The sequence below is a fragment of the Barbus barbus genome (assembly GCF_936440315.1).
Source record: "Barbus barbus genome assembly, chromosome: 13".
Taxonomy (NCBI): domain Eukaryota; kingdom Metazoa; phylum Chordata; class Actinopteri; order Cypriniformes; family Cyprinidae; genus Barbus; species Barbus barbus.
In genome coordinates, this window is record NC_136741.1 from 31,808,523 (window position 1) to 31,952,701 (window position 144,179).

General features: G+C 36.7%; 2 protein-coding genes across 13 annotated transcripts; one reads left to right on the forward strand and one right to left on the reverse strand.

Annotated features, from left to right (window-relative positions):
- Positions 1-13,334: 13,334 nt before the first annotated feature.
- Positions 13,335-17,578, reverse strand: LOC306879609 (inhibin beta B chain-like). Its single transcript, XM_079432695.1, has 2 exons — positions 17,065-17,578; positions 13,335-15,763 (listed from the first exon to the last, which is right to left on the reverse strand). Exons 1-2 carry the CDS (start codon positions 17,447-17,449, stop codon positions 14,994-14,996), a joined length of 1,155 nt encoding a protein of 384 aa, XP_079288821.1. The 5' UTR covers positions 17,450-17,578; the 3' UTR covers positions 13,335-14,993.
- A 4,095-nt stretch (positions 17,579-21,673) lies between these two features.
- On the forward strand, positions 21,674-109,964 carry LOC306879605 (R3H domain-containing protein 2-like). 12 transcript variants are annotated; one of them, XM_079432679.1, is made up of 26 exons: positions 21,674-22,051; positions 66,846-67,016; positions 67,102-67,292; positions 69,955-69,996; positions 73,139-73,228; positions 73,472-73,595; positions 74,627-74,705; positions 77,108-77,167; positions 78,121-78,261; positions 78,336-78,444; positions 78,515-78,610; positions 81,270-81,301; positions 82,346-82,399; positions 88,151-88,383; positions 89,299-89,513; positions 91,559-91,642; positions 92,689-92,955; positions 97,874-98,003; positions 100,175-100,335; positions 100,513-100,670; positions 102,805-102,905; positions 103,935-104,080; positions 105,076-105,208; positions 105,913-106,013; positions 107,757-107,841; positions 108,816-109,964. In XM_079432679.1, the coding sequence occupies exons 3-26, from the start codon at positions 67,131-67,133 to the stop codon at positions 109,136-109,138; spliced, it is 3,126 nt and encodes a 1,041-aa protein (XP_079288805.1). In that variant the 5' UTR covers positions 21,674-22,051; positions 66,846-67,016; positions 67,102-67,130; the 3' UTR covers positions 109,139-109,964. The 12 variants fall into 12 exon arrangements, with proteins under 12 accessions (XP_079288805.1, XP_079288811.1, XP_079288809.1 ...); XM_079432685.1 differs by having other exon boundaries at positions 105,916-106,013; XM_079432683.1 differs by having other exon boundaries at positions 66,846-67,007.
- Positions 109,965-144,179: the final 34,215 nt, after the last annotated feature.

Here is a 144,179-nt window from a genome sequence, read left to right on the forward strand (position 1 = left end):
GAAGCTGTCTAATTTCATGCTAAATGCATTTTTGAGAGAAAATCGTGAATGGCTAATAGTTTTCTTTGTTTAAATGGCAATACAAATGAGGTTATGCTTAAGCTCTCCACAAGAGGTTTGCAAAGACTGGTCAACCACCTTTTATTATTAATGGTTTGGTACTTGTGTTTTAGAAAAAATAATGAATATATTAGTTATATTTGATTTTTAATTGACATGTGGCCTCCTTGTACGTAATGTAGTCGTCAAGGTTTCTTCTTTTTTTAATTTTAGAAATATTGAAAAATTGCATCCCATTATAGCCTTCCCAGTGATGGATAATATCTTTGTTTATTGTAATGCATTAAAAAATGGCAACACATCCAAAATTCTGCAGCTAAAATTTTAACTAAAAACCAGAATATATTATTTTCCTTAAAAAACAACAAACAAAAAAAAAACATACTGAACACAAACTTTTGAGCAGTAGTGTATGTTTAGTTATTAATGTATCGTGATGTTCTTTTCATCTGTACTAAATGCATTTGTGAGTGCATTTGGGGGTCTTTTTTAAACTAGGAAGTTTCAAATCTTTTATAGATCCATTTCAGTTAGAATGCAGTGAGAGTAGAGGTACGTTAGCTAGTTAATTTGTAGGCAATCTTCAATACATGTTGGACGCGGTCTCATTCTGATTTGTTGTCAACAGTTTGTGTTGGAAGGTTATTAATGTTTTAGTATTTACAATTCACTGCACAGATCACTCAATTTGAACCCGGATTCATGGAATTCCTTGAAAATACTGTTTATTTGTAAATGTGAGGCTGCAGGTTTTCTGGGCTCCTGTCCTGATTGACTTGTACAATGTGAGCGTGCAATACCTGGTTGTGTTTGCATCATTCTTTCACTAGATGTGCTATGAATATTGCACTATGCTGCTTTCTCTGTGCATGATAACCTGGAATCAAGATGTTTCTCTGGATTTATCTGTGCTGTTATTAGAATAGTAGTCCAATAATGGTTGGTTAGTTAGTAAATGAGTGAGCAGGAGCCAGAAAGATCATTTTTAGCAAGCAAATGTGCCTTTATATGAAACAGTTTTAATTTCTGAAACCGTTTAGTGGGGAAAACGTTTTCACAGCACTGTATGTGCACCAGGACAGCTCTGCATGTGTGTGTGTGTGTGTGTATATCTATATATATATATATATATATATATACAGTGCTGTGAAAAGGTTTTTGCCCCCTTCCTGTTTTTACTTTTTAATTTTTTTTGTATATTTGTCACACTTAAAAGATTCAAATCAAACAAATTTTAATATTACACAAAGATGGTTATCTTTAATACAAAAAATAAAATACAAAATGCAGTTTTGAAATGATGACTTCATTTATTAAGGGAAAAAAGCTGTCCAAACCTGCCTGGCACTGTGTGAAAAAGTAATTGCCCACTAAATCTAATAACTGGTTGTGCCACACTTTGCAGCAACAACTGCAATCAAGCGTTTGTGATAACTGGCAATGAGTCTTTCACATCGCTGTGGAGGAATTTTGGCCCACTCTTCTTTGCAGAATTGTTTTAATTCAGCCACATTGGAGGGTTTTCGAGCATGAATGGACTGTTTAAGGTCATGCCACAGCATCTCAATCAGATTTAAGTCTGGACTTTGACTTGGTTTTTCTTGAGCCATTCAGAGGTGGACTTGCTGGTGTGTTTGGGATCATTGTCCTGCTGCATAACCCAAGTGCGCTTGAGCTTGAGGTCACAAACTGATGGCCAGACATTCTCCTTCAGGATTTTCCGATACTGTGCAGAATTCATGGTTCGATCAATTATGGCAAGTCGTCCAGGTCCTGAAGCTGCACAGCAGCCCCAGACCATCACACTACCACCACCACCATGTTTGGCTGCTGGTATGATGATCTTTTTAATGAAATGCTGTGTTGGTTTTACACCAGATGTAACGGGACACACACCTTCCAAAAAGTTCAACTTTTGTCTCATCAGTCCATAGAATATTTGCCCAAGAGTCTTGGGGATAATCAAGATATTTTTTGGCAAATGTGAGACGAGCCTTTTTGTTCTTTTTGGTCAGCAGTGGCTTTTGCCTTGGAACTCTCTCCCATGGATGCTGTTTTTGCCCAGTCTCTTTCTTATTGTTGAATCATGAACACTGACCTTAACTGAGGCAAGTGAGGCCTGCAGTTCTTTAGATGTTGTTCTGGGTTCTTTTATGTCCTCCTGGATGAGTCGTCGTTCCGTTCTTGGAGTAATTTTAGTAGGCCGGCCACTCCTGGGAAGGTTCACCACATTTGTATATAATTGCTCTGACCATGGTTTGCTGGAGTCCCAAAGCCTTAAAAATGGTTTATAACTCTTTCCAGATGTATGGATAAAAACATCTGTCAGATTCATAAATGTAAAGGTAAATATATTATGTACATCACAACCAGTAACAGTTGAATTTGAATTAAATCATAAACACCAAGAGAGTCTTTGTTGCAAAAGAACCACTGTCTGATTCTAATCCAATTCAAATGGAAGACTTTTTTATATCTTTGGTGTACTTTGTAAAACACTGTAAAATGACTGATTTAAGCTCTTGAGTTCACAACACATCATGTTATCTAGTGAACGCCAGTCACTCTCACTCATGAGAGGAGCTTGTGCTATAAATGTGACGTAACTGAGCGGATATTTCAGGTAATGGGGTCTACAGTAATAGGATCAGCTCCTGGATTTACAAGTTATTTGAAGTGGCTGAAGCACTGCATTGTGGGAATGCACACATGCACATAAACATTTCGCATGTGACCTCAATTTTTTCAATATACAGCAACCCCAAAAAGTGTTTGTCTCAATAAGTCCCTTTCCTATAAATGTCTGAACATTATTTAATCAGATCAAGTGTTTCTATCTGCGCATTTAAAATGATGCACCGATTTCTTCATCATGGCTGAAGTCTCAGTGTGTTTGAAACAGCTGGTGATTTTTAGTGGATGTATGAAGTCAGGTTTTTTTTATTTTATTTACAACTTCGGAACCACAGGAGAATCACATTAACTAACAATATCATGCACAAACTAGGGGTGAACGATATTATTTTTGATCGTGGACGATATAAATGTCTCCACGATCTGCTTTTGAAGAAATATCGTAGTATTCTATCAGTTACAGTTCTGGCGCCGCCGTATCAATATACGACATGCATTCACATCAGTGTTAACTCAGCGGTAGAGTTACACTCACGGAACAATGCACTTATTCACAATCACAAAAGTACATAATTTGCATGTTTTTTGAAGCCTTGCAGGTTAAGCTTTTAATTTGCACGCTGGTCTGACGTGCACTTTTTTTTTTTGAGCCCGTGCACTAAAACACCTCGGCGCCTGATTACTCAGCTAAGTTATCTTTTGAGCTAATACTGTCAAGACACACAAGGTTTACATATAGACTCTGTTGGTTGTCTAAAATGAAAGTAAACAGTTGAAAGAGAAACGGATGCATGCCTGTATATTAGATGCATGCAGGTCTTAAACCTAAAGCTGCAGTCCGTAAGTTTTATCTCTTTGTCGTCATCTATGTTTGAAAACCTGGAACTGCAGCTCTGTGTGGAATTATCTTCTGTGCGTGGGGTTGTGATCCGGTCTTCCGGCAGGACTCCAGCGCGGATGAATCCGTTTTGAGGTGTGGATACTGTACTCAGGAATCACAGATTCTAGTCTGCCACGCTTGTTTTGACCAACTGAGGGAAAACAATTACAGTAAATTGCTCTACCAACGGTGATTAAATCTAACGATCGGCTAGTGCATATCACATCAAACCGTGCAAATTATTATTATTGTTATACTTATTCTCAAATTATTAATGTTAACAATATCAGCATTGCGTGACTGAGTATAGTGTGTAGATTTAAATTTCTGTACAGTCTAATCTAGGGGTGTGCTCAAAATATCGATTCTTAGATATATACCGATATAATAAAAAAAGATACAGTATCGATATTCTCGCCCTTAGTATCGATACTCCGCCCAGCCGTTAGGGGGCGCAGCGGCACCCGCGAGTTTAAAAAAACTCATGGAAAATGTTAAAGCAAGATGTAGCATTTAAGTGATTTCATAGTGAAATATGTTATGGCAGTACATGGTGTCACAAAAAAGAATTATAAGAAGATTTAATAAGAAGTTAAGAATAATAAGAAGAAGATTTTGTGCTTGTGTGAGCTCAGACTGTACCCTTGGAAAGTTAAATGTTGACTTGTGGTAATTTCCAGATTAATACAATTTGTGTACAATTAATCAGAGCACTTAAAGTTGCAAATATTTAAGCAAAATGCACTTTGTTATAATGCATTTTTGTCTTCAATAAATTGAAGAAAAATGCAGAGTTCTGTTTGTTGACTAAATGTGTTCAGCATTAACTAATTGGCTCTGGCCCATGTATTTTTATTGAATCGTATCGAATCGTGTCACATTGTATCAAATCGTATCGAGACAGCTCTGTATCGAGGTACGTATCGAATCGTGACCTGTGTATCGAGGTATGTATCGTATCGCCAGGTTCTCCAAGGTATACAGCCCTAGTCTAATCTAACTTTCATGTCATTCGAATTTCATATTAATAAATTATTTTAACCCAAAAAGAATTTCCCGTGAAAACCTACCCGTACCACTCAAATTAGAAAACATTATTATAAGCTAACCGTTGTGAATCGAGCTAAAGTAAGGTGGTAGTTTTGAACACTGGCTGGTTATGGACTTGCTCAAATATTGATTTAGGATCATTTTTAACCCCAAAAAGTGACGGACTGCAGCTTTAAAGGGAACGTACTAAACATGCAGCCGACTGTCATTAAAGGGATAGTTCACCCAAAAATGTAATTTCTGTAATTATTTACTCACTCACGTTGTTGTCCCAAACCTGTATTCATTTCTTTCTAGTGCTGAACACAAAAGAAGATATTTTGAAGAACGTGGGTAACCAAACAGTTGCTGGTCCACATTGACTTTGATAGTAGGAAAAAAAAATACTAAGTCACTGTGGACCAGAAACTGTTTGGTTTTCCACGTTCTTCAAAATAGCATGCATGTTCAGCAGAATAAAGACACTCATTCAGGTTTAAAACTACTTTTGAGTGAGTAAATGATGGTATAAATATAAAACACTATGACAGAATCGACAGACAGAAAACAGAATTTTTAATCTTTAATGTTAAAACAACAAAACACAAAGAGACCCCCCCAAAAAAACTCACTACTCTTGCCTGAAAAAAATAAATACAGTTGCTTTAATAGGAATCAATCTATATAGAGTTTTATTATATTTGTTCATTCAATTTCTTGAATGCTCCTGCTAAATGTCTATTGTACCTGAATATAAAGCACTGTTTGTTTTATTTGTATATTATGTGTATCTTTGTTCTTATTTTTTAATAACAAAGATAAAATAATGACAAAGATTTTTATCTTCACCCACTTTATCCTAAATATCCACCATTCTTTTTTTAAATATTTTTTTTACCTTGAAAGGCTTTGTCTTAATAATAGGGAAATTAGTTTGGCAGTACTGCTCAGACAAAATAGTAAAACCAGCATGACAAAGAATCGTGGTGAAATCGTGATATTTCTAAAAAAACCGGGATATGATATATATTTGCCATATCGCCCACCCCTACCACAAACTAAACAAAACAAACAAAAACTCTCAGGAAAAAAGGCACAAAACTGTCACTGTTGCAGTACCCTTTCAAAAGGCACTAATATGTACTTTTAAAGTACTAAAATATACCAGTTGGTGGTAAATAAGGTACAAGATGTACCTTTTAGATTTTACTGCCCCAATGACAGCTTTGTACTTTTTTTTTTCTTTTTTTTCTGAGAGTGTACTGTCTTCATCTATTGATTTAGCATTTAAAACCCAACAAACTTTTATCTGTCAAATGTTTTTATTTTAAAAATGTGTTTGTGCATCTTGCTTTACAATAAATGACACTTGATTTTTATATTTTGTCCCTCATACATCACATTCAGACATTTATAAGTGTGACTGAAGTGTCCAAATACTCTTTGGGTCGCTGTAGATGAGATTGCAAAACAAATATATATATTAAATATTGTATATTTGTTTCTAAGTTGCTGAATTTTAGGGAAGAAATCAAAGTTTTGAAGAAATCATATTTGTTGGACTTTTTCTGGACTGTCGGTCGTCTTGGCTTTCAGTTGTCAGTTTAGTTTGGAAGGTAGTTTCCTTTTCTGTCATGGTGATGAATTAGTTTGCTGTAATTGAATGTTTAAACCTGAGAGTTTCAAACTACTCTTGCTACGTCATCTGACCTAATTCTGTATGTCCGTACGATTCTGTGAGCGGTTCACGACATTCACGAGGACACGTCTTACACATCATGCTGCGTGCAGATTATCAGTGCGTAGGGTGTGTGTGTGTGTGTGCTTATGGATGCAGGATTAGAGTAATTGAGTGTGTCTTTGGGTTAGTATGTCAGTGTATCAGTAAGTCAGTAGGTTTCACCGGAACATAAACGTCTTTGCACAAAGCAGCCGCTTCCTGCGTTTGTGAACACTCACTCAGTGCATGCGTATGTGCACACACACACACACACACACACTGCCTTCTCTGACCCAACACAGGTCATGATGTTGAAGTGTTTACCTGCATGGAAAAATGACCATGGTACTGTATTATAAAAATAATTTTTCAAAGTTGTACATGAAACAAAGATTATTGGATTACAAGAAAATTCTATTTCAAATTCTTTGTACTTAAAGATTTCACATTTAATTCAGTGTTGCGTGTCATTTGTTTGTATAATTTACAAGCAATTTCTGAGTAAAAAAATAGTTTCTACACCAATTTTGTTTTGTTTTTCAGTCTGGAGTAGTTTCAAAAAACAAAACGCTACAATTATTGTTACTGTTGTTTAGAATCATGATCGATTAATGACATTTATCATTTATAATCTCGTTCAAAGAGTTTCAGAAACTTTTAGAATTTAATTTGTCCTTTGATTGATTATAGTGGCTAATACAAAGATTCATATATGTGTGTGTGTGTGTGTGTGTGTATACAGTGCCTATAGAAAGCCTTACCCCTTCATTTTTTTTCACATTTTGTTATGTTAAACTGCTTTAAGTTACTTTTTTCCACATAAATCTACACCCCACTCACCATAATGACAAAGCAAAAACCTGGATTTATCACAACTTTGCAAATTTATTAAAAAGGAAACACTGAAAAAATGACATTGCACAAGTCTTCATACCCTTAACTCAAAACTTAGTTAAAGCACTTTGGCAACAATTACAGCCTCAGGTCTTTTTGGGTATGATGCAAAAAGCTTTGGACATCCGCATTTGTTTTGTTTTTGCCTTACTTCTCTTTAGATTATCTCAAGCTCTGTCAGGTTGGCTGGGGACCATCGGTGGAAAGCCATTTATAGGTTTCTCCAAAGATATCTGATTGCCTCCCAGCTCTGGCTGGGCCACTCGAGGATGTTCATAGAGTCGTCCCTAAGCCACTCCTGCATTGTCTTGGCTGTGTGCGGAGGGTGATTGTCATGTTGGAAGGTGAACTTTCAGCCCAGTCTGAGGTTCTGAGCGCTCTGAACCAGGTTTTCATTAAGGATATCTCTATATTGAGCTGCATTCAGCTTTCAGTCTTCTCTGATCACTTCCCCAGTCCCTGCCGCTGAAAAACACCCCCACTGCATGATGCTGCCGCCACCATGCTTCACCGTTGGGATGGTATTATGCAGGTGATAAGCGGTGCTTGGTTTCCCTCAGACATGACTAAGGAATTGAGGTTCATCAGACCAGAGAATCTTTTTTTCCCCACACAGTCTGAGAGTTATTTAGGTGTATTTTTATTTTTTTTTGTAAATTCCAATCAGGGTTTCATGTATCTTTACTGAGGAGAAGCTTGAGTTTGGTCACTTTGCCGTCAAGCCCAGATCGGTGGAGTGTTGCAGTGGTGTTTGTCCTTCTGTAAGTCTCTCCCATCTCCATATAAGATCATGGAGCTCAACCAGAGTGACCATCGGTGTCTTGATCACCTCTCTAACCAAGACCTTTCTCCTTCGATTGCTCAGTTTGGCCAGGAGGCTATATAGATCTAGAAAGTAAAAGCATTTCGTAAAAGCATGTTTCCACTTGCTTTTTTGTAGAAACGTTGAGTACCATGGTACATTTGTATATTTGTGAAGTGAAAGTCTGTAATGAATTATGCAACTAGGAGTTTAAATAAATCTTAATAATCTACATAACATTAAAATCCCTTCAGTTTATTGGATAATGTTGATTTAAGGCAACATGCAATGCTTGTTTGAGGTTGATTCTTGAGCATTTACTGATAGATAAAAGCATCGCTCTGATTTCTGAATTATTGCATCCCTGTTTTGGTGTTTTACTAATATTACTGGCATTCTGCTGGTGTGCTTACTAAATACAATGAATGACACCGTTTTTAACGTGGCAAGACTTATTTGACCTGATAAAATCAGTACAAACAGACGGTCTGTGTCAGAGTTACATATCAAATCACGCATTCAGGTGCATGCACCGTCAGTCAGGGACAAAATGCAACTCTTCTGTACACAACCTGATGAGAACTGCCAAAGAGTTTATCGTTCTCTAATGTCTCACGTACAGTTAGGTCCAAAAGTCTGAGACCTAGAATGCTTTTCATTCTGATTTAATACACTTTTTGCATTACAAATTAGTTTATCATGATTTGAGAGAGAAATTTAGGTTTAAAATGAACATAAAATGTGAGAATATCTCAGGATTTGTTGTATGTTTCTCAGCAGCGCTGAAACTACATGAACTAAACCTGATGTTCATGTTCTCCAGCAGGATCTGAGATCATCCAAAGAGCATCTTAAGCTTCAATCAGGGAAAGAAGATTGTCTAACCATCAAGTCAAGTCCCTTTTATTTCTATAGCACTTTATATAATACAGATGGTGTCAAAGCAGCTTTACAGTGTTAAACAGGAAAATGTTTCTGAAAAAAAAAATGGAAATGAATGTTTCTGTGATGCAAACAAAATTAAATTCTGCTGTAAAGCAGCTCTAAAAAGAGGACAATAGTAAACAGTCTGATTTTCTGTTAAAGTCAGTTCATTGATTCAGTTCAGTTTAATAACTGTGTAAAGTTCATCTAACCAGCTGTCCTAAATCAGAAATATTTCTTCTTCATTTCACACCATAACTGTTCTTTGTTTTATTTGTTTCAAAATGCTAAAACTTTCTTTATTTCCAGGTTGAAATGAACATAATCCCAGCTTGTGTTGTCAGACTTTCACACAAGCAATAGTTTCTGTTGTTCGGTGAGTTTGTTTATATTTATATTTCATGTCATGTTTGCAGCTAAACCAAACAAATGCATTTTTATGATGAACAACCCTCTTTTTGTCTTTCTGTAGTATACTGAAGTCATGCCAGAAAAATTGCACCGTTGTTTACTCATCAAATATAGACATCTATAAAAACCAATTCAGTTATTTGCCCAAGCAAACACGCTCTTTGCCTTTTAGACGTTATTGATTGCCTTCATAGAAATACTGGCTTTTTCTGAGGATAATGATCAATTAGTTGTCAAGTGATAAGAGACTGTATGACATAGAGACGGTTAAGTAAATTTTATTTATATAGCACATTTAAATTCAGCTTACACTGACCTTACAGTAAAGTATAAAATAAAATACAAATTAAAATCCAAGATAACAATAATAATCCATAATCCATAAATTCAAATTCAGGAAAGGCCATAGTCTCGACTTAAAAACCGAAATAGACGGAGCATTCTTAATGTCAGGTGGCAACTGATTCCATAGCCGTGGCTGCAAAGGCTCTGTCACCTTTAAACTTAAGTCGTGACCGTGGGACAAATAAAAGAGCTTTATTAGCAGATCTGAGGGACTTAGGAGCAGAATTAAATTAGATAAGATCAGAAATGTATGATGGGGCTTGTCCATTAAGTGCCTTTAAAAACAATCAACAAAATTTTGAATTTAATTCTAAAAGAGACAGCAAGCCAGTGGAGCGACGCTAAAATTGGAGTGATATGATCATGTTTTTTTGCACCAGTTAACAATCTGGCCGCTGCATTCTGGACCATCGGCAAAGGAGCCAGTAAAGATTGGGGAAGACCTAGGCAGAGGTGGGTAGTAACGAGTTACATTTACTTCGTTACATTTACTTGAGTACATTTTTTGGGTAACTAATACTTTTAGAGTATATTTTAAAATGGGTACTTTTACTCTTACTCAAGTATATTTTTAGAGAAAAAACAGTACTTTTACTTCGTTACTGTGGGCGACTCTCCTCTCGTTATTGTATCTTAATGCAATGCAAGTTAAAAATGCTTCAGTTTATTCCAAACGCGCCGTCTACTTTTCTCTGGGCAATGAACGATGCCCATTCGCGAATGATTCATTCTTTTGAGTCGATTCTGTTTAAAGGCTTTATCAAACCAGTTGGCAAACCAGTGAATCGGTTCGCGAATCAGTTTGAATGATTCGTTCAGTTCCCTGCCGCACGCGCTGAGTCTCTGAAGCGGTTCTCTCTCAGATAACAGAGAGTTTAAGAACATCAAGAGCGCTGAAGACGTGGCTTTGGATCTACAGTCAGTTGAAAGCAAATCTGCAAAGGCTCGTTTGCTAGAGCTATATGAAGATCTTTTATTAGATGAAGACCGCGTGTGCTGTCTACTGTTCCACAGGTATAGGCCACGATACCACTATGACATTACCAGTTTGATGTACCTTACATTAAATACAATGTATAATTTATACATTAAATAAGCTGTCACAGAGTATGAAATGAACACCCGCGGAACCCGCGTTAGCTCTGCGCAGCGGCGCGCGGCCTGTTCTAGACACAATTAATATTCATATTTTTACAATATTTATGCTTGCAAAAATATAGGCTACATTTGTTTACATTTTGCAGAACAGAAGATCCGTCAATATGCATTTGTTTCGTTATGTTCAGAGCAGTCATGTGAGGCGTTTTCAGAGGTTTCAGTGTCAGAGGTTATAGAATAATACATAATTAATTTACTTTAAAATATAATTTAATTCAGTGATGCAAATCAGAATTTTCATCAGCTGTTACTCCAGTTTTCGGAGTCATATGATCCTTCAGAAATCATTATAATATATCGATTTATTAGCAGTGTTGGAAACAGTTTTGCTGCTTAATATTTTTTGGAACCTGTGACATTTTGTTCAGTATTCTTTGATGAATAGAAAGCTAAAAAGAGCAGCACTGATAATAAATCAACATGATTTCTGAAGGATTATGTGACTCTGAAGACTGGGGTAAAGGCTGATGAAAATTCTGATTTGCATCACTGAAATAAATTACATTAATATATATATATATATATATATATATATATATATATATATATATATATATATATATATATATATATTGAACGGCAGTGTGTGTGTGTGTGTGTGTGTGTGTGTGTATACACATACACATTACATAAATGTAATCTATATATCTAAATAAAAATAGACTATATTCAGTACCTATATGATCCAAAGTAACTAGTAACTAACTACTTGAGTAGTTTTTTTAGCCGATACTTTTGTACTCTTACTCAAGTAACTAATCAGACTATTACTTTTACTTTTACTTGAGTAAATATTTCTAGAAGTACTTTTACTTTTACTTGAGTACAGTTTTTGGGTACTCTACCCACCTCTGGACCTAGGTATAAGGAATTACAGTAGTCTAATCATGATGTGATAAATGCATGAATAAATGCATGAATTTTTCCAAGTCTTAAAAGGAAAGTGTTGATTTAAGTCTAGAAATTATTCTCAATTGATAATAGCTGCTTTTAACAACTGAGCTAATTTGCTAATCACCTCGGTTTTTTTCATTATTTAGCTGGAGGAAATTATTCGCCATCCAAATTTTAATGTCCTTCAGACAGTCCATAAGAGGCTGCAGAGAATGTCTAGATTTTAATGGAACGTATAACTGAGAATCATCAGCGTAGAAATGAAGAGATTTTATATTTCCTAATTATATTACCAAGTGGAAGCATGTACAGATTAAAAAGTAAGGGCCCCAGAATGGACCCTTGAGGAACCCCACAGGGGAGAGAAACTGATGAGGAGGAAAACTGGCCGATAGCCACTGAAAGTGTCCTGGATTTAAGATACGACTTAAACCACGATAATGCTGTATCCTTAATACCTACCCAATGTTCAAGGCGTGATAAAAGGATGTCATGACCAACTGTGTCAAAAGCGGCACTTAAATCCAATAAAATCAAAACTGCTAGTCAACCGCTAGTAAATCATTCATCACTTTTAGCAAAGCCGTTTCAGTGCTATGATAGGTGCAAAACCTGATTGAAATGGTTCAAATACCAGAGTCGAATTTAAAAATGGAAGTAACTGTGATTGAACAACTTTCTCCATAACTTTTGAAAGAAAAGGCAATTTTGAGATAGGACGATACTTATTCAAACATTTTACATCAGCATTGGGCTTTATAAGCAGTGGGTGGACAACTGCATGCTTTAAAAATGCAGGAACAGTGCCAGAGAAGCAGGAATTGATAATTGTTTGGATGCTAGAACCAATTATATCAAAATAACCTTTAATGATATCAGAAAGAACAACATCCTGGGGAGAGGTTGTAGATTTCACCTGCATCACTAAGTTAAAATTTTGAGGATTTATATTTAAGAGGGGCTATAGAGTCCAAAATAGCTGAACAAGAAGAGTTAAAGAGAGAAATTTAATTTTCTGGGCTTGAAGAGCAGCTAAATATCATTTGTTTTATACATATGAGAAAATTGATTTGCAGTGAGAGAATTAATACAACTAGAATAAACACCTGCATTTTTAGCAGCATGTGTAGAACTTGATAATATATTGAAAACAATAGGCTTATGATCTGAGAAAGAAGCATCTTCAATATTAATATTATCAATGGGAAACCCATATGACATAACCAAGTCAAGAGTATGCCCAAGTACATGTGTAGCCTTATCAACTGCTGAATAAAACCAAAACATGAGGAAACTCAGTGACCATAGGCTTTCCAGGACAGCAGACGTGAATATTAAAATCACCCAAAACTAACAGATGATCATATAATATAATGATATGAGATATGAAATCAGATAACTCCTTTATAAAATCTTTATCTGGCTTTGGAGGTCTGTAAACCAAGATACACAGCAACGGAGTGGATTTGCTCATCAAAGGGATACAGAAGGACATGTCAAATATTAGGGGTTGTTTGCTTTATTGATGTTTGACGTGACCTTTGTCCTTATTCAAGTCCTCTCATTAAAGCACACATGAAGTAATAGATAAAATATTTATTTAAAAAAATACACACATTCAGCAAAATTACAATGTACAATACAGTACAGATTTCCAAGCTATCTCACTTATAAGAAAATATTCCTTTATTAAATCATTATAGAAATTAATCTCAGTGAGTTTTTGCTCCTTCAAAGAGCGTTAATGAATAGTTCTAATATTGTGCCATAAGTTACAGTATCATTTTTGTCAACGCAAAAATAAACAACACATGTAGATTTTGCATGGCTTGATTCGTACTAACTATGCAAAATAAGATATAAAGTGCAGTTGCAGATTCTCTACACACTATGCGTCCCTAGGAAGTGCTTCAGACTAAACAATAAGACAGAATAAACACTTCAAATAAACACAAAACATGGCAAAAATACACCTGTAACACGTACAATGTAGGTGATTGTACTGTTTGTAGATTATTTTGCAAAGGCGCTATATAAATAAGACTTATTATTATCAATATTACAAATAAAAATAAGTGTATCTGCTCAAACAGGAAATAAGCAGCTTGAAAAGAAAGCCAGTACACATATTTAGTTGCATTTGCTAGTGCTTCGTGTAAACAGTTAAAAGTAAGCTTTGAAATATATATTAGATACTAATGCTCCACTTTCCCTTGCTGTCAGACCTTTGCTGGGACGTGTGGCAATATCTAAATGTTTACTGTCATGTTGGGTAACCGTGCCAAGTCAGGCCCAAGCGTGGCTTTTACAGTGGCTTTGATTTCCCTGAGTATTTCAACATCTATAAAAACCCATAATGAATAAGCTTTGCTCAGACAGAAAGCCTGGATTAGAGCATATTTCGCCTCTTCCTGATAAAGCAGATAAATAGGTGTACTGTTAAAGGGTTAGTTAGCTTTACTCACTCTCAAGGCATCCAAGGTGTATATGACTTTCTTCTTTCAGACAAATCTAATTGGAGTTATATTACAAATTGTCCTTGCTCTTGTAAGCTTTATATAAATAAAGCGCATCCATCCTCTGTCCTACGTTATCCACCTAAAATGACTTGCGTATACGACAGTTAGTGGAAGTGAGAGAAAAGTGTTTATATAGTTTTAAATATGGATATTTTTCTTACAAAAACGCATCGATTCACTTTATTAAGAGCAAGGACAATTTCTAATATAACTCCGAATGGATTCGTCTGAAAGAAGAAAGTCATATGTGACTCTGGAGCACAAAAACAGTCATGAGTAGCACAGGTATATTTGTAGCTAAAGCAAACAATGCATGTAAGAGTTCAAATTATTGTTTATTTTATGCTAGAAATCATTAGGATATTAAGTAAAGATCTTGTTCTATGAAAATAAAATGGTAAATTTCCTACTGTAAATATCAAAACTTCATTTTTGATTAGTAATATGCATTGCTAACTTCATTTGAACAACTTCAATTTTTTTGCTCCCTCAGATTCCAGATTTTCAAATAGTTGTATCTCAGCCTAATATTGTCCTATCCTAACAAACCATACATCAATGGAAAGCTCATTTATTCGACTTACAGATATCTAAATTTCATCCCTTATGACTGGTTTTGTGGTCCAGGGTCCCATATACACCCAGCATGCCTTGAGGGTGAGTAAATCATGGGCTAATTTTCATTTTTGCATGAACTAACCCTTTGAGTCACGTAATTGTTCTTTATGTGCACCCGCAGGATTCAACAATCATGTCTGGGACGTCGGTCTTCACGATGGTGTGCTGCGAGTTGAAGTAGACCATGGAGAGCGGCCGTCTTTGGATGGGAACGCAGCAGGACGACACGGCCGTGTGGATGCCGTTGGCCTTCAGCTGACTGAAGACGGTGGCGTGGAACGAGGAGGCGATGCCGGGCGAGCCGGATAAATGCTGCGGACACTGTCCCATGCAGTAGTTCATATGGTAGCCCTCAGGCGCTATGATCCAGTCCTGCCACTGTATGTCACGGAACTTGATGTAGAAGTCTTTTTTGCAGCACACGCTCACGTCGTCGCCGCAGCGCAGCGAGCGTTTGCTCAGCGCGTGTTTGTTGGGGTCTTCGCGCAACTGCACCTGCGCAACTAGAAACGGCTGATGGGAGGATTCGCCCGACGCTTCGCGACTGCACAGGTTGCGTCCGCCGTCTTCGCAGTGCACCTCCAGACGGAGACTCCGCTGACCGCCATCCAGAAAGGCCTGCAGGGCTGCAGTGACCGGGAACGTGTGCCATCCGCCTCGAGACACATCCACGCTCCTCTGGAACAGCAGTGTGCGATTAGCGTCGCTTGACGCCGGCAGGGAGATTTCTGCGTTTACGCGGCCGCCGTGATGAGGAGCGTCGGCCGGACGCACGTAAAGCCACAGCGACGACTGCAGCACCAGAATGCTGTGACCTTTCTCCTGCAGGAACTGGAACGACAGACTGGTGTCGGTGCCGTCAGAAACCTGGTCACCTGGAGAGAAATCAGACATCAGAGGCAATTAGAAGAAGTGCTTGTTTTGCAAGCGGAAGTAAGATATTTTATGTGAATGTGCGAGACTTGAATAACTATGCTATAAGTTGTTATAAGTCTATTATAGTTTTTTACATTTACTAGTAATTTTTGAATTTTATTTTTCCAGACCATTTTTTTTTGGAATAACAAACTGCATTCTGTTTTATGATTATGATAATAAATTAAAATTATATGATGACAAAGATGTCAGTTTACAATATGAAGCAGCGTAACTGATTTTGTAAAGCTAAAATAACTAGAAGCGATAATACCGGAAGTCCAGCACATCCCTATTACTAATGGCCACGCCCACTCTTAAGTCAAAAAGAAGGTGGATTGAAACAAAATTCTAAAATTTAGTTCACATGCAGTTTTCAGTGTGTATATAAATTGTTTAATGTATAGTTTGCGCGTGCACGAGGTGTGCAGGTAAGTTTAAAAATGCTTTTATAAACGATTTAGAGGCACAAAGAGTCCCACCTTTTAGTTTAATATGTAGGCTATAGTTTGTTCTGACCTTTAAAAACCAGTTAATCATCGAAGAAACCGGATTTGAAGCGTAAATCGTTCTTATAACCATTAGTTTCAGTATGTTTATGGTTGAAGAAACTGGATCAGACAATGCTTTCTGCCTAGTAAAACCAATATTTACATAAGGGGGCGTGCGCGCATAAGAACGCAGCAACGTTTTAAGAATGCTTCTATGAACGATTCATTAGTCAGATGCACACACCTTTCAGTCTATAACATATTTTAATATATAGTTTGTTTTGACCTTTTAAGAACGCAGTTTGTCATTTAATAAATCGGATCTGAGTAGTGTTTCTGTATAAATCGTTCCAAAACCCGTTCAATTCGGTGAGAATTTTTACCAATTTACACTGAACGCCTTAAGAATGCTTCTATATCAACTTTACACTCTTAAAAATAAAGGTGCTTCACGATGCCAGAAGAACTTTTTTGTCTAAATGCTTCCATAATGAACCTTTAACATCTGAAGAACCTGTTTCACAAAAGGTCATTTGTGGCGAAAGAAGGTTCTTCAGATTATAAAAAGGTAAAAAAAAGATGTTTTTTAAAAGAACCTTTGACTGAATGGTTCTTCTATAGCATCGCTGTGAAGAACCTTTTAAGCTCCTTTATTATTAAGAGTGTAAGTCAGATGCACTCACCGACAAAATCGTTCCAAAAACCATTCAATTTGTGCGCACTTAACGTTTTAAGAATGCTTCTATCAACTATAAGTCAGATGCACTCACCGACATCAGCGAAGCTCACTATCTCGTATGCCTGGTTACTTGTGGGCGAGTTTGGCACGTTATTGTCCAGCTCCAGCGTTCCGTCTTGTCTGACGCGGCCCGCGTGGAGCTTGCGCAGCGCCGTCATGAGCGCAGCACGCGGCACCGTCTGCGTGATGTTTGGCCTCTCCCGCAGGTGAAGCTTGCTCAGGATCTGCTGTTTGGCCATCTCGACCAGGTAACGCTCCGCAGTGCCCTTCTCCATCGCAGGCATGCCGCACGTCGGGCAGCTGGTGGCGGCCGCGCTCGTTCCCTTCACCGTAAACGCGCTCAGCACCACCAGCGTGGACAGCACCGCGGACGCGAGCCCGCACAGGTGCTCCAACGAGAACGACACTAAGATCATATTGACTTTGCGTTTGCTCGTTTGAGTTTGAGAGAGTTTGGAGAGACGCGCACTAGCGAGTGGATGGAGAGGAGTGAGCCGCACCTGAGCACTCAGAAGTGGGGTAATCCATCAAAAGTTGTGACACGTTTAAGGGACGCACCAATGGCTGTCACACATGTGCACGCGTGCGCTCGAGGGGTTGAGGACACGCTGCTTGGATGCACTGCACTCTCCTCCCTGAAGCATATATATAGCTCTGCTGGGGTTAATCATTAGCGCGAACAAATAAATACAAGACACTTACTGTGTCACGTCGAGACGCGGCTGCCCAAGCGAAGTCCAGACGCTCACCTCTGTCCCAATGACCCCCAACATTGTAACCCTGTAACGTCCAAACCAAACAGATCAAAAGACAACACTAGATCGGGAAACATGACGCTGTTTTAAATAGGGAAAAGCCAGCGTGGTGCAGATGCACTAGTGCGTGCAGAAACTTTACCAATTGGCTCTATTTTGCGTAAAGATCCCAAACTATGACAATCAAAGGTGTAGACTGAGAGATTTGTAAAAGATTTTAAGAAAAAGTTCTAAAACACGAAAACAAAAAGATTTTTCGAAGTGGTAAATAATACAAAGTTTATTGGACTACATGAAAAAAAGTCTTTCTTAGCAATTTCACGTTTAATTTAGTGTTACTTGCCATTTTTTGAAGTCGATTAAGTCATTTTTTTTGTTAGTTTTTTTCAGTGGTGGAATGTTCAAACTATAGAGGCAGTGAGTTTGTGCATCGTTTTCGTGCTTTTAAACCCTGTCGGCGTTGTTTAGTGAGTTAATATGTTAATGCACTAATATGCAATGTCTGGTCAATATTGCAATATGCGGGCAGCACGAAAAACAAATAAAAAGCAACGGGAAAGAATATGAATACAGTCTTCATCTCGACATGGGCATGTGGTGTAACTGAGGGTGATTAATTGACAGATAATGAACCCACGGGACATCAGACCATCAGCAGATGCTGGAAGCGGCTCAGACTCGCAGTGCGCAGGCGCCGTCTAGTGGACACACATCACCAGCGTTCATCTGGACATCACTGACCAGACAATAATGAAGGAGGAATGCTGTCATCCGGCGCTTTATCACAGCCTAGATTCGATTTCGATGATTTGTGCATGATGTCTTGTCGTTTCTCCTCTCTTTTATTAAAGTTTGATGTTATTTGTTAAAGTTGATTCATCATATGGCATTTTACTTTGGATAACCACAGAAAAAATGGTACATGAAAGGTTTAGGAATCGTTTGTTGATGCCATTAAATGTTTGCTGTACTAAATGTGTCCTGATAACCTTTAACTCTCTGACTTCTTTTTTAGCCACATTAAACAACACATTCTATTAAATGCTATGGTTTTGTTTATTTAGTCTGTCAGGTTATATTTAAATGTGGAATTTGATCATTCGAGAAACATTACCTCACAAATACACGCTTTTTAAGTTCTTTACAGACAACTATTATGCATCACAATTAAAACTGATCACAGATGGGTGGATTCTGAAAAATGTGCTGCAGACATTGTAATTGACATCCTATCTTTTATTAGGGGAGTTTGAGAACTTTACAGAACATGTTACATGTTTGCTGAAGCTAAAACACATCAATGTATTTAGATAAAAGCAAGGAGTTACAGTAACGGTTTCTGACATCCAGTTTGACGTTACACCTGCTGTCAAAAAGATGCTTGATGAAACCATTGAGGTCTGTCTTTCAAGTCTTTTCAGTAAGATAGTTAACAGTTATTTACAAATTATAGTCCATTACAGTTTACATGATGAAAACTGGAATTAAAAATGTCTATAGGGCACTCATTTTAGATTAAATAGTTTTTTTAATCTAACTTGATTTAAAATATCCATTACAGTATAAAAAGAGAAAGAAAATATATTCAATTTTTTCATATCAACATCATAAAATATTACATTAAACCAGTGTTTCTGAAACTGGGCTTAACCCTTGTGTATCAATAAAAAAAAGTTACACTTAGGTCCATAGTGGGCAAAAATGTCCATGTCAAAAAAATGGTCATAAACATTGGAAGCTTGGGAGCAGAGACTTAAGTGTGGTCTCATTTTAAAGAAGACCCATGGCAGATTATCACTGAAGTAAAACAAAGTTTAAAACATGAAACCAAAAAAAAGTTATAGAAGTTTAAGTTTATGAAAATGCTTTATGAACAATATTTTATATAAAATATATATTTTGTTACATGCTGAACTCTAAACCGGCTAGAAAATCAAAGCCATAAATCTAATCAAGTTGTATTCCAAATTTGAGGTTGATATCTCAAAAAATGAGCTCTCAGTAAGATTTTGTTTGGACGCAGTACCAAATTTTCCCCATTAGATGCCAGCGAAACTCTGCTGGTGACACACAGTGCTTGGATTTGTGATTTACAGTAGAGCTTTTCTTTCTCAAATATTACAAGCACACACACTCAATTTTTTTTATGACACACTCTGACATCTATACCAACACACCTACACAATTACACTGCATTATTTATCCAATTGGCTCTATAATACGCAGAAGCAGAAAACAGGAATAAATAGAGGATTTGCTTTATAGACCCTTTATAGACCAAACCTGAAAAGATGGCACCATCTGGTAAAAAATAGTTAAAAAAACAATTGTTTGAAGCCTTGCCAACAGAATGAAGCCTATTAACAAAAATTGTATCATTTTACAGTTAAATGGCACTGCGATTAAAAATAGCAGTTTTAATGGGTTTCAATGGGGACATTTTTGTCCAAAAGGTCCTGAGTGTAACAATTTTGTGTACCTAAATAGATTTATTAAAGGAAATGAGGGTGGAATATTAAAATTCAAATGCAGTTAGCATTAACACAGGCAAAAGTATCAAAAAAACAAAACTAAAATGGACAAAAATGTCCATTAGGGTGCACAAGGGTTAATGTAAGAACTGTAGTGTGTTTGTGAGTTAATAAAAAGCTAATAATTAATTTAAAAACAAACATTTAAACATGTAATCCATAAAAAGTAACCGTAATCTGATTATGAGCATTTTCTAATTACAAGTAATGTTTGGAATCCAGATAACATGATCCAGATGCAGTTACTTTCCAGCACTGCTTAAAGTAAAAATGTTACAAGGTTTTTCATAAATGGCTATATGTGGAGATAGGAGAAACCAACAGAAGGACAAACATCACTACAACACTCCATCGATCTGGGCTTTATGGTGTTGTGGCAAGACTCAATCCTCTCCTCAGTCAAGACAAAAGAAAACACACTTTAAATTAGCAAAAAGCACCTAAAGGACCCTCCAACTGTGAGAAACAAGATTCTCTGGTCTGATGAACCTCAATCCTAAGCATCATGTTTGAAGGAAACCAGGCACTGCTCATCACCTGCAGAGTACCATCCCAAAAGTAAAGTGAGCCAGTAGCAGCCTCATGCTGTGGAGCTGTTTTTCAGCAGCAGGGACTGAGGGACTCATCAGAGTAGAAAAGCTCAGTGCACCAAAATATTGAGATAGCCTTAATGAAAACCCAGTCCAGAGCATGGAACCTCAGACTGGTCAGAAGGTTCACCTTCCAACCGGACAATGACCCTAAACACACAGCAAGAGTGGCTTATAGACAACTCTGTGAATGTCCAGCCACAGCCTGAGCTTGAACCCAATCAAATATTTCTGGAGAAACCTGAAAATGTGCGTCTGCCCCCATCCAACCCGACAGAGCTTGAGAGATGAAGAGATGAGGAGAAGAATGGCAGATAATTGCCAAATGCTGATGTGCAAAGCTTGTCGCGTCAAACAAAAAAGACTTGAGGCTGTAAAGGTGCTTCAGCTAAGTACTGAGTTAAGGGTATGAATACTTATGCAATGCACTCATTTCAGATTTGATGTAGAAAAAAGTAAGAGGCAAAATCGGCTATTTTTTTAAACCCTTATCTGCATATTCATCCGAGACTGAAACGCTGCCGACAGCGCTATCTTCTGTTTCCTGTCAGCACAAACACATGGAACTGTGACGTAAAGCACAGAAAGAGACAGCGTTCTTGTTTCAGTGCTTCCCCGTTATTTAATTCCTCCGTTTGCTGATCACGAACGCATGAGAATGCAGATCAAGTCTCTGTTCTCAGAAGCCGCTTGTATCTCAAACTCTGTGTTTTGTTGGGGTCTTTTTGAAAGGTGTACCTCTGACGTCACGGCCCCGCCCACTCGAGTTCTGTTTGATCACTGCGCGCTGTTGACAGAGAGCTGCCGCGAGCTCGTGCTTGGAGGCGATTAAACGGCAGCGGGCTGTCGTTATTCGGTTACCGGGGGGGGGCTCGGTGGGTTATCACTTTAAACATGTTCACCTAACCCATCCTGAGCGGTAGTAATGCGCTCACGAGTTCGTGAGGCGGCCGATTGTCATTTTGACTTAGCTCGCGTTCGCTTAGCCGCCACAGGCTAATTAATGAACCCATAGTGTGAGGTAAATATTCACTCCAAATCATCGGAAACACGACAAAAACGCCACAACGCGTCCAGAACGCCGACCTACAGCGAGGACCAGTGCCGTTTCGTCGTATTGAATGAACGCGAGGGATTAACGGGTAAGTGACTCACATTTGAACGCTTTAAATGGAACCGGTATCGATGTGTGTGTCTCTGTGTCTCACAAAAGTAGTCAGTGAAAGGATAACGGGTAATTCTTCGGTTAAAGCGTGACTGCACTGACTCGTGAGAAGCGTTGACGTTACGGTAGACGTTGGTTTGAACGCTTGCGTTCTAGATGCGTCGCGTCGTGTGGCGCGCGCTTATTATTAAAACTCATCAGTTCTTCCGTTTAAAGCGCCGTTCACTCCAAGAACAACAAGTAAAGCGATAACTAGAACAAAGTTTTAATAATCGTTCTAATTGCACACCACAACTGTAACTTAGTGATAATAGCATATGGTTGGAATCACTTTTCCATCTAATGAACTGAAGACATTGACAGCCAATCAGAATCAACTAACTTTAAAGAGCTCATTTGTAAATAAACAACGTTATCGTTCCTGCTGTGAACGGGACATAAATACTTCAAGTTGTAAGATCTTCCTAGATAGCAGGTGCACTTATCAGATTTCACAAAAAGTGCTGAGAATACTTTTGTTGTGTTTTGGACATAACCATGATGGTAACACTTGGTAAATGTAGTAATGTCACAATACACGTTCACAACAGACAGGAGTTTGTTGAATCAGTGCTTGACTCTTGAAAGTCTTAAATTGAGATTACTAGGAATAGAAAACTTGTGGAAGTGGATGCAGTGTATGCATGTTTGTAGTTTTGAATCTATAATTCATCAGGTTAAAGGTATAGTTTACTCACAAATGAAATCATTTACTCACCTTTTTCCAAATATGTATTCATCTAATTCTTCTGCTGATCACAAAAGAAGAGATTTTGAAGAATGTTGGTAACTGAACAGTTCACTTCCATCGGTTTCCATGCTATGGAAGTTAATGGCTACCGTCAATTGTTTGATTACCAACATTGCTCAAAATATCTTCATTTGTGTTCAACAGAAGACAGAAACTCGTACAGGTTTGGAAGTACTTGAGGGTGAGTAAATGATGACAGAATTAACATTTTGGGGAGAACTATCCCTTTAATGTTGCTCAGTATAAAAATATTTTGTATGAATTATTATCCAGTAATTCACGTGTGGAGAAGTCACTTATTTAGTAGAAGCTGAGGTGATCCTCAGCTTTACGTCATGAATCTCTAATGCTTTTGCCTCCTTTGGAAGTATTTAGAAGTGTAGTCCACTAGATGTTCAGCACAGTTTCTTCTTGTTTTAGAGCTCAGTTGATTTGTTTGCTTGATGAAATGGGAGTAGGAATGTATTGATCAGGTAAGATTACTCATATAGTTATGCACAGTGTACATACTGAAGCTAACAAAAGGATGTTTTGAGTAACGAGATGCTCAGATTTACTGTGCAATGTCTTCAAATGTTGTATTTCACTAAGTGCACTTTTCAGGAGTTTGTAATTGTGCGCAATGCAGCGATCTACAGTCTTGTAGTTAATATTATTTTTCAGAAGGGCAACAGGTCATCCTTTTTGTCTATTTTCTAAAATGCTTGTCCTGCACTCTTAAAAAATAAAGGTGCCAAAAAGGTTTTTTTCCCATGGCAGTGCATTAGAAGAATACATTTTGTTTCCTCAAACCTTTAAGAATTTTTTTTCTTAGTGTGAAGAACATTTTTATTAATCTGAAAAACCTTTTTCCAATTTTTTAAATAACTTTCTGTGCAGTGGAAAGTTTCCATTGATTTTAAAGATTCTTCATGGAACAATCAATTCCAATAAAGAACATTTATTTTTAAAAGCGTAAGCAGGGTCACAAGGAAATTCCTGTCCAACAAGTAGCATTTTACGTCATGACTGTATGTAGAGTTTGGCTTTGCATGGAAGAAAGAATTGTTTAGTGTAGGCTAGAGGCGTTCAGGATGGACAAATCTTGAGTGTGTGTAATGCTTTAGATCCCGTCACAGCAGGTTTCCCTTGAAATACAGTAGAACAAAACTTAAAAACTGCTTTTTAAATCAAGCTTGTCTTGTTTGAGCAACTGACCCAACTTCATGATATTTACACGGTTTTACTTCATGAAAAGCTGAAGATTCACACCTAGAAACGCAGCCTCAAGCAGAAGTTATGACGTCAGATCGTCAGGTGTGTCATGTTTAAAGATGCTTTGAGCTTCAATCAAGCTCTCGGAGAAGTCAGCACTCAATCATCAATCACTCTCGATCAGTGTTCTTGGTGAAAGGAGCGTAGAGTTTGTCTTTCAGAATAGAGCTGATATCCAGCTGATCTGTCTTTTCCATTGGGGTTTATATGTTGAGGTTTGGCTTTGCATGGCAGAAAGAAATGCTTAGTGCTGGTTTAAAATTCCTGGACGAGTCTTGAGTGTGTTTGTGATTGTCGCTATCATATAAACAGACCGATCGTCCTGAGAGGTGATGTCCAAGCGTTGTGGTCAAGATGTTCTGTTCCTGTTGTCACTAATACAGTAGATAGGGGTAGTTGTTTTAGTAAACAAGTGCAGAAATGGGAAAATCAATCTTTGCTGAATTATTCACGAGTGCAGAAACACTTAATTATCAGTGTTTTATGTTTGCTGAGGAGCGTCTGTGAATTTTTGCTGCTCTGAAGCCTGCAAATCTCTACAATCACCTAAATATCAGTGTTTTAAAAAGGTTGCATTGGTTAGATGAAGAGCATGAGATGCTTAATGTATGTCAGCCATTAGAAATACTTCAGCAATGTCATGTAGAATACGAATGAAATGATTCTTCTTGTAAACCTTGTGCTTTAAATTGGTTTTGTTTATTTTTATTGAATATATGTGCTGCTATGTACTCGCATGCACTTATATTTAAGAACATTCTGAGCTGAGCTGTTGGTTAACTTTAGAACTTCTTACAGTTCTATACTTTTATTATTAAAGCTGCAGTCTGCAACTTTTTTTGGGTTAAAAATGATCTGAAACCAATATTTGAGCAAGTACATAACCAGCTCGATTCACAACGGTTATCTTATAATAATGTTTTCTGATTTGAGTGGTACGGGTAGGTTTTCACGGGACATTCGAGCATGGCACTGCATCATTACGTCACGTCTGTAAACATGAAGAAGTTTCCCGGCTAGCAGGCTATCGCGTGTGAGGATACTGCAGGCGGCAGATCGTTTATAGCCTTTTTCTCACAGCAGCTATAATAATTAAATGTATCATTTTGACGGCGGATTGTAATCCAGAAAGGATTGTGTTTATGAAACACATGTGAATTAAATGAAATTATATTCCAGTTTTAAATGTGCTTCTGATTACAGATAGCCTGGGATTACATAAAACAACCAGTTCGAAGGGAGCATAGTTTGCTTTTTGGGTTAAAATAATTTCTTAATATGAATTTCGAATGCTATGACAATTAGATTAGACTGTACAGAAATTGAAATCTACACGATAATACTCACTATACTCAGTCACGCAATGCTGATGTTGTTAACATTAATAATTTGAGAATAAAGTATAACAATAATAATAATTTACACGGTTAGATGTGATATGAGCTAACCGATTTTAGATTTAATCACTATTGGTAGCGCGATTTATTGTAATGGTTTTTTCCTCAGTTGGTCAGAACTATGGGTGGGCGATATGGGAAAAATATATATCAATTCTTTTTTTGAAATTTCATGATTTTGTCATGTTAGTTTTACTATTTTGGTTTTATAAGTTGTCTGAGCATTACATCCAAACTAGAAAGACAAAGCCTTTCCAGGTAACGAAAAAAAAGACATGGCAGATATTTAGGCCAAAGTGGGCGAAGATAAAAAAAAATCTGTCATTATTTTATCTTATTAAAAAATAAAACAAAGATACACATTACAAATACACATAATATACAAATAAAACGGAGTGCTTTTATTTTCAGGTACAATAGGTGTATTTTGCAGCAGTATTCAATGAAATTTAATGAACAATTATAGAAATAAAACACTACATGGACTGATTCCTAAAGCAACTGTATTAAACAAACAGTTGCTGGTCCACAGTGACTTCCATAGGATTTTTCTTTCCTACTATAAGTCAATGTGGACCAGCAACTGTTTACCCTCATTCTTCAAAATGTCTTATTTTGGGTTCAGCACAAGAAATTAATAGAGGTTTGGGACAACATGTGAGTGAGTAAATAATGACAGAAATTAAATATTAGGGTGAACTATCCCTTTAATGACAGTCGACAGTATGTTTAGTGTCCTGTCCCTTTAAGAGCTGCACGCATCTAATATACAGACACGCATCCGTTTCTCTCTTAACTATTTACTTTCATTTTAGACATAAAGTACTATTTAAACAACTTTCGCATAATGTCTTAACGTTTCGAGCACGCAGTCTCTTCATCAGAATAATTAATTGACTTAATTTTGCGGCCCTTCTCTCAGCTATCAATATACGAATGAAGTTCAGTCAACACAATTCACATCATTTCAATCTGTTCTGTGCATTTATTCCCCAAGAACATGTAGTGAAGTCTGCATATTCTGATCTGGAAAATGAATTATTGTTGGCAAAAGCGTTTCTGTCAGATGTTTGCTGGCATTGCAGTGTTATTACCTGTTGAAACGCACATCTCTGCTGCATCGCCACCAACTTTGTCATTTATCATTTAATACATATTCGCTTTGAGTCAAGCGTCAGATAAAGACTGTTAATCTGGACTTGTTGAAGATTGGCAGATAATCACGATTTGATTAATTACCCGTCCACAGTTATAAACGCACGCATCTGACATCTGATTGATGAAATGCGCCTCACGGGCTTCATATTTTAAGAATCAGCCCAGATCTCGAGGTGTGTTTCTAAAGTTGCGCTTTAATTCAAACACATTAGGATGCATTTGTGCCGCGGACTGTAATGCGCTTGGAAGGCACGTTTGGCGCAGTCCTCCCACATATGAGATGGCGGGTGTTCGCTCATAATTAGCTGGAAGGGCTGCTGTAATATTGATAAGTAGCCGTTTGTGAACCGTAACGTGCCGTTTGCCCCGGATCTGCTGCCGGCCTCAATTCCGGAGCGATTGTGCTTGTGTTACGGCGTGCATGTGTGTGTGGTTTTGGTCCATCTTGTGTTGGGTTTGCAGCAGCACTGTGTTTTTTCTTGGGAGATTTGAAGAGCTATTTATAGCCGCCTGCTGGAGCAGCGAGCGTGTGCTGCGCCTCCTCCCTCCTGCTCATCTCATCTCGCCTCCCGGATTCATGATGCTGTTAGATTCTCCTTCCTCATCTCACATCTTTCTTCCTCTAATTCCTGCTCATCTGTTGTTCCTGTCCTCATTTTGTGTTTCCTCAGCTCTTTCCCTCTGTGCTTTCGGCACGACCACCTCCCCTCTGCTCCCTGTGTGTTACTGCTTGTGAATTATTAATGGCTGCTGGATGGCAGTGACTGGAGGCGACCCTAAGGATCGCCGCTCTTGCGGAGGATAACCGTCAGTTATCTGCTTTAAGACGGGACAGAGACATGCTGATATGATAGGCAGACAGGGACTCTCTGTGTGTGCGAAACTACATGCTTTCAAAAATGAGTCATGCACTGAAAATAAAGTTTTCATTTTGTCGCCAACCAAAACAGAAAGTTTGGGTACCATGTTTTTTTGGTAATGTAAAACACGCTGCAACTTGTTCACTTCATATACATTATGCAGTTAACTTCAAGCACACAAAGCGCACACATGTATGTAGCTTGTAGAATGTTGGAGTAATTTTTACAAGAGAAGACTATTTCAGTCTTTCTGCTTCAATTTCATGTTTCATTTAATGCATTACCTGGCGTTTTTTTGTTTTGTTTTGTAATTGAGTTTAACAGCAATTCTGAACGCAAATTATTTCAACGTAAATCCTACTTTTTTGTTTTTTTCTTCTGTGAATTTGTATTTGTGTTAATTGAAATAGCTACACGAGGCCATGTTTATTTGTATTGTGTGTTTCCCACACAGTGTTTTCACTGTAAATAAACTAGTTTAGGCTTGGCATTTATAACAAACGTTGTTTCTAATGAATGGCACTGTTATTAGTTTGTTATATTATTCCTTTTCCGAATACTGATAAATTTAAAGAATTTGTTGTAGAGTGAGAGGAACTAAAATACTAAAATGTTGCTTGTATGTAAATGTTTCATGTTATATACCAGTATGTTACTTTATTTCTGAATGTAACATAAAATGTGACTTGTTAAATGATACCATGAATGCAGCTTTGTCCTCTCAACAATGCAAATTTGACCCAGTGCAACTTATTTTCAAGAAAATGCATAATTAAGTTGGATTAAGTGTGGTGTTCTCAGGTCATATATTAAAGCAGTCATAGTAAAGTTCTTCAGAAACAAATCACATCTCCGTATTTCAGAGATTTCTGTTTACTTGTTGTAGCTTATCTACGTTGTGTGCACAAAATAGATGCTGACACGGTCAAAATGCATCTCTGGAGGATTGTTAATTAAACATCACCGTTTCAATCCATTATCTTAGTCCTTCAAAAAACTAATTTGGCTAAAACTGAAAAAATTAATTTTAATCCCAAATTTTAAGCAATAGTTAATCCTCATGTTATGCTGAACCCGTTATCTTATTTAGTGGAGCTCAAAAGGTGAAGTTTAGGAGATAATCATGCTGCTCTCTTCCATCCAGCAACAGTTTATAGTCTTCCAGTCTCCAAAACAAGGCAAAGAAACAGATGAAAACACCATTAAATTGGAAATAAGGATTATTGGAATGTTTTGCAAGAAAATACTAGTCTTTCCACTTTAAATTTCATGCTTGGTTCAGTTCGGTGTTACTTGCTATTAAATTATTTGTGACATTTACTAGCAGTTTCTGAGTTTGTAAAATATATATATATATATAAACAGGCTTATTTTGACAGATGTGGTCGCTGTAAACTTCTGTGCAGAAAAACCTGGGTTGACGTGAGGATGAGTAAATGATGAGGCGAGTGTCTGTCCTGTTGCTGGAGATGGACAGTAAAAGCAACAGAGACCGACAGCACAAACGCGCATCTCCAGTTTCTATTGATCCGTGATAAAGAGCTACGCTGACCAGGATTCTCTGACCTACTCTCACAGTCCTTCCTGGCTGCTTTTGCTTTGCTACACAGATTTCACATGGATGTCAGGTGGTGACCAAACGCAGCACTCAACACACTGTCAGAAGGTGTTGGGCTCATTGTCAAATTAAGACAGTGCGCTTTCTTTCTAATCAGTATAGGTTTGCAGTTGGCTTTAGCATTGCTTTTGCAGATGCCTTTACCTTGATGTCTGCATGTCCTGTGCCTTGTCTTTCTGTTCCATCCAGAAGTTAAAAATAAAATGAGCATTAACTGAAATAAGTATAAAAACTTATTTCAGCTAGTTGCCAAAGCATCATTTCTCATTTAAATTTAGTTTTTTTTGTTACAAGTAGTAAAATAACTAAAACTTAATAAAATCTATATAGACTAGGGCTGTGCGATTAATCAAATCGCAATCGAGATTTGAGACGTTGCGATTTGCTAATGGCAAAGCCTGCGATGTGGACACGATATTACTCTGTTCCAGAGCATATAACTGCCAGCCTTGAGTTTGATCTTACTAACACCTCCGTTCTCCCGATCAGCACTGCTCTAGCCAACTGCGTAAACCATTTAAAAAGGGTCAGATCGAAAGTTAGGCAAATTAAAACTAAAGAAAAACGTATGTAACTACAGCTTAGAAATGACAGACAACGAACAAAAAAAAGGTAATTTGCAAGAGCTGCGTCACAACGCATATCAAGAGCTCCCTTATCGGTTCTGCTTTCAGTCCTGGAGAATAAAAGATACATTTTTAGATGTTTTTATTAGTAGTCTACATGAACGTTATCTTACACATTTGATCTCCCCAACAGATTAATTTGAAATAAGTTTATAATGCATGTTCGGTAATTCAGAAGACCGCACTTAAACTCACGGACGAGCCGTTTACAAGCAGCCTGTCTCGTATTGCTCTTTTATACTCACGGTCTCGCGCCCGGTTCTGCTCCGTAAGTCTCTCACGAGCGCATCTGGAAATATGGACAACGCAGCCTGTGTCAACTCGCGCCTGGCTCTGCGTTTAAAATGAATGTAAATTAAGTTTAACTGCTTGCCAACTTTCACTTGGATGAAATGAAACATTCAGCACATTTCCCACTTGTTCTTAAAATCCCAAATACTTAATGAATGAATCAGCCCATGTAACATGTAATACTTTAATAATTGACTAAAGAAATACAGTTCTTTTATTTATAAAAAATAAACAAATCTTTCCTGTGAAATTCAGTAATTCTGTAAAAATAGTTATACCATTATAATTTTCCCTGCAGAAAAAAAAAAAGTAGAACCCCTCCGAAACACTGAAGCTTGACTTTAGAAATGTAAAATCCCAAATCAAATCACAATATCTGTCAAAAAAAAATCGCAATTAGATATTATATCTAGCCCTAATATAGACGTTTATGTAAAAATGACAAAAAACACACAACACGATTACTTAAACGTAAGCTAAAATTAAAATGAAAAGAGAAAAAAAATATATTTCAAAATGAACAAATTCTAATATCATTGATGCTAAAATAGGACTGATTTATGTACTTGGGCTTAGATTGTGCTGTACTGAGTGTCTAACTAGTGCATATTTTTGTACATTTATTTATTTGCGTTTTAATTTATGAATATATTCTCAGTAAACCTGCAATTGTGTGTACGTGGGCTGCTGACAAGTGTAATATTACTGTGATTGCCAAAGAAAGATTTTTTTTTTCATTTGAATTTCATAATTTGGCTAAACACCAAAGAAAGATTTTGGCCACAAACCAAAAATATCTAATCTGTAATTGTTTTTAGTTACTCTTCTCATGGGGATCCTTGGAAGACTTTTGCATCCTACTGTTAGTACAGTTCATAATATTTTGTTAATGTTCATTTATTCAGTTCTGCAGTGTGACGCCTCCAGAGATTTTTATCATAATATAAGATAAAGTTTACAGATTTTTGAGGAATTAGCAGTAATACCAGTTGGAAACAATGAGTCCGAATAGATGAACACTTTAAATTTCACACAATGATCAGCTGCAAACAGGGTTATTATAGTTAATTAAAATAAAAACTATAAACATAAAAACATTTTTTGTTATTTGAACATTTTCAAATAACATTTTAACAAATTAAAATAAAAACAGAAAAAAATTAAATTAAAAATCACACAGATACTAAAATGCTAGTTTCAATTATTATAATTTTTGTTCATGCGTTTTTTTATGAGCTCATATTAATTAGTAGATACATGGAATATTTGTGCTTTTATATATTAATTTTGAACAAAACAGGAACTAGTTTTGCACCTAAAACACACTTTCTCTTATGCTATTATATTATTTTAACCTATAATCTGGCAGAGTCCCGTCTGTTTGTGTGCATTTGTCTTTAGCGTGGCGTTTTCATTAGCATTGAGTTTCTCATCAATACTGTTTCACTCAGTCTCAGAGCAAATGAGTGAAGGAGACGGGAGGGAGGATGAGTAAATGAGCACATGCTCTCTCGCTCAGAGAGATAGAAAGAGAGAGAGAGAGAGAGAGAAAGAGAGCGGCTGTGCTTCATTCAGAAAAAGCAGGGGGGCGTCAGAAACGAAGTGAGGGAGGAAACTAAGCGGAGAGGTGGAGATCTGTCTGTTCTCTGTTAGTGTGGACTGAAATGCGCTCGCCGCTGCCTCAGAGCCATAAGCAGCTAATGATGCGTGGAGATCAGCGATAAACCAGCAGATACAGTAAGCCGTGTGTGTGGTGCATGAGTGTGCGCGTGCATGCATGTGAAAGCTGTTCCGAGTCTATTGCATCTTGCATTTATCATGCTCTCACAGCGATCTTAAAATCACACTCTGAAACCATTGTACTTATGACTAAACCTGCAGGTGCATTATGGGATATGTAGTCAGAAGCTGTGTGACTCTGTACGAGACGGGAGAAAATGGGTCCGAGAGTTTAGAAGAGATGCGCTGAAGTTTGTGTAAGGCTGTTTAAAAATGCATTAGCATGTGTTTGTGTGTCTGCATTCAGAAATGACACACATCTGCAGCTTTCTGGGTTTTGACATCATTCGCTGACGTCAGATGGAGCCGCTAGAGGTGAATGAGTGGAACCGTTTTGTGAATATGCAATCGATTTGCTCGAGTGATACCAGGATGCATTTCATGCAATACTTCACATGCATGTTGTGCATCATGTTAGGCGTTTGAGCGACAGGCTTTGCGCGGGTCAGTCGCTCGTGGGTGTGTGTGTGTGTGCATGCTATCGCCAGCGCTTCCCATCTGCCCATCGCGTGCAGGTCGATAGAGAGAGAGACAGTGTTTGCTGAGGTAATGAGGAATTCCCTTCCTCCACGTCCTCGTCCCTTGTGCCGGGGGCGGATTGTTAGAGGAGAGAGGCGTCATTCATGTCAGAGCGGAGGAGACCAGAACACGCAGTACATTAGGAGGCGGCATAGCATGGGAGCTTTCTTCAGAAAGGAGTTATTTAATATCTAGATGCTTTAGCTATTACACTGTATGTAGTTTGATTTTTATGCATTTGCTCTGGAAGTTGATGAGGTTGATCTTGGATGAGGATGAGCCATCATAACCAAATCATCTAGCATTGGAGGGATTGTTGACCCAAAAATGAAAATTAGAGGTATGAATAAAAATAACAATAAAAATTATTATATTAATAGTCATATTACTACTGCTACTACTAATACTCCTAATAATCATTATTTATAATAAATAGTTAATTTTACTAAAATGTTAAACCAAATAAGAGATATTAATAAAAAAAAGATAACAAATTAAATATAATTATTATTGAATTGTAGCATCAAAAACATTGTATTTGCTGTTAATTTACTCACCCTCAGGACGTCCAAGATGTAGGTGACCAGTAGAACAGTAAAGAAGTTTTTAGCTGAAACTGTGATCCTTGGTAATTCAATTCAATGCAAGTCAATGGTTACTGGTTTTTAGGAATAAAAAAAGCATATCAAGGAGCACAAAATGAATCCCTGTGGCTCCTGGAGATATATTGAGGTCTTATGAAGCAAAACAATCAGTCTATGCAAGAAACTGAATATAATTTTCAACAGTATTACTAGGGATGCACGATATTGGATTTTTGGCGAAATCCTATATGCCGATATTTTGGCCGAGACATATTTTGCAATAATGTACTTCACTGTATTTCATTGGTTTGGACTCATGTCATCTATATGAATATTCACAAAGCTGGAATGCTGCACTTTGCAACAATAGACCTAACTTGTGGTGAGAAGCAGCAGCAGTCGTCCAGAAGCCAGGAGAGAAAAAGGTACTCCTGTCAGAAAACGTACAAATAAAGATAATTTTAGATGTTTAATTACTATCTGGAGCATTGGGATCGCTATAAGAGGGCTTAATGAACTCACTTCTGTGAAAACCTCAAATTCGACCAAAACTGACATTTTTCACTTCTTTTGACTGTATAGCTCAAAATTAGTCCGAGCGCATTCCGACTCATTTTGCCAGCACGGGTCACACATTTCCTTTTGTTTGGAAGGAAGTGTCGTGTGTATTTTTTTTTTTTCTTCATGTAAGCTAGCTTCAGACCTTTAAATCAAAACATCAACATTATTTTATGACATAACATTTAGACTGTGTTTTTGATTAAATAAAGCAGTAATTTGTGTAGGCTATTTTACTTTTAATTTGATTAGAAGTAGGCCAGCAGCGCCCCCTACAGATTAAAACTCATTACTGAACTGGCGTTAGGACCCGGGGGAGGCTGTTGCTGCTGCCGTTACACGTGCTATTACGGTTACACTGAACGCGTCATTCTGTACATGCTTTCACTGATTAAATGCAGCGATCAAAAACCGTGAATCTAATCATCATTCAGACAAAACTTTGCTTCAAGAATGAGCCACAATGCTGATACGATCTAATCACTAGCACACCCTGAGCACATGTGAGTTAACGTATTCCACTTATTGGCAAGATATATCGGGATAAGATTTAATATCGGGCAGATGCCGATATTTACATTTAAAGCCATTATCGGCCGATTCCGATATCAGTCCGATAATATCATGCATCCCTAATTATTACTTGTAATCCAGAGCTCAGGCTAACGCTGAAAAACAGATTCATTCAGGAACGAAACATGGAGACATACAAATGCTGTGCTCTGTTTTTTTTTTTTTTTTTTGGAGCTATTTTTGTTGGTAAAACGGAAGAACAGACAATATTGTGTCTTGTTTGTTGAACTGTATGAAACGGGTATCACCGAAAATAACTTCTTTCTTGGTTGAGAAATAAGGTTGAAATAGGAGATATGAATATGTTTGGCTTTAGTTCAGCGCAGATTGACATGCGTCAATGAGTGCGTTTACATGGAGCTGTTAATGCGATTTTATAATGAGATTTTGACAATATTGCTATTAATTTTTACCTCATGTAAACGCAGTACTTCGATTTTAAATAATGCGATTTAAGCTCATAATCGCAGCAAGCATAATCATATTAACATCGAAATATACTGGCATGTAAGCACCTTAATCGCAGTATTGCCGCTCTGACCAAAGTGAGATACATGAATGTGACATACATGAATAACGTGACACGCACCTGTAATAATACGGAGATAATTCCGATAGCACGTGAATGCAGAATAAGAAACGATGGTGGGGAAGAAAGCATCGCAATTCTGGGAAAAACACAACTAGCTGCCAGCAGTCTCTGTTCTTTACCCTCATCCAGAAACGACGGCAGTGTATAGACAAATAAATTCCATCACATTTCTATGGTGCCGAAAAAGCGTGGAATATAGCCATACAAAATCATTATGCATTAGACCTAAATAAATTAAAACAGCGGCCAGTAACACACCTGCTCTTTCTGAGTCCATTTGTGCTGTCCAGTGGGGTATATGAATAATGGCAGTAATAAAAATTACCACAATTCTTAGCGAGTAATAAGAATAATGGAAATTGCATGTAAATGGGAGTAAGAGCTTTGCTCTTGACATGTAAGCGTCAAATGCGATTAAGTCCTTACTCTGATTATTGAAAATAATCGCATTACTCGTGCGCATGTAAACGTAGTCATTTTTAAAAAATTTATTATATATGTTAAATTAATTATGCGTTAGGGTTACACTATTTGGCCCAAAAAAATATTTATGAAAAGGTTGAAAACTATTATGCCAATACTACTACTACTAATATATACATGTATTATTATACAATTATTAATATTATAAAAATATTTTTTTACTAAATATTAAAAAATATTAAATGTAACAGTAGTAGTAATAATAATTATTAGTTATATAATTTTTTTTGTAATATAAAATATGAAACCAAATTAGAGATAATAATAAAAATAACATTAAAAATTTATATAATTAGTATGAATAATCATATTATTACTACTACTACTACTACTACTACTAATACTCATAATAATCTTTATAATAAATAATAGTTAATATTACTAATGTAAAAAAAAAAAAACTATATATATATATATATTAGTGCTGTCAATCGATTAAAAAAATTAACTAATCACAATTTTTTCCTGAAATTAATCGCGATTAATCCCACCTAACATTAAACTTTTTAAATCTACTTTTATATTGCAATAATTTCACATTTACTCTTCAAATTAATGTAGAAACAACATAAAGACGGTATATTTTTAATATTTGATTAATGGCATCTTTTTAATGAATGAAGGCCAGTATCACTGACACCAATATTGATGTCTCTATAAAATAATTATTTTTTCCCTAATATTTAACCATTGACTATTGCCATTCAACATTACAGTATAATTGAGAGCCATCAATTTTAATATTTATTAGACTTTAATAAAAATAACTTCTAATTTAAGTGAACTTTAAACAATTTTCTTATAAACACAGTATAACCAATGTCATATTTAGCTACCTATGCCCTTCAGCAAGTAGGAAATATACAGAAATTGAATAAAGTTTTCAAACACTAAATTCTAAATTAAATACAGATGAGTCCTTAAAGCTATAAAGTTATTGATTTCCTTTTTTTTTTTTTTTTTTGTTCTTTGATGAACAGACATCACAGCAGCTGGGTTAATAGGTTATTTTGGCTGCTTTTTCTTTAAGAGCTGCCGAGGCGGATCTGACACGCATCGTGTTTTCTCTCAACTCACTTTACATTTTCTGACCCACTTCAGGTCTTAAAGTCTCTATTAATGATCTGACGAGTGTGGACAGTTTTGAAAACCGTTTCAGAGACATGTTCTTAAATGTGACTCATATATTTCACGCAAGCACAGTTTTAAGGCAGTTTTAATCACCTTCATGACTTAACTGACCACGACATTGCATGCACATCGTTTCTTTCGCGCTTTGATATGAAATGATAAAGGCTACAGCGTGCGGCAGCGCCTTTGTTCAGTACAGTACAGTTTCCGCGCTCCTTTGACTCACGCCTGACGCTGAAGTGAAGTTGAAGCACGCGTCTGAAACATCTCCTATTTGAAATGCTCGTAAAGACGTTCTGTGACTAAATTAGCAAGAAAAAAAGGAGACAGAGGCAGCAGTTGTGAGTGGGGGTGGCCAACACTAGCCCCGCCCCTGTTAACGCCGTTAAATATTAACGCGTTAAACTGAAAAAACTAATCACCTGCGTTAACGCGCTAATTTTGACAGCACTAATATATATATATATATATATATATATATATATATATATATATATATATATATATATATATATAAAAAATAAATTATTAATATGGTATTATTGTATTGTAGCATCAAAAACATTGCACGCTTTGTCCATTTAACAACTACAGAAATTTTTCTGATATTTACGATGTTGCTTAATTGTTAATCGGCAGTAAAGCCAGTGTGCGTTTATAGTGAATATTGTTTGTTTCTGGGCCTCCCCCACACAGAGAGCGATGCATGTTCTCCTGCAGAGCCGATCTACGCGTGTGCATCTCCACCTGAGCCTCACGCAAACACACGGGTTATTTTTGGACGCCGTGTGCCAGAACAGAGTGTCAGTGAGAAAGAAACACAGAGCGAGTGAATCCTCAGCAGAGATGCGAATAAAGCCAGAGAAATGGAGACTGCACAATGCTGCTCTCCTGAATAAAGTATCTGCGTCTATAAATAACATGCAGCGCTCTCACACTGTTATTTCGCCACATTTTCCCTCCCCATCATGTAACACTCATTTGATCGTTCACTTTTCATTTTTCAGCGTGTACTGAAGCGGTTATTTGGAAACTAATCACAGGTTTGATGGCTCGGGTGTGTTAATTGATACTCAAGACATTTTTGAGAGTCATACAGCTTCGGATTACATGCATTGCATGAATATATATTGCATAATACATAGATATGTGCAGGTAATAATAATTTGTGGTGTTTGTTTAGTGATGTGAAAACCTGGAGCATTAAATCAGGCTGTGCGATAAATAAAAAAAACAAAAAAAACATGATCAATTCACAAAGGCTGAGATTTAATGAAATATGCAGAGCACGTTTCATAGGGCACTGTGTTCATTTACACGCATGCAGCTCATGATTTGGTGTTTTCAGTGTCTATTAGTGACTCGTTTCGCAGTAAATGCTGCATTTTCCCAAAAGTGTAATGAGAAGTGCTTATAAACAGATTATCAACAAGAAAATCTTACTGTAAAACTAAATTCTTATATTTTTCATACTCATTTTACTGTAAAAATATATATTTTTAATATTTTACATTTATTATTAGTCTTATTTTTGTAATTTTTCAGCTGTGCCGAAAAAACCCCCCATTGTAATAGTTTTCCTAAATGCTCTTCTTTTACAGTGAAATATCACAATGATATTATTTTAATTTTTATTTAGTGTTATTGTAATTTTTCAGTTGTAATGTAAAAAGAATATTATAGTATTTTTCTTAAATACTTTTTTATTTTACAGTAAAATCGCAACAGTATTATTGTTTAATATTTTTATTCTTTGTTTAATAAACTTATTGTAATTTTCCTAAATGTTCTTATTTTACAGTAAAATAGATTATTATTTTGTTTGATAATTTTATTTTTTTATTCTAATTTCAGTTGTACTGTAAAATAAAATTATTAGTATTTTCTTAAATATTCTTTGTTACAGTAAAATATTTCATTTCAAATGTAATATTTTTTTAGTGTTGTTATTATAGTCATATTGATATTATAATCACAAAAGTTGTTCTACAAACAAGCGCCGTAAATCTGGAAATCTTTTAAAATTGCATTTTAAATCACAATCACAATTTTTATCAGAAAAATTGCAATTCATTTTTTATTTTGCCTTTTTAAATAAACCCCCCACCCAAAATTGTGCTGCTATTATTATTATTATTATTATTATTATTATAACTGTTTTGAAGAGATTAAGAGTTAAGCTAAATACAGTTTTAGAGTTTTTAGTAAAAATACATTTTAAAAACATGATATAATTCAGCCATAAATTGTCTCGCCATGAGAATAGCCACAGAAGCTGGTATGGCGTTAAACACAAAGTAAGTATTATTATTATTAAATTATTTGCATGCATTTATTAAGTAATTGGTAATTTGCCTGAGCAGCTAGTCAGTTTTGTGATATGTTCTAAATTACTCCCTTATCTCAAAATAGGCCTGTATAGATCAGCTGACTCAAGTTCACCTGACAACTAGTTAATTTAGCCAACCATCATGACGCATCCACATGTTTACTAATTTCATATTTTGCCACATTTTCACTTCTCTAAACTCCTTTATATCCGAATCCTGCAGATTCTCCTCCACGATCCGTGCAGTAAATGAGTTAAAGCTGTGTCTCTGTCCTCATGAATATTAACAGAACAGCTGATGGATCGTGAAGAACTCGACATATTGCTCATGACTCACGCAGCTTCTGACAACGACACGCAAGATGTCCGAGCGCTGAGTCAACATGTTCCCCGAAAATAAATATTTAGCCTTTTGTTATTTTGTTATCGAGCTGTGACAGAAATTAGCGCAGGCTCAATTAGCTCAATAGACTGAACATCGTGCCAGTCTGGAGTCACATTTACACAATCTAGTCCATTTATAGCATTCGTTACGATAATTAACCGATCTGCTGAACAAGTGATTCACTGGAAAAGATGTTGCTATCCAGCAAGTGCAAAAATTAGATCTTGAATTCTATCTTCAAATAAGTGAATTAGTGCTGTAAAGTTGTGCAGGAGACTGAAATGTGATACTGGATTGATCTTGTAGATGAGAAGTGTTTAGTAAACTTGTATTGCGTGTTAAAGGTGGAGGGTTTTATCTGAATATAGGCATATGTGGATGTAAATGTAGGCATTTAAGAATTTGTGAGTATATACGATTAGGAAGGGACATGTATTAAGTTTCGTACATTCATACATTTACATGTTCTGTCATGACAAATCTCAGAAGATTTTAGCATGGTAATGGTTAGGGCTGGGCGATATGGCCAAAAAAATGTATAATTTTTTTTTTTCATATCAGTCAATATTGATGATAATCACGATAAATGTCAAATATTTCTTTCCTTCAAGTTTAAAGGCAGAGTTTTGCTCCAATTGAAAAAACCAGACGGTTAATTGTAGTTTTAAACTATTCTTTATGGTCAGAACATGACAAACACTTCCTTGTTGAAATCTTTACACTTTTCCAGTCATCTTTTCTTAATAGAGAAAATAATTTCTTAGTTCTGCATGTTCTGAGTAATATTGTTTCAAATCTAGAAACAGGTTTGTCTTCCCTGATATTAATAATAAAACATTTTTGTCTCCTTAGAAATACACATTTGAGTAGCTTGAGTTAGGATGCAGATGTAGATTTGTTCACTATTAAAATCAGTAATATCTGTAAAAATTGTAGCAACCTCATTTTTATATGGTGAAATTTAATTAGCCTATTCTGACTTTTTTTTTAAACTATTGGTCTACCATAGTAGTATACATTTAGATCATGATAATCACAGTTAAAACCACAAATATAGCACCTCAACACCATGGTAAAAATATAATATGGCTTCTAGGTATTTGTATGAAAATACATTTAGTATAAACACACAAACGCTGTAGCTTAAAGGGATACTACACCCCAAAAATGGATATTTTGTCAATATTCACCTACTCCCATGTCGTTCCAAACCCATAAAAGCTTCTTCGTCCTCAGAACACAATTTAAGATATTTTGGATGAAAACCGGGAGGCTTGTGACTGTCCCATTGACTGCATAGTAAATTGCACTGTCAAGGTCCATAAAAGTATGAAAAGCATCGTCAGAATAGTCCATCTGCCATCAGTGGTTCAATCTGAATTTTATGAAGCGACGAGAATACTTCTTGTATAAAAATAACATTTATTCAACAATTCGTCTCCTCTCTGTGTCAGCGTAGCGCCATTTTGGAGAGCATCCGATGAAAGCAAAGTGTGTACGCTATTCTCTGTTATCAGTAACGCATGGATGCGTATTGTATGTTTATTTACGCTTTGATTTGAACGGAAACGGCGTATCCATGCGTTACTGATGACGTGTTCTCCTGAGTCAATTGGGCAGTCACAAGCCTCCCGGTTTTCATCCAAAATATCTTAAATTGTGCTCCGAGGACGAAGAAGCTTTTATGGGTTTGGAACGACATGGGGGTAAGTGATTTAATGTCAAAGTTTTCATTTTGGAGGGGAGTATCCCTTTAATCTCAAAAAATACTGTAATTATATTCCATTACTCCTCCTTCAGTACATTTAATACTATAATAAAATTAGACTAGAATACCCACAGTTCTGACACATTTTTGATGCTTCAAATGACTAGTGCTCTTGTTCTGCCTTGGCCTCATAAACATTATATAGAACATTTATCGAACTCTTCATATCGTTTATCGAAAATTTCTATCGCGTTATAATTATCGTTATCGATTTATCACTCAGCCCTAGTAATGGTTTTGGCAATGTTAATGTATTTGGTCTTGGCAGAATAGATCTGCTACGCTGCTGCTGTAGTTGTTTATTGCTGTAGTTGTAGATTATTGCTGCTGCTGCTGCAAGCAAGTACAGGAACTTGTTACTGCCAATGCTGCACAAATAGCATATAAAATAACCCGTGGCAGATCTACGCAGGTGGAGCTGGGGAAGGGGGAGGCTGCAAAATGCTCAAGTGAATGCTAACCAGCCAGTTAAATGTAAAGCAGCAAGCTCATTGGCTGCATATGCAACATGAACCAATCAGCTTGTACCAAGTAATTTAACGATGTGAATATCATCAGTTACGTTAAAACCCATCAGCCTGTGCTATCTAGAGTTTAATGAAAGAACTAGGCATTCAATTATTCATCTTATCACTTTGTGCACAATATTTTTAAACGATGGCTGTGTAAATCTTGTTTTATTACAACTGCAGGATGTATTGTTCGTGCTATTAATGTTCACTGCTTGTTAAAAGCAAAAAAAAAAGGTGGAGGTGTTTCGGCAGTCTGCTCTCTTTCAGGTCCTCTGTGGGTGTGTGTTGTGCTGCATTGTTGCTGGTGTGTAGAAGGTGTAGTTGACTTCCTTCAGGTTCAGTCATGCCATCTTCACGCTTACTGTGAACCCGCCGTCATTCACCGGCCATCTGCTCATGTGACGCCCTCGCTTGACACATCTCATCGGCTCTAATCCGTCAGATCTGCGGCAGAGCGACAAATAATTGCACTATGTATTGTGATTTAGATTTTATTTTGATTAATCATGCTGCCCAATTTGAGCACTACTATGTAGTCCTTTTTTGTTTTTGGCTGTTTGTATGCTTCTGTTTCATGCGTGTTCAAGCTTAAATGTATGCTTCATTCATAAATACACATGAATTTAACATGCATGTCAATGTGTGTGTTTCATGACTATTTAACCACTTCCATTAAGTGCATATTATGCATTTACTGGTGTTACATCGTTTAGTCATGAAGGGTTTTACACTGATTCATGTTTTTTTTCCTGATGAACTCATATAAGAGTGATCGAAGTTTGTGAGTGTCCCAGTCGTTTGGGAGTCTGTTTATCTGTGCTGTCTGTGTACTTGATAGCTGATGTCTCCTTTGCATACTAATGATCAACCGTGGGAAAATGCTGTATAATTGTGTGTAATTTCTCTGTGTGTGTGTTTGCTAGAGGAGAGATTGAGGCAGAGGAAGGGAAAAATCAATAGCAGCCCATAGAGAGCAGCTAACTGTGTAATTGGCTTCAAAGTCATCAGGTTCACTGCTTTCCTCTCATGTACAGTCTTAATGTGAAATCGGCGGATAGTGTGTTAATAATATATTATACAGTAGCAGCCGTTGAGCGTCTGTGTATTACAGTGAATCCTGGCCTGAAACAAACGTCACTATGACCCTGTTGCTGGTCTTATTGTGCTTGTTTCTCTGTTTGTCTGCTCAGTACTCAAAGTATTTCATCTAGTGATCGACCGATATTTATTTTTTATTACCGATACCAATTATTTGTATGTTTATGTGCCCGATAACCGATATGCAGAACCGATATTTATTTACTGTTATAAAGTAAATAAATGGCTGCCTGAAGTCCATACTTCACTTTGGTTTTTCCTCCTTTCAGTCATCTTAACAAAACATTTTTGAGAATTAGCAGTCTTTCATGTAGGGCTCTAGACTCATTCTTCCCACTGATCTCACTTTTGCGACTAACTTTCTCAGTTGGTCGCACGAGCACATAATTTGTTTTTTGTTTTTGCTACAACTTTTGATTAATCATTGCATGCTGATGAACTTTTATCATAGTTTATAGTTATATGTAATGAAAGTGTTCAACATTCAACTCATTCTTTTTCATCTGTATTATTTGTGATTTAAATTTTGTGAACTGGAATTCCTTTTTTCGTGCGCTTTCACTTTCAAATTTGCGATCTTGGTGTCACATTTTACAAGAAAAGATATTTGTCTGTTTTTGCTTATCTATACACCTTTCACTTTTTAAGACTAAAACAAAAGATGGATTCATTGTTATTCTTAATTAAAAAGCACACAATATCTACAATAAAACAGTACATTGACAATGACAAACTAGCTTACATAACATTTATTAACAAAAACGAATAAGACGAGGCATGACATAGAACACATCACATGCTGTATTATATACCGAGTATATCACAGAATGTTTAGCAAACTCTGAGGAAGCAAATAAATATTAATTAGGGATGCACCGATACCGATACTGGTATCGGGTCGATACTGAGCTCATGTACTCGTACTCGTATTCATTAAAATGCCTCGATACTAAACACCGATACCACGCATGTGATCAGTGCCATATTCAGACAAAGAAACACCAACAACAGAAAAACAGACAGCAGAATGTAGTTATTAGAGATTAAGGATGTCTAAAAATGTACATGCAATGAATATAATGTTAAACATTCAGTATTAATGCCTGTATAGCTGATGTGAGCAAGCTGATAAGCGAAACACGCTGAGTGGATCCAGCGCACGGCGGCGCAGATGCGCGAGCTTGTCGAGTGAATATCCCTTTCTCACAGATATCACTGGAAAGTTTGTACTTCGGTCGGAAATGTCAAAAACGAGTAAGTAAAACAATGCACAAGTTACTTAACAGTAGGGAGAGAGAGATAGAGAGAGCGCGCGCGCACTTCTGTGGTGTGATCTTTATTGATGTTCGCTCAGCACGCATCATTTGAATTAAAACTAAATCGTAAATATATGACAACATATAGGGGCATTCATTCACTTTAAACATCATTTATTTTTAACCTTAAGCATTGAACACGAGTGAAACACAAGTGAAACTATCAGCCTGTGTTAAATGCGCTAGGCTGTTCTGTAATTGTCCCTTTCATCTGCTCCGGTACACATAAGTGCGCGCGTTGTGCGTGTTTTCCTTGCTTCATGCGTGTTTCTGCAATTATATGGCTTTGAAATCTAAATGTTTCAGATGAAAAAAAAAAAAAAAAAAAAAATTCTATATCTGAAAATGATTGATTTATAACGAGTGGTTCCCTGCATAATTACAGCAAAAAGCGTGGTTACAGCACTGAGCCGCTGCAATGGAGCAGCTCTAATGCTATTTAAGATGATGTACCATAGAGCAAATAAATAAATAAAAAATTAACAGTGAAAGTAACAAAAAAATTTAAATTACATTTTAATGGGCATAATTAAGTGTGAAAAACAACTGAAGGATATACAGTCAAACCAAAAATTATTCAGAGACCAGATATAATTTTTTATTTTTTTTTACTAGTGGGTGCAGGACACTATAGTTAATTTAAGTAACTGAGGATAGCAAAATAAAGTAAACTGTGACAAATTATACCCAAAAATTCTTCATACAGTGGACTACCAGTAACATTTATACAAAAGTGAGACCAAAAATTATTCAGACCAAGTAATGGAAAAAATGTAAATTCAGGCTTTCATGAAGCTGGTTGACAGCATGCCCAGGAGACTACAGGCTGCCATTAAGGCTAAGGGTGGCCCGACAAAGTATTGATAGTTGTGTAAATATTGTCATACCAACAGCTGTCTGAATAATTTAGATTGATTGATAGAAAGGTATTATCAAGCTAAATTTGTTCTGACACAGTTTAACTTGGAGTTCTTGTAATATTTTATTAGCATTTTCTAAACTAGCGAATAAAATGTGAGATGTTGAAGGTGTCTGAATAAATTTTGGTTTGACAGTATCTATTTGATAAATGAAGTTAATCAACTAACATTTTACATACTCATTTGTTTTCTTTACCCAATATTTAAAAAATTTAAAAATACAATAAAAATATTGGCATCGGTACTCGGTATCGGCAAGTACCAAAAATTAAAGTATCGGTATCGGGCGAGTACTGGAAAAAGTGGTATCGGTGCATCCCTAATATTAATATATATATTTTTTTAAATTAAGGAAAGCCTCTATAGCGTAACGTGAGGTAAACGGCAAAGATAACAAGCTTCTCAAAACGAAAACAAAAAGAAAAGTAAAACTAAATTGGCTGTCGCTGACAGGACTTGCATGTTTTTTTTCTACAAGAATACCAGCATGTTCACCTTCTCTGGTTTAAGAAGCGGTCTTTTACTTTAGTTTGAAAACAAAATCCTCCGTTGTGCTCCGTCCGCGACGCGCACCTTCGCGCTCGTGCTGACGCGGCGAGTATAAACCAGGCTCTACCCACGAAGCGCTCGCGCTGAAAGCACCTCTCTTCACGTGATCAGTGAAATCTGACTCCTGCTCTAATGTGCTGCGGCTGGCAGCGCGCGCTGTATGAAGCAGACGCTTTGGAGCAGCGCAGACCAGGCACTCGTACAAATGCGACCGTCAAATTTTAACTCACAAAAAAATGACCATTTTGGTCGCAGTCTAGAGCCCTGTCATGTTAAATTTAATCTTCGTATTACAACAATAAAAAACATTTTATTTATAAAAAGCTTTAGCAGCAACACTAATATTAGCAATAAGCAAAATAAACGTAAAATGTCAACTTCATTTTTAACTACAGTTTTAGTAGGTTTATAAGCTGTTTAATAGGCTAAAAAGTGAAGAACAATTCACGGAATAATATTCTCTGGAATATTGGAATATAACAAGCATTGTATTTTATTGCATTTCTCAACTGGCATGCTCTAAATTATGCTGCTGACTGCGCGGTTTATCTGTATTTACACAGAACTATAGGCTACTCAAACTGCAATCGATTGCAGAGAATTTCCATAGAGTTGTATTAATTTAGATGTTTATAAACAAAATAATGGTTATATAGTAAGTGTTAATACAATTTAGGGTGCTTCAAAAAAATGAATCTTGTTAAAAGCGGTGTCCGAGCTGGAGCATTTCTTGAGCATCAACCGCTGAGTGAACTGCAATATGAAAGCGGCTTCACGAGACTAATGATGAGCATATAGACAACAGAGAGAGAATTAAATTCAATGCTTTTCCAACATGCAATCATTCATGGCTGTATTATTTAATTCATGCAAAGTTACGTCTTTATTGGGAGAGGACTTGACGGATTATCTACATGACTCCGACTTCACGAGACTAATAGACCACAGAGAGAATTAAATTCAGCGCTTTTATTTCCAACATGCTCTAATTCATGGCTGTTATTTCAGGCAAAGTTATATCTTTATAAGGACAGGGCTTGACAGAGTATCTTATTTATCATATTTCTTAGAGCCAAGTTGCATAAACTGTATATCAGGCATTTATGTAATACATCTAATTTGTGCATTAATGACTGTAATATTAAATGGTTTACTAACTACAGCAAATCAAGTACCTGCATGCCGTTGTTGTCTCGTCTCCCCTCAGATGCGCTGCAATTGCGATCCTGCGCACAATTCTCAAAACACCCACAAGATGGCGGTATTTATCGGTGAATCCGATATAACAAAACCGATATCCGATTATGGAAAAATGCTTAAATATCGGGGAAAATATCGGTAAATCCATATATCGGTCGATCTCTAATTTCATCATTGACTCGTGCAATTTTTAATTAGTTTGTAATTGATTTGATTAGGTGGAGTTTTTGCTTGACTTAAAACATGATCCGTTTTAAAGTCGTTCTTGGAGTTTTAACAATAAGAGAGGCTCTGTAACGGTTGGATAAATAGCGAAACGCAGATTTGCTTGGATATGAAAGAACTAAGGTGCTCTGGATGTCCTCATTGCATGCATAAATGGTTTATTATTATGATGCATAAACAGATGAGAGAAAAGGTGTTGATTGGTCATTCATGAGCTTGTATATTTCTCATCTGCTGTTTTATCCCGTTTATTGTAATTTCTGTGTATGAATGGATCAGCTCGTTTCGTCCATCTGTTTGTGTTCATAAGAAAGCTGTATTGAAGTTATAGTTTGAGTGCATCTCCTGCAGCTGAAATCACACGCTGTCCTGCTTTCAGAGGCGCGTTAGGAGCGTTTGAGGAGTGTAACTGTACTCCAGTGTTGATGAGCGTCAGTCATGGTCTCCAGACGTGGTGATTTGTGGCTCGGATGTGTGTGACCCTTGGTCGATCCACCGGCACTGCCGTGACCCTGATGCTTTGGCAGGAGCTGCTTTGATTCCAATGTCTAAATTCAGCTCTTGACACTCTGTAAAGTTTCGGAGGATCTCAGCACTGACGTCTACAGCTGGGTGTTGACAGTTACCTAAGTGTTTATGTAAATGAAAATATATCAATGCAAGGAACTAACAATATAGCTCGCTGTTTGGCATTCTTTAACAGCTCTGAGTTTTCTCCTATAATGCTTGAAGAGTTTGGAGAACACCTGATAAGAAATCAGAGACCATTCCTTCATACATAATCTCTCCAGATCCTTCAGATTTACAGCTCCATGTTAATACTTCTACTCTTCAGTTCACTCCACTCATTTTTTTTAAAGGGTTCAGGTCAGAGGACAGGGACAGCTATGGCAGAAGCTTCATTTTGTGCTCAGTGACCCATTTTTGTTGATTTTGATGTTTGTTTTGGATTATTGTCATGATGGAAGATCCAACCACAGCCCATTAAAAGATTTCTTACAGACGCAGTCAGGTTTAGATTCTTTATCTGTTGGTATTTGATAGAATCCATGATGCCATGCATCTGATCAAGATGTCCAGAACCAAAAACAGGCCCACAACATTAAAGATCCCTCAGTATATTTAACCGTGGACATGGGGTACTTTTTATCCCTGTTTTTACTAAACCCATCTGGTGGGTTTGCTGCCAAAAAGCTATTTTTTATTATTATTTTTTATTTTATTTTCATCTGACCATATAAGCCAGTGCCATTTGAAGTTCCAGTCGTGTCTGACAACTGAATATGCTATTGTTTTACTTCAATGATAGATTAGAATTTTTTTAAATGAAAGATCAAAAAGATAAACGATGCAGATTTATTTTCACAGCCGCCTTGGCTCATATTTACCAAGGGTGCCAATATTAGTGGAGTTTTTCAAATTAGTTGAATTTCAAAAAATGACCCCGTTCAAAAGTTTACATACGCTTAATTTTTAATACTGTGTTGTTGCCTGAATGATCCACAGCTGTGAGTTTAGTGATAGTTGTTCATGAGTCCCTTGTTTGTCCTGAACAGTTAAACTGCCTGCTGTTCTTCAGAAAAATCCTTCAGGTCCCACTAATTCTTTGGTTTTCCAACATTTTTGTGTATTTGAACCCTTTTCAACAATGACTGTATGATTTTGAGATCCATATTTTCACACTCTACCTCTACTCATTCAGGTAACAACATAGTATTAATAAATTAAGCGTATGTAAACTTTTGAACGGGGTCATTTTTATAAATTCAACAATTTTCTCTTGTGGACTCATGGCTTGAATTTCGGCGCGGGATTGCGGGGATCGCGCATAATTTAAACCATTCCCGCAAGTTTAACTTTTATAATGCGAGAAATTCCCGCACAAATATATTTGCTTCATCTCAGATTAAATACATCTACAGACGCGAAAAAAAATAAATCACTGGTTCAAACAGCCTGTCTTTTTTTTAAAACCGCGCTGCACCGGCCTTCTCTGTCGTTGAGTCCTGTAGCAGAGCATCGGCGTGTTCTCCGTGGCCCGCGTTGCACTGATTCACACAAGGCTGTGTAACGCGCTCTAATATTCTGAGTCATAATGAGTTGCTTGTGAAGATGTTATCGGCTTCCAAATTATATCATTTTAATCCCGAAATTCAAACATCAAATGCTGTTTTGCTCTTTATAGTGTGTGAGTGGATAGAGCGCGCCCGCCGACTCAACACAGCAGCAGTGAAGCGCGAGTAAATCATCATCTCCTTATCTTAAAACGCGCATTTTATCGAAAGTTAACATGAATGAACATAAGAAAATAGACTCCTGTTCACTGATCGTCATCATCTCTCACGTAACGACCCATGTTTCAACGGCGAGAAGACGCCAACAGCTTGGTATGCATGATATTTGTCCTTGTGTTATTTAATTTATGTCGGAATAAAGATCATTCACTGAAATGGTTTTTAATCTTTGGAGAGCTTTTTTTCTTAAATAAAAACAAAAATAACACTCTGATTAGATTTTCACAACGCTTAAACGTTAGGGGAAAAAAAATATTTGGCTATAGAAAGAGGAGACATTCCTTTTTTTATTCAGAAGGCACAAAAATGAAAGCCATCATCAAATGGAAAGAGATGAAGAGGAGGAGGAGACAGAGGAAAGAAGTCACAAAGTCACAAGCAATGGAAAAAAAGTGACTAAAATTGAACTGAAACATGAAAGACACTGAAACTGAGATACATTAATATATAGTTTAAACAGTTCTTAACGTTAATTTGAAGGAGAGCATGACGTATTTTTTATGAAGTTTTAAAAAAGCAAAGAACTGAACTGATCTGAATCCCATGAAATACACTGAAATTGAGAGACCTTAATATATAGTTCTTAATGTCCGTTTGAAGGAGAGCATGGTGTATTTTGTATAAAGTTTTTTTTTTTTAAAAACAAAGAAATATTGAACTGAAACTGGAATATACAAATGCAGTGATTCTTAATATGTAGTTTTAATACAGTTCTTAATGTCAATTTGAAAGAGAGCATGACAAATTTTGTTATAATTCTTTGAAAACCAAGATACATTAAAAACTGTAGACATAAATAAATGAAGATGATTAATTTAGCCCGATGTGTCAATTTATCCCCCCCCCCCAAGAATCTTTAAATCCCCCCCATGTGACCCATGTAAGGGGGGAGTTCCCCCCCAGTTTAAAAACGAAACTCAGGCCCTGGGACTATATGTAAACATCTTTTATGCAAAATATCTTATTCAGGTCAGTACTAAAACAATAGCATGCATTTTGTATGATCCCTCTTACTTGGTAAAATAATCAACATTTTTCAGATTCTGCAAGGTGTATAAACTTTTGACTTCAACTGTTTATATAAATATGCGCAACACCGCGCCACCGGTGGTAGTTGGTCCATTACCACCACAGTGGTAAAAATCTGCCACGTCACACCCCTAAATATAAGTAAAAAAGTATCTCTGTGAAAACCACCATCTGTGTCAAAATGATCAGATTATAGGCCTATATCAATTATATTATCAATATTATAGATCATTTTAGATTTTATATGTAAAATTTGGGCTGGGCGATATGGCAAACGATTAAAATCACTTTATTTATTCATTTATTTATTTTTTACGATTTTTAACTAGTCAACTTGAAAATGTAACTACAAAATGATTCAAGTAACTTTCTTTATTAACCCTAGAGTTAAAGAGAATTCTATTCCAAGTACACCACACACACGGTTGTCAACACGATGTAAATGTTAGACAAATCATTTGTTAAATATCTTTGCAGAAAAGATGCATGAACTACAACTACATCTTATACAAACTTGTCTTATACATACATGTTCAGATATAATATGAGGAAAATGCCTTAAAGGTAAATTACTGAAGGTATAACAGCAGTAGATTATTAACTATTAATGTTCTGTAAAAATGACAGCAGCTTTCAGTCTGTCAGCATGATGCAAACATGAAATATCAGACATACAGTAGTAGTTACAGCTTTTTTTATTCGCTTGCGCTGCTTTTCCATTGTTTTTTCTATGTAAACATGGATGCGTTTGACAGTTGCGCTCACATCTCTTGCATGAAATGGCTTTCTAAAAACGCGGCACTCAAGATAAAAGAAGTTCACTTCCATCTTCTTGCATGTTTTTCCTTTTCCACTGCCTGTATCGTGTCTTTGTCAACACAAAAGCACATTCTGTGTGAGTGGCACCTCGCGATATGAGCACGTCATACGTGAGCGGTTAATCACATGTGCTGACATGCGGTTGGATCGTTCTTTTCTCTTTGCTGTTAACAGTGACGCATTGTCAAAGTGTAAAATTATTACATTTGGTAATATTTGTTTTAAAACATCGTGATTCCTCGATTTCTAAAAAATAAAATCGTGGCAAAACATTACATTCGACTGAATCGATAAAATCGGAAAAATCGCCCATCCCTATGTAAAATAAAAAAAAAAAAAAATATATATATATATATATATATATATATATATATATATATATATATATATGATTTTAAATCAACTCTAATATTGTTTAAATCAGAGGCACTATTAAAACATCCTTGTATTAATGCTTTCATGCTTACGATTGTATTGTAATATAGAATTAAATAGTCATAAATATCAAGAATATTAAACATTTTGCCAAGTCCTAGTTTAAATATTCAGTCTTTGTGTGGAAAAGAGTGGCGATTAAATGGAGATTGTACCAGCACAAGCTCTAGTGACCGACAGTGAAGCGTTGTCTGGATTCATGCCGTCAGAATGAGTGGCGGTTGATTGGTGCCAGTTTGAGTGCCAGTCTGTGGCATATGCCAGGCTAATGCAATAATCCTCAGTGCGTTTTTCTAAATCTCTATTGAAAATGGTAGTTTGAAGGTTTTGCTGCTCTCTCTCTCTCTCTCTCTCTGCTGAAGCAGCAGGAGGATGGATGAAAATAGACGTGTTTTTCCACACCGAGAGAGTTTGAGCTGTAGGAAGGAGAGTGTAAGGACGGGATACAGTGGTACCTGAGCAGATGGCGTAGCGCAGTGTGAAGCGGGCAGCGCCAGGGCTAAACATGTCACCGAGGGCACCACTATATCACTGAAATGCGCTCAATCAGCCATTGCAAATCATTGCATTACATATAGGATTTGATGCATTCATTTAGTGCAATTAAAAAGAGGAAAAAAATAATGCATTGAAATGATTAAGGTATTTAATGGCCCCGTCCGTCATCTTTATTGATGCAGTTCTGATGAACATTGTGCAGGACGACTGACTGTGTGATGGATTCTAGTAGAATGCAATTATATGAGCCTAAAATTCAAGATATGAGAGAAAAAAAAAAAACCTCAGCTCTTATATTTATATAATGCAATATCACACCAGCAAGAGTGCTGCTTTTCATAAGGTATATACATAATCTGAAAGCTTAATAAATAAGCTTTCCATTGATGTATGGTTTGTTAGGAGAGGACAAGAGATACAACTATTTGAAAATCTGGAATCTGAGGGTGCAAAACAAATCGCCTTTAAAGTTGTCCAAATTAAGTTCTTAGCAATGCATATTACTAATCAAAAATGAAATTGATATATTTACAGTAGGAAATATACAAAATATCTTCATGGAACATGATCTTTACTTAATATACCAATCATTTTTGGCATAAAAGAAAAATGGACAATTTTGACCCAATACAGTGTATTGTTGGCTATTGCTACAAATATACCCGTGCTACTTATGACTGGTTTTGTGCTCCAGGGTCATATATGATATTGATTTTATGCAACAGTTCAATAAACAAGAAATTAATGTTGTTACAGTATTGTCAATATTGTCTGTTTTGCTTAATTTTGCAAATGGAAATGGTTCCAGTCAAAGCCACAACAGAACTGTTGAACGTGATTTGTTTCTGGGTGAATCCACTGTTTTGAACTAATCGAGTGAGCCAATGATTCCGTGACTCATTCATTAAGGCTGTGTTCCACTCCACTTTCAGACACGCACTTGTGAACTTCCCTAAGCACTTCCCCTTGGGGGAATCCCCGCTGCCATTTTTAAGTGTGTTCCACTTCATGAAGTGGACGAGGGAAGTTTATATGGACAGACCCTCGACCCCTCTATTTTGACCGAGGAAGTGAGTCTGCTTCATATGCACACTTCAGGCCGCTCCATAGACCACAAGGCAACACGATTATGACCTCATCACAGATCAAGTTCAACTCCATAACATATAAATACATTTTTTTAAACATTTATAACAGCCCAAGCAGATATAGTATACATTTTTGTTTACATTTATTTTATATATATATATATATTTAAAATTCAGTTCTACAAAATGAATCTAGCTGCATGAAGTGATGTTTAGATGAGGCATTTATACATTTAGACTACTTATAATTGCATAAATAATATTATGAGATTAATGTTTTAAATTCTAAATCTAGAAATATGTTGGAAAATAATGTAATATGCCTGCTTTTAGATGGGGAAACTTAAAACGACCAGCAGGTGGCAGAAGTTCATGATTGAATCACTGAGTCATTCAAACGATTCTTTCAAAAGGGCTGAATCCTTCAGGAGCGAATCAAATGACTGTTTTTATGAATGGCTTAGTGAATCAGTGATTCGCCCAAGACTACGTGGATTTGGATTCGAACACAGAAACGAAACAAAAACGGCACTCTTGCTCGTCATATTGCCGAATTGTCAGGAGCATTTTTTGCTTGCATATCTTGAAATTTCCAAGTTAGCAGCATGTATATTAAAACACATTCTAAATAAATGAATAAAAAATATATATAATGAATAAGAACCAAGTGCAAAGCCACTATGTTGATGAATGTAATTGCATTCGTGAGCGCAAAGATGCTTCCAGAAACAATCTATTACACCTGTTCTAGAAGTGGTCAAATGAATAAAACTGCGAGAATACTTTCTTGTAAGATATTATGATGTTGAATTAGAGCTGCTGTTTTTTAAAATGACATCAGACAGTCTGAATCCAGACCCTTTCTTCGGATAAACTACAACATGAACAACGACGTGCAAGTGCAACTTCTCATTGCAAACTGAACTGAAGCGTCGGGAAACAGTCAATACCATATAAAGCGTATACACAGACTATACTACACAGAGCACAGCAGAAACACATTTGGCAATCAACTTGTAATGTTTCTGCTGGCATGCATGTTCAAATGAACGTTTTAAACGGTGTTACTGCTGTGCATACAACATATCTTACGGTACTACCGAATGGACGACAGCAATACAATGGCACCGCAGGGATTTTTAAGCTTTAGTATTGCGATACTACCGTAGTACCGATGTATCGTGCAACCCTAATACATAGTATGCTGCGCCAAACAAATTCCTAAGGGGAAAAATGTAAACAATAAACCAAGTCCATAGCGGATTCTAAGTGATTAAGGGCTTAGGACGTTCCAGTTCAGGGTTCCGCCAGTAGTGGGCACTCATGCAACGTAATCAATGACTTACATCGGAGTAAACGAGACGGAGGGAAGTTTGCGAATGAAGGGCATAAAAAATGGACTGTAATGCAGCCTAAGACAGTCACATGCTTCATTTCTGAATGAATGAGCCATTTGAATGAATCAGTTGAGTGAATGATTCAATGACTCTCTAATTGAGACACTGATTTGTCGTCACTGGCACTTTTAGTTTCAGTATTTAGTGTCATCAAAATAAAAAAAATCATATTTGAATGTTCAATTTTGTAAAAAAAAATTATAAAAAAGCATTAATACCTATTTATTACAATTATGCAATCAAAATACTTCTTTCTAACGCTCCTTTTTGTAACATCTCTTCAATGCTTTTCTCATTTAACGCAATGACTTTAAATTATCTTTTGGGGTAATTTCTCAGCAAATAATGTAATTGATTAGCTAGATTACAAATTCGAATCGCTTGACGGCCTTAGATAAATATGTTATGGTGCATTTTTAATGTTAAGAAATGAAATTCCCTCTAAACCATATAAAATGCACTCCTCTGTAGTGGAAATCCAGTGAGCCGAAGGGAGTCCAGCGGTCACGGATCGTCCTGCTGCGTTCTAATCTTACAGAGCGCTAGTGTGGGCTGATTGTGTCTGTTTGCTGGTTATTTCTGTGTGTTTATTTATTAATTCAGCATGGGTGTCTACATGAATGTGGTGAGCTGAAAGTGTTGATTTATTTGCTGCATCTGTTCATCAGAAACTGCTGATTCTGGGTTGTCAAACCATAAGAAGTCCTGTATAATTAGGCTCGTTTAGAGGTCTCGTTGCATGGGCCTGTACAGTCTAGTTATGTGGAAACCCTTCTGAGAAGCTGATTCAGATTTGATGGCACAAATTTGAGAAACTCATTCATTAAATGCAGACCATTCAGATGCTTTTTTTGTGTGTGGTGGAAGTGTGTCTCTTCAGAACCCATTGATGCATAGATCTGCATCAATCTGATAGTTAATTTCAGTGCATCTGTTATGGAATTTAATAGGCCTGATTGATGTAAAAGTGTAACAAGTGTTAATTTCCAATATATTAATTCTCTCACCTGCTTTTTAGCTGTTGAAACCAACCAAATCCAGATGCCCAACTTCTTCTTTTGCCCCTTTGCAACACATTTTTGACAATTATGAATTGTTCCAAGATCATTAAATCAAATCATGCCCATGTTTCAGATTTTGTGATGCATCGCTTTTAGTAAAGAGCCGTAATTGAATCAAATGGTTGTCATAGCAAATCATCACTCATGCTAGCTTTATGCTGATTTTTTTGGGAACCCTTTATTTTGCTCTCAATTCTAGTTGGTTCTGATTCTGATTTCGTTTGCACACATCTTGTATAATTTTCAGAAAACACTAGTACCAAAATACAGCGCTGTATGCAACAACTCTCCTAATATATATGCTTTAATGTATGCCTATTTTTGCATGACATTTTTACAAGTAGGGCTCGCTGCAGCCCACAAGATCCAGGGGGTGGAGATTGGTAGGTTTAGGGGTGGAGATGGGTGGGTTTAGGGATCAGGGGGTGGAGATGGGGTGGGCTTAGGGATCAGGGGGTGGAGATGGGTGGGTTTAGGGATCAGGGGGAGGTGATGGGTGGGTTTAGGGATCAGGGGGAGGTGATGGTTAGGTTTAGGGATCAGGGGGTGGAGATGGGTGGGTTTAGGGATCAGGGGGAGGTGATGGGTGGGTTTAGGGATCAGGGGGTGGAGATGGGTGGGTTTAGGGATCAGGGGGAGGTGATGGGTGGGTTTAGGGATCAGGGGGTGGAGATGGGTGGGTTTAGGGATCAGGGGGAGGTGATGGGTGGGTTTAGGGATCAGGGGGTGGAGATGGGTGGGTTTAGGGATCAGGGGGAGGTGATGGGTGGGTTTAGGGATCAGGGGGAGGTGATGGGTGGGTTTAGGGATCAGGGGGAGGTGATGGGTGGGTTTAAGGATCAGGGGGTGGAGATGGGGTGGGTTTAGGGATCAGGGGGAGGTGATGGGTGGGTTTAGGGATCAGGGGGTGGAGATGGGTGGGTTTAGGGATCAGGGGGAGGTGATGGGTGGGTTTAGGGATCAGGGGGAGGTGATGGGTGGGTTTAGGGATCAGGGGGAGGTGATGGGTGGGTTTAAGGATCAGGGGGTGGAGATGGGGTGGGTTTAGGGATCAGGGGGTGGAGATGGGTTGGTTTAGGTATATGTAAGGTGGGAGGAGTTGGATCTGGATCCAACCACGCCCCCTGGATCTTGTGGGCTGCAGCGAGACGCTCCTCCATTTTTATGTAGCTTTGTAATAATTCATGAGTGCTCCGGGTGAACCACTGCTCGTATTAACATCATGTTAACATCTACATCTTTGTCAGATGAATGTCCTGGATGATGCACGGCGTGTGTGTCACGTGGTTCGGATGCTGATCAGTTGTTGCTTTGGTCATGGTTTTAGTTTTCAGCTCTCAGACAGCAGGGTTTAAAATGAGAACTGATAATAGCTTGAGGCTGTTCTGAGTGCTGGTGGACTCTTGATGTGACAAAAAACAAAATTTGAGAATTTTTGTTAGGCTATATCTGTGGTGCACTATTGACAGTTTAGCTGCTTTTCTGTTGAACTGGAAAGACTGACCTCCATTTATCCATTAAAGATTGAAAATGAATTCTGATCCTGAATTTGAATTTTAATCTGATCAGTGTTACGTTAGTATCATTGAGAGAGTTGAATTTTTGGAGAGTTGAGTATTTTGAATTTTTTTTTTTTATGCATTTAATTTTTTTTTTTCGTTATCATTTTAATTGTAGTTCAAGTGTAGTTGTAGTAATTTAGCCTTTTTTTTTAATTAGATTTGTATTTTTTTTTTAAATGTTTATTTAGTTTACGCTTTATTTAAATTTTAAGTTGAACTAAATAAAAATTAGAAATTTTGGCTTGGCAACTAGGCTTAGGTAAAATGCACAAGTATTTTTTTTTTTTAATATATTTTATGTACGCATTTTATAAGTATTTATTTTAGTTAATTATAATAACCCTGGATTTGATGAACACTCACTGAACATTTTAAGGCCAAAAGAACCAAAACTTTAAAAACTATGAACTTGCAAGCAGTTATCTCTAAATGTAGTCATGTTTGGCTTATTCTACCAGAGTTAAGGCCCATTCACACCAAGAACGATAATGTTAACTAGGGCCTATAATAACTATATTGGCGTCCGAATGTACAATAACGTTCTGTTTTTATGAGTGTCGGCTGCAATTTTGTCGTCTGTCGCTTTAAATGCTAAAGCTCTTTAAAGTCAGATGGATTCTGATTGGATGTCGATGGTTTTATTGCTGAAATATGTTATGTCTGAGTCAGAACAGCGATCATGGAAGAGAGAACACAGGTAGACAGTGCTGGAAGCTGCTAATGCTTATCAGTAAATCAGTGGAAATGAATAGAAATGATGATTCTGTCTGAGTTATGCGTTTTAAAACGAGCACGCAGTAGTGTAAATGTAGCCTAACAGATGTGAAAACTATTTGAACTTTATTAAAACTCTTTGCACTGATTTATTGTGTTGGTTACATTTTGTTCCTTTGTGCAGTGGCTCAGGAGATGAGTCTTTGAGTCGGTAAACATCAACAAGCTGAAATCTAAAACCAAAGTTTTTTAATTTTTTTTAGATAATGTAATCTTGTTCAAATTGATTTCATAAAATTGGTATCGAAAAAAGTATCGTTCAGGAACTGGTATTGAAGTCAAGGTATTGGTATCGATATCTAAAATTTTTGAACGATACCCAGCCCTAGTATACAGTATATACAGTGTGTATATTTATCGGGATCACGTGCTGGCGGAAGCGCCGTAATGCGTGCAATTCGTCTGTCAGCAGCAGAGCAAGAAGCAAGCAGAGAAAATAGTACTCCTCTCAAAAAAACGTACAAATAAAGATAATTTTAGATGTTTAATTACTATTTGGAGCAGTGGGATCGCTAGACAAGGGCTTAATGAACTAATTTTTGTGAAAATCTCAAATTCAACCACGTGAACTGATCGTCTTTTCGTATTTACTTAAAGCACGAAATAAACATGAATGAACATAAGAACTTTTTTTTTTTTATTTCAACCGTGGAAAGACGTCAATACATAATATTTTTTTTAAGTTTAAGTCCACCAAAGTTAATCTACTCTCCTGTCTGATTTGTTTGTCGGGCGAGATGGCAGATTCAGCGTTATGATTGGTCAGATCGCCTGCCAATCAAGCTCTTTGCGAAGATTTGACTGGCGATGGCAAACAAGCGTTCTGGCGTCAGAAATCTTGATTGTGTTTCTGCCTGCGTCGGTACAGAAATGGCAAACATTATTGGCTATGTCATGTCACCTACTACCTGTGTCAGTCCGGAAGGAGTAGAGAGACGTGATTGGCATTCATCTCCACGAGCGAGCGGCTGAAACCGGAATGGATGGAGAGAGAGAGAGAGAGGTGTGACGGGGTGAAGTGTGTTTGTTCTGCCCTTTAAACACACACTCGGGTAACTGGGGTGATTCACAGACTTGTGTGTAATTGGGGTACGGGGCAGATGTGCACCACATGGGGCGGGGGGAGATCTATTCTCTCTTGGTGACAGAGCCTGTTGCCATGGAGCTCCTCGTGCTATTGGCGGAGGCCTCGTCCAATGAGGCGTCAGTTTCATCATTGAGAATTTTCTCTCTGTCTCAAACGGAGAGAAGTGAGGATTGCATAAGGCTCGTAATGGGAGCCAAAACAGGCCCAGATTTTAACCTGACACACTTATTTTTAGAGAATAAAAGATGGAGATGGGCTGAACAATATCTCTCCCACAGCCTCGGCTCATCCATGATGCATGGTGGTCTAGTGGAGCGCTGTTTGTGTTATTCCTGGATCCGAGTTCCTAATCATATTAATCAGAGTTCACAAGCGGTGTGTCTGATTGTGTAACATACTGTACCGTTCCTAACGGCACATGATGCAGATGAATCTGGACATCAGCAGCCAAAAGTTTAAATGCATTTAAGTTTGTGATCTTATTTTGGGTTTTGCTTTAAATGCTTGGATGTTTGTTTTGTTGAAGAAAGTTGTGAAGGAAAAGCATTATGAATCACACATGTTCCTCCTTCGCTGGTGTTTAAATGGCATTGTTGGCCATTTTGATATTATTGCATTACCTTTTGAGTAAATATTCTGCAAAATGTATGCTTTTTATTTCAGTCGTTTTGTGTTCATCTTATTTAAAATGTATTAACCTGAATGCACTCTTAAAAATAAAGGTTCTTGGTATTTTCATGAGGAGCGTTTAACATCTGTGGAACCTTTGCATTATACAAAGGTTCTTTATAGTGTAAAAAGGTTCTTTAGATTTTTAAAATAGTTATTTTTAGGGATGCACGATATTTACCGGACCGATAAATTATCGACCAATATGAGAGAAAATGACGTCATTTTTATTGCTCCGATAAATAAATTAAATCCGATAACTAGATCCGATAAAGTATGCTTGCTGGTAAATCAATCAATCAGTCTGATTTATCTGAGATTCATCTTCTTTCCGAGTGCAAGTGATTGCAGCTTCCAACTGCATTGACTCTCAGCATGTGTTGTGCTCATTACGTCATCATTTGCGAACATGTCTTCGCCGGTCTGGAAGTTTTTCTCGGTGGCAGAGGAGGACAATCCCATTGCTATTTCCAACGCGTGTTCAGCAAGGATTCCGAAAGGAGGAAAAAAGGCATCAAGTAGGGTTGTGACAGTGAGGAAATTTTCCCACTGGTTAATCGATGTGTGTCAACACCTTACGGTGGATGGGGGGTGGACGTCGTTTGAGTCTGCTCTCTTTACCTCGCTTTCCTTCAGTTTTAAATAGTTTGTAAGCTCTGTGCGCGTTTTATTTTCAGTATTAAATTAGTGGCAATTCGGCGTCAAGCAGTTGTTTGTTTTTAGTTTGCTTGAATTTTCTCACTTTCCTTTGCTTAAATAGCTTGTAAAAGCACCGTGCGTATTTTATTTTCACTTTTAAATTAACGGCAATTCGGCATCAATTGCTTGAATTAAATTCAAGCAACAACAAAATACAACATAGAACATATAGCTAACTTTTATTAACAAAACGAATAAAAATGCACCATGCTATATGCCTAATATAAAATAACTTACAAATTTTAAATATGCATGGTAGGCCTATACAAAACTGAAAATCAGTAAAGACTGAGGAACAAATAATTATAAAATGTAGAACGTTTATTAGTGAGATGGAAAGTTTTGAGGCACGGACTGCATACACCTTGATGTAAAATAATGGCAAAAATATCACAGTTTAAATATAAAATAAAAATCAGCAAATACTGTGGAACCAAATAGGCTAAATGAGAAACGAATGTTTAAAAAATAAATAAATAGACCTTCCAATATCACCTTAGATAAATGGCAGGTCAATAGGCTTTTCAAAATCCAAAGATATTTTTAAAACAGGCGCTTTTACATTTAATTTTGAAACTCTTTTGCCATCGTCTTGTTTTTCACCTCACTCTTGTCAGTCAGCTCGACTCTCTCTCCTCAGGTGATTAAATGAAATCTGATCTGTGATGCGCGACTGTCGTTCGTTCACAAAAATGAACCGAAATACATGCCTCACAGACATGATAAATATATCTAAAGAAAGCTTTAAATTGCTACTTAACAAAATAAATAAAAACAAAAACTATTTAATATAATCGTTATCCGTGAAGATTCGCTTCTCTCTAAATGCGCGTCTAACGAGGAGCTGACGAATCCTTACTATTTCCCGCGGACACATTCATGGTAATTACTTTTGCTGGGGCTTTTGCTTTATTGTGTGTATTTGAAGCAGAACTCTTCATCTGTGCTGACGGCTCGCTGCTGCTGCGGGACACTAAACACCGTCGAGTCGCTCTTCACAGTCGCGGCAGCACGGACCCGTGTCGTTTCCACCAGCGTGGCAATTTTTTTTCATCAATAATTGATGGATGTCTAAAATATAAAGATAAGGAGATGCCTAAAACAGGCCGGTCCGCGTCTGAACTATGACGTTAATATTGGCCCGAAGCCCGGCCCTAGGGACATAAAAAAGTAGGAGCACAACTTAAATTAAATTTAAAATAATAATAATAATAATTGGGGGCTAAAAGTGTGTTGTAATGCAAGCGTTACTAAACATGTACCGAGTAAAATATTACTGAAAATTGATTAGTAATGCCTTACACTACTGCGTTACAGCAAAAAGTAATACGCTACTGTAATGCATTACTTTTGTAACGCCTTACTCCCAACACTGCTTAAAGACTATATAACTTTCTTATCCTTGTGCACTAAAAACGTTGAATAGATGCATTTCTTTATGAATGAAATATTTGAATATAAATTTGTTGTTAATTGCAGATAAACCATAGTTCTGTCATAATTCTGTTAAACCATTTCTGTTACAAAGTATTGTGGTGCCTTACACAAAAAATAAAAAACATTTGAAGAGTCAGGACTGATGTTTGCTATAGTTAGGCCAGAGCTACTAAAATATCAGTTTAATCAGTGAATCTTAGATTTTGTATTCTCCTGGGTGCACAAACTGCAGATTATATTAAAATTATAATATAAAAATATGAATTTATCGGTATCGGCATCGGCCATGAGAAGGACTTTAATTATCGGTATCGGTTAAAATGTTTCATATCGTGCATCCCTAGTTATTTTAATAACTGCTTGCTGGCAGGTTCTTTGGGGAGCCAGAAATAAAAAAACATTAAATTAAATTATAAACTTAAAGTAAACTTAGCAAATATGATTTTTGCATTGCCATTTACTCTGGCAAAAGAAAAATGCATGATGGTATTTCCAAATGAAATTAAAAATATTTGTTAACTTATTTAGTTTAATGACAACAAAGCAAATAAAAAAACAAGTAAAGAGCATTATTTAACAGTTTAGAAAATGTGAGATATAGAACAAAAAATTAACAATACAAGTAAAAATAAAATAATAACAGGGCAGTGACATGAAATTTATTTATTTTTCATTGTTTTCATAAGTTTCTTGTTTTTGTTCTCATGTTTGAAAGGGTTTGAAAGTACATCTTAAGGTCAGTGTTGCAGAAATAGTTTCACCCAAAAATGAAAATGATCACAAAAGAAGATATTTTCAGGAATGTTGGGAAACCAGCTGTTGACGGTAGCCATTGACTTCCATAGTATAGAAAAATGCTCTGGAAGTCAATGGCTACCGGTAACTCTTTGATTAAATTTAATGGTAAAATAACACACATATAAAGTATAGCGCTATAAATGAGCAGTAAATTAAAATAGATTTATGGTTTTAATTTACACAACATTTACAATAATGGATTTTTGAAAACTCAAAAGCAGCAGAATCTTGTGCAGAACCTGTATGTAGTGATATTGACCTGTCTGATTGATTGAGGTTATGATCTGGAGACGGGACCCCCCCTGCAGAGCCACCCCTCTCTCTCTCTCTATAGGTTGTGTAATGCTCGTTCGCTCTGGTATTGTCAGGTCATGTGACGTCATCCTCCCCCTCTCAGCCCACTCAGTCCGGTGGGACCGACTCTGACTCATCTCTCCCTCCTCTGCTGTTCTTTCAATCCATCCCTCCTTCCCTTCTCTCATTATTGGTTTCCTCACTCGCTCCGTCCTTCAGTCTGTGCTGTCGCTTGCTGCACGATCTGTTAAAGCAGGGAATCCTTCAGTGACGCATTTTCCCTGCAGTTCAGCGCGTTACAGCAATCTGACCATCACTCACACACACACACACACACACACACACACACACACACACACAGAGCATCTGCCCACACACACAGGCAGTGTTATAAAACCACAGCACAGCATCACAAGAAGTCCTTCGCTCTTTATTTTCGCTCTCATTCTGGCATTTTCTCTCTCTTTCAGTCTGTTTTGAGTGAATCTCATAAAAAAACATGTCCTGCTCACATTTCATCTGCATTTACATTTATGCATTTAGCAGATTTTATCCAAAGCAGGACAAAATCAATTTGTCAAAGAGCCAACAATATTCATAATATACAACAGCAGGTTTATTACACAACTAGAATCTATAAGAAATGATGTTATGCATTAGGAAAATTAATTATGTGACCATTGAGATGTTTTTATAGCATGACATTATTTTGCATATTTTTCTCATTTATATTGTTCTTAAAATAGGCTTTATTGTTTTTATACAATGTGCAATTTCTTTCATTTCACTTTGGGCTGAAATGTGGGATTCACACATCAAAGATGCATTTTGACATTTTAAGATGTTTGTTGAAACATTTTGACCTTTTTTGTGTTTCACACTGCATTTCTCAAATAAATCTGTTGTCTTCATGTTGAACCGTGATGGGCTTTTCTCACAATGGACTGAGTTTTTTCTGTTTTTAGCTTGATTTGTCAGTGGTGTTTTAATCTGGCTTTCATATATGTACATTTTTCTCCTTGGTTAGTATTTTAAATGGCTTGCATTAAGCAACTAAAACCCAAAAACAAGAAATTAAGAACAAACTCATGATGCATTTTCACGTTTAGTTAGATCCTGTTTCTCTGAAAGAATGAGACTGCCTTGCAGATGCCCTAAATAAATAAATGAATGAATAAATGTTTTTTTTTTTTTTATTAAAATTCATTAATTTAGTTGTAATTTATTTTATGTATTTTATATTTTTAAATTATGTATTTATGATAAATAATGCAAAACTCAAATTCAATGGCCTTTAAAAATTTCCCATCCATCATTGGCAGTGTTATTTTTGGAGTTTAATTAGGTGAATATAAATGCAAATATTATCATGTGTTCACGTTGTAAACCATTTAAAACACAGCCTAATTATTTTACTATATTTTATGTTTTTGTTACTTCTAAGAACAAAGATATAGTTATTGTTTTGAACTATTTTTATTGGATATTTGCTTGTACTGCAGCGAACAAACACGCTGAGGTAATTTGACACAATAGAGTGTGTTGTCATCGAAGCAGTCTTAACTGGGTCACTGTGTGTGTGTGTGTGTGTGTGTGTGTGTGTGTGTGTGTCAGCACATGTGTGCACAGCTGCTCAGGTGCGTTGTATAATATGTCAGTGTATGACAGATTCAGCTTTATTTTTATACGGCATATTTTCCATTAAGGTGGTCCGGCTGAGCGATGTGCTCCACTTTACATCTCGAAGACATTAGTGTTTGCCTCACATTCATGTTTAAATCTCTCTCTAGCACAAGCAGCTGAGGCTGACGTCTTCGTCTCCTTGGCAACCGAGAGAGAGAGAGAGAGAGAATGAGCGATGGCTCATTCATGAACGCTCTTCTCCCTCATTCAGAGCTCTTCATCTTCTTCAGTCGATTCTTAAGGATGGCCTCGTCGCTGGAGCGCCCGTGTGTGTGAATGATTGGTCGGCGGTGTCATGTGCTGCCAGTGACGTGGTTTCTGCAGTCGGGAATCCCAGCTATCTGAGTGCGCTCTCTCCACCCGTCTGCTTCAGTCTCTCTGCAGTATGACGTCAGCGCTGGAGTTTCCTCCGCTCTTTCGCCTCAGTCACTCCGCTGCTGCATTATGCGCTTGACTTGTGCTTTTAAAAGCATTTTGTGTGTGTGTGTGTGTGTGTGTGTGTGTGTGTGTGTGTGTGTGTTTTACAGCACATGGCAAGTTACTCAATCCTGAACCTAGTGCACAAACTGTCCCTCCGTCACCACGTGCACACACACGGGTCTAATGTATTTTTGGACGAATGCTCGAATGCCACTGTTCAGTCATTCCTGTCATTATTGTGTAAGAATCACATACTGTCACACTCCTAGGTATGTAGTGTGTAAACTGCAGTATGTGAACGTTCTGCTTGCAGAAATCCTGGATGACCTACATTTCCCAAATGTGCAGTGCACTGTATCCCACAATGCAATGCACAATGCATTCTTCTGTTTCAAGTGTAATGAATGAAGATTGTGATGTCTTTGATATCGTCCTTCACTCAGCATTTGGTTGGACTGTGAACAGATGAGACATTTGTACAAAAAACTTTTTTTTTTTTTTTTTTTTGCTGCAGTTGAACTCAAATTAATCACGCATTCACTTATTGTTATTAAAAGTGCCTCTACATACTGTTACAATTTCCTTTTAGTTCATTTCCCATATTTCTATATAATATCTGCATAAACATTAATCTGTTTGTACCTTGTGTATTTTATTCTTTATTTTTTATGAATTTCATTAGTTTATTTTATATTTAATATTGTTTTTCATTTATTTTATTTTTTTAGTAATTTATTTCATTTTGTTTATTTTTAATTGTATGTTTTTATTTGGATATATTTATTTTATTTAATTGTTTATATTTTCATTTTATTTATTATTTTGCTGTATTATTCACGCATTTTGACCTCAAGGTACGCAGGTACGATTTGTCACTTTAAACTACGTAAAAACCTGGTGACGCCTTTGTGCAGCACAAAGCAATCAAGCAACAGCAATGAAAGAGTACTTCAACCAATCAGAGCGCTGGGTTCATTCCCCATCTAGCAAGTGGGATGATTGACAAATGCGTAGACCTATCATTAAAAAGAGACTGCAAATAGACAGCAAAACAAAATCCCGCTTGGTCTCGTACCTTTTTTTACTCCCGCCGTCTGATTTCTTAAAAGAGGACAGTACACACGGTACTTACAACTAAGATAAATGGGTTGGGGTGGATGTGGAAAGTTAAAATATTGAGTTGAGTTAACTTAATCCTCTGGAGTCGACCTGATCGCATTGATATTCTAGACGAACCGTGAACAGAATAACAGCACTCTGCTGCAGTTTATTTGTGTTCATATAGCTGCACTCAATGAACAGCGTCCTAATATTAGGCCTTTTAGTCCAAAAAAGTGCACGCACTTGGATAAATACTGATATATTTGCACTAGAGCTTCGCCCGTGTCTAATAAACCTTTAATAAAGTCTTACCGGGACATTCACATCTGCGTTCAGCTGCTGACAGAGCAGACAGTTACCACGTTTGTGTCGATTGCATTGTTTCGCCAATGCAATCGCCATTAAATAATTCATTCAAACCACCTTTTCATAATTTTAATAAACTAAATATATTATAAATACATATTTAAATGTTTAATAATTCGTTCAAATTAGACACTTTTAAATAGACTGCAGCAATGATATTTTGTCACATTATTTTGTTTCGTGGGAGAATCGTGATCTCTGTTTGAGACACAAAAAATAGTGATTCTCAATTTATCCAGAATCGTGCAGCTGCAGACCTTTGGTAAATATCTAACATGAATAACGTTATCCTAACACTACATAATTTTCAAGCTAGTTTGCCTATTCACCAGGCATTTAAGTTGGCAAAGTAGATGAGGACATTGACAGGGAGAGAGAGCAGCAGACCTAAAAGAACCAAAAAGAGTCCATGCAGGATATGATATACCCCCCCCCACCATGTTGCCATCACACAAGTGGTACTCCAAAATAATTTCAAAGGTTGGCAGGTCTGAGTAGGTGGTGTATACTATATAATGCACATACTTCAGTAAGTAGCGTGCTAGTATTTCATGCCAAACAGGGCTTATGACTTCATGCACACATGTCTATTTACACACACAGATGCATTCAGCCTTAGCCTTAACAGCCTTAACACTAATATTCATACTGTCTGTTGCTGTATTCACACTTAAACGCATATATATCTTGAGTTAATCTGTTTATATTGTGCTTTCCATCTCATCTAAGCAGTGTTTCTCTCCAGCAGGTGGAGCTGTGACGATTGTGTCTGTAAGAACGTCGCACAGGATGCAAGGAAACTGAGAAGACACTCGTTCAACATGACGTCCCCCCCACCCTCATCTCAGCCATAGGAACACACACACACACCCGCAGAAGAACACACACCATCACACTATAGCCCCAGGTGTGTCAGGTAAAGACTGACTGAACTGTGTTTGATAAATTACTGATGACCAAAAATATCTAACTGCATCATCTTCTCGTCCTCACGTGTTCAGGGTTTGTGAGGTGTGCGCTTTGAGGCATCATGTCTGTGGTCTTCACACCTGACGGAATGAAGGAGGGCGACGACTCTCTGCCCGCTGATGCTCCCGCAGGCATCCGTGGCAAAAGCAGCCTGTCGGCGCCCGCTAAAGACACCAACGCCGACAGCACAGAACCAGACGACAACCTCTCCCAGGATGCACAGGTGAGACACAGAAACACTAGCTATGTTTCCATCCAAAGATTCAAATTAAACTGGAATATAGTGTAAAACATTTGCTAATAAAGCACCGTTTCCATCCAATGAGTCAAAGAGAATAAAATCCTGGTAAACTGGCACTAAATATTAGGGATGCACCGAATTGAAAATTCTTGGCCGAAGCCGAACAAAATGAAACACTGGGCCGAAAACCGAACATGGTACATTTACTAATCGTTTAAGGCCATTTCGTGATTTCAATCATCATGCAATAACCAGCAACAACCACCCTTCCTCTTCTCATCGGAGACATGCAGTGCAGCACTAAACCGTCTCTCGCTGTCGGTGCTTGTAATGATTTTTGCTTCTTTCTCGGACAGTTTTAAATGCTTCCACCCTGCCGTCATGCTTGCTGCATTAGTGCGTGCTTCTGTTTGATCATGTCTCGTCATTGTTCGGTACAATTTCTTCTGTCTTTTTGCTTATTCGAATGCACTGAAAGCTTTCGGAGGCGGATGCTGCTGTTTGGGAACACAGTAATGTAAGACAATTTTACAGAAATAGGCTACTTTGACGACAGACTTTGCTCAGGCATTTCAGAACGACCATAACAACACATAGATGCTGCGAATGAGATCAGTCCGCTGATAGTCAAGTTATCCCGTCACATGACTTTTTCAATGTGCATGGAGGAATTTATTCAGTAAATGTGTTTCAATCATAGTTTATGTGCATTTTGTTCTTATCGCATAAAAAGTTTATCCTACTCAAATGTGCATTTTTAGAATTCATGCACATCTTGGCGTTTCCATACAGCGTTGTTTTATTATGCGATATTCCAAAATGCGCATTCAAATAAGTGGATGGAAGCATAGCTACTTAGACTTTCCTTAGTCTTCCTCAAATCTAGATGATGTTTTTGCACTTATTTAGATACAGCTACATTAGCGTTCAAAAGGGGTCTGTAAGACATTTTATTGTTTTAAAAGTCTTTTCTGCTCACCAAGGCTGCATTTATTTGATCAGAAATGCATCAAAAATGGTGAAATATTATTAGAATTTAAAATAGCTGTTTTCTATGTGAATATCTGTTACAATGTAATTTATTTCTGTGATCTGCAGCTGTATTTTCAGCATCATTACTGCAGTCTTCAGTGTCACATGATCTTCAGAAATCATAATAATATACTGATTTACTGCTCAACAAACATTTCTGATTATTATCAATGTTGAAAACAGTTGTGCTGCACAATATTTTTGTGGAAAATGTGATACATTTTATTTTTCAGGATTCACAGATGAATAGAAAGAACAGCATTTATTTGAAATAGAAAACTTTTACGGTTACGTTTAATCAATTTAATGTGTTCTAGATTCATATAAGTATTGATTTCTTTCAAAGAAACTTCTAAATGATAATGTACATAGATTAGATTTTAGATGATCAAGCATATAAAAAAGCCTAATGCCTTGCATATAGTGTCCTATGGTCCAGCTTGTAAAACTCAGTCTAAAACTATTTGATCTGCCACAGAACAGGATTTAAGTGAACTGGGGAAAAAAAGGTTAAAAGCAGATGAAATGGTGACCAGTTACAGCACCAGAAATATTTTATATATTTTCTCTAATACACATGTAAATTCTAACCTATTATTTAATTTTAAATAATCACAATTATTTTGGTCAATATTGTAATCATGATTATTTAACGCAATTATGAGTGGGCCACAGGACCAAAACTTTATATGAGTGATTTATTTAAAGATAGTGATGTATATCAAATATATATTTTCTGTAAATAAGGTTGCTATGACATCTACGTTTCAGAAACCAACGAAATTTCACAATTCTCAACACCACAGCAGAGTACTAGGGTAAATAATATTAGTACAAAAAATGTCCTCAACATTATTGGAAATAATTAAACTGTCAGTAAAAAAAAAAAAAAAAAAAAGCAAAGTACAAATACAATAGAATAAAAAGATACAAATGAAACAAACTGATGGTTTTTTTTTTTTTTATGATAGTGTAAGTATTCAGTTAACAGCCTACTACAGAAATGAATAATCAAATGTGAAATTAAAACAGCGTAGTTTTCACTGTAAGAATTAAACGTCATTTGTTTCTTATTAAAGCTACAAAAGTCCTTCACTCAAGAGCAGTGAGTGATTTTGTCTTGTCTTTAGTTGTTTGATTAATATCAAGCTCTCAGTCGGCAGCAGGAATATTAGGCTGCTGTCACTTTAAGAGCCGCACGGATCTAATTTACTGTTACACTTGTATTTTCACTCAACTTTTTACGTTCATTTATAACATAACTGTACTTGCAACTTGCAAAAGTCACTATTTTACTGATTTGCACGTTAAATTGGGCTTTTATGGAGGAGCGAAAGTGCACCGCTGGAAAGGGGGCGGAATGGGGTGCAATAATCATCTCGATTATTGTATTTTCATTATCCTTGGAGGTCAAAATTGAAACTGTATTTCGGTTAATTGCACAGCCTTTTGACGTAAATCTTGATGTCGAATAAAATGCATTTCTCCATGTTATTTGCCAGCTACTCATTTGTGAAGTCATTTCCCCGCTGAGGTTTTGTTTGGTGCTGAAGTTCATCATTAATGAATGATTTAAATGGTCACTAATAAATATTTTGGTCTTTCCCCGCAGCGACGCTGTCAGAATCACGGCCACACTAGGAAACGAGCCAAGGTAAAGTGTGTGAGGACACACACACACACACTTCTGCTGCTATCTGTAGTTCAGTCCTAAACATGACAGGCTTTAGCAGTCAGTCGAGTTTAACCTCGACGTTACAGACCCATAACATCTGTGTTTTTGGATGTAGGTTCAGTCACATGTCTTACTGCATGAAATAACCCTAAATCTCAGTTAGCTTTACACAGTGTGAATTTAACAGTAAAATTTACAGTAAAATATATTTTTTTATTTATACGAATAGAATAGAAAAAGAATAGAGCAAGCTAGTTTTAGAGGCTTTTTGGCTTTTTGTTAATTGTATAATAAATAAAAAGAAAACAAATAGATGGAATACAAAAATAATAGAGAAATAAATAAAATAAATTAATTAATTACCCAGATATCCAAAAATATATTTTTTGATATTTGCAAAAATATTTCTTTTAAAATAAAATAAAAATAATCATTTGTTTGGACATGGGTCAAAGGGTTCATGACAAGTCTCAAAGTTTTCAAGACTCGATTAATTGCATCCAAAATAAAAGTTTTTGTTTATATATATATATATGTTTACTGTGTATATTATGTATATATAAATACACACACATACAGTAAATATTTTGAAAATATTTACATGTATATTTATATTCTTATATTTTATATTATATACAATTATATTGAACATATAAACAACATTTTTCTTAAATATATACATGCATGTATACATAATAAATATACATACACATTATGTAAACAAACCTTTATTTTGGATGTGATTAATCGTTTGACAGCACTATTTAAAGGGGGCATAACACACACAGTTTCACCCAATCTCATGTTAATCTTGAGTACCTATAGAGTAGTACTGCATCCTTCATATCTCCTTAGTCTTTAGTTTTATCAAATTAATAAAAGAAAGATACAGCTTTACGGTTTAGCGGAGCTAAAGAGTGATGAGCACTTGCACCGATCGTGAACCAAACAGAGACATTTGATGCCGTTTCACTTACCATATGCAGTTCTGAATCATGACCGCGATCTTTTATAGCTGGGACCGCTCCATCGTTCAGTATCAAAGGATGTGCAAATCCAGCGTCTAACTGGGCCTTGATTATAAAACGTTCGTCAACAAACACACTTGAGAAACTCCATTGCTGGAAATATATCTGGCCCGCGCCCGCAGCCAAATTATTTTGATAGCGGCTGGTTCTGAAATAAATCTGTCATGACCGCAACAGTTACTCACGATCAGAGCATGTGAGCGGAGTGGTGTGATTTTGACTGGACCGAGGAGCGGATTGTTTAAAAGTCGTGGTTTTCACTCGCTCCAAGAGCGCTCCACCACCATCACAAGTACAATTCATGCCAACAACCCATAATATAACTGCATATTTAGCAAAAATTCCTATGTTAATATTTAGTTAGCTTGAAAGAGAAGGATCACTCAAATCAGAAAGAATGTGACTATATGATGACAGCAATGGACATGAGCGGTAAGTTATAGTTTAAGGAATTTGTTCGTTCCTTCTAGTCTAGATGCTGAATATTTTCAGCTGAAAGCATGATTTAAACAAGTACTACAACACTTGTTCACACGCAGTTGCTCTCTCAATATTCAAACTATGATATTTTAAAACTGTGATATTTTAAACATACTGAAATACTTTAGACGCGGAGCGGTGTTTCTCATATCATTGAGTGCGGAGCGGGAAATGGTGAACCCAGAGCGGAGTGATTATTAAATGCTCAGAGCGCGGAGGGGAAATTGTTGACTCTCCACTCCGCTCATATACTCTGCCGGACACCGCCACACAAATGTGGCTTTTTGTTTGTCTGTCCTCCTACAGGATTTAACACAGAGTAACAGCTCACTACCAGTTACAAAATACACTGTAACAGTCTGTCACAGGCAATTCTAGTTGCATTTTTCATCAATTAATTTCTAAATTTATCCTTTGACTATGTTCTGGCCCACCATCTAGTGGTGAAATTTTTTTTTGGCCCGATGCTAAACTTACTTGCTGACCCCTGGTATATTGGATCCGGACTTCAGTCTTAAAGGGGCAGCTGTCTAATATTCGTTCTGTCTCCCAGCGTGATGTATATCGTTATCGTGATATAAAATTAGTCATATCGTGATATAAGATTTTGGTCATATCGCCCACCCCTAGCAAGAGCCATGATTGAAAAAACTTTCCGAAACTTGTACAAACCCGGAAGGAAGATTTTTGCCACAGAAATACTCAGTCATACTTCCAAATCGTTTTTTGAAACTTTGGCCATGCTTAGCATGAGAATCCAACTCTTTAACAGTGTAAATAACTGAATGGACGAAACAGCATTGAACCCCCCCCTTTAAATGCATATGAAACCAGACCAGTGCTTTTAATGAATGCAGGGTCTGATATCTCGTTTTCATCACTGCTGCTGGGAATCGAAAGCGAGACTATCTTCCCATCGACCTCTCGCTCAGTTCTGTTGCCTTTGCACTAGTTGGCAAACCTGCCAAGTGTGGTGTCCTTTCCAGATGTTCTGCAAACACACACATTTAACCGCCCTTACAAAACTAAATTAAACATTTCCAAAGCTTTAACATGCATGATGTAACATTAGTGAAACATTCAGCAGGAAATAAAGCATGTTAGTATCTATTAGAATCTGATTGAAAACACATTTAACCCCTTCTGGGAAGTTCCTATTAGGGTTTCTGAAATTATACTTTCAGCATGATGTATTTTTAAGTGCAAAATAGATGCACTGGGCAATTTCAGATTTCGTGATCTCATTATGATTCTTTAATTGACAGGCTTCCTGTCAGAGAGCTTCCAACTTGTAATTACCACATTGTATTAGACGCATAAATATAATCATCCAGGCAGCATATGATTCCTTGCTGTCACAGTCCCGTTTGCATCAGCAGAAAAGATGCTGCAGAGTTATTACGTTTTTAATGGAAGGTTACGAATGCAGAACTTTTCAAACATGCAACAACAACTGAAAAGTAAATTGATTTCATACTGACCTCTAATTAGTTGATGGGTAGCGCCAGAAGCAGCACAGTATTCAAAACTAACAGCTGATTTTCTATTCCATTTGCCTGAAATTTATTTCCATAATGCATCTCTCTGTCCTGTATCTCTCATCTCTGTCTCAGTCGAATGCTAAGCTCAAGCTGGTGAGGAGTCTTGCAGTTTGTGAAGAATCTTCAGGTCCGTTTTCAACCGACGGTCCTCCAGAATCACAGGTAAATACACAAACACTGGCGGCATGAATTGTGCATTATTCAAGATGATTTTTACCAAAACTCAGACTCTTGATTTCAAAAGGTTGAAGTGTAGACTGTGCAAAGTCTGTTTTGGCAAATAAAATACTTGTGATCTCACTAGAATTGATTCTGTAAGCCACTATTAGGATATGGTCATTAATATTCATTAAATTCATGCTCATAAATATTCATGCTTTGTTTAATCTGACTCCACCCATGAAGGAAATCATTCAGCTTCACATCAGCTGTCCATCCGATAAAGAGGAGGAGAAATCCTCGAAAGACGAGTATGAGAATGAGGAAAGGGAAAAGAAGGATAAAACTCCACGCAAGATGCTTTCGCGCGGTAAGACGTTCCCTTTTAATGGTTTGTTTTGTTGATACTAGTTCCTGTTATCGCCATACAATACAATAGAGCACAACAGTCAGTTCCAGAGGTAAAAACTCCATTCATTTTCTCCATAAAGAAATTGATTTTTAAAAATAACTTATAAACCTTTATAGACAGACTTTCGTTGAAGCCATCCGTTTACATTAATTCAACGTATTTAAAAAAAAGTCATGCTATAAGCTGAATTTGTGGTGAAAAACTACATTACCCATGATGCTGTACAGAAAAATTCCACCAATCAGAGTGTCTCAGCGAGCAAAGAGAGGCAAAAGCTCCGCCCACTCCCATGATGCACCGCAAATGACATAATCGGGCCAATTCAAAGCACTTAAATATTTGTATATACATGCATATTTTACAATAAAATTAAAATGTTTTTAAAGTAAGCAACAAACAAACTTCAAATGAATACTTACGAGTTTCTCTGTAGTTTTTAATTTGATTGTCATTCACAGTGATTGCAGTTCTTTCCATCATTAAAGCCGTTAGGTACGCAGTCTTGTATTTTTGTCTTTTTGTCCGATTTTTTAAATATATTTTTCTGCTTAATATTTGCTTGTGATGATGTGATTCTCCTTGTAGCTGGTTGGTTTGATTTGTGGCTTATAATGCTTTAATGTAGAATTGTATCAAATCTGTATGGGACAAATGAACCAGCAGCAGCACTAATGCACTCTATATGATGCAACAAAATATTATAATCCTATAAAAAATATAATGATGACTTCTGTTCAACTAAATAACCTGTAGGTCTGTTTTGAACTGAGCTGGATCATGAACTGCCTTTAACTGAAAATTGAGTGTTTACTATCGTCCTTCTGCATTATTGACACATTATTTTCCTGTTTAATACTGTAAAGCTGCTTTGACACAATCTGTATTGTTAAAAGCGCTATATAAATAAAGGTTGAATTGACTTGAATGCAACCTGCTTCTTGATTGAACCGTCATTAATTCATCCGATTCTGTTTTCCGTTCTCTTCCAGACTCCAGTCAGGAATACACTGATTCCACAGGGATTGATGTGCATGAGTTCCTGGTGAACACACTGAAAAACAACCCCAGGTACGACGTTCAGACACAACACTGCTATGAGACACCGCTGGTGTCTCACACAAACTCATCTGTCTATGGTTACACTCGGCTGTCCCTGTGTCAGGATCACTCTGGCTGCGTCCCAAATCACAAACTAAGTATACGAGAAGAAATGAGCCTTAAATCATAGTAGTGAGTGTGCTGAAGGAACCCAGATTTCAGTACAGAGAGAAAGAGTTTGTGATATTTTCAACTTTCAGGGATTTTCAGTATATAAACCTAAATGTGACCCTGGAGCACAAAACCAGTCATAAGGGTCAATTTTTTAAATTGAGATTTATACATCATCTGAAGCTGAATAAATAATCTTTCCATTGATGTATGGTTTGTTATGATAGGACAATATTTGTCTGAGATACAACTATTTGAAAATCTGGAATCTGAGGGAGCAAAAAAATCTAAATATTGAGAAAATCTCCTTTAAAGTTGTTCAAATGAAGTTCTTAGCAATGCATATTACTAATCAAAAATGAAGTTTTGATATATTTACGGTAGGAAATTTACTAAATATCTTCATGGAACATGATCTTAATATCCTAATGATTTTTGTCATAAAAGAGAAATGTATAATTTTGATCCATATAATGTATTGTTGTCTATTGCTACAAATATACCTGTGTTACTCATGACTGCTTTTGTGCTCCAGAGTTACATGTGAATGTGTAGTGAATTTTAATGTGATGTATTTATATGCTAATGTTTGCATGAATATTATGTTAAGTGTTCAGTAGTATCAAGATTAGTATTACTTGTATAACATAAAATTTTAGGACATGCTACATGAGATAACGTATTACAAATAGGGATGTAACGATATTATCAATATCTTGATATCGTGATAGCAAAACTGTCTGGATATTATCATGGTCACATGATATGAAACGATAGGTCTTCCGGGCAAAGAGTGTAGTTTTTAAAATATATTTAAACTTATTCTAACATAAAATATGACCGAAAGCACAATATGGCTTAATCTCTTCATCAAGTCAGTTTGTGCTGCGTGTTTCGAAGCACTCCCTTCGTTCAGACGATCAGCTGCTGATCCGGTGTTTTCCGCGTCTCAGAACGGCTCCGTTCACACTGGATGAATGCAGTGAACTCTATTATTGCACATGCTGTGAGTTTAGCACGCATTTGAGAACGCAACGGCCACCAGTTATGCTTTATTTTCACAGCAAATGATTACAACATTTCACTAGATTTGTAGTGAGACGTGTTTTTGTGCCTGTTTTCGCTGAAGCTGGAGTTTCCCTACAAAATAAAAGCTCTACTGCCGTTTCCATCGAAACCGAAGCTTCAAGTGCAGCATGAATTACTGACAGCTAGCGGTTTAAATGTAGTCGAATTTCAAAATATCTCTTTCAAGTGTAGAAATTAGGAAAGTAGTATTGTAATTTCCCTACTGTAGTGTAAAGCAAAAATAATATACCCATGAAATATTCATTTTCATTTATTTTACAGTGCAATTGTTTTACAATATATGGCTATTGCTGTCATAGGAATAACAATAATTAAAAATTGTAATTAGTTTGGCTTCCTAAAACAGCAGTGTGAAAGTAATTTAGACTGAGACAGTATAATCACAAATAAAAAGAGGGTTGAGTCCCCTTTAAAGTTCAGCTACATGTCAATTCACTGACTTAAGTTTTCTTGGTTAAGAACATGGTTTGGAGCTAGGGCTGTGAGATTAATCGAATCGCAATCGCGATTTTGAGACGTTGCGATTTGCTAATCGCAAAACCTGCGATGTGGACGTGATATTACTCCGTTCCAGAGCATATGCATCACTGCCAGCCTTGAGAGACGGTCTTATTAACCAATAGAGTGAACGTACCTCCGTTCTCTTTTGTAATGGTTTTTATGGAAACTATAAGAATTTCTGTGATGGTTTCTATTGGTTTTTTGTTTGTTTTGTTTTTCCAGCAGGGTAACGATACTCATGCTGTGCTGCACATTATTGACAATATTGAGCTGAAGCTTGACTTTGCAAATTTAAAATCGCAAATCAAATCGCAATATCTGTCAAAAATATCGCAATTAGATATTTTCCCCAAATCGCACAGCCCTAATTGGAGCTCTTAATTTTGAACTCTTAAAGTGCACTAGATAGAATAATTTAACTTTAAATGTATTCAAATTTGTCTTTTTTGTTTTATAAATATTGTACTGTTGACCATATCAAGATATTATCGTATCATGACATTTTGAAATCGTTACATCCCTAGATACAAATGAATGTCATTTGATGTGCGTCTATCATCATCAAAGTACGTAGTGAAGTATGTGAATCTGAATGCAGCGTCAGCTTCCATTTGATTAGCTTTTTCTGTTCTTCTGCATCACTTTTACCTGGAAATCCTCTGTTCTTTTAGAGACAGAATGATGCTGCTCAAGCTGGAACAGGATATCCTGGATTTCATTAGTGATGAGAAGTAAGTCTGTATAATAATTCATATTTAATGAAAATAAATTAAATTAAATATATATGAACTTAAATATAATAATAAAAATAAATTATATATATTTTTTACGTATATGTAGATAGTCTCAAAATATCTGTTACATTTTATGTATCCAAATAGATGTAGTTAGTTATATAATAAATATATATAGATATAGATATATATAGATATATATATATAGATATATAGATATAGATATATATAGATATATATATAGAACTGCAGCGCTTCTGCGAGCGGAGAAAAACATAAAGCCAGGCACTCTATATATAATATATATATTTATATAATATTATTTATATATAATTATATAATAAAAATATATATCTATATTAAGCCAAAATTAAATGTAAAATAATAGTAATAATATATTTTATATTGTCTGATTTGTACAAATTTATGCATGTAAATAGATGGTTGTAACAATTAAAATTTGTTAATGTATTCTATTGTATATATTATATAATGAATAAATGTATATATTATATAAATAATTTATAACTAGTAAAAATTTATTAAAAATATAATAATAAATAATAATGTAATAAATCATTATACATATGTATAAATATTCTCATAAATTATTTTTTTATACAAAAATATAATGTAATTAAAATCCTTCAAGTGTGTGTATATGAGTGTCGCTCTCTGCTGCCAGTAAGTATTATGCTGGTTTTTTCCCCCTTTATTGTGTAGATGATATTTGTTGCCCCCTTTTGGTGGATTGTAAGCATTGCAGTAGTGTGGTTGTTTTGCTCTATTACTTACTATGTTTTTGCATGAATTTCAAGGATAATTCTTATTAAACAGTTAATTTCATTTTTTTTCTATTATTATTATTATGGTGAGGGGTGGTGCTGCTGTGATGAATGTGTTGTTGTCATTTCTTTGTACTAAGGTTGTTTTTGCATTGGTATTTTCAGTAATCAGTATAAGAAGTTTCCTCAAATGACTTCATATCATCGCATGCTGCTGCATCGGGTCGCTGCCTACTTTGGCATGGATCACAACGTGGACCAAACAGGCAAAGCTGTCATCATCAACAAGACCAGCAACACACGCATGTAAGACAGCGGTGGATGATGGGAATGATCATGATGCATCACCTATTAAACTAATCAAGCTCTGTGTGTTTCAGCCCTGAGCAGAGGTTCTCTGAGCACATTAAAGATGAGCGCAACATGGACTTCCAGAAGAAGTTCATCCTGAAGCGAGACGATGCCAGCATGGATAAGGACGATAATCAGGTTTGTGTGTTGCACCGCTTCACTCTTGCATCACGTTTCGGTCGCGTTTCTGATTATCTGTCGCGCTCAGATCCGAGTACCGCTGCAGGACTGTCGTCGCAGTAAGTCCATCGAGGAGCGAGAGGAGGAGTACCAGCGCGTCAGAGATCGCATCTTTGCACGAGAAGTAAGAACACAGGCTTATATGCAAGCATTCAGTTATTTATAGGGGTGGGCGATATGACCAAAATTATTTTTCACGGTATAACTGATTTTATTTCACGGTGACGATATATTTCACTATATGTGTCCCTGGAGCACAAAAGCAGTCATGAGTAGCACAGGTATATTTGTAGCAATAGACAACAATACATTGTATGGATCAAAATTATACATTTCTCTTTTATGCCAAAAATCATTAGGATATTAAGATCATGTTCCATGAAGATATTTAGTAAATTTCCTACCGTAAATATATCAAAACTTCATTTTTGATTAGTAATATGCATTGCTAAGAACTTCATTTGAACAACTTTAAAGGAGATTTTCTCAATATTTAGATTTTTTTGCTCCCTCAGATTCCAGATTTTCAAATAGTTGTATCTCAGACAAATATTGTGCTATCATAACAAACCATACATCAATGGAAAGATTATTTATCAGATGATTTATTCAGCTTTCAGATGATGTATAAATCTCAATCTGACCCTTATGACTGGTTTTGTGCTCCAGGGTCACATATTGTCATTAATATAGGAAGAGTTCATTTGCAAAAACAGATAACGCGGGTTTTAACCATTTTCAAAAATGAATCTCAATCAAACTGCAGTTGGGTTATTTTGATTAAGTAAAAATTACAACAACAAAAAAATACAGCTAACTAACACAATAAAAAACAATAAAAAAGTGATAACATAATAAAAAACATGATTTTTGAAATGAAAAATAGTGTTAATGGTTTTAGCAAAAAACTCTTCATATGGAGTTATTCTGAAAATCGACAAAAAGGACTTTATATAATAACTGAAATACTTTATAAATATAAATACTTTAGAAAAGTACTTCACCTTGTTTGATCTTTCTTTTTCTTTTATTTGGTAAATGATTTATTTAGTAAAAACACTCTCAACTTAAACCGCCCCGAACTAGGTCTGTTCATTTCAGTTATTTTTCCTAACCGACACAACTGACTCGTTAACCGCTAACCGACAAGATTATTTTAAATTAGAACTGAATTAGTGTCTGTATATGTGTATTATAACGAATAAATAGGCCTATACGAGAAATATATTTTCACTTAAATTCAGGGGTGCAAACTTGTCACCTTTCAGCGAAATTTGCCGTTTTCACCTTGAAATGGGTCGTTCACGTGAATCGTGTAGATCTGGGAGGGTCATAGTCGTTGTCGTATCTGCGAGTCGTCTGTGTCACGTCACCTGTACCATTACCGCGGGAGGCTGCTGTTGCGATAGATATGAAGATTGTACGTTTCGTTAGCGCTACATTAGTTCGCTACCCTTTGCAAAAATGCTCCTCAGTCTCGACCTTAACATTTGTCTCACATATCAGTAAGCTATTACTCTGACGTGAAGTCGATTTGAGAACTGTTCGACCTACAAGTAAAGCATAAGGTTTAATGTACAGTAATATTAGTATCACTCAGCTCAAGTCTGGCAGCGCTAAGCCATAGCTAGTGTCAGCCTGTAACAGCCTGTTTCAAGACGGAGAAACGCCTCGCGTTTAGCCCGTCAGCTGCTTCAAAAAAAAAAAATGTGCTGAAATGAAGATTTACAGTTGGTTTATTTCCCCTGATTAAGTTCATGTAACATCTTAACAACAATTCTTGTTGATTGTAGACCGAAGCTGTCGCTCAAACGTCTTTTAATCATTTAAAGGAGTTTATCCTTGAATGGTGCATTACAAAAAATGCTTTCCTACTTAGTTTTTGTCTTGTTTCTAGTCCAAATATATCTAAAAATTCTTAAATTAAGAAGCATTTTCTAGACAAGTAAAAATTATTGTCTTGTTTTCAGAAAAAATGTCAAAATTGAGTTTTTCCTTAAAACAAGCAAAATAATCTGCAAATGGGGTAAGCTAAATAATCTTATTTCAAACCGAAAACAAGATAGTTTGTCACCTTTTTCACTGCTGACGAGTTTGCACCCCTGTAAATTATGATTTAAGAAAACGAAAGAAAAACTGTGCAACAAGTAGCCAATGCAGAGTTTTTGTAAAATATCTAAATATTTTATATTGAAATATTCATAATATATTATATTTTCTTCCTTTTTAAGTTTGTAAGATACTATTAATACTAGTTATATTGTTTAAATTTGTTCCCTGGAATCTACTTTTTATACTGCGTTTTTAAGGGGCTTGTTTACATTTTACGTAATGCATAAAATAAAAAAATCTGTTACGGTTGACATTTTATTTTGCGGTAAGGATACACCGTCATACTGCCCAGCCCTAGTTATTTATTTGTATAGCGGTTGTCATAATGCATATTGTTTTGAAGCAGCTCTACAGAAAATGCATGTTTCAGTGATTACAAAAGCTGTTATTTGGTCTCTGTGGGGAGCTGTTAAGGTCAAAAGCACAAAAACCCTGTAGACAGCTCTGTAGAATCCTTAAATTCAATCATACTTCATGAAACCATGTTTAAACTTGCTAATTTTTCTCTTAAGTTCAATGGAAAAAATACATACGTCAGAATGCACAGTAAATGTCTTGGTGTATTAGTTTTAATTGCAGAAGAAGTTTTCATTGTACCGTTTTATTCTATTCTGCTCTGTTGTTGTTTTTATATTTTGTAAATGTTCATACCTTTTAATTTTTCGTTACAGTCCTCACAGAATGGATACATCAATGATAACAGGTAAGACACAAACCTGCCCTAACTGATCTCCACTGCTAGTTAATGCACATCTTTACATCTACAGTTTAATCCAGTTGTGTTTTACAAATGACAAATTCCTCCAAAAACCACTGGTTTGGTTTTAAAGACAAAAATGTGCATGATTAGACATTAAGGAAGTCATTATATTCATCTTGAATTGAGTTTTATTTAGTTTGTTGTAAAATGGGATGCCATCACAGTACTTCTTTGTAAGGCAAAGTTCAACAACAAGGACTTTTTTTTTTCTGCTAACTATTTTAACTGTTTGTTGTTGTTGTTTTTTCTCTTTTCATTAAGTTGTCTTTACAAAACAGCTCAGTGCTGGAAAACGGTGTTATAATTTAAAATTTGTTCAACTAATTTTAAATCAATATTGTTTATTATTTTATTATTTTTGTGAATTGCTGATCTAACTAATGCTGGAATGCAGTGTTTTCAATATCTATTTTTAGCAAGTTTTCTATTATTTATTTCATTAAGATATCTTTGCAAAAAAAGCTGTTATAATTGAACAATTTAATGTTTTATGGATATGATTGTGATTTTATGATGATTATTATTTTAAGTTTTTGTTTTTTTTAAGCTCTGATGTATCTAATGCTGGAATGCAGTTTTTTTTAATGTAACAATTTAACGTTCAACTCTGTTTTAAATATCAGTTTGTAATATTTCTATTACTTATTTTTATTTTTATATATAATATAAAAAAAAGCTGTGAATTAACAATTTAATGTTCAACTCATTTTAGTTGATGATTTCACAGCTATCACAATTCATTCTCGTCAAAAACCCTTCATCTATGTATCCGTCTGTAGATAATGTAACCTCAGTGACCCGTTTAAATCAGCAGAATAAAAAAAACAAATGCAAAGCATGAAAATCACATGCATGATCAACAATGATCAGTCCGAATCACAGCAGTCCTTTCTCTAGTACTGTAATGATGTAGAATGAGTGTGGTCCCGACACACACACACACTCCTGTAACCCACGGACACTGTTTTCTCCGATGTGACCCTACAGACTGTCCACTGACGGCTGCTACTCGTCCTCCCAAAAGCGGAGGCAGATTTTTAGGTACAGTCTCTGCTGTGTGTTTTCATGCACTGCGTCTCGGTGGTGAGCGTGTGTTGCTTTGCGTCGGCTCAGTGCACTGTCGGCCCGTGCATGGCTGCTGTGTACTTCAGTCTCTGGAAATGGACCAACATCACTGCACTCTGACATGCAACTGCATTTTGATGTGTGTGTGTGTGTGTGTGTGTGTGTGTGTGTGTGTGTGTGTGAGAGAAACTGGTCAGTCACTAGGGGTGGGTGGTATGATCAAAGTCTTAATAAATAACTAGTAATAACTTAATAAATAACATATAATATATATATATATATGGTTATTTATATGTGATGTTATATTTCACGATTCAGCGAATTAAAAAAGTTTATTCTAAATAACCATGTATTTTTGCCTATTTATATATAATCCAATGAAATAAATATTTACAATTAAATATATGAATGTGTATATAACATGCATATATAAGTTATCATTTAACATTCATTGAATATATAATAATTACATGAACATTAACTGTGAATAACAATAACATACATTAATATATAATAAATGTATATTATTATTGTAATAAATATATATTATTATAATTAATAATAATAAAATATATTTAATTGTCACTTATACATTGAATTAATATATTTTAATGTAATTAATAGTGTTGTCACGGTACCAAAAGTTCAGTATTCGGGACCGATACCAGTCAAAATCCACAGCTCTCTGTACCAATTTCAGTACCAAAGCAAAACATGCTAATTAAAAACATACTATTTTTATTAATAAAGTCAAACAAAAATAAAATGTACAAAAATCAATGCCATTATTTATATTTATTTAAATATTGTGTTTCAAGTTTTTTCACAAGTAATAAAGTATGAAAACCAGTATATAAGTTTCACCCAAATTTTATTTCTTTTAATTTATGATATTTTATTTTGTTAAAATTAAAATATGGAAGAAATATTGTGATTTATTTCTTTAAAAATAAAGATTTATTAATTTTTTTTCAACAGTAGTAATAGTACCACATACATTCTACTAAATAATAGTAATATATTTCTGGCACAATGTCTTTAAGATAAACTTTTATTTTGATGGGTTGCCTTGAATACCTTTACATTTCTGTGTGTGTAGCTATATGATGCGACACTGGTTTTACTCGATTGAAACGGTAAAATGCTTGTGAAGTGACTCTCAGAGCAGTTCTGGAGAGGATGTTTATGTATTCATGTCCTCATTGAGATGGCAGACGCTGAAATCACAGCAAGCGTCAGTGTATGTAGTAAAAAAAAATAGGTAAACTTTTCATAAATTGAATTAAATTAATAATCTTAAGTATTAATGGGTTGTAATATATAATGTATATAAAAACAGATAGTTTTCTAAATTCTGATTGGATGAGCCATATTCACATTTTCCGTTTCTTAGCAACAGTACACGACTAATTTGTGCTTCATTTACGCCCCTTAACTTTTATAGGTCACGTCCTGCTTGTAAATTCACACTATTCTGTTTCTTCATCACCTCCACATCTAAATCACTGCCCTGTCCACAAATAGAGATGAATCTGCCGTCAGTCTCTATATCCCATCATACCGCCCAGTCCTGCCAGTCGCTATGGTTACAAAACAGGACGTTCTGGATCTGTTGGTTGCTTGTTGTGCTACAACAGTATGGCCGATGCCAGTGTGTGTGTGTGTGTGTGTGTGATGTTTCCTCATGTAATACAATAACACCAGTGTCGCATTTCTGGATTGTCTTTCTGCATCTGTGTTGAATGCGTGACGTTACTGCATCATTCCAGATCTCATCCACGTGATTATGAAGAGAAATGTGGGAGCGATTGGATGAAAGAAAGCAAATATCATGGAGCAGTGGAGTGTTGTGTGTTTGCAGTGAACGCAGCTCTAAAATAGACAGTGCAGCTGCCGCTTAAAATAGCTCATTCATTAATTACACATATACACCCCACAGATACATACAGATTGCAGGGTTTGATGGGTTTCCCAGTAGATTGGGGTTCATTAGACATGTTAGTTTAGTGTTCAAATGTTCACAGGTTCATCTGACAGAAGACACGTAATTCTGTTGGTGATGTTGGTTTTACAGATCAGTAATTTTAATCTTGCAAATGTGCATTTTTAGCACACATTTTTTTCACTCTTTGCACAAAATATTTGAATTTAGTCTGTTGCATCTGTTGTTCATCTAACATTAGGTTTCTGAGGAAGTGCGTTTTGTAAAACTGCACATGAAGTGTAATGAAAGTGATGCACAGACAGACATTTTGCGGGTTCGATTTTTGTCCGTGAGCGTGAAGCGTCTCCGAACAGTGTTTTTGAGAGCTGATGAGTGTAATGTAACATTATTGATGAAGCTTTACTGAACCCTGGAACTGTTTTGAGTATCTTTAGCTGTTAAATACATACAACCATTGACTGATTGATTGATTATTGGTTTTCTCGACAGCTGCTCTTGTGCAGAAGGGCAGTGCATTACACAGATCTGAGTGTGTATGCATCAGTTTAACAGTGATGGACCTGTGTGTGTGTGTGCGTGTGTTTGTGTGTCAAAGGGCTGCACGGTAAATAAAACCAATAATTTACACAAGCAAATGTTTGAATTAAGTAGTTTCAAATGTGCATTTAAACTAGAAAATGCATGAACAGCACTGCAAACCATACCTCCGCTCCATGCTGTTGCATTAAATGCAAGCTTGGAGGATATGACTGTACGGTGCAGCCCAGGTGTATTATGTGTCTGATGTTTGAGTATGTCTGTATGTGTGTGTTTAATGTTCAGGTTTGTGTTTATTGTCAGCACTTTGTGTCTGATATCTTGCAACCGAGTTTGTGTGGAGCTTCAGTGATGGATCTGCATGTGTGTGTGTGTGTGTGTGTGTGTGTGTGTGTGTGTGAGAGAGAGAGAGTGTATGTGTGTGTGTGTGTGAGAGAGAGAGTATGTGTGTGTGTGTGTGTGTGTGTGCGCGCGCAGACGTGGACAGTAGTGAAGTATTTTTACTTTACTTAAGTAAATTTAAAAAGTATCTGTACTTTATCAGAGTGTTTTTCTTTGGAAAACTTTTACTTCACTACATTCCAAAGCACAATATCGTACTTTTTAAGAAAAGCACTGATAACATGCAGACACTTGAAAAATGTGCTTTTAAATAGGGCTGCACGATTAGGCAAAAGCTGTGATTGTCATGCGCATCTTGTCAGTGAAGCATGGTTTTGTGATCAGCAGTAAATCTCCATCCGAAGGCCAGAGAAACACCAAATATGCCCCGCAGAAGAAACCCAGTCAATCCCTAAAGCAGTTGCTGAATAAACAGAAGATTTAACTGCTTTCATTGATTCAACGTGACTAATAAACACACGACTATGACAATATGATTTATCTGAGTTTTTATTACAATTATTATTATAATAATTTTTATTGTAATAAAGTATATAGTGCAATGCTACTTAGCCTTTATCACTGCTTAGAATGCTATGAAATGTGTTGCGTGCCTTATTCTGTGTAAGAAGCCACATCATCTCACAGGATTTATTTCAAACACTCGACTGATGTTATGAAGCGAGTTTGGAGTAAAAACATGTTATTAAAGGGATAGTTCACCCAAAAATGAAAATTCTGTCATTAATTACTCGCCCTCATGTTGTTCCAAACCTGTCAGACATTCGTTCATCTTCAGAACACAAATTAAGATATTTTTAATGAACTCCGAGAGCTCTCTGACTCTCATAGACAGCAAGGATCCTAACACGATCAAAGCTTAGAAACTTAGCAAGGAGATCACTAAAATAATCCATGTGACATCACTGGTTATAGCTTAAATTTTACGAAGCTACGGGAATACTTTTTGTGCACAAAGAAAACAAAAATAATGACTATTCAACAATTCATCATCTCCTCGTCACCCTATAGTGCCATTTTGGAGAGTATCACATACGTAAACAACGCATGCAACGTATGTACTAGGGCTGGACCAGAATATTCGATTATTTGTATATTCGTTCAGTGGGTTAGCATTCGATTTTCAATTTTGAGATTCGAATATCCTTTTTTTTTTTTTTTCTCTCAACACCTGGCATCCCTCGCGAAACGGTTCTCAATTTATCCGCCTGGCTGAACATCTGCACCAGCAACAGACTACATCTACATTTGAAATAATGAAATTATTGTGCGCTTAAGCGCACAAAAGACACATGTGAACGGACCCTCTGCTATCACAAAACCGAATGTGATGCCTGCGTTTTCTTTCTATCAGCTGTCCCGAGATGCGAGCGGAAGTCTTGGGTCAGCGTGCAGTAGCTCTTGCAGTACAGACGAGATGAGTAAAACTATGCTATATACACACAAATTCAGGACCTGATTAAATATAACTCTTATACAGAGATTTGTGAAATAAAATTCCATGACTTTTACAAAACTTTTCCAGGCCTAGAAATTGCTGTTTTAAAATTTAATAGCTTTTCCAGGTTTTTCATGACCGTACGAACCCTATAAAAGCAACTGATGCACGCTTTCAATCACTAAAGATTGGTCCTCTCTCTCCTCTAATCACATGCCGGATCCATTACCCCGCTTTATTCCGGGACCTCTCAATTAAGCACTGGGCTACCTTATTAAAAGTATTGCTTTTTCACTAGTGCAGCGTCCGTTTTCTGAGCAAATAAACCCTGTCCGCGTGAAGTGCGCCGCTTCCGGCTCACGCCGTTCTGTAGTTTATTAAAAGTTTATTAATACTGAACGTGTCGCGTCTCCATATTGCACCAAAATGCAACACTGCACTCCCTTAGGTTGCCAACAACACACCCGCCAAGCGTGAAGTCATTGGATGATCGGTTCTCAACACAATAAAAATGCAAACAGACAGAGATTCCTGCTTTTATTAGAGAGAAGAATATGTTCAGCCCCCTCCCTCCGAAGCTTCGAATATTCGGTGTTGATTACTACCGAAGCTTTGAAGCTCAAAAAATGGTATTCGGACCAGCCCTAGTATGTATGCGGATACATTGTTTACGTTCAGATCAAAGCATAAACGACATCCGTGTTCATGCGTTGTTTACGTATGTGATGCACTCCAAAATGGCACTATAGGGTGATGCGGAGGAGACAAATTGTTGAATAAAGTCATTATTTTTGTTTTCTTTGCGCACAAAAAGTATTCTCGTAGCATCGTAAAATGAAGCTATAACCACTGATGTCACATGGATTATTTTAACGATCTCCTTGCTACGTTTCTGAGCCTTGATTGTGTTAGGATCCTTGCTGTCTATGGAGGGGAATGCATCAGAAATATCTTAATTTGTGTTCCGAAGATGACCGAAGGTCTTACAGGTTTGGAACGACATGAGGGGGAGTAATTAATGACAGAATTTTCATTTTTGGGTGAACTATCCCTTTAAATGTGGTATTTTCACATGCTTTCAGATGGAGCAGCATTTACTACACAGAGCTGTAGTTCACTGCTCAAACTGTTTTTGCGTAGCTCGTCAGTGAACTACGGCATTGTGTAGTAAATGCTGCTCTATCTGAAAGCATGTGATGCAGATTTACTACTAATCACAGAACCGGGTTTCCTGACAAGATGCGCATGACTATCGCATTCGATTAATCATGCAGCCCTAGTTTTAAAGCAGAGTAAAAATACTTCTCTACTGCCGCCTCTGGTGTTTGGACAGTCAGAATGAGTGTTTGTGAGTGTTTCTGTCTGTTTTCACAGAGCTCTGTGTGTGTTCTCGTCCCGTCCGCAGGGGAAACAGGGAAAGCTCCAGCCGGGCGTCCAGCAGTCGCCAGAGCAGCACCGACAGCGACATGAAGAGCCTGGAGCCGCGTCCATGGAGCAGCACAGACTCTGACAGCTCCAACCGCACGCTCAGACCTCCGGTCACCAAAGCCAGCAGCTTCAGCGGCATCTCGATCCTCACGCGTGGAGACAGTCTGGGCAGCAAGGGCTCGCAGGGCAGCGCCAGGGGCTCACGCACAGGTAACACACTCTTGCTGAGAAAACGGTCTTCTGTCAGCACAATGTAGCAGCAATTTATCATATCAAAGCCGTGTTCTTAGTCATGTACAACAAGAGATGCAGATGCAAAGGACCAAAATCCTGCTGCTCATTACATCTTAGTGTTTTCGCAAAAGAGAGAGAATTTTTTGCCACTACAAGTTTGAAAAACAAAACATCTCGTCCTGGCATACTTTACTCAGCGAATAATAGTTTTTGCTTTGAAGAAACGTATTTGGGAGAAAAAAAATATAGTTTTTGTTTTACTATATTATTTTCTTTATTTCATTTCATTTTATTTCTCCCAACTATGTTTCTTCCCAAACAAATTGCTTGGGAGAAGTTTCATTTTCTTTTCTTTTACTTACCCCCCCAATACAGGAATAAAAATGGGGGGGGGGGGGGTTATTTATTTATTTACCAGCCATACATTTCTATTAAAAAATAATATAAATATATATTAAAATAATTTATATTAACATTTACATTTCTATTAAAAATAATATATATTATAATTTTTATTTGTTTGGTTGGTGGGGTTTTTTCAGGGTTTTCTGAAGGGAAATGAATAACAGGGATTTAATTTTATATTACATATATTACATAATATATTTTTATTTTTAACTCATGGTATTTTCATGGGAATGTAACATTATTGCGATATTTTTATATGCTTCTACATCATGTGTTATGTCTATTGCTGTATTTCAGATCAGATATATCATAGTATATACATTAGATTTTAGTGATGACATTTACCATTAATGCACTTGAATCGCAAGTGGTTTCTTTTGTTTATTCATGTGAACTGGTTTGCATCATGCATGCTGGTCTGTGGTCGGATCATCTCTTGCTCTCTATTGTGTCATTAACAGTAATGCTCTTCTGTCCTCTCAGGTCTTCCCACAGTCACTCCGGATGTTTGTACCCAGCAAAGCCGCGGGCTCCTGCCGTGTCCCCTGAACTGCCCCTCCGGAGCCCCTCAGACCCCGAGCCAACCGGCCCCTCCGCCGCTGCTGCCGACACCTACTCTCACTCACACACACTCACACACACACACACACACTCACACACAGCACGCCATCAGCGCGCACAATCACATGCTGCCTCAGGTGAGTACAGGTCACTGTCAATCTGATGCACACATTATCGCACTAAAAATGATCTCAACTGCTCTTTAAACTGACATTAATTAGCCCTAAAAATATATATTTTAATACATCATACTACTTGAGTATGATGTATTAAAAAATATATATATTATCTGTCTGAAATATTTCAGTTACAGTTCAATTTCCAGATCTTTATTGGCATGATTGTGTTTGCATGCAATATTGCCAAAGCATTGACACATCAAATAATGACAAGAAAAATAAATATACAATATAACAATGTCAATAATGTAGAATTAACACTAATCACAATAAGATGTATTTGTTTGATCGATTTCAGAGTGTATTACAGGAGTTATGTAGATGTTTTGTGTATATACTTAATAAATGAGGTTAGATGTGCAATTTCTACTTGGACACTGATGATGATGTGATGTAAAAAATGTTTGTTTTTGCACCGAGCACTTTATTAATGGCCTCTGAAGAAATATTTATCTTGAAAGACTGTGTGTGAGCTTTTTTTTTTTAATATTCATGAGGATTGTTTTGAGCTGGAGTAATATGACAGCATATTTATCTCAGCGTTTGGCAGTATTTCGGTATTTGATGCTGGTTATTACTCTGTATTTGTTGCAGTTTGTCATGCTAATGCTGCCAGTGTTATGAGCACAACTGAACAGATTTAGTATTTAATAGGGGTGTAACGGTACACAAGTGAGGGTTCGGTACGTACCTTGGTTTTGACGTCACGTTTCGGTACAGCAGGAGGAAACAAAACTAAACATAAATTGCTTTTTATAAAAAAAAAACTACAGGAAGCCCTTTTACATTACAATTAGGTTACAATTAACAAGAGAGCCCAAATGTAATCCAATTACTATTTATTTTTAACTATAATAATCAATTCTCAAATTAAAAAATTGTATGCAAACATATAAATTGTTTTAAAATTAACTTCTAATTTCTATTTGTTGTTGAAATATAACTTACAGAGTGGCTGTCATAACTTGTTTCATAAAAGATTTAAGCATACATTAAATAATTAAGACATCAGTAACTGGTAAAGTAAAATATAATGAGTATATAGTCTAATATTTCGCAAAATGCTCTTCTCTGGGCTTCATTTCTCTAGCAAATAACGAGCTGTGGACACGGATGACTTGCCTGAGGTAAATAAAATGCTGTGACATTACAAACTGTTTTAATGACGTCTTTCTGAAACACTGTTTGAGGCATGAGATGTTCATGTTTATTTTGCATTAAAACTAGTAGTAAAAATGAAGAAATGATCGCGCTGCCGTCAGAACTCAGGCGTTTATACAGCGATCTCTCACCATGTCAAAGAGCGCCAAAACTGCATTTATTGTCTCAATTTCCTGCAAAGATTTAATGATTTGTTCGGTACACATGCGTTCGAATACGTGTACCGTTACACCCCTAGTATTTAGTAGGGCTGTGTATCACCAGCAAAGTCACGATACGATACGCCTCATGATACAGGACTTCGTCAGAATAATTTAGTAGAAGAGCTGTTTATTAAACACTGCATACTATAGGGCCATTTCTAACTGTAAGGCAGAGCAGGCAGTTGAACTCTGCATTCTGAAGGGCCTCCGTAACTGTACCCCAATATAGATAATGGCATATGTTTCATGTTTACATTGTGCACTCCCCACCAGGTACAATATTCTGATTGTTTGCATCTTGTTTTTTAATCCCGTAAATAATAATGTACTCGTTCTAATACATTTATATTGTAATGTTCTCATTCTAATACATTAGAATAATCTTAACATCGCTGGTCACCACAATATTGATACAGGTCCAGCTGTATGGATACTCGTATTGTCAAATCTCTGTAATGATACATCGGCGTATCAATGTATCGAACACAGCACTAGTATTTAGTACAGATGTAGTATTCCAGTTTCTCTGTCTGTGAACAGAACATTCTTCTCTAACCTCTCCTCCGCTTGCGTCCCTCTAACTCTATACCTGCTCCTGAACTCTGAGTCTGTTCCTATGTTCTCTGTGTCTCTCTGCAGCCGTCTGCGCAGGCTGTGTCTTACTCAAACCCTTCGTGCCCTCAGGTCATCCTGCCTGTTTCTCCTTCCCAGCAGTACAACATGGTACTTCAGCTCTGCTGACCTCTCCTCTCTCTCTCTCTCTCCCTTCATCTCTACTCTCTCACTCTTCTGCTCTTCAGCTGGATATTGTATTTAGTAGTCATTTTGTGTTTGTTTTAGTTTTTTTGTACTGAGCAGAAATGTGCACATTATATTTTTGTTGATGAGCATGTATTAATTGTTCTGTACCAAAATGTGTTATTTGATATGTAAAGGTTTTAAACTGTCCTCGTAATAGTATTCTAGGTGGATGAGTTTTTATTTTAATTTAGTTTACTTTATTTTTTATTTCATGCTTTTTGTCCTGATTCAACTACTTTAGGTGGATGATCTTCTGATTATTCTATTTTATTGTATTTTATTTTTTCCATGTATTTTTTTTTTGTTTTGTTTAAATTGTTTAATTATTATTATTCATATTTTTATTAATATATTTTTATTTTATGCTTTGTTTTGATCCTAGTACAGCTATTCTAGATTGAACTTCTCATTTTATTGTATTTTTTTTAATATATATATATATATATATATGATATATATATATATATATATGATATATATATATATATATATATATATATATATATATATATATGATATATATATATATATATATATATATGATATATATTGTTATTATATTATACAATATATATTATTATATTAACTTTATTTCTTTTTTTTGTTTGTTTTTGTATTTTGTCTTGTGGATGATCTTTATATTTATTTTTCCTTCATTTTTTTTGTATTTGTTGTTTTTTATTTTTTTTTATTATTTTATGTTTGTATTATTTTATTTTATAACTGTTTTATTTTAGTTATATATTAATTGTTAGGCAATTTTTAGGTATTACATATTAATTGTAAGGCAATCCCAGAATGCATTGACAAGCTCAATGAAAATTGTACAATTGCTGTGCATCTCTCTGCATGATTTCAGATCAGTCGCTTATGAAGCTCCATAACTGTTAGGATGCTGCCTATGTAGACTGAAGTTGCTCAGTAGGGTTTAAAGCGGCTCATGCTGATCTCTCTCTGTCTCTGTTTAGGGAGATGAGTTGACTTCAGGTTTTGGGCAGATGTCTCTGAGCCGTCAGGGCTCCAGCGAGGCACCAGAGCCACCCAGCCTTTACCAACCTCCGCCCGCTGTACTATCCCAGCATCCTCCACCCCAGCCCAGCTACATCATGCCCCCGCCGCCCTCTGGATACCAGCCCGCCGCTCCACACCCGCATCCACCTCCGCCTCCGCCAACACAACCCATCCTACAGACAGCACCACCCGCGCAGGGATACATGCAGCCTCCGCCGCAGCAGGTACACACACACACACACTCTCACACATCGCACACTAACACACACACTTATAACACACTAACAGACACACACACTCACACACACTAATGCTTTTATTCAATAAGACTGCATTAAATTGCTCAAAAGTGACAGTAAAGACATTTATAATGTTACAAAAGATTTCTATTTCAAATAAATGATGCTCTTTTAAACTTTCTATTAATCTGTGAATCCTGAAAAATAAAATGTATCTTATCACAGTTTCCACAAAAATATTGAGCAGCACAACTGTTTTCAACGTTGATAATAATCAGAAATGTTTGTTGATCAGTAAATCAGTATATTATTATGATTTCTGAGGATCATGTGACACTGAAGACTGGAGTAATGATGCTGAAAATACAGCTTTAAATAAAAATTTTATGGAAGCCTGTTTCTGCCATTTTTTTTTTTTATTCTCACAATTCTGACTTTGTTTCTTGCAATTCTGTGAAGATTTGTGAAGAAATTTAGAATTACGAGATGATACTTTGTAATTCTGAGGGAAAAAAGTCAGAATTGTGTGCAGTTGTGAGTTTATAATGCACAATTGCAAGATATGAACTTGCAATTCTAAGAAAGTCTGTTTTGGGGAGTAAAATGTTTCAATTACCAGTTTTATTTTTATTCCATGGTAGAAAAGAAAAACTATTTCAAGATGTCAGTTTAGAATTCTGATTAAAAAATGATGATAATTGTAAGATTTAAATTCAGAATTGTGAGAGAAAAGATCAGAAGTTTTTAAATGAAGAAAGCACTCTTTGTGATTGGTTTTCGGTCCTTTGTATTAAATGTATGATGCTGTTTTGTTTTTTAATTAAGCAACGTAATTATATATGGTTTATAAACATTATTTGAAACATTATGCACTTTTTTCAAAGACAGTCTGTTATTTTATTGCTTTGAATAAACATGCATTAGTAATATTTTGCTCAATGCGCCCTCTTGTGGCCTCAGGACAGAAACCAAAATATTTTATTTCCCCTAACAGAAATTATGCCTTTTAAATTGGAATATAATTGGAATATTGATAATATTAAAGTACAAAATTTGAATTTAGTTTTTCAGCCATTTTGACAGCCCTAAAACCTACAGAGAAGGTCACAAACAAGTCAAGACAGGGAAGATAATATTAGGAGGTGTGTGTTAGACATGAAAAAGTGTAGTTTACTTGTTTATTACAGCTGGGTTCAAAATGTCCATTTCTCGTTTTTAATCAATTATCATTTTGATGAACTGATAATCAATTCTTAAATCCCAAGAATCACTCTCTGCTATTTTCAGTTGATGCATTAATAAAACTTGAAACATTATTTGTAGCATCTCCCATCCAATAAATCCCCATACGCTTTGATACTTTTGATATGAAACAAAGTCTCATCTTTCAAATTCAGTCAGTTTTATCACTAAATGAGTTTTTGTGATGCTTTAATGTGTGCTGACAGTGAAGAGATCATCTCTAGTTACAGCAGCAAATCAACATGAATGAACATCAGAAGAAACTCACTGAAATCAATCCTGAATCATGGGATCAATCGATTAGTGCTTCAACTGCAGAAAGACATCAGTAAAACAGCTTGAGATCAATAATGTCACATTTACCGCAGGAAAGACATTCAATGAATGTCATAAACTCCATAGTTAGCTGCAAAACTAACTCTAGAGAGGAACATTCTGATAAATGTATTTATTATATTACATATTCATTATATTTTTACTCAAGCTGTTCTTGAATGTTTAATATGTTTGAATAAATCGGTCATAAAAAAAAATTGATATCCACTGTTTAAATGTTTATATTTAACAAACTGGAGTATAAAGTAAAAATTTGTTTAAAATATAACCCATTTATTTATTGAACATCCAGCAAAATTACTACATTGTGATATAATTAGTAAAAGACTCATACAGTGATATTAGATCCTGATGCTTGCGCGCAGCGCTGTAATAAACAGGGAATCAGTCTTTATATTTAATCAGAGCGTCTCTGTAATCTGAGCAGCACGTAATACTCAAGGCTGTGTGTATCTCTTTTTGTGTGAGTGTGTGTGTGTGTGTGTGTGTGTATCTCTTTTTGTGTGAGTGTGTGTATCTCTGTGTGAGTGTGTCTGTCTGTCTGTCTGTCTGTGTGTGTGTATCTGTGTCTCTTTGTGTGTGTATCTCTGTGTGTGTGTATGTGTATATGTATCTGTGTGTGCGTATATGAGTGTGTGTGCGAGAGTGTGTGTGTGTGTGTGTGTGTGTGTGTGTGTGTATCTGTGTCTGTGTGTATCTTTGTGTGTGTGTATATGTGTGTGTATCTCTCTGTGTGTATCTGTGAGTGTGTTTGTGTGCGTGTGTGTGGTGTCAAAAGGCAATGATGTGCAGTGTGTTGTCGTCATCGGGCTCTCTCTTTCTCAATTCAATTCAATATGTGCTTTATTGGCATGACAATTGTTACAATGTATTGCCAAAGCATAGTGTTTACATCAGGGCTGTCCAAACTCGGTCCTGGGGCCTGTCCCATAAAAGACAACGATTAAAGTCCAAAACCTGACTTGAAATAACCTAACAAATCAATCGGGACTAAAGCGGTTCCATAAAGCACAATTCAAGTTCACGCAATCTGACTAATGCTATCCAGGTTCAGTGAGTCAGGATAATGTGACGTACACGCTTATTCTGAAGCAGCCCTTAATGTCGATCATGGATCAAATCGATCCACCATAGCAAACAGCGAATATTTGTGCTGTTTAACGCATTTGAAACATTGTGTTTTCCTCAGTGCATAACTGATACGTCACAGGTATATTTTTTACATCTGTAAATGTCAGAAAGCCATGCAAATATATCCATTTAGCTGTCAGGAGTGGGCGGGGCTTATGCGAGAGAACGAGCGCTGCGGCGCATGCGCGCTACACAGACAGAGCAGAATAGAATACTAGCGCAAGAATTCTGAATAAAATATACATTCTGCTAAAATATTTGTTGTTGGACATTAAATGTGACACACAATTTTAATTTCCTACATATAAGTGTATTTTTATGATAGCAGCAACTGTTAATCACTAGCTCAAATGAGTTAAATGTGTGTTCCTCTTATCAGTTAAAATGTACTCTGATTTCTATTATAAATTTACATTTTTAATTCAGTGATTTTAACTTTTGATGTGCTTTAATGCTTTAAAGAGCCATTTTAGATTGTAATGTTTTAATGTTCTAATAACCATAAAAGGTACAGCTGTCATAAATTCAGAGAGAAAGGCTGCATGGCTAGAAACTGCTGATCAACTGCATGCACAAGTAGCAACTATGTTAAAATGTCATTCGCCTACATTTTGGGCACAATACATTAAATACAGTTGGTTGTAGCCTATTTTTGTATTTATTTGATTATTTAAGGTGTACTTTCTGTATACTTATTTTTGGACCGATAATAAATTCAACTGACTGTATGTGAGAGAGTCGGTGGTAATATGATGCGTTCCTATTGGTCAGAGTTAGAGGAGCTCAGCTTAGCCGGACAGTTAGCCTGCTCCGGACCAGGTTAGTTTGCCAGCATAAGTTGCCACAGTGACTGAGCTTGAGCTATGGTAACTCTGCAGGACACCGGCCCTCCAGGACTGAGTTTGGACAGCCCTGGTTTACATTGAATCTAGATCACATATATATGCAACAAAAACATGCATGTATATACATTTAAAAAGTGGAACAAATCAACATTTTAGAATTCTATGAACAAGTTAAAATTCAATGTTGTGTGTGTGTGTGTGTGTGGGTGCATCACTGATTTGTTGACTCCTCCCTCTTTTTGTGACCGGTGTCAATGTCTCTTGCTGCTAGTAGGATACAATCTTGTTTTTCCCCTAATAAATATTGAAGTTGTGTTTTCTTGTTTAACATTTTGAAGTCAGGGTAAAGTGTTTCAAATTTGTGATAATGTCTTTGTAATGTGTTGATAGTTAGGGCAGCTGGTGAGGAAGTGTTCTCTGTGGGTACAGTATGGACAGATGCGGCTCTCTCTGGGCAGCCGGTGCTGTCGATATCTGCCCGTCTCTATAGTCAGAGTATGACCGCTCAGTCTGTACCTCGTCATCTGTCTTCTTAGTTTACAGTCTTTCACTGTACTCAGATATTCTGCAGTTGAGTAATCTCTATTTAGGGCCAAATAACATTCAAGTTTACTTTGTTTTTCTGTTGTTTCATTCCAATAGGTTAGATCATTTTCTTTGTGTTTTTATAGAATTTTGTGGATGATTATTTCAGTGTCCTGATGCTGGATGTTAATCATGTTAGTTTGAGTTTGCAGCTTCAGGACCATCTGAATCAGGGGACTTTTTTCAGGGTTCACCTCATGGTTTTTAAGGTCTTTAAAATGATAAGAGTTGGGGTCGCTCATTTTTTCCAAAATGTGATGGCTCGTTTCTCAATGTGCATTAGTAGCGGGTATTGGCCTAATTCTGGCCTGCATGCGTTGTTCAGTGTGTTCCTCTTTTCTCTGAGGATGCTCTTACAGAAGCATGCAGGGCTTCAATCAGATTTTTGTCTCATTTTTCAAATTGGTGATTTAGGAGAGGACCCCACACTTCACTGCCATATAATGCAATAGGTTCTATGACTGATTGGAATATTTTGAGCCAGATTCTAATTGGTATTTCAATTTGAATAGATTTTTTGATGGCGTAAAGGGCCCTTCTTGCTTTCTCTTTCAGTTCATTCACAGCCAAATTTAGTTTACCAGTTGCACTTATTTTCAGCCCGAGGTATGCGTAGTTTGTGGCATATTCAATTTTGGTCGTACCAAGGGTGAATTTGTATCTCTTTCCTTGAAGTCTGGGTATTTTCTGGAATGTTAGTGCTTTAGTTTTGTTAGGATTAATAGTCAGGGCCCAGGTCTGACCGACTCTCTCTCCTGTCTCAGATCCAGGTTCAGTATTATTCCACCGGAGGACAGTATCCGAGTTCAGGCCAGCAGTTCCGCTCCATCTCTCACCAGGTGTCGTACCCCGCACAGTGCTCTCAGCCGCTGCCCCCGCCGGCTCAGCCCTCCGGTCAGTGACATCACTTCCTGTTCCTCTGCTTCTAGACAGCATCATTTATCCTCCTGTAAAGCAAGCTAACATGCTTTTGGAGCAGAGCTCATCAGATGAGTCACACATCTCCACCACATCAGAAAAGAATCATGCTTTCATAAATCATAATTATTCAATTTAACAAAATATCAGAAATATGAGAGAAACTAAAAAGGGAAAAAAGTCAATTATGAGACAAAAAGTCATAATTGCCATACTAAGTCATAATGAGATGTGAGGGTGTCAATTTTGACTTGTCATAATTTCAACATTTAACTCATAATTATGAGGGGGAAAAAGTTCAGTAATCAAATAGGAATTGAGTTTACAGTCAAAATTATGAAACTGAAGTCAAAATGATGACAGTCAGAATGATCAAATTTAAATAAAATATTAATAAAATATGGAAATTATAAAATTATAAAAAGTCATAGTGATTAGGTGAAGTCATAATGAAATTAGGTCATAATTATGATAAAATGATAACATTTAAATAAAATATTAGTAAAATTAATGAAAAAAATTATAAAATCGTAATTAGGCGGGGGGACTAAAATACCATAATTATGAAAAAAATGAAAACTGACATACTAAGCCATAAAAGGTCAAAATTTTGAAATTGATTCAAATTGCTAGTTTAAAAAGTCTAAATTATTAAAAGGGTCCTATTATGCTTTTTCACTTTTTGAATTTTATTCAGTGTGTAATGTTTATGTTTGGGCATAAAATGATCTACAAAGTTACAAATCTCAAAGTCCACTCCAAAGGGAGATATTTAGTTTTTAAAAAATCCCTTTTCAAGAACTACAACGAACGGCTCGTTTGGACTACAAAGTTGTTTTCCTGTATTTGCGACATCACATTTTAAATCCCGCCTACGGAAATTCGACTGGTTGGCGGGTGGAGAGAACGCTTTGGTTGCACGTTTCAAAATCAAAACCCAGTGCGGGTGTTTTTATATCACTATTTCTAATGGAAACCAACTGTTTCAGAAAATTTTGGATGTCATTTTCATTTCATCTTGCATATAATGTCTGATTAAGCAGCGTTTGTGAGCGGAGCTCTGTTTTGTGTACAGCGTTACGGAAGAAACCTCGATCTCTGCTGCTCCAACAGCGCCTCCTGCTGGCAGAGAACTAATTTGCATATGCGGTCACAAATAGTGTAAGTCTGTGGGAGTATGGTATAAATAAATTCAACTGTATAACAGTTTCAGTGCAATTCATGTTATAATATTATAATTAAAGAACAATAAATATAATACATATTACCGGTGCACTTCTGTACATAGTCAATTAAGTTATTTTTAAGCTGTTGTTGACATCCCATCTAAAACATGATTTAGCCAAAAAAACAACAACAATAACATTATGACACTTTAATATGTCTAGCAATATCCGTGCGTGCAAAGGTTCTGCGTGATCCTCTTGTTTAATATTCTCGGGGTCTGAATAGATATGGCAATATTGAGGAACTTGCTGCTCTGGCAAGGGGCGGGGCAAAACTGAAACACCGTCTAAGCTGTTCGCCAATCACAACGCACTGGGACAGCTAACCAATCACAACACATTCCATTTTTCAGAAGGCGGGCCTTCATCAAACCTGTAACTAATCGAGTCGTTTGTGTCAGGCTGAGGAGAGAGGTATTGTAATAATGTAGATTATGTGAAAAATAATGTGATTTTCGAACCACCAAGCATGAGAGCATGTTCTAGTACACCCCCAAAACAAAATCAAGACTTTGTAAAAGAGCATAATAGGACCCCTTTAAAAAAAAATTACATTTAAATAAGAAATTAATATTAAATATAAAAAGTATGAAATGATAAAATACTTTTACTAATTACTTTTAATAATTTTATTAAATTATAATTTTATAATTTGTCAAAATACGACATACTGAGTAAATTCTGAGATTTAAAAAAAAAAAAAATTCTTAACTTTGTGAAATAAAGTAATTATTTAGATTTACCGGAGCATGATTTTTCTTTCTTACGTGGAGGAAAAGTACTTCTGTGTGCGTCTGTCTCTGCTGACTGTCATTTTTATGCTCTCTTATATTGATGTCTCATATTAAACTGACTAAGCTCTGGACGGCTCCCTCATGATGAGCAGTTGAAGTTTGATGTGCTTTCGTTTTGTGTGATTAGCTCCTCTCCAGCCCATGATGACCAATCAGCAGCCTGCGTACCAGGGCATGATGGGAGTCCAGCAGCCTCAGAGCGCCAGTATGATGAACACACAGCGCACGGCCATGAACGGACAGATGCAGGGCATGATGGTCCAGTACCCGCCCATGCCCTCCTATCAGGTGTGTGCGAGTGTGTGTGTGCGAGCGTGTGCTAGAGTGTGTGAGTGTGAGAGTGAGTTTGTGTGTGTGTGAGAGAGAGAGTGAGTTTGTGTGTGTGTGTGAGAGTGAGAGAGAGAGAGTGAGTGTTTGTGTGTGTTTGTCTCTCTCTCTCTCAACACTCCTCCTGTGTTTCTGCAGGTGCCTGTAGCTAATGAGAGTCAGTCTGTGGTGCAGCAGCAGTACCAGCAGCCCGTCATGGTTCCTGTCAGTCAGTCCGTACAGGGAGCCATGCCGACCGCGGCACCCATGCCCGTCTACTACAGCGTACTGACGCCCACACAACAGAACAGCACAAGGTACACACACGCTAACATCTCAGCACGTGCGTCACGTGTTTACTCTCAGATAATGTCAGAAGTGCTGGAAAAAAGGTGCAGTTTTAATGCTGTATGCAACGGAGTATTGACTGTATCTTATCATGAAACTTAATTAACAAAATGATCTGTTTGGGCTCCTCGGGTATAAAACATTGTTTTTATTTATTTATTTTGTTAAAACATTTTTTATTGCATAATATCATATCCTTTCAGTTGCATTAAAGTGTTTGTTATTCTTAGAATAAATTTGTTTGCTGTATTGTTTTTATGCTAATTCTGCTGTTATTTAAATACATAATTTAATCTGTTATTAATAATGATTACAAATATCTCTCTACTTCAAGTAGCTTCAATAGCTATGTTTCCATCCATGTTTTTTTGTGAATTTTGAGATGTTGCAAAACTCAATGTAAATGCCAAGATGCACATAAAATCTTAAAATGTGTATAAACTCATGCGTAAACTACTATGGAGAACTGTATAGTGAATATATATAGAGTATAGAGTTATTTTATTAATGTTTTATATTTAGTGTAAAGGTATGTTAATTTAAATACAGAGGGGCAAATAAGTATTTGATACACTGCCGATTTTTCAAGTTTTCCCACTTACAAAGAATGGAGCGATCGTAGGTACACCTCAACTGTGAGAGACAGAATATACAAAAAAAATCCAGAAAATCACATTATAACTTGTTATAAATGCGACGTACCTTTATCTGCACGGAGGGATGATGTCTGTGAATATGAGCGAACATGTTGGATGTATTGCCTGCTTTTGCAGCCACTTTGCGTCCACATTTTTTGCAAATTGGATTCGTCCTCAAGAACAATCCCACGTTCATGTTTTTTTTTTTTTTATATCCAAAGTATTCTCATACTGCAAATTTAAACTTTTTTTCGGCAGGGGATGGAGATTTTTTCATTATTTTGTTTTTAAACCGTAGATATGCAAATGTTTACTGTATGATAACCGTGTATGTTCAAACCGCGATAGACCATCATACCGGTATAGCGTTACAACCCTAGATTGTACTCATCCTTCTTCCTCCAAACACGGCGAGTGGAGTTTATACCAAAAAGTTCTATTTTGGTCTCATCTGACCACATGATCTTCTCCCATGCCTTCTCTGGATCATCCAGATGGTCTTTGGCAAACTTCAGACGGGCCTGGACATGTGCTGGCTTGAGCAGGGGGACCTTGCGTGCGCTGCAAGATTTTAATCCATGACGGTGTAGTGTGTTACTAACGGTAACCGTTGAGACTGTGGTCGCAGCTCTCTTCAGGTCTTTGAGCAGGTCCTCCCGTGTAGTTCTAGGCTGATCCCTCACCTTTCTCAGGATCACTGATACTCCACGAGGCCAGATCTTGCATGGAGCCCCAGTCCGAGGGAGATTGACAGTCATCTTGAATTTCTTCCATTTTCTAATAATTGCGCCAACAGTTGTTTCCTTCTCACAAGCTGTTTGCCTATTGTCCTGTAGCCCATCCCAGCCTTGTGCAGGTCTACAATTTTGTCCCTAGTGTCCTTAGACCGCTCTTTGGTCTTGCCTATAGTGAAGAGGTTGGAGTCTGATTGATTGAGTGTGTGAACAGGGGTCTTTTAAACAGGTAACGAGTTCAAACAGGTGCAATTAATACAGGTAATGAGTGGAGGATAGGAGGGCTTCTTAAAGACAAACTAACAGGTATGTGAGAGCCAGAATTCTTGCTGGTTGGTAGGTGATCACATACTTATTGCATGCAATAAAATGGAAATTAATTATTCTTATTTGCCCCACTGTACATGATTTAATGATATTATTAGTAATAGGATTCGAAATCTCCTAAGTAGATTCAATAGCTGTTTTTCCATCCATGTATTGCTTTGAATATTTTGGGATATTGCATTTATTTTTTTAGTGGATGGAAACTCCAAGATGCGCATACAATCTTAAAGTGTGCATAAAAACGTATGCTCTTAATTGAGGCACATAATTGGTTTATTCAGCAAGAAAATGTGCATTAACTACAATGGAGAAACATAGAGTGACAAGTGTAAATTTATGTTTTGATGCGGTGTTGTTATTTTTATGCTAAACTCTGTTTAACCGTGTGCTTTTGTGTATTTCAGTCCATCTGTGGGTTACCTGCAGCCGCCCAGTTCAGATCAGTACCAGATGACCCAGTCTGCCTCACCCTGCAGCCCACAGCCAATGCAACAGCAGTATTCAGGTTCACCGCAAACACAGCTACAGCTACAGACATGCTACTGTTACCTACAGCTGAAATATAAAAAAACAAAACATTTATAGCTGTCGTTATTTGAAATGAAGGTAAAATAAAATAAAAATTTATGAAAAGCTTAAAAAAATTATAAGAATTCAAAATGTTGCATTGACAACCAAGTTAAATGTCTTTTAAGTAAAACTAAAAAAAAAAAAAAAAAAAAAAAAAGTTCAATGGAAATATAAAAAACTTAAACTTAAAATAAAAATGTGAAAATATAAAGAAATGTATAAATACTCTAATAGTATAAATTAGAGCTGTCAAATGATTAATCGCATCCAAAATAAGTTTTTGTTTGCTTGTGTGTGTACGGTTTATATTTATTATTTGTATATAAATACAACACATCAATGTATATATTTAAGAAAAATGTTTTGTTCATATTAAACATTTATTTATAATATAAGATATAATAATATAAATGTATTAGTGCTGTCAAACGATTAATTGGGATGAATCACATCCAAAATAAATGTTTTTGTTTACATAATATATGTCTGTACTGTGTATATTTATTAAATATATATAAATACAAACACATGCATGTATATATTTCAGAAAAATATATTATTTTTATATTAAATATATTTATTTATGATATAAATTATATGAAAATAAATATAGACGTATATATTTAATATATGTAAATATTTTTCAATGTATATACTAAATGTTTATGTATTTATATATACGTAATAAATAAACACAGTACACACATATATCATATAAATAATTTGTGATTAATCGTTTGACAACACTATATAAAATACTATATTTAGTACTAAATTAATACTGAAAACCTTGATCTGTTATGATACATATAAACAGTTATATAAAATAGAATTTACACATGATTGAACCATCGTGTATCAGTAAATATCTCATTGAGCAGTAGGTTGCATTAGTTATCATATCTCTCATTCTAGTGTATTTTGTATTTTGAGTGAGTGACCTGTTGTTGTGGATGTGTTGTAGGGGTTCCTCCTCCTGGTCCTGGTGTGATGGTAATGCAGCTCAGTGTCCCTAACGGACCGCAGCCGACCCAGAATCCTCCACTGGTGCAGTGGAACCCCTGCAAGTACTACAGCATGGAGCAGAGACCCAGCAAGCCTGAGCAGCAGGTAACGGCACTAGGGCTGTCAAATTGGCTGAAAAACTAAATTCGAACTTTGTACATAATATTATTGATTTTCAAATTATATTCTAAGTTAAAAGGCATAATTTTTGTTAGGGGGGAAAAAGCTGAGGCCACAAGAGGACGCTTTGAGCAAAAATATTACTAATGCACGTTTCTTCAAAGCAATAAAATAACACTACTATCTGAAAACACTGCATAATGTTTAAAATAATGTTTATAAACCATATATAGAATTAATTGAGTTGCTTAAACATGAGAAACAAAACAGCATCATGTATGTATGTATAGTTTTATACAAAGGACTGAAAACCAATCACAAAGAGTGCTTTCTTCATTTAAAAACATGAGATGCAGTGGGATTGGGAAAAACTGCCATAAAGTCTCGACATGTTTTTTAAAAGTTGAACTTACATTAATTTTACATGCTTTTCTAAACATGCGGCTCTCTTGTGCGAGATGCGAGTGCAACGCTGATAGATGTCCCTCTAGAAAATGTGATAAATGTGTTCTGTGTGAACGGCTTGGTTTCAAGTTTGACGTAAACATCATCTCCGCATTGATGTTTTTTCACAATATTTTGAATGAACAACATTTACATTTATGCATTTAGCAGACACTTTTATCCAAAGCGACTTACATTGCATTCAAGTTACAGTTTTTACATTTTATCAGCTCTTGCTTTCCCTGGGAATGGAACCCATGACGTTGGCGTTGCTAGCGCCATGCTCTACTATTTGAGCTACAGGAAAGCAACGTAGCAGCGCCGCTGGATAGACTAAAAAAGCATTAAATGCAACGACACCTACATCGTCGTCGTATCTTGTGCACCACAGATAATGCTGCCTGATGCACACCTAAAATTCGAATGCAGATTTATATTTTAAATTTGACGAATGGAACACACATTATAGCTGGCTACAGCTGCAAATGTGATTGCTCCGTCATGGAGACTCCGACTCATCGTGTGTGTGTGTGTAGGTCAGCAGTCCGCTGGCGTCTCCCACACAGTCTCCGGCTCCCTCTCCGTCTGGCAGTGTGAACACCGTGTGTCCGGGTCTCGGCCCGCTGCCTCTCATCTCTCAGTTCCCTCGGCCCGGTGGCCCAGCACAAGGTACACACACATGCTGTGTTTCCATGTTTTATGAGGACTCTCCATAGGCATAATGGTTTTTCTATTATACAAACTGTATTTTCTATCGCCCTCCACCTAAACCTACCCCTCACAGGAAACCTTCTGCATTTTTTGATTTCCAAAAAACTTAATTCTGTGTGATTTATAAGCTTGTTTCCTCATGGGGACCTAAAAAACGTCCCCACAAGATCCAAGTTTACTGGTATTACTATCCTTGTGGGGACATTTGGTCCCCATAACGTGATAAATACCAGGTACACACACACACCCCTTTATTTCATCAGACACATCTACGAACGTCAAATCATGTCATACCCTGGCATTCTTCTGTCCACACTGAAAGCAAAATGCTACACAACAAAATCAGTCAATCTGAACATATTTTATCATATCAGTATATCTTCAATTGTTAATTCCCTGTTAAGACTGTTTATTTAAGACATTTCAAATATTTTATATTTATTTATTTTTTTAGATATTATTTAATATATAATAAAATTTTCTTACCTCCTATCTTCTTTGACCCTGCCACCGTGGGCAGCTGAGAGTGTGTGTGTGTGTGTCCTACTGCCCCAGTGAGCTGCTGGTGTTGTGTTTGGCTGTCCTCCAGCGCTCTGACTGACACTGTGTGTGTGTGTGTGTGTGTGTGTGTGTGTGTGTGTGTGTGTGTGTGTGCGTGTCAGCAGATGGACGCTACTCTTTACTGGGCCAGCCGCTGCAGTACAGTCTTTGTCCTCCTCCCATCATGCACAACCACAACCAGTCCTCCTACAGCTCCCATCAGGTACAGCCCTGTGTGTGCGTGTTAGGGATGGGCGTATCGATCTTTAAGTATCGATATATCTATACTGATGCGAGTATCGAAAGCATCCATACTCAAATAAAAAAATATCGATACTAAGGTGTGTTTTATGTACCAGTGATTGTTTATTTAACTAAAAAATAATGCGGACAATATGCATTGAATTGGACGAATAAACCATGTCAGCAAATAATTGTGTAGGATAGAACTATTTTCCTGCTCATCTGAACACATGCAAATGTTGCAAGACAAAACCAATCAATCACAGAGAGCGTTCACTCACTTCTGACAATGCATTCAAACAGGGCTGCGTTTCCCAAAAGTATTGTAAGAAAGCATTGATGTTTTTGGGAACAGCAGTCCAGAACAATGCTCATCAGAGGACAAAAAAAAACAAAACATGTTTGAGTTATTTCACAATAAACAAATTGAAATTGTAGCCTGTAGTTTGTGCAATTACATTTATTTAAACTGAACATTAAAAGTTCATATTGATCATGTTCTATTCTGTATTGTTACTATAAATCATATACTGGCAGAATAAAAAGGTTGCATTTTATGCATGCAACAGCCTATCACTGCAGTCCCTTATGAAAATGAACCATTGTTTTACTAAAGTGACTGTAGTTCAGCTATATTTCTAGATTTCCATGGTTACCACTACAGTTAATATTTTAACCACGTGTAAACAAAAATATTAATATTAAGGCATATTAAATGTTAAAATGCGTTTCAAATATAAAGTTAAGTGGGTATCATTACCCATTTTACTCTTAGTAATTTAATACATTTCATAATTTTAAAGTATCGATATTGACGATACTGGCCTTTTAAAAGCATCGGTATCATATCGAAAACAAAATTAGTGGTGTCGCCCATCCCTAGTGTGTGTGTGGGGGGGGGGACGTTTCTCCAAAAAGCTGTTCATTTCTAGTTTAGTTTTTAGAGCAATGCATTGCCATTATTGACATCTTTTAGTAAATGCCAATTAACAGAACTGTGTCAGTTTCAAATCTACCCCAGTTTTGTCATGATTTATATATTTTTAGTGAATAATGTTATGGGAAAAAAAAGTGTTTTAAGATTAAAATTAGTTTACATCTTATTTTAAATCGTTATATTGATACAAAATTAATATAAATTAAATTCAAATTAATTTTATTAAATTATATTTTATAAAATATTATCATAAATTGTAAAGTATTACCAGCATAAAAATAGAGTAAACATTTAACTGAAAAAAAAATCTTATTTCTTGGTTTAAATTGGACTTTAAATCCCAGATTTTCACACATTATGTATCAACATTGACATTTTAAAAACCGCACAGAGCTCAGCGGAGCACTACTCGCTGTTAAACACCACGTCAAGTACTTTAACATGCATGTACAACGTTTTAGAATTAATTTATTTTTCTTATTTCCCTTATACTTTATTTTACGATTTCCTTAAAATAAATAAATACAGGATCAGACTAGTATTATTTTTTTGGGTAATATTCTTGTCACTAAGGATATAAATTCAAAAAGTTATTTTCATAAAGTGTGATATTAAGCAAACGAGAAGGAGTGGAATCATTTTCGAAACACTACCTGTTTTTTTTATTTCATTTTTTGTTTTGTTTTTTAAAAATGAGTCCTAGTCAATGCTGTGTGATCCATCATTCCTCATGTATCTCCATCTCTGTGTCTGTAGTTGCTCACAGTGTGTCTGTGTGTTTCTCAGAGTCAGGTAGTGATGAAGCACGGAGCGCGGGGTAAAAGACAAACGCTCAAATCTGCCTCGACAGACCTAGGAACAACTGACGTGGGTAAGAGACCAAACACAAACTCCTGACCGGAGTCTTTCTGCTCATTTAAAGTCAGTGTGACATGAAAATGGACCCTATTTACCATAAAAATGTCCCTGGTCTTAGTTTGCGTGATAATTCATCAGTTCCTCTGAAATGGCCTTTCTGTGCATGCAGGAAACTCATTATCTAATCATATAAATAAAGTGTGTTGTGACCAGTGCTGGATTGTAACTGATTACGTCATCTGGATTACATAATCAGATTCCAAAAATGAAGTACTCCTAATTAGTGTATTGCATTTTAAAATGCTCAATCAGATTACAGATACTTTTTTATGGTTTACATGATTACCACTACCAAAAATACATTGTATGGTTCAAAATGCTAAATTTTTATTTTAAGCCAAAAATCATTAGGATATTAAGATCATGTTCCATGAAGATATTTAGTAAATTTCCTACCATAAATATATCAAAACTTCATTTTTGATTAGTAATATGCATTGCTAAGAACTTCATTTGAACAACTTTAAAGGAGATTTTCTCAATATTTAGATTTTTTTGCTCCCTCAGATTCCAGATTTTCTAATAGTTGTATCTCAGACAAATATTGTCCTATCATAACAAACCATACATCAATGGAAAGATTATTTATTCAGCTTTCAGATGATTCATGAATCTCACTTTCCAAAAATTGACACTTAAGACTTTAAGGTTTTGTGATCCAGGGTCACATATGTCTCTGATCTGCTACAATGTACAACGCTGCAAAAACAGCACAAACACAAATACACATTTGATTCTGACCTGAGGCGGCTGCCGGTTACTTTCGTTTTGTTTGTTTAGTTGCTTCTTTCCTGAGTCTTGAACTTGGTTACATACTTTTTCCTTAAATCATCCTGACGACCCAGGGTTTGAAAACCACTGCCCTACAGCAATTGAGTTTGAGACCAATGCTTAACACTAGTATGATCTCTGTGTGTCTCCCTCTAGTGGTGAGTCGGGTGCTGGAGGTGACAGACCTCCCCGAGGGCATTTCTCGTCCGGAGGCCGAGAAGCTCTTCAACCAGCTCTCGCTCTGCGGTGCCAAGATCCAGTGGCTGAAGGACCCTCAGTGTCCCCGGGGCCCCGGCGGCGGACGGGGAGATGCCAACGACCCGGCTCACCTCTACACCGTGGTGGCCGTGTTCCCCAACACTATGGCGGCCCAGAGCGCCTCCTTCAAACTGAACAACAGCAGCGGGAGTTTGTTCAAACTGCGCGCCACCAAAAAGAACTATGACTTGCGCGTGCTGGAGCGAGCGAGCTCGCAGTGAGTCAGGAGAGAGAGAGAGGAAGTCGAAGATGTCAAAGGGAAGAGATCATCCTGGTGTTCCTTAGGGATCTTTTTTATTGTTTTGTATCATTAACGAGCACACATGACACAGAAGCGTGTTGCGTTGTATGTGTATCGCATGACGCGTGCGCACACTCATATAGACAAGCGGACGTCTTAAAGGGGCAGTTCAGATGAAAATGAAATTATTTACTCGCTTTCATGGCGTTCCAAACCTGTATGACTTATTTTCTTCTGTGGAACATGCGAGCAGATGTTTTAAAGAATATTGGTAACACATTTTAAGACTTTATGAAAATACTATGGAAGTCAATGAGTACCAAAACGTTTCATTGCCAGCTGTTTTATGCTTTTTGTGTGTGTTCTGCAAGAAAAGAAAGAAAAGAAATTCATACAGGTGAATTATGACACAATTTTCTTTTTTTTGCAAACTATCTCTTTAAAGGGATGGTTTGCCCCTTCATTTATTCACCTTCATGTCTTTCCAAACCTGTTTGACTTTCTTTCTTCTGTGGAACATGCAAGCAGATATTTTGTAGAACGAAGAAGTATTTTCAGTTCCTATTGACTTCATTAAAATATTGACTTAATGGAAGTCAGTGGATACCAAAAATTTTTAATGACCAAAGTTTGATTTCCAGCTGTTTTATGTTTTTATTGTGTGTGTTCTGCAGAAAAAAGAAATCCATACAGGTGTGGAACGACATGAAGGTAAGTGAATAATGACAGTTTTCATTTTTGTGCAAACTGTCTCTTTTAAAGGGATAGTTTGCCCCAAAAATAAAATTGTTGTCATTTACTCTTTCACGTCATTTCAATGTTGTATGACTTAATTTCTCCTCTGAAACATAAAAGAAGATATCTTGAAGAACGTTGGGAATCATACAGCCTTGGCTCCCATTGACTTCCATTCTGTTGGAAATGCAATGGAGGTCAATGGGAACCGGGAATGTTTGTTTGCCATGTTCTTTATATGCTGCTTCAAAAGAAAGAAACTGTTACAGGTGTGCAACGACATGAAGGGGAGTAAATGATGACAGATTTGTCATATTTTTGAATGAACTGTCCCTTTAAAAAAAATAGTTCAGGCATGATGAAGATCTCGTCTTTGTTTACTCACTTTCATGTCTTTCCAAACCTGTTGGACTTTCTTTCTTCTGTGGAACATAAAAGCATATTTTGAAGAATGTTGTGAATCAAACAATCTCGGTTCACATTGACTTCTAAGGAAATACTATGGAAGTCAATGGGAACCGGGAATGTTTGTTTGCCAGCATTTTTTATATCATGCTTTTGCAACAAAGAAATGTTTACAGTTGTGGAACGACATGAATGTGAATAAATCATGACAGAGTTATCTAAAGAGACAGTTTACCCCAAATTAAAGTTCTGTCATTTACTCACATTCATGTGGTTCTGAAGACAGTTTTCTTCCATGGAATATAGATGATGATGATATTTTGAAGAATGTTGGAAATCAAATCTGTTCCCATTGACTTGCACCAAACTTGGGAACCAAAAAAGTTTGCCAGCGTTTTTCACATCATGCTGCTTTCGGAGAAAGAAATGCATACATAATGACATAAACGAAGACATCATTTGTTGGGTGAACTATCCCTTTAAAAGAATAGTTCAGGCTTAAATGAAGATCTTGTCTTCATTTATTCACCATGTCGTTGCAAACCTGTTTGACGTTATTTAAGTGGAGCACAAACTGAAAATCGTTCTTTGAGAACTCTAGAAAATATTATCGTGCACTGAAAAAAATCCAAAAAGATCCATATGACCAGAAGTTGATGTTTGACATCATATAGTCGAGATGCTGTTTTCCAGTCCATATGACTCTCATAAAGCCTTCAGAAGACTTGAGAAGAAAATAAACGCAACTCATTTTATGGTACTTTAATCTCATTTATGGAGCGTTATATGGGCAAATAAAGCTCAGATGTTCTTCCAAGACAGAAGAAACGAAGTCAAGCAGGTTTGGTGTGGAAACACTGAGAGAATAGCATGTTTAATCTGAACTGTGTCTTTAACACGCCGTCGAAACCTCGTCTCTCCACGCGCTCATCCGTCTTCGTCTCTCTCTCTCTCTCTCTCTCTCTCTCTCTCTCTCTCTCTCTCTCTCTCTCTCTCGTTGTTCACTTTGGATTTCTTCCTCTTTCACTTTCTAGCGTTTCTTGCTTTCTGTTTTGCCTTAACGCTGTTGTGGACTTCTGTATTGCGCTGTTTATTTTCTCTCTCTCTCTCTCTCAGATGAATCTTCTTTTCTCGGTTCAGTATATTTATATAAGTGATGTAAGGATTATAAGATATAATCTATATATTCAGTGATTCTTTTCCCGTGGATAAGTTGAAGCTCCTTTGCTCCCCTCTCTCGCGCCGCCTCTTCTCCTCGTTGTGTTTGCGTTTTTCCGTGGACAGCTGTGCAGAAAGTATCTGGGGTATTTAAAAGTGCACAATGATTACGAATGTCTACTGTAAATTCCATTTAATCTGTTATTTTTTGTTTGTTTTTAAAAATATAAAAGATAACTCAAAGATTCCTGCAGTGTTTGGGTTTGTGAGTTTGCATCAGATCTGTGTGTTTGTCACAAAATAAATCAAATTCATTTCTTTATTCATGTTTTTCATTTATATAACAGACAAATGTGACTCTGGACCACAAAACCAGTCATAAGGGTCAATTTTTGGAAATCTGAATAAATAATCTTTCCATTGATGTATGGTTTGTTATGATAGGACAATATTTGGCTGAGATACAACTATTAGAAAATCTGGAATCTGAGGGAGCAAAAAAATCTAAATATTGAGAAAATCTCCTTTAAAGTTGTTCAAATGAAGTTCTTAGCAATGCATATTACTAATCAAAAATGAAGTTTTGATATATTTACAGTAGGAAATTTACAAAATATCTTCATGGAACATGATCTTAATATCCTAATGATTTTTGTCATAAAAGAGAAATGTATAATTTTGATCCATACAATGTATTGTTGTCTATTGCTACAAATATACCTGTGTTACTCATGACTGCTTCTGTGCTGCAGGGTCACATATATGGAATAAATAACAGAACATTTAAGCACATTCTGCATTAGTTGCTTGTAGTTGTACCATGCGATTACAATAGCGCAGTTCCACCATGATGCACATGCAAAAACAAACAAACGTGGCATTACCACAGCAGTTTTGTAACGTGATGATGATGATGATGATGGTTGGCAGTCAGCTGTACAAGAGTCTCTGTAGTTCAGACTCGGACAGCTGCAGCTGCTGGAATTCTCCTCATAAACACACAGATCTGCTGCTGTATGTGCTCTATAACCAGCATCAGATCCACAATGAAGATCTGAACCCAAGAGTCCTGCTGTGAGAAGGTAAGAGATCTTCACTGCTTCAGCTTCATACAGGTGACCGCATCAATCCACACGCCACAACCAACCAGACGCTCTCAGACCCAAGGAAATTCTAGAGAGTTCCAGGTAGAAATGTCTTTGACCTCGCTCTTTTATTTTGTCTTCATTAACTGAGAGCAGGGTTTGAGCTGCTGGCATTCATGTGATGGGCTGAAATGTTGGAAAAGATATTTGCTGTAAGAGAATGAATCTGGAAAGAGATGGGTATTGAGCTATCATATTTTAAAAAAATGAACAAAAATATTTTGTTCATTTAAAAAAAAAAAAAACCCTAGCTTTTCTATTCTTTTTGTATTCTATTTTTTTTTCTTTATTATACAATCAACAAAAATCAAAACAAAAATAGCTTGCTCTATTCATTTTCTATTCCATCTGTTTTCTTTTTGTTTATTATATACAGGTGCATCTCAATAAATTAGAATGTCGTGGAAAAGTTAATTTATTTCAGTAATTCAACTCAAATTGTGAAACTAGTGTATTAAATAAATTCAATGCACACAGACTGAAGTAGTTTAAGTCTTTGGTTCTTTTAATTGTGATGATTTAGGCTCACATTTAACATAAACCCACCAATTCAGTATCTCAACAAATTAGAATACTTCATAAGACCAATAAATAAAACCTTTTTAGTGAATTGTTGGCCTTCTGTGAAGTATGTTCATTTACTGTATATGCACTCAATACTTGGTAGGGGCTCCTTTTGCTTTAATTACTGCCTCAGTGCAGCGTGGCATGGAGGTGATCAGTTTGTGGCACTGCTCAGGTGTAATGGAAGCCCAGGTTGCTTTGATAGCGGCCTTCAGGTCATCTGCATTGTTGGGTCTGGTGTCTCTCATCTTCCTCTTGACAATACCTCATAGATTCTCTATGGGCTTCAGGTCAGGCGAGTTTGCTGGCCAATCAAGCACAGTAACACCATGGTCATTGAACCAGCTTTTGGTACCTTTGGCAGTGTGGGCAGGTGCCAAGTCCTGCTGGAAAATCAAACCAGCATCTCCATAACGCTTGTCAGCAGAAGGAAGCATGAAGTGCTCTAAAATTTCCTGGTAGATGGCTGCGTTGACTGTGGACTTCAGAAAACACAGTGGACCAACACCAGCAGATGACATGCAGCCCAAATCATCTCTGACTGTGGAAACTTCACACTGGACTTCAAGCAACATGGATTCTGTGCCTCTCCACTCTTCCTCCAGACTCTGGGATATTGATTTCTAAATGAAATGCAAAATTTACTTTCATCTGAAAAGAGGACTTTGGAGCACTGAGCAACAGTCCAGATCTTTTTCTCCACAGCCCAGGTAAGATGCTTCTGACGTTGTCTCTGGTTCAGAAGTGGCTTGGTAGCTCTTTTCCTGAAGACGTCTGAGCGTGGAGACTCTTGATGCACTGACTCCAGCTTCAGTCCACTCCTTCTGAAGCTCTCACAAGTGTTTGAATCAGCTTTGCTTGACAGTATTCTCAAGCTTGCGGTCATCCCTGTTGCTTGTGCACCTTTTCCTACCCAAATTCTTCCTTCCAGTCAACTTTGCATTTAATATGCTTTGATACAGCACTCTGTGAACAGCCACAGCTTTCAGTAACTTTTTCACGACATTCTAATTTGAGATGCACCTGTAATAAAAAAATAAACAAAAAAAAACCTTGCTAGGCTAACTGAGACTTCCATATCATTGCTCTTTTGTTGATTCTGATTGCTTCTATTGTCCTCATTTGTAAGTCACTTTAGATAAAAGCATCTGCTAAATGACTAAATGTAAATATAACTATAAAATTACAATTCATAGAACTTTCCACAAATAGGCTACAAATTTAATTAAATTAAAGTAGCTAAAAAAACGTGTAGTTTATTAAAGTAATGAAGTTCATTAAAATGATTAAAGCAGTATTTTCTTTTATTTGTAGGTAAGTTACACAAAAACTAAAAACCAAACTAAATCAGGTTCATTCAGAGTCCGATTCAAAGTTTATTTCATAAAAAAAAGTATAAATATTCATTAATATGCTTGTTTGATGTTTATTGCTAGGAAATAATGAAATGACACAATTGAGGGTTTGAACTTCATCCAGATTCTTCTGAGTTTGACTGAACAGTTTGAGTAATGTTTGCCGTGACCTCCTGAGAAGGACCAACAGCACTTTCTGAAGCCAAGTGTTTTTGCAAAAGAACAAAAATGAATTTGATTGTTTTTATTCTTGTGATTTAAGAGCCTCCTGATGATGAGTTATGCTGAATAAACTCATTATCATGCACTTCTTTTAGAATTCTTAAGTAGGATTAATTAGTTATTTTTATTTATTTTGTAACTCACAAAAGGTCTTCTTTTTTTTTCTTTCCTCTTTCCAAAAATGTTTTAGGAGTTACATCTCATTTGTGTCTCTCTTATTATTTTTTTATTTTTTGTATATGTGTCCCTGGAGCACAAAAGCAGTCATGAGTAACACAGGTATATTTGTAGCAATAGCCAACAATACATTGTATGGGTCACAATTATACATTTCTCTTTTATGACAAAAATCATTAGGATATTAAGATCATGTTCCATGAAGATATTTAGTAAATTTCCTACCGTAAATATATCAAAACTTCATTTTTGATTAGTAATATGCACCCTTATGGCTGGTTTTGTGGTCCAGGGTTGTATATTGTCTAATTGCATTGACAGATTTGAAGTGCAAACCACAAATGCATTAATTAATAGTCATTTATAAAGTGCATAATGCATAATAACTAACACAGAAGATCACGAAGCACCGCTGGAACTCCACGTGTAGCTGCGACACTGTTGATGGATGTCGGGCTTGCAGTTTTTGCACCTCAGAGCAAATGTATTATTGACTAGAAGACACAGAGACACAAAAGCTAGATTTATGGTGGTGAGAGAAGCGTTTAACCTCTGAACTCACGAACAAGTCTTTAAACTTGTGCGGCCTGTCATTTACGGGTTCCTCCTCCTCCTCTTCATCATCACAGATGAAATACACCTGAAGAAAGATGGAAAACACACACAGATGTTTCATCCGGCTTCACGACCTGCTGCAAGGACACTTTAAACAAGTACAATATCAACAGGAACGAGCAACGTGAACATAATTCATGTAAAACACTCAGATAACACTGATGAATATTACTCGTCTCAGACATCAGTTGTCTCTTTTGATTTATACATTATACATAAAGGCTTTAAGTAAAGTGTTGCCACTGTTATTTCTGAATGTTGTCTGAACGTTCAAAATGTCCATCTTTTTAAAAATGTTTAAAAAAAAAAAATTTTCTTGGGTTATAAATATTAAAGGTCATTTTGTAAACATCATGAGAATGTTACTTTTCAATGTTCTCTGAAACAAATAGTAATATTTTAAAAGTCAATGAACAATGTATAGCATTTCTGTGACCAGGCAACTTTGAATAAGTTACTGGAATAACATCTGTTCATAACTTTGAGAGATTATTCTGTCTATAGCTGTGGAACAAGTCATATTCAATTAGTTCAAATGAATGAGACTGAAACTGATCAGATTTATTGATGTTAAAAATATAAACTTGTTTGTGTTTTTAAAACACATTCAGTTTATTACCAGTTCTCACCCGTTTCATAGATGTTTGACTGACAAACATGCATCACTTTAAGTTTATTAGTTTGTTAAATGCCTAGAATTAAACTGCTGGTTTCATCTGGCCAGAGCAGAATGGCACAATATTTCTCGGTTAATACAGTAAAGCTGCTTTAACACAATATGTGTTAAGCGCTGTATAAATAATGGTGACTTGACTTAAAACTGCTTATTTCTCCACCAGAGCTGTTGCCTGTGAATTGAATGTTCATTTCTCTACAATAAGCCGTCTCCAAAGGCGTTTCAGAGAATTTGGCAGTACATCCAACCGGCCTCACAACCGCAGACCACGTGTAACCACACCAGCCCAGGACCTCCACATCCAGCATCTTCACCTCCAAGATCGTCTGAGACCAGACACCCGGACAGCTGCTGCAACAATCGGTTTGCATAACCAAAGAATTTCTGCACAAACTGTCAGAAACCGTCTCAGGGAAGCTCATCTGCATGAGAAACAGAAATATGACCCCGGACCACAAAACCAGTCATAAGGGTCAATTTTATGAAATTGAGATTGACATCATCTGAAATCTGAATAAATAATATTTCCATTGATGTATGGTTTGTTATGATAGGACAATATTTGTCTGAGATGCAACTATTAGAAAATCTGGAATCTGAGGGAGCAAAAAAATCTAAATATTGAGAAAATCTCCTTTAAAGTTGTTCAAATGAAGTTCTTAGCAATGCATATTACTAATCAAAAATGAAGTTTTGATATATTTATGGTAGGAAATTTACAAAATATCTTCATGGAACATGATCTTAATATCCTAATGATTTTTGTCATAAAAGAGAAATGTATAATTTTGATCCATACAATGTATTGATGTCTATTGCTACAAATATACCTGTGTTACTCATGACTGCTTCTGTGCTCCAGGGTCACATATGACCTTAGAGAAGCCAGAACTAGTTTTACTTCTCAGGTAGTTTGAACTTGTTTTAGTTGTATTTGGATATATTTATTTCACATATTTCAGCCTCGCGTCAGCAGAACGCCTCCGAGTCTCAGTCCCGTGACTTCATTACAGGCCTCATTATTGACAGCAGAACTGGTGAACTTTAGCGCTGCGTCTGCAGAAAGACTCGCAGATCCCCTTTCCTGAAGATTCACTCGCTCTAACGAGGACAAGATCAACTCCGTTCATTATTTTCAGCTTCTCAGTTCATCACAATGAGATTTCCAGCAAAGTTAGGAGTATTAACTCAATCTTCCGTCACACATCTGCTTTTCTGTAGATCGCTGCTCTATTAGTGATACTCCTGTTAATTATATTGTTTGTGTTCGTTACAATAACATGCCGTTTTTCAATGTTAATCATAATTCAGTGTTCAGAATATCCACTGGAACATGCGTTTAATTGAATTTAAATGGTGTACAAATTTATTATTTATGCTGCATAAAATAATAATAATAATAACAATAATTATTATTCATTAGTCTTATTAATAAGTAAATAATGCAAAAATATATTGATATACTTCATAGTAAAAATTATGTATTATATATATATATATATATATATATATATATATAATAACAATAAATTATGATTATATAATTAGTATATAATATACAAGTGTTAAAATATATTATAAATATATTATAAATATTATAAAAACTAGATGTTGTTGTTATATAAATGGTCAATATGCATATTTAATAATATTATTAGTAAATAATCATAGTATATTATTATTACTACTACATATTATACACTTTTATTATTTAGATATTATCATTATTACTGCTGTTGCTGGTTTTTATTTATACTATAAAAAGAGAGATGCACAGCTTTCATGCTGAAGTTTTTCTGTGTGTAGCTCAGTGCAAGAAAGCGTCAGAAGACAAGAAGAACGCGAGCATGAAAACACATTCAGAAAAAGACAAATACACAAATCTATGAGACTAGGATCATATTTATATGAACCATACACACTCACATATTGCATGATCTTTATCACATTATTTTCTGCTCCGTTTTACAAGATGATGATGATAATAGAGGAAGATGAGATGCAGCCAAAAGCAGAGGAAGGTACAGAAGCAGTGATTAGGATTTTAGTGATTTATCCTTATTTAGGATAAGCTCATGTTTATTCAAGATTTTTATTTGTCACACACACAATTACACAGAGTATAACCTGCAGTGAAATGTAGGTCAGGTCCGCTCCAAGGACAGTGCAATTATAAAGAATACAAATATTAAGAAGAAGAAAAGTAGAAAAAAATAAAACAATAAAATAAAATAAAAGATGAAAAAATATAAATGTGCAGGTCAGTATGTTGTTGACTAGTAATAAAGAGGAATGTGCAAAAAGATGTCCAGGGTATGTAAATAGCAGCAATATGAGCTAGAGAAAAATTGTGAATAGCTTATTGATATGGTGATATTTACATGGAGTCAAGTGATGTTATGACACAGAGTTAGAGTTTAGGAGCCTGATGGCCTGGGGGAAGAAGCTCCTCCTAAGTCTCTCAGTTTTTGCCATCAGGCTACGGAAGCGCTTACCAGATGGAAGCAAAGTGAATAGACAGTTACCAGGGTGATTTGAGTCCTTGAAGATTTTAACAGCTCTACTTTTGCAGCGTTTGAGGTAGATGTCCTGCAGAGAGGGGAGAGCAGACCCTGAGATGCGCTCAGATAAGCGCACAACTCTCTGTAGTGCTTTGCAGTCCTGATTGGAGCTGTTTCCATACCACACTGAGATGCACTGAGTCAATACACTTTCTATGGTCCCTGAATAGAAAGTTTTCAGGATTGCTGGTGAGACCCTGAATTTCCTCAGCTGTCGCAGATGGTACAGTCTTTGCCTGGCTTTCTTAACCTGTGTTTGGATGTGTGTAGTCCAAGTCAGGTTCTCGGAGATGTTTACACCGAGGTACTTGAAGCTACTCACCCTCTCCACAGGGGTCCCACTGATCATAAGAGGTGTGTAGGGCTGCTGCTGTCTCTTCCTAAAGTCCATGATCAGCTCTTTAGTTTTGCTCACATTCAGAGAGAGACAGTTGTCCTGGCACCATGATGTGAGTCTCTCTACCTCATCCAAGTATGCGGTCTCATCGTTGTTGGAGATGAGGCCCAGAACCACAGTATCATCAGCGAATTTGATAATAGATGTGGAGCTGTGAGAGGACACGCAGTCATGCGTGTAGAGAGAGTAGAGCAGGGGACTCAGGACACAGCCCTGTGGGGCTCCTATGTTCAGAGTGATGAAGTTTGAGGTGAACTGGCCAACTTTCACCACTTGAGGTCTGCCGGTGAGGAAGTCTTGAATCCAGTCACAGAGTGAGGAGTTTAGGCCGAGGTCTGTGGGTTTAGAAGCCAGCTTGATGGGGACTATAGTGTTGAAAGCTGAGCTATAGTCAATGAATAGCAGCCTTACATAATTCCCATTGTTGCTATCCAAGTGTGTGAGGGAAGAGTGGAGGACGTGAGAGATGGCATCATCCGTGGATCTGTTTGGGCGATAGGCAAACTGAAGAGGGTCCAAAGTATCAGGGATGGAGGAGCAAATGTGGCTCTTTACAAGTCTCTCAAAAACCTTCATGACTATAGATGTGAGGGCAACTGGGTGATAGTCATTCAGGCGAGAGGATTTATTGTTCTTTGGCACAGGGATAATGATGGATTTTTTTGAATGCGGTGAGAACCACGGAGGTAGCAAGGGACTCATTAAATATGGAAGTGAACAAACCAGCGAGCTGATCGGCGCAGGACCTCAGAACCCGGCCGGTTATCCCATCAGGTCCGGCTGCTTTCCTGACGTTCACTTTCTTTAGCGCCCTCCGAACCTCATCCTCCGACACGGTGATTACAGGATCATCACTGCTCTGCCTGCTGCTTCCTGACGCGCTGGACGGCAGAGTCGCGCTGCGGCCGTAGAAGATGTTTAACTCGTCGGCCAGTAACGGATCTGCTCTCACCTCAGCGGAGGATTTGTTTCCAAAGGCACAGATGGTCCTCAGTCGAGAGTCATTGAGCGAGGAAACTGGGCTTTTTTTTTTTTTCTCTCAGTCTCATTATTATTTGGTTCTGTATCGCTTCAGAGCCACAGAGAAAGACGACCTAGACGTGCAGTGAGTCTCATCTAGCTCATCTATATCTACACATCATCATCATCATCATCATCATCATCATCTATTGGCTCTGTATGATGGACGACACAATCACTGTCTGTCTGTGTTGTTGTCGATCCGTCTCTGTGTTTGTGTCCGTCAGTCCCAGAGATCGAATCACTGTGATTGATGATTCAAACAAGGAGTGATTCACTGAATCAAACACACAGCCCACACTGAACACACACACACACACACACACACACACACACGACATACACAAATGCACACACACACACGACATACACGATACATTGTGTTTTTTGTATTATTTATACAATACTATTATATAGTATTTATTACTATTTTGAATTAACTTTTAATTTGATATTTTCAGTTTTAGTAATTTTGTCATGTGCTTTTGCCATTTTTAGTTTTTTTTTATATATTTTTGTAATTTACATTTCTATTATAATTTTATATTTCTATTTTGCATTTTGCTTTTTGAGTTTGTTTTATTTATTTCAGTACTTCATCTTATAATTTTTTATTACAGTTACTTTTTCAATTCTAAGTTTCAATTTTAAGCGCAAGATTGTTTTCATGTAGTATTTATATTTTATTTCAGATTTATTTCAGTCAACAGAAACACTTTTTGCTGACCGTTGATTGTAGTGTCATTTTCGCGTATACCTACTCTAGGAATATTTAAGTAAATCATTTCATGACCTAATAACCTAAGCCAAACTCTAACTTTAACCCTATAGTGATTACATGTTGTTTATTAATATTACTCCGTACTTAAATATACAAGTACAAGTAAAGGTGTATACAAGTAAAAACACCTTTAGATAAAATGTAACCCCATTTCTACTAGTTTTAGTTAACAATAACACTGTTTGCACTTCTGAGCCAATCATTCAGACATGAACACACATGAATACACTTCTATTCACTGAATATCTTTAAAATATCATGAAATATAGAAATAGTATGTGACTTTTGAAATTTAAGGCTGCATATTTATGTTTTAGTTTTGATGATGAGGTGGACAGTAGTGAAGTATCTGTCTTCACGACTGATCTTCAATGAGCCCAAAAGAGCATGTTACACCTCTCTTCATCTCCTTGCACTGGCTACCAGTGGCAGCTCGCATCCAGTTCAAGACACTGATGCTTGCGTACAGAACTACCACAGGCTCAGCACCCTCCTACTTCCACTCACTATTACGAACCTACATCCCCTCCAGAAGTCTGAGATCTGCTAGTGAGCGACGCCTTGTGGTACCATCACAGAGAGGCTCAAAATCCCTCTCCAGAACATTCTCGTTCACCATTCCTGGCTGCTGGAATAATCTTCCCACCCCTATCCGGAACGCTGGATCCCTGTCAATCTTCAAGCAACAACTGAACTCTCATCTCTTTCGGCAGTACTTGACTTCATCCTAAACTCAAAAAAAAAAAAAAAACACGTACTCTTTCCCTCTATCTTTCACTCCCTCCCTTACTAGCTTGTACTTATTTGAACAATGACTGAGGCTTGGTGTTACGAGCACTTGTTCTGTCTGATTGCCTCTTAATCGCTTTTTGTATTCCCCAATTGTAAGTCGCTTTGGATAAAAGCGTGCCAAATGACTAAATGTAAATGTAATGTAGTGGCATAATGTTATACTATTTACTGCACTACATTTCATAAATAAAAGCTGTTGTTTTTTTTACCTTTAATACATAAGAATATTAAAAATGTAGTAAGTACATTTACTTTAGTAAAAGAAAGTACTGGATTTCTAATGTAATTAAGAATTAAATGATATTGATAGTGATTTTCTTTGGAAAACGTTTACTTCACTACATTCCAAAGCATAATGTCATACTTTTTACTGCATTACATTTCATGAATAAAACGTGTTGTTTTTTTACCTTTAATACTTAAGAACAAAATTGTAGCACTTTCTTGTACTCAAGTAAATATTTGAAGTACTTTTCTTTGAGTAAAAGGAAGAAAGTATTAGATTTATAATGTAATTTAAGTATTAAATGATATGTGTTTTTGATGTATGGTTTGTTAGGATAGGACAATATTTATATCACCTTTAAAGTTGTTCAAATGAAGTTCTTATCAATGCATATTACTAATCAAAAATGAAGTTTTGATATATTTACGGTAGGAAATTTATTAAATATCTTCATGGAACATGATCTTTACTTACAGTTTTCTCAGTTGCTTTGGCACATTTTTCGAAACAGTCTTAACCTTCTCTAAACTATGAGAGCAAATGTCACAACTGTTTGCTGGAACTTCAGAACTTTATTGCATGTCTGCAAAATGTAGTTACTCACCCAAAACATTTCATTCATGCTTCAAAACCTGGTTATCGTGTCAGTAATTTGGCCAAGGCCACCAAAATATAAAGCATGTTTGTCATCGTGTGAACCACACTGCTCAAAATGCTTAGTTGTTTTTTCACTATGAGTCAACCATGGAAATTAAGGTTTTATAAAAAAAAATCTGATATTTGTTGAGAAGACTCAATAGTACATAGAAAAAAAGTATATGAACATTTGTATTTACAGTACATTTATTTTTGCACGAATGTATTACATGTCAAATGTAAAAATGGTTGAATGGTTGATTCAAATTGTATTGAAATTAGAGGTCATTTGCCAATTTAGCACACATTACAAACAATGTCAATGTCAGATATTTATGGAATATACATGCGTGTATACCAATTTTTCATAACTGAATGGATCGTTTTGAATGTGATTGCTTACACGATGAAAAATGATTGAGAAGTTGTGAAGAGTTTGACAGTTTAAGTGAGAATCAGTTTTGATCAACAAGCCATATATGCAATTAGTTGTTGTGCAAACTGCAGATAATTGTACTTACTGTTTGCACACATGTGCCAAAGCATTTGCAATTTTCTCAAATCAATAAGAAATTCCAATCTGATGTGAACAAGAAGCTGTTCAGAGATCTGAACTTACTGTTTTGAAAAAAAAAAAAAAAATTGAGCCAAAGCAATTGAGAAAAACTGTTATATCCCAATGATTTTTGACCCATACTGCTTGGCTATTGCTACAGATATACCTGTGCTACTTATAACTGGTATTGTGCTCCAGGGTCACATATATTTAATATGAAAGGTAGTGCAGTAAAAATACAATATTAAGCTTTGGAATGTTGTGAAGTAAAATGTCTGTCATTAAGACATTATTAAACGCTGTTGCAGACGTCTCCTCTCTGTCTCTCGTCTCCTGTCAGCATCTCATTCGAGTCTGAAGAGTGTGTGGTGCTGAGGACGGCTCAGGTATCTGCTAAGCTTCAGCGCTCGCATGATCGGCCAACAGCAGCCCCCGTCAGATACGGGTCACTTCTCGTTGGTGGCAGACGTCAGAGTCTCCGTTCACTCCTGACCTCTGTCAGCTGAAGACGCCTTGAGAAGCTCAAACAGAGCAAAACACAGACAGAGGAGACGCACACCGGTCTGAACGCATGATCAACGCTAAACACATTCAGTCCTGATCGATTCCGGAGCTGATTTAGGTGATTAGAGGCCAGCAGTGCTCTTCCCTTTTATTTTCTCCAAGAAATTCTTAAAGAGTTCATGAGTCAAAACGGCCAGATCAATGACGAATCACGAGTTAATTTAAGAAATGAAAACGTGAGCTCTTTTGCTTTTGATTCCTGTTTTCGTAATGATAGCAACACATTTTACTGTAGATGGGTAGATAAATATATCTACTGTAGATATAGACAGACAGACAAATTGATAGATAAACAGATAGATAGGTGGATGGATGGATAGACAGACGGACGGATAGATGGATAGACGGACGGATAGATGGATAGACGGACGGATAGGTGGATCTATATAGAGATGGATGGATAGATAGACAGACGGACAGATAGATGGATAGGTGGATCTATATAGAGATGGATGGACAGACGGACAGATAGATGGATAGGTGGATCTATATAGAGATGGATGGACAGACGGACGGATAGATGGATAGACGGACGGATAGATGGATAGACGGACGGATAGGTGGATCTATATAGAGATGGATGGATAGATAGACAGACGGACAGATAGATGGATAGGTGGATCTATATAGAGATGGATGGACGGACGGACAGATAGATGGATAGACATCTAAAAAAAACCTGAGCATTCTTAGGACGGCTGAAATTAAGATCAACCTGTTCCAGAATGACGGGAAGAAAAAAGTCTGGAGAAGGCTTGGAGCAGCTCGTGATATCATCTGTGAAACACGGAGCAGTGTGATCATGAGCTGCATGGCTTCAGTGTCTCTGGGTTACTGCTGTTTAGTGATGATGAGACAGAAGACAGAAGCAGACAGATCTTTTCTGAAGTGTATAGAGATATACTCTCTTCACAGATCCAGTCAAATGCAGCAAAGCTGATTCAGAGTACAAACGGACGATGACCAAAAACATAGAGCAGAAGCAACCCAGGAGTTTGTGAAGGTAAAAAAGTGGAATATTCTGCAATGACCGAGTCAATCTCCTGATCTCAACCTGCATTTCACTCGCTGAAGACAAAACTAAAGACAGAAAGAGCCACAAATAAACAACAACTGAAGTCAGCTGCAGTAAAGACCTGGCAGAGCATCACGAAGAAGAAACCCAGTCTCTGCTGATGTCTATGAAAATTTTATTTATAATTATATTTATTTGTCCAATTACATTTGAGCCCCTGAAAATTGGGGGGTGGGGGGGCTGTGTATAAAAATGGTTGCAATTCCTAAGCATTTTATGATATATTTTTATTCAACCCCTTGAATTAAAGCTTAAAATCTGCACTTCAATTTCATCTTGATTGTTTCATTTTAATTTTATTCTGGTGGCATACAGAGCCAAAATTATGAAAATTTTGTCAGTGTCCAAATATATATGGACCTGACTGTAGATGCATAGACAGCTGGATGGATGAATAGATATATACAGGTGGATAGACAGGTCATTTCTTAATCTTATTGGCAGTTTCTTAATGGAGCAAATAAATGCATTTTCCTTTCTTTCCAAACTGAAGCTCTATTTCAAGTATTTTTTTCTAGTTTTCTCCAGTATTTGAATCCATTTGAGCAGCAGTGATGCACTCATCTGCCAGAAGATGTCAGTGATGCCCCTCGTTTCTCCAGTCTGACCTCTGCTCGCTCGCTCTCTGCATCAATACTTTAACACTGTCTTTTGTTTGGATTCTGACAGTAACATCTCCCATCATGCAGTGCAGAGATTTCAGTGTGTGTGTGTGTGTGTGTGTGTGTGTTGCAGATCTCAGTGAATCTCCACCTGTATCTGCATCTCACTGGAGTGAATGTGGAGTCACACCTGCACTGATTCACTGCTAATGTTCAGTGTTGTAGATGAATATGGTGTGAATTTGTGCTCAGAACTGTCATTTTGCTTTATTTACAAGCTTGATTTCATATAATGAGCTTTTGAAGGATGCATTACAAACCAGCGTTGGGTGTAATGCATGAAAAGTAATGCGAGTAACGTAATCAGATTACTTTAAGTAATGCATTACTTTTAAATTTACAATGAAATATCTGAGTAACTTTTTCAAACAAGTAATGCAAGTTTTCCCATTTACTCTCATATCCCCATGTTGAGAAAAATAAGCAAGCCCAGCTCTGGTAACAAAAAGTAACGCAAAAGTAGTGTAATGCATTACTTTCCATAAAAAGTAACAAAGTAACGCGATTAGTTACTTTTTATGGAGTAAGGCAATATTGTAATGCATTTAAAAGTAACTTTCCCCAACACTGATTAAAACCAGTTCTGAACACATGAAGGCCAGAGTCATTGAAAAACATGGTCAGAAAATTGATCTTTTTAACTGATGTGGAAACCTGTTGGAAACCATCATTTTTGCACTTGCGTTTGCTGATGCTAGAGCCATGCAAATAACAAACTGCACATCTAACTTAAAATATACAGTGCTGAAACAGTGGTTAAAAGCTTTCTCCTCTCCTCCGACTGTGTATTTATTGACTCAAAGCCCTGTGTTTCATCTTATTTGTGTAACACAAATTTACCCCAGTGCATGATGGGTAAGATTTTTATAGCAATCAGCCACCTGATTGCATTCAGAGCTCATCTGTCCTTTGATGCTCCAAATCACATTACGCTTCACAAGTAAACTCATCCATCTCCACCTTTAGACTTTGAGAAATGCTGCAAATGTGGTTAAAAAATAATGGATTAAAAGTGTGTTTCAGTGGCCGCGTGCCCGATCGAGCTGATATTGATTGGACACATTGTTTCTGCCTCTCATCTGCGCCATTACGGTCACTACTTGCTTCTTTCCTTCCTGGCTTTTGCTTCTCAAAGATGTGCAAATACATTATAACATTAGGGCCGGAAATGAGAGCCCGTCGTGTGTCTTCGAGGCTGTGGCGTTATCGCTGCTCTTTGTACAAGAGCGTGTGTGTATTTGTCTGTTTCCTTCCATTTTGCTCTTTGTTTCAATCCCTCCGTCTGTCTGTGTCTGTTTGGCGAAGGCCGTCTGTAATGGTTTAATCTATGAGGCATAATATTGAATCTCTGACAAGGCTCTTTGGGAAATCGTGGAAGAATAACTATTCTTATTCTGTCTCATTTTTCACCAGCGCTGAATTCAATTATCTAATATGATTTGTATGCTTATTAATCTTCATTATTCATAGAGTCTCAATGGTGTTGCGACGCAGGCGAGTTAACGATATTTCCGTGGGTTTTATGTAGTGAGGTAATGAAACTGAGTTTGATTAGCTGAGGGTTGTTGTTGTTCGGTGTCTGGTCCGTCTGTCAGTGATGGGACTCACCTGAAGACCAAACTGACACTCAGAACAATGTGATGATGACACGCTGTCACGCTCGTCAAGGACGAGAACCGGTCTGAGACAAAGAGAAGCTTCCTTCTGTTCTCTCTCTTTCTCTCTGTGTGTCTCTTTCAAAGTAGCCCTGCTCTAGTGGCATTCTTGTTTAGCTGGATATAGCTAAAGGTTCAATAAACACACACTTACACACAAATCACACAGACATAAAAATTATATTTATATTATTATTAATGCATGCAATAAAATACATAAGTTATATATATATATATATATACTGTAAAAAAAAAAGTTGTCTCATCTTAAAATAATTTGTTACCCCGCTGACTTAAAATATTTAGTTTAGTCAACTAAAATATTCCAGTTGTCCCTTAAATTAACATTGAGTAACTTAACATTTCTAGATGACTAAACTAAATATTTTAAGTCAGTGGGGTAACAAATAATTTTAAGTTGAAACAACTTTTTTAGTGTATATAGTCAGTGCTTCTGCTCGCCGAGGCTACATTTACTTGATCAAAAGTACAGTAAAAATTATTAAATATTACTACAATTTAAAATAGCTGTTTTCTATGTGAATATCTGTTAAAATGTAATGTATTTCTGTGATCTGCAGCTGTATTTTCAGCATCATTACTCCAGTCTTCAGTGTCACATGATCTTCAGAAATCATTATAATATACTGATTTACTGCTCAAGAAACATTTCTGATTATTATCAATGTTGAACACAGTTGTGCTGCACAATATTTTTGTGGAAATGGTGATACATTTAATTTTTCAGGATTCACAGATGAATAGAAAGTTCAAAAGAACAGCATTTAATTGCAGGAATCTTAATTTAGAACATTATTAATGCCTTTACTTTGTCAGTTAAATGCCAAACAATTTTATGCATCCTTGCTGAATAAAAATATTGATTTCTTAAAAAAATAAAAAAAACTTTTGAGCTGTAGTGTGTGTGTTTGGGGGAACAATCAATGCTAAACACCACTAGCAAAATAAAAATCAAGCATTGTCTTGAAAATCAATTTTGCAACTATCAATTCTTTCAGAAAATATGTGCAAGAAAAATGTCTTGTTAGGGGCACAACAGCTTGTGACTGCGGCAGACCCTCAAAAGCACACATCTGAGTCTTATCTAACCCTAAAAGCTGCATATTAGTAAATTAAAGGTACATATTACCACCTTAAGATACAAGAGAGCTCACCTGTATGGTGTCAGATGAGACAGGGATGTATATGTTTGAGGGTTTCTCACTCTGAACCTTTGAGGAGAGGAGAAACACTCTCCATCTGGTGTTCTTGAACGTCAAAGGTCATTTGTTTGGATTTTTATGTTACTCTTGTTACTTTATTCTTTATTCAGTAAATAATTTGTAATATTGTGTTATTTCACGGCTCAGTGTCCAGTGTAGCAGAAGCAGAAGTTGTTGAGAATCAGTGTGATGAATATGAAGACAATGACTGTAGATCAGTGTGTGTGAATGACAAACTCACGCTGTGATGCTCCAAGATTATTTAAGCTATTACAGCTCAATATAATTAAACAAAGTAATCGAGTGTACAGTCGACTGAGAGGAAGACAAGCACTTGAGAAGCTCTAAACACACACTCGCAGACGGAGCTCAGATGGCCTTTAGGGACGCAGGGCTGGAGAGGAAGCTTCAGGGTTGGGAGCAATTAGAGTGTCAGACTCCCAAACACTCTCTCACACACACACACACACACACCTGTGCGTGTTGGGGGCCCGTGGCCCCTGGGGACGCCAGTGAGAGTGTGTGTGACAGCGTGAGCGATCATCGTCATTAGCATTATTTATTCTCTAAGCACAGGCTCACTGCAGGGCCGCACTAATAGAATTCACGAATTACAATGAGCGCCTGCATGCGTGTGCGTGTGTGTGTGTGTGTGTGTGTGTGTGAGTCTCACACACGCCTCACAACCAGTCAACACACTCTCCACATCCACCATGCTGAGCTGATCTTTATTTTGTGTCAGTGTTGTGAGGCATCTTGTATCTTTTTGTATTTAAGGTCACAGAATTTCATTTGGCCCGTCAAACCTCCGGGATTCAGTTCCAGAGCGTTTCTGAGGCTGAGATCTTTGCCTCTGGTCAGAAACACACTGATCTGCTTCACACAGTTTTTGTGTTGCTATGACAGAAAACTGACCATATAAGATATTTAATGTCTAATGCTGAAGATACAACAGTCATGCTATTAAATGTGTTTGGCTTGATTTCACAGAACAAGGATTTAAACTTGTTACCTTTTGGCAAAAATGGCCGTTTTGAATCCAAAATAAGTTTAAAAAAGCAAAAAGTGCGTCATTTGAAAATGCAACATACACCAAATCTCTTCCCAAATTTGTAGTGAGAATAATTTATCAATAAGTTTTTGCAAATAAAAGATCTACCTATTTTGCAGTACAATAGTATTATTAATATAGTAATATATTTAATTTAATGAAATAAAATGTAAGAAATTATAACTATACATTATAATTTAGTGAATATATTCAATATTTTGATATGTAAGCATATCCAACTTTATTATTATTATTTGGTCATTTAGCAGACATTTTTATCTAAAGTGATTTACAAATGAGGACAACAGAAGCAATCAATTGTAGTATTAAAACAACTAAAAACAGATCCAAAATTAAAAGCTAAAACTTTATAAATACTACCTATACACATTTAAAAAATAAAGAAATTAAATAAAAATGACAAATGCATACAACAAATTTTCAAAAACTTGACATTTAAATGAAAAGCAAAAAATAAAGCTAAAAACAATTCAAAATATTAAAGAACAAAAGGTATGAGTATAATAATGACTCTAGAAGATGTGTGGACCCAATTAAGGTGATTACCTGTTGCTATTTAAAGCTGATTTTATTCCATGTGGGTACTGAGCCTGAAGAAGACCTGAGGGTCGAAGCGTTGCTGTTATTAAATTCATTTGGAGCAGCTAGTTTCAGTGTGCGGACTTCTCTCCTTTTTCTTTGTACAAGTTCCTCAGTTGTCCTGCACATAAGCTTTGTTATACCCATCTAACAAAATACTAATTGAACTTAGCTGGACACACTTTCCTTATTTTTTCACAACAAATGGCCAAGCAAGCGCAGACACTGACAAGATACACGAGACAGAACGAGACCGAACGCGATATCAGCACGTCTCCACACGGTAAACAAATACAGTACACTCATGTAAAGCTATATATTATATAATAGATCTCAACTTATATTGTCACAAATTGTAATTATATTATTACTCAGTTTTTATCTGCTTAATATGACTGTAATGAAGATATTAAGAGATTATAAACATTAACATCATGATTTTCTGTAAAGCTGCTTTGAAACCATGAGTATAGTGAAAAGAGCTATACAAATAAAACTGACTTGACCGGAATAATAATAATAATTATTATTATTAGTAGTATTATTTTTATTGTATGCATAGTCAAATTGAATGAGTTCCATATAACAACAGTGTGGATGTGGACTGAGACAACTGTAAAGAGTGTAGAGAGCTTTATTTTATTCTATTTTAGCAATATATGAGTCTAAGGTAAGTTTCCCTATATCCTCAATTTAACTGTAAATGCACATTTTAAAGCTGACTCTTTTTTTTTTTTTTTTTTTTTTTTTATATGCCCCTGAACCTCCTTCAGGGCGTTTGCATGCTTGTTGTCTTTTTCTGATGAGTTTGGATCCCTGACGGACACAACAGCACATGAAATCAGGCTTATGCGGTGTTTGTGTTCTTGCATGTTTTGATTCTACGTTTCTCTTAAATGAGACGCCAGCTCTTCATCTGTTTGTGTGTGTGTGTGTGTGTGTGTGTGTGTGTGTGTTTGTGTTAATATGAGTGTCTCCGTCCAGTTGTAGCTCATCATGGCACTTCAGGGTCTGGATGTGTGAGTATTCAGTGCGGTTCTTACCTTGACTATCTGTGCGCTTGAGAGCGTTTGCTTTTACACTGTCCAGTCATCAGAATAAGAGGAGGCTGAAAAATATCATCTCATAAATCAAGGCAGTAAGCATTTTTTACAGAGACCTTCCTCCTGATGAAGTCGTCTAAACCTGCAGCCGCGCACACACACACACACACACACAAACAGAGTCAGGCATTATAAATCATTTCTTTACTGTTTGGTAGGTAAAGTTGGACGCTGAACTCGAATAGACTAAAGATTAACAAAGTATCGTCAAGAATTCGGAGTATTTTTTATGTTCTGAGCGGCTGCTATAGGGGGAAAGGGAAGTGGTGTGTAGCCAAGTATAGTGACCCATACTCTGAATTTGTGCTCTGCATTTAACCCATCCAAGTGCACACTCAGTAGTGAACATACACCCGGAGCAGTGGGCAGCCAATGCTGCGGCACCCGGGGAGCAGTTGGGGGTTCGGTGCCTTGCTCAAGGGTCTCACCTCAGTCGTGGTATTGAGGGTGTAGAGAGTGTTGGTTATTCACTGCCCCACCTACAATCCCTGCCGGACCTGAGACTCGAACCCACGACCTTCAGGTTACAAGTATAACTCTCTATCCATTAGGCCACTACTGTCCACAAGGTAAAGGGTTGCTAAGGTGTTCTGCTTGGTTGCTATGGAGTTGCTACTTTATGTATCCTGTTTGGTGTAAAATATTGTTCTGTGTTCTGAGTGGTTGCTATGGGGTTGCTAGGGTGTTCTGAATGGCTGCTAGGGTGTTCTGAGTGGTTGCTATGGGGTTGCTAGGGTGTTCTGAATGACTGCTATGGAGTTGCTACTTTATGTATCCTGTTTGGTGTAAAATATAGTTCTGTGTTCTGAGTGGTTGCTATGGGGTTGCTAGGGTGTTCTGAATGGCTGCTAGGGTCTTCTGAGGAGTTGCTATGGAGTTGGGCGTGTCAAGAGTTCCCCCTCACTGCAACTTGCATATCTTCTAGAGTTCTCAGATGTAAATATTGGCCTGTGTTCTGAGTAGTTGCTATGGTGTTCTGCGTTGTTGCTATGGAGTTGTGTGGGTTTTTTCTCCTTTCTGGCATGAGTTCCCCCTCAATGCAACTTGCATATCTTCTAGAATTCTGAGCTTCCTACTTTTAATTATTGTTTTGTGTTCTGAGTGGTTTCTATGGAGTTGCTAGGGTGTTCTCATTAGATGCTAGGTGTTTTCTCCTGTCTAGCTTAAAATAGTTCCCCCTTTACTGCAACTAAAGTATCTTCTAGAATTGAGTTTCCTGTTCTGTTTTCTGAGTGGCTGCTATGGGGTTGCTAGGGTGTTTTGAGTAGTTGCTATGGATATGCTAGGGGTTTTCACTGGTTTTCGTGACAAGCGTTCCCCATTACTGCAACTTGCATATCTTCTAGAATTCTCAGATTCCCACTTGTAAATATTGGTCGGTGTTCTGAGTGGTTGCTAGGGTGTTCTGCATGGTTGCTATGGAGTTGTTTTGTTTTTTCCTCCTGTCTGGCATGACAAGTTCCCCTTTACTTACTGATCCTCTAGAGTTCCAAGTTTCCTATTTATAAATATTGTTCTGTGTTCTGAGTGGTTGCTATGGAGTTGCTAGGGTGTTCTCAGTGGTTGCTTATGGGGTTGCTAGGTGTTTTCTCCTGTCTAGCATGAAACTAGTTCCCCCTTTACTGCGACTTAAGTATCTTCAAGAATTGAGTTTCCCACTTATAAATATTGTTCTGTGTTCTGAGTGGTTGCTATGGAGTTGCTAGGGTGTTCTTAGTGGTTTCTAGGTATTTTCTCCAAGATTTCCAACCCCCTGCTGTGTGTCTCTGAATAGGAACAAAACAAGTTCTTGAAAAAGAACAGATCTCTGGATTCGCTGAAGTTTATCAGGTTAGTGACGTCAAATGTGTTGTAGTACATTACCATCACAGTAAAGGTCATTGCACACGAGTCCAAAATTTTCATATGCATTTTTTCGTATTTGTCATCCTAAAAATTCGTCATGCACAGAAATCTTGCACACTGAGTCCGATGCGTGTTAATTAATCCATTGCGAAAACTTTAGAAAAACAAGCAGTGAGGATGATTTTGTTAAAAAGAGAAAAAGAAACAGGAAATATTGGGTCCATCCAATCCTGAGATTGCGTAGAGAGGATAGAGAGTTCCACCTCCTTATCAAGGAGCTGCAGGATTTTCCTGAGAGACTGAAAGTTTATATTTATATTCCGTCTCTTTCTATTCCACATTTTGTTTGTCATACAGTGCTTTGTGGTGCGAAACAAAGTGGATCAACTTGTCAGGCGCCATTCTGGATTTTGGCTTTTGCATGTACGGTGGCTCTGTCAAAACACCTCACAAAATGCTTGCTACAGATGCAAAAAATGCTGAAAATTGAACCCAATCCGAATTTTTTTTATGAAGGAAGAAAGTTTCGGAGGCAGTGTGTTAACGTGATTGACACAACATGAGGTCATATTTATTTTTTAACATGTGAAAATTTTGGAAGAGAATCTCGGACTTAGTGTGCAATGACCTTAAGTCCGCTAACGGATTACAGTCAAGGTTAGTTAGAGCATTAAACTAAGCATACTAGTGCAGTGGAGCTGAAGGGACGACGGTCAGAGTGTTGACTCTTTGTACTGGAGGCCCTCAGGGGCCTGACCACCAACCGAGAGATTCAATCTCTCTTTACGCATAATCGATATTCAGGCCCAGATGGGCTGCATGAGGAGAGATGGAGGAATCACAGGATGAGAAATGAGCGCGAGCTCTCCTGCGTCTCTCAGGGCCAAGCTGCATCGCTGCTGATGGTGTTTTTTTTACATGATACGGAGAGAAAGAGGCCGATAATAGAGTCCAGGAGAAAAAAAAAAAACTAGCTGTGTTAGACCACTAGAGAGAGACGCTCCTCCAGCATAAGCTCTTTCTTCTCTCTGATGATGTTTCTGTACATTTGGCTGACGCTGGGTGAACTCCAGCACTGCCGTTATTTATCCATCTGACGCTTTTCCTCTGGAGCATCCCGATGGAGGGTCAGCTCGAGATCAGATGATCTCAGTTCTCCGGGTGCCATCAGATCTTAACATGCACTTAACTCGCTTCATCATGCTGGTTATACACTTCAGAACTCAAGGGGGCAACAGAGGTTTTCTTGCTGACAGTATTTGGCCTGCAGGAGAAAACTGACCATAGGAATAGTTTACACTTACACTTCCTTCAAGTGCACTTATAAATATTGTTCTGTGTTCTGAGTGGTTGCTATAGGGTTGTTAGGGCATTCTGAGTGGATTGGAGTTGTTAGAATTCTTGTGTTTGGCATAAAAATAGTTCTTGGTAGTACGGTTGTTATGGCGTTGTTAGGTGTTTTTTCCTGGTTCTACTTGAAGTGCATGTAATATTGTGTTCACCTCATGTCAGAATCATTGTAATTATTGGCATTAACTGCTTTACTGTCAGTGCCTCTTTACTGATGTTAAGACATTTTAAAGTTTGAGCGTTTTATAACACCCTAACAACCCCCTAAGCAACCAACCAATACACACTAGCTACCCAGTAGCAACCACCCCAGACACCCTAACAACCTCCTAAGCAACCACCCAAACACCCTAGCAACCCCTTAGCAACCACTAAGATCACCCTAGGTACCCCATAGCAACCACCCAAACACCCTATGAACCCCTTAGCAACTACTAAGAACACCCTAACAACTCCTAAGCAACCACCCAAACACACTAGCTATCCCTTAGCAACCACTAAAAACACCCTAGTAACCAGTTGAGAGTTGAGGTAATGAAATCCGTCACTGTTCAATCTGCATTTGGATCCTCCCTCGCAGATCCTGTGATGTTTTCCACCTTTTAATGAGTTTGATGAACATGTACAGTACAGTCATTAACAATCACATTATCATGGTAATTTTGGCGTGATGCAGAGTGCACTGGTTCTGAATCGTGTTCTGACAAATATCACAATGCATGAATTCAAATGTGTATATTTCCACAGATTCACACTCACATATGTGCATCGGGAGTGTTCCATACCTGTAAAATACACAAACCCTCAGTGTTTCCTCCTTCCTTCAAATCACTCATTCCATTTGATCCTTCCCTAAAACCTCCAGCCAGAGATGTTCACGTGTGGGTGTGCATGTGTGTGTAAGTGTGTGTGGGTGTGTGTGTGTCAGAGTGAAAGTATGAGTGATGGAGGGGCTGCTGATGGAGAATGAGTGTGATGACGGATGAGTGTGACAGGCAGATGGTTTTGCTTGTCGTCTCTTTAATCACACAGACTCAGCTGGGCGTGAAGGCAGAGCTTTGTCTCGTCATGGCAACAAACAGGAGACAAATTTACCCACAATTCTTTCCCGCACCCTTCCTCGCGGCTGGTGTTTTTGGCTAAGTGTAAGAAAGAGAGAGTGAGTGTTATCAAGCAAATATGTGTTTAAAAACAGCAGAATTGCAGAAAGATCAGCATCCATGTGAGATTTGAGAACAAAGTTTAAAGACTCAGCATTTATAGAGTTTCTATATCATTGTGTCATTCAGCATCATTATTGTGTTCCTCATGAAGATGAAGCGTGTCGAGTTGAGTTTGGTCTTTATAAACTCACTGCAGTAAGTTGTTTCTGTCAGAGTGGCAAGTACATTATGATGAAGAGATGAAATCTGATGAGTTTCTCCAATTCACTTCACTGACAGAGCTGCTATTTGATTCTCAAACTACAGCTACAGAACACATGAGTGGAGTTCATCTGCACAGATCATGCTATGGGGTAGCTAGGGTGTTTGGGTGGTTGCTTAGGGGTAGCTAGGGTGTTTTGTTTGGTTGTTTAGGGGTTGTTAGGGTGTTCTGAGTAATTTAAACGGGTTACTATGAGGTTACTAGGGTTTTGTGGTTGGTAGGGTATTCTTATCAGTTGTTATGGGATAGCGAGGGTGTTTGTTGTGGTTGCTATGCGGTTGCTAGGGCGTTTTGGGCGGTTGCTTAGGGGTTGTTAGGGTGTTCTGAGTTCAAGTTCAAGTTCAAAGTTTATTTTAAGACCAGAGGGCAAATTTTGGTGCACCATCAAGTTTGTTGACATATCATACAAAACACAAACAAAACAAAAAACAGACACAACATCCTACAAATGTAAAAGTCTTACAGCAGTGGGAATAAAAGAATGTCTATACCGGTTACTTTTAAGTTTAGGCATACTATAACGTATACCAGAAGGAAGCATTTTAAATTCATGGAACAGTGGATGAGTACAATCTGCCACAATAATTTTAGCTTTCTGTAAGACAAACTGTTCTGTAAACAAGCTATATGATAACCCATAGAGAGTAGTTGAAATAGATGGTTGCTATGAGGTTACTAGGGCTTTTTGGTTGCTGTTGTGTTTTTGATGGTTGCTATGAGGTTGTTGGGGTGTTTTGGTTGGTTGCTAATGGGATGCTATGTTGTTTTGGGTGGTTACTATGGGGTTGCTAGGGTGTTTGGGGTGGTTGCTTAGGGGTTGTTAGATTGTTCTGAGTAATTGAAAGGGTGCAATGAGGTTGGTAGTGTTTTGTGGTTGCTATGGGGTAGCTAGGATGTTTTGGATGGTTGTTAAGGAGTTGCTGGGGTGTTTTGGTTGGTTGCTTAGGGGCTGTTAGAGTGTTCTGAGTAGTTGAACAGGGGCTACTATGAGGTTACTAGGGGGTTGTGGTTGTTAGGGTGTTCAGAGTGGTTGCTATGGGGTTGCATGTGTGTTTTGGGGTGGTTGCTTAGGGGTTGTTAGGGTGTTCTTAGTGGTTGAGAACAGGTTGCTATGAGGTTACGAGGGCATTGTGGTTGCTAGGTGTTTTCTTCCTATCTGGCATGGAAATAGCCCACCATTAAGTGTCTGTGATTTCTGAACTTTAATACTAATAGTGCTATAGGTTTGATCACCGTGAGTTCTAGTACTAGTAATGCTTACCTCCGTGAAAACACACACACACAGATGTAGATGAGGGGCGAGTGTATGCAGTGAGATGACAGTCAGGTGATAATTATCTAAATGATCAACTCAGCAAAACACCAACACACTGTGATAAACACACACACACACACACACACACACACACGTGAAGAGCTGAGGAGCCAGATCTTCATCCTCTCTCTCTTTCTTTCTCTCTCTCTTTCTCTCTCTTGCTCTCAGTCTGTCATGTCTGCCTTGGACATGGATCTCAAGGTTACGCTGTCAAGGTTAAATTGACTTTAGATTAATTAAGTGTCAATTAACAGGGTAATTGTTTCATAATGTGGCCAGCCCCGGAGGCCGAGGTGTGAGTGAGACGGGCCGCCGCTGTCAGACTCGCTTTAGGGTACGACTCAAGTGTGTGTGTGTGTGTGTGTGTGTGTGTGCGCGCTCTCTAAGATGTCAAGATACACAGAAGATCTGTCTCTTTACATTCACTGATGACCACAAGAACACACACAGTCTCAAAAAGCTTTACTAGTGACATATCTATAGTATTGGTCACAGAATATATAATTATACATTGTATAAATGTGATATTATACATTTATTTATTTTTAATATTTATAAATTGTAGTAATAGTAAAGTGATTACTATATATGTATTGTATATATTTGTTTACAGTATTTCTCATATAAAATGTATTTATTTATTTTTAATAAATGATAATTTACTTATTTATATTAATATTTGTTCATTATAGTATAATAGTAAAGTAAAGAGTATTTATATATTGTATACAGTGTATTATATTTGTATTCATATTTATTATATTACAATAATTTATCAAATTAATAATTTTATAATTTTCCAACTTATATTACAGTATCATAATTAGTTTCTAAATATAATAGCAGGCGCTAACCGTACCATTCTAACCAGCTAAACCCTGAGTGCTTGGTTGTGAACAGTGTTTCTTGTTGACTTTAATGATGGTGGCCCGTAACAGTTCTGAACCGAATCTCTCTGAGCGCTTTTACTGCAGCAGATTCAGAAGACGAATGCAGCAGGAGTGAAATAGAGAGACAGACAGTCAGTGAAGGGAAGATGGAGAAGAGAGAAAGAAAAGATGATAGAGAGATAAAGAGGACAGCCTGATGAAATGCTGATTGGCTCTTGTCTTTAATAGCTGGCCTGGAGGAGACCCGTTCACCGGAGCCCATCTATATTCACTGTCTCTCTCTCTCTCTCTCTCTCTCTCACTGTCTGTCTCTCTGTTCTTCAGGGCAGGGGTGTAAGTGATGTCGCTTACCTTTTACCAAAATAAAGAATCCATTTGCTTCTACCCTCTTCATCTCAACACCGTATCTTCTCATTTTGCGTCCCGTCTCATCGCTGCTTCCATTAGCACGAGTGCATTATTGAAATGTCAAACACACATTAGAAATGATTTATGTTGAATGACATATTAGCATAATCACGGCTCTGCGTGCAGAAGTTATTTTATATTGCACAGTCATCACTGGAAAATCACATTTATGAAACCTACAGTTCCAGTTCTGTCTTCTGATTGGTCAATCCAGTGTCCCGGTCATGTTGAACACGTTACATGATGTGAATGTGGCATCACAGTAATCAATCAGAGTCATGATGTCATCCAGAAAAAGAGAAAAATAAAGCCTCAAGCAGCGTTTACCGGGGTCCAAGCTTTAAGGCATTTAAGCACATATAAAAAAAAGATGTTACATATTATTTAGCAAGCCTGTATCCACCTAAATCAATGATTAAAAAAGCATTTTGGCAAATCCAGGTAATTTACTTTAAAAATATGATGTTTTTTAACATTTATGACTGTTGTTACACCAGCTGTGGTCCGATCTCACTAAAACTTTGCATGTGTGTTTAGAATCACCTGTCGCATATGCTCAGCGGGTTTTGTGACGTTTAGAAATTTTGTTTTGGCTTTATAGGCTTTTGGGTCAATTTGGACAGGCCAGTTTTATAAATGACCCTATTATAGCTTCCCAAACTATAAATTTCAAGTTTTTTTTTTTTTTTTGATAATTGAGAGTCCAGGGAATCGTACTGCAGCGATTTTTTTTTCGAGACTGAGCAAAAAACCTAGGACTAGTTTGCAAAAGGTTTTTTTTTTTTTTTAAACATCATTTCATTCAACAAACCATTTGATTGACAGCAGTGGTTCTAGAGGCAAAGTTTTTCAGAATGAGGAGGTTTATCGTATGATAGGAATATCGCGCGTATGTGTGGAAAAACCGCGCTATATACAATCTTTTACACCCTTGAAAAATGCTTTATCACCTCCCCGGTGGGTGATTTCTTTCAAATTTCTCACAGACCTTTAGGGCCGTGTCTCAAACAGGTCCACCAAGTTTCCTTCCGATCGAACTCCGTTAAAGGGATAGTTCACCCAAAAATGAAAATTCTGTCATTAATTACTCACTCTCATGTCGTTCCAAACCCGTAAGACCTTCGTTCATCTTCAGAACACAAATGAAGATATTTTTGATGAAATTTGAGAGCTCTTGGATGCTCCATAGACAGCAATGCAACAGCAATGTTCCCATGTCCAGAAGCGTAGTAAGGACATCAGTAAAATAGTTAATGTGACATCAGGGGTTCAACCGTAATTTTACAAAGCTACAGCTACGAGAATTCAGCGTTATGTTAATAACATTCTGGGGTACTCTCCAAAATGGCGGAAGACGGTAACTCGGGGAGAAGAATTGTTGAATAATGAAGCTATTATTGTTTTCTTTGCGCAAAAAAAAAAAGTATTCTTGTAGCTTTGTAAAATTACAGTTGAACCAGTTCATTGAACAGAAGTTCATCGGCCAATGGCTGCCAGGTTTTATGAGATACACAAATGTCCTTATAGACACTTGTGGCACTTTGGACTAAGACCGTGCGCACCGATTTTCATGTTGATAGTACAAACGTTTGTGTAATTATAGCCATTTTTATGTTTTATCCCTTGTACAGCGCCACCAAGCTCAACGATTTTTTTTCACGTGACCTCAGATTCAGCTCTTACATACGTTTTGTGAGTTTGGCAAAGATATGTCATTCTGTTCAAAAGTTATAGCCATTTTAGTGAAAGCGGCCCTCCCCCTTTCAAATGTTTTGGCATCCCTTTGTGACAATGAGTCGAAAATTCTACTTTTTTTTTGACTCCCCGGAGAATCTTCCTGCACTGATTTGGTTCTGATCGGGCGAAAAATCTAGGACTAGTTCACAAAAGTAGGTTTTTCAAAATACCCAAAAACAGTTTAGGAGTTATGAGTGATTTCGTACTTTTGATCGCTGTAGCGAAACCGCCCGGCCAATTGGGGCGAGTCTTGGCGTTGTTATAAGCAGTATGAGTACTATCATCCCTCCAAGTTTCAAGTCTCTACGACTTACGGATTGGTCTGCATGATCAGTTTTACGTGGAGATCACTGATCCTTGGCCATTGATCATGTGTTTGTTCCTCTGCTGTCAGTAAGATGGAAGCGTGTCTGTCTGTTTGCACAGATTGCGTATGGATCGTGCTTGTGAAGCTGTGAGTAAAGCGTGTGAAGCACATAATGCTTTTAACACGAATCTATTTTAATTAAAGCTGAAATCAAGCCTCTTGTAATGAGTTTAGAGCAGAAACATTGGCCCTTGACTTTAGTGCTAATTGATATCGGGCCCTTTAGTAGCTCGGCCGTCTCCTGCCTTTATACGTTAATTATAATGCTGTTTGTTTTGCCGTTTCCTGATCACAGCGATGGAAGCGATTGTTGTTGAGTGACTGCTGCCACTCTGATGTGACGCACAGCCTGCATGCTCTCATTAGGTGGGTCATTTTATCATATTTGACCCCAAAATCAAAATTAACATGAGAAATTGTTTTGCATGAAGAAAATGAATGATTTGAGGCAGAAGAGCATGAATCTAGTAACATCACAGGTGCAAATGCATAAACTGTACTGCAATACATACAGTATAAATCCCATTCAGGAATTACTGTATTACAGTAATACAGCACATTTTCTAAAATATATAAATGGAAGAGAAAGCCACTTTGAGTTAAAGCATCTGTAATCTGTCAACATTACAGTATTTCATGTCAATTAAGAACATTTTCGCAAGTTGTCATCACTGTAATGCATATAAATCACATTCAAGAATTACTGCATTACAGAAATGCAGGACATAAAGTTTTTATTAAATGCAAAGCAAATGGCTTTGGATAAAAGTGTTTGCAAATGCATAAGTGTAAATGTGGTGCTTAAGGTGGTTTGCATTGTGATGTTATGTTCATGGCAATTAAGAACATTTTCACAAGTTTTTGTTACTGTAATGTATATAGATCTCATTCAGGAATTATTGTATTACAGAAATACAGCCAATTTTCTGCAATGTTTACCTTGAATGCAATGCAAGTTGCTTTGGGTTAAAGCATCTACCAAATGCATATAATGTTATGCTTAAAGTGGTTTGCATTGCAGTTACATTGCATTATTTCTATGGTAATTATGAACATATTCATAAGTTGTTATTGAAATGCATAAACATCTCATTCAGGAATTATTGTATCACAGAAATGGCAAGTAAATCTATAATATGACATTAAAAGCAACAAAAGTTGCATTGGATTTCAAATGCATTGCTTAAGGTAGTTTGCATTGTGATTTACTTTTAATGGCATTTGAGAATATATACTCAAGTTGTCTTTAATGTAACGCATAAAATCTCTCATTAAGAAATTTACTGTACTAATAAATACAGGAATTTACTGTAAAATACAGCAAATCTTATATAACGTGTACCTTAAATGTAGCACATTGGGTAAGAGTCTAGAAATGCATAAATATTTAACATTTTTAGAGGTGGTTTGCACTGTGACATAATTTTTTAATGAAAATTAAGAACATTTTACGGTAAGGCATATAATTCTAATTCACAAATTGCTGAATTACAGAAATACAGAAAAGTTTCTATAATATGTACCTTGAATGCAATGCAAGTCATTTTGGATATAAGCATCTGCCAAATGCATAAATGTAATGCTTAAGGTGTTTTGCAATGTGATGCTATTTTCATAGCAATTAAGAAAAGTTGTCATTTCTGGAATACAGTACAGATCTCATCGAGGAATGACTATATTATGGAAAATTTCCTAAAATGTTAAATGCAATTTAAAGTCAAAAACAAAGTCAAAGGATAAAAGTGCTGCCAAATGCATGGAATGTAATGTCAATGCAAATTACTATTCAGAATAATTATAATACAGAAAATTACAAAAAACAACAACAGATGCATTATGGTAATTGATTTGTCAGATAAAATGTGTTTAATAGTCATAAAAAATTGGATAACTCATAATGGATAGCAGTTAATTGGTTTTGTTTTTATTGCACTGTTTATACATTTCATTCTGTTGATTTTGAGGTGAAATGCTGGTTTTGTGGAGAAATTCAGCCGTGTGTTTGTTGTTTTCTGACTGTCAGCTCAACAGACACGGACCCCGTCACATCCTCGCCTTTCCGTTTTCTCCCTCTTCTCTCATTTAGCATGAAGTTGTTTTCCTGCGTAGCGCGGCAGATGGTTTGGACACACGCTGCTGCGTTAGACTGAAGTGATGTGTGATATTTTTCAGCTCGGTATCCTCCTGCACGGCTCCTCTCTGAATTGGTAACTTCTGTCCTGTTTTCTCTCCAAATGAGTCTCAGCCGACCCGTCCGGATCAATCTGCTTCTGCACAGTCGCCCGTCCAAAGCCCCATTACGTTAACTAGCTGTGGCTACTCTCCCGGTGATCTTTCACCTTTACTGCTCCACATTGATCCCGGCCTCAGTGAGAATAATGTCACTCATCCGCTCTTATCTCCCGCTGTGCACCAAACGGCCCGATAGAGGAGGAAAGTGACACGTTTGCAGAATTTCTCGGCCGATATGAAAAGAATGTCGATAAGTAAGCAGTTCTCTTACCTGTGGGGAACATTGGGGCGACGTTGTCTGGTGGCATCTTCACCCATAATGCATCAGGGTGTCAGGTGCAGAGTTGTGGGTGTGAATGTAATGTTTGTGAGATGCATGTAGGAAATTAAGAGTCTAGTGTTAGTCATTGTATTTTTTGAAGATGTTTAGCAGAATGTTCACACTGCTCTTTTCCAAGGCAGATGGTGAGCAGCTCATTGGTTCTTGAGTGTCACATGATCGAATTGCAAATAATGTTTGTGAGCTGCAGATCTCAGTCTGTTCCTCACTCAAATAAGAAGAAAGAAACTGGTTTGGAACAACATGAACGAGAGTAAATGATGACAGAATCTTAATGTTTGTCTGATTATTTCTTTAATTAAAGCTGCAGTGTGTCATTTCTGTTCCAGTATCACAAACAGATTGCATCGCTGAATTATGACTGATTATAGTGACTCTGAGTTAGGGATATTAACAGTACACTAAAACTATTAAAAAACACAAGTACTCTAAATAAAATAAACATTAAATTAAGTAAAATATATATAAAAAAGTTACCAAGGCAACATTTCTCATTTTCGTTTAGTTTGAGTTGAAGTGCTAAAATAACTAAAACTAAATTAAAACTATGTAAACATTTTTGAAAAACAAAAAACAATCACAAAATTTTATATAAATTAAATATAAAAATATATAATTCAAAATATTAACAAAACCACCATATTAAAACAAACAAGACAAAATATTCAAATAAAATAAAATTCTAAATTTTAATAAAAAGACAGTTACTAAAACTAAAATGAAAACAAAAGTATAAAATATTAAATACAATTCTAATTAGTAGCATGAAAGTGCAATATTACAAGTTTAACTTCAAAAGGAAAACAGATTTTTTTTCATTTAATTTAAAATATTAACAAAAACATCTAACCAACTTTGACTAAAACTTAAATAAAACAAAACATATACAAATAAAATCTAACTCGAAATATTAATAATGGCATTTTAAAAATTTAATAAAAATAGTATATACATGTGAAACCGACACATTGTATCGTGTGTTTTGTATCCTGTTTCCACTCGTTTCCTTTCTGGAAATGAAATAATAACAAATAAAGATCTGTTAAATGGGGCAAAGAGAGTCATTCAACAGGAGTCATTTTCATCATGTTGTAAATGTATTCAGAGTCTCAGTGAGCGATATTCTGCTGCTTGAAGTCGGTAAACATCTGTATTCTG

Coding starts and splice junctions, on each gene's coding strand:
- LOC306879609 (XM_079432695.1), bottom strand. CDS start 17,449: ATGATCTTAGTGTCGTTCTCGTTGGAGCACCTGTGCGGGCTCGCGTCC. Junction 15,764..17,064: donor AGTGAGCTTCGCTGATGTCG/GTGAGTGCATCT, acceptor ATTTCTCTCCAG/GTGACCAGGTTTCTGACGGC.
- LOC306879605 (XM_079432679.1), top strand. CDS start 67,131: ATGTCTGTGGTCTTCACACCTGACGGAATGAAGGAGGGCGACGACTCT. Junction 89,514..91,558: donor ACAATCACATGCTGCCTCAG/GTGAGTACAGGT, acceptor GTCTCTCTGCAG/CCGTCTGCGCAGGCTGTGTC. Junction 105,209..105,912: donor GCCCGGTGGCCCAGCACAAG/GTACACACACAT, acceptor TGTGCGTGTCAG/CAGATGGACGCTACTCTTTA.